This window comes from Esox lucius, chromosome 14 (assembly GCF_011004845.1).
Source record: "Esox lucius isolate fEsoLuc1 chromosome 14, fEsoLuc1.pri, whole genome shotgun sequence".
Lineage (NCBI taxonomy): Eukaryota > Metazoa > Chordata > Actinopteri > Esociformes > Esocidae > Esox > Esox lucius.
Genome location: NC_047582.1, coordinates 4,588,705 through 4,732,883, shown reverse-complemented (window position 1 = coordinate 4,732,883; position 144,179 = coordinate 4,588,705). Strand labels below are relative to the sequence as shown.

At 41.5% G+C, this 144,179-nt stretch overlaps 5 protein-coding genes across 27 annotated transcripts; 3 read left to right on the top strand and 2 right to left on the bottom strand.

The window, feature by feature from the left end:
- Positions 1-51,009: 51,009 nt before the first annotated feature.
- Positions 51,010-55,531, top strand: klf4 (Kruppel-like factor 4). 3 transcript variants are annotated; one of them, XM_010892822.5, is made up of 4 exons: positions 51,014-52,075; positions 52,683-53,496; positions 53,632-53,799; positions 54,561-55,524. In XM_010892822.5, exons 1-4 carry the CDS (start codon positions 51,437-51,439, stop codon positions 54,734-54,736), a joined length of 1,797 nt encoding a protein of 598 aa, XP_010891124.1. In that variant the 5' UTR covers positions 51,014-51,436; the 3' UTR covers positions 54,737-55,524. The 3 variants fall into 3 exon arrangements, with proteins under 3 accessions (XP_012992467.1, XP_010891124.1, XP_010891125.1); XM_010892823.5 differs by having other exon boundaries at positions 51,714-51,805; positions 51,961-52,075; positions 52,683-53,799; positions 54,561-55,531; XM_013137013.4 differs by having other exon boundaries at positions 51,010-52,075; positions 52,683-53,799; positions 54,561-55,530.
- Positions 55,532-69,682: 14,151 nt separating this feature from the next.
- Positions 69,683-83,790, top strand: LOC105023536 (alpha-synuclein-like). 5 transcript variants are annotated; one of them, XM_010892826.4, is made up of 6 exons: positions 69,683-69,906; positions 70,348-70,493; positions 70,698-70,727; positions 75,109-75,251; positions 80,285-80,362; positions 82,973-83,790. In XM_010892826.4, the coding sequence occupies exons 2-6, from the start codon at positions 70,373-70,375 to the stop codon at positions 82,991-82,993; spliced, it is 393 nt and encodes a 130-aa protein (XP_010891128.1). In that variant the 5' UTR covers positions 69,683-69,906; positions 70,348-70,372; the 3' UTR covers positions 82,994-83,790.
- Positions 83,791-86,548: 2,758 nt separating this feature from the next.
- On the top strand, positions 86,549-88,875 carry LOC105023534 (vimentin). The gene is made up of 3 exons (XM_010892821.3): positions 86,549-87,160; positions 87,486-88,165; positions 88,509-88,875. Exons 1-2 carry the CDS (start codon positions 86,674-86,676, stop codon positions 88,160-88,162), a joined length of 1,164 nt encoding a protein of 387 aa, XP_010891123.1. The 5' UTR covers positions 86,549-86,673; the 3' UTR covers positions 88,163-88,165; positions 88,509-88,875.
- Positions 88,876-89,299: 424 nt separating this feature from the next.
- nop14 (NOP14 nucleolar protein homolog (yeast)) lies at positions 89,300-109,093 on the bottom strand. Its single transcript, XM_010892820.5, has 19 exons — positions 108,924-109,093; positions 108,524-108,706; positions 107,151-107,285; positions 106,323-106,464; positions 99,977-100,119; positions 99,173-99,310; positions 98,712-98,834; positions 98,407-98,538; positions 97,122-97,410; positions 96,679-96,809; positions 96,473-96,558; positions 95,582-95,717; positions 94,755-94,856; positions 93,604-93,754; positions 91,836-91,995; positions 90,678-90,825; positions 89,924-90,042; positions 89,636-89,791; positions 89,300-89,467 (listed from the first exon to the last, which is right to left on the bottom strand). Exons 1-19 carry the CDS (start codon positions 108,924-108,926, stop codon positions 89,365-89,367), a joined length of 2,580 nt encoding a protein of 859 aa, XP_010891122.2. The 5' UTR covers positions 108,927-109,093; the 3' UTR covers positions 89,300-89,364.
- Positions 109,094-111,007: 1,914 nt separating this feature from the next.
- On the bottom strand, positions 111,008-143,922 carry add1 (adducin 1 (alpha)). 17 transcript variants are annotated; one of them, XM_029124952.2, is made up of 20 exons: positions 143,781-143,922; positions 132,079-132,295; positions 131,285-131,447; positions 130,317-130,468; positions 129,461-129,541; positions 128,716-128,865; positions 128,036-128,179; positions 127,776-127,874; positions 127,458-127,625; positions 126,795-127,142; positions 122,023-122,118; positions 121,789-121,881; positions 119,730-119,747; positions 118,950-119,033; positions 118,201-118,357; positions 117,511-117,888; positions 116,045-116,128; positions 114,642-114,675; positions 113,944-113,959; positions 112,837-112,886 (listed from the first exon to the last, which is right to left on the bottom strand). In XM_029124952.2, coding segments are annotated over exons 2-19 (2,445 nt in total). In that variant the 5' UTR covers positions 132,274-132,295; positions 143,781-143,922; the 3' UTR covers positions 112,837-112,886; positions 113,944-113,958. The 17 variants fall into 17 exon arrangements, with proteins under 17 accessions (XP_028980780.2, XP_034152731.1, XP_010891108.3 ...); XM_029124949.2 differs by lacking the exon at positions 114,642-114,675 and adding an exon at positions 113,031-113,065 and having other exon boundaries at positions 112,858-112,886; XM_029124953.2 differs by having other exon boundaries at positions 112,869-112,886; positions 114,638-114,675.
- Between the last annotated feature and the right edge of the window lie 257 nt (positions 143,923-144,179).

Genomic DNA, 144,179 nt, shown 5'->3' with positions numbered 1-144,179 from the left:
GGATGATTGAGAGTTCAAAGTAGCCATTGCAAAAGGTTTCATCAGAGACCACTTCCACTTAATTTCAGCCAATGATGGCTGAATTATGTCAGATGACAAAAAGTCTAGACATGAGTAAATATTATGTCATGACCTCTGTTTTGAAATCTTGGGAGTAGCCGTATGAATCAAAATTTACACTGAACGATTTCTCTGTCCATTGACACGATAAGTCATTTAACAGAATTAGACGGAGCAGAAGTGAAATCCTGTTGTCTGACAAAACAAAATATGTATTGCATCACCACAATAGCTGGTGGTTTGATGCATCCCTGTGCTAACCCGAAGAGCATTGGCATGAATTCTTCTGAAAGTGTTGCAAAATGAATTCCTGACTGAATGTATGCAGAAAACAACTTTCTAGTGGAAACTTTCTGTGGTTAATCTGGTATTTGAGTAAGATCGTTGTGTTCTAGTGACTGACTTGTCCTCACCCTTCTGTGTACTGCAGGAGATACAATAAATCTCACACGCAGAGTTCTAGTACATCTGCCTATCCTTCATATCAGCTCTGACAGATAAGCTGACCAGAACAGATTGGCAAGAATAGTTTTTTTAACAGACCTGAGGTCTGATGTAAAATATATAATAATTCAGGTGGAATGTGATAGTTCAACTTCATAAAACATTGCCTTTCACATCCAATGATGTGCTCTCCTCTCCTCGCTTTCATCACATCATCTCAACTTCTTTGTGTAGGTGCACGTTGTTTATGTCAGGGGACCTTTACTCATATTCTAAGTCCAGTTTTATTGTTTTACTGTCTTTCCCTGGCAGATTACTGTTTTACACGTTTTTCCTTTTAAGGTCTGATTTTATTTCACAATTGCGCTGATAGATTGGTGGACCAGATTTTTTTTTAGACCAAATGAAGCACAATTAAAAAAGGAAAATACAGGAAGTGATATCAGGATGATAGTATGTGACATAACCAGTGTGTTCGATAGAACTTCAATAGAAACATCATTTTTCACATCCATTTATGTGAGCACCAAAATAAAGTAGAATCTCATCCTCTCCTGTGCTTTCTTACTCTCTCCTCTTTCCCCCAGGTTCTCTCTTGACCCCTCCTCTCCTCTGTGAGCAGGTATAGCTTAATAGCTTAAAGGACTTTCATTCTATTATAGGGATCAAACTGTTTTGACAACTCTATGCCATCTCTTCTCCTCTCCTATGTTTTCTTCTCACTTCTACTCCCCATTTCTCTCCTCTGTCTCTGGACGCATTCATATCTAGGCCCGGTAGGCACCACGACCGTTTGAGAAGGAGTTTGAGAAGGCGGCCCTTAACTTCAAATGCAGCCTCACAAACTCTGGGATTATTTTGTAGACTTGTAATTTACATTTATAAACCAGCTTCAGCGGTTTGGATAGCTGTCACAGAGGGGGAGATGGAAAAACAACCCTGACAATGAATGACCAGTTTGGACATGATACAGGGAGATAGGTGACTAAAGAAGCTTAACTTAACATTCCATAGTGTAACATTCATTTGAGAGGTAGAGTGGAAAAGAAAATAAGAAAATTATCTTAGGTTGAATAAAGCATTTGGTCTACATTTTCTGTGTTGTTTTTTGTAGCCTGTTGACTTTTGCAGCACAGTGCCCTTAGGTAAAGAAAACAGTGGCCCTTTGCTCAAAATGTTAACATATGCCAACAAACACACATATTTTGTCTAGCATTAAAATTATATTATTAGCTGGAAACCACGATTGCTATACTTGTAAATGAAGTCCTAAAAGCTGTAGTCACCAGCTTTTTCAGTGCAGTCAATTTCACAGTCAGGGTCATAAAGAGGTGCTTGTGATGATCAGAGCGCTTCACTACAAGTCCATTGTAGTGAAGTGGACTTTATTTGTAGAGCAGTTATTAATATTTTGAAAGGAAAATGCCTTTTCAGCACATGTTCTTTACAATTCCTTAAAAACCTCTGATTGCCACATGTAACGTTCTTCAGGAGAAGGTTGCAAGACACTGGCAGATGTGTTCAAACAAAAATGTATTTTAATAAACAGACACGGGTGAAACCAATCAAATAACATAGAGACAGAACAAACAGAACCAAAATACATTGAACATAGAAATGGAACATCCAGCACGGTACAGGCCGGGCCCGGATGTTACACCGCACCCCTAATCCTATTTTACAACCATTTAAAATATATTCAATCACAAATGACTTGTGGTCGTGTCCTAGGACAGTTTAGGTCAATTAAAGAGTGCAACACCCTTTACGCCACTCATGCAGTCTTGGATGTACAACATGTCTGGGCGCAACATCTTTCATCTCAGATATACAGTACATACAGTACTTCTCTCTGCAGGTGTCAGGTGACTGGAAGTGTCGTGGCACAGGTAGTCCTGCCCTCGTTCCCTGCTGGTCCCTAGCCAGGGCTGCTGAAGGGGCGTTGGTCCACTGCTGAGCTCAACACAACCAACCCACAGCCTGACAGCCTGACTGAGCCCGCTAAATTCCTTGGCACACAAGCTGCTCGGTTTCCTTTTCTGGGTGGGGAGACAAGTTGTTTGGGGGTGATAAAGTGCCCTGTCATGGCATGGAGGGAGAAGAGAAGAGAGAGAAAGTATGAGAAGAGACAGATGAGAGCTGGCTGGCAGGCTATGTGTGTGTGTTTCTGTGTGTGTTTGTGTGTGTGTGTGTTTGTGTGTGTGTGTGTGTTGCGTTCCATGGCTGCCAGTAGTTGTATGGGCAGGTCCAGGTTCCTCCCTGTGCTTCCAGCTGACAGCACCTTCCTGTTAAAGTCAAGATCCATTTATAGCCCCATTGGGATGTCACACCACACACACATACGCACATGCACACGCACACACACACACACACACACACAGCTGATATTGGACCAGTTAAGGCTCTAAGATATGACTTAATAAGACCTGGGCGAAGGGAGGTTCTAGACCAGCTGTAACTAGATATTCCTAGATGAGCTGGTTGCATATGGTTTTAGATTAGCTAGTCCTAGATGGTTCTAAAGCAGCTGGTTCCGTATGGTTTTAGATCAGCTAGTCCTAGATGGTTCTAAAGCAGCTGGTTGCATATGGTTTTAGATCAGCTGATCTTAGATGGTTCTAAAGCAGCTGGTTTTATATGGTTCTCGATCAGCTGGTTGTATATGGTTCTAAATCAGCTGGTTGTATATGGTTCTATATTAGCTGGTTGTTTAAGGTTCTAGATTAGCTAGTCTTAGATATTCATGGGTCATTACTTTTACTCTAAGATGTGTTTTTGAGTGAAAAACTGTCCAGCCAGGCTAATTTGAAGGAGAGTTTTGTGGATAATGTTCTCTCTTTCTCTTTGTCTCTCAATTTTGCCTATTAGGAGAAGTTAAAGGCTAAGCCTATTTTACTCATATGATCAGTCATTTTGATAGGGTGAATAAACTCCATCTAATAACAATGAGCCACGTATTGTTTTAGAACAGAATGCTAGAGATTAGACTGGGTCTTTGTGTGCATAACAAACTCCACCTCCATGGCATTCATGGAACAACCTAGAAAAGAGAAATCCACTCCCCTCCCTTCTCTTTTCCTTCCTTCCTTCCTTCTGAAATCAGATCTGAGTGCATGCAACGCCGTGGCGTTGTCTCACCGCCTGACCCCCAGAGAGGGGATTTGTCTGTCCTTACGGCTTCCTCCTGGGTCAAAGACCCACTGTTATGGCGGGCGGGGGGCACGCACATACGCACGCACGCACACACACAAAAAATGTCCGGGCTGAAAGGACCACACACCTGCCCATCGCTCGTCCTCCGTCCATGGAGGGCCGTCAATGTTGTATTGCAGTGACGTTATGGGACATATTGTGTCAGACTCCAACCAGACTGCTCCAGCCCTCACCCCACCCCTCACTCTCTTCACTTGGCCCAGCTACCTCACTCTAGTCTTTAGGGGACCCTAAGCAAAATATGATTTGGGGCCTCCTCTCCCCTAGCGGTTGGGGGCCCCCTAGCAATCAGGGGGCCCTTAGCGACTGCTTGTATCGTTTATGCTTACAACCGGCCCTGCCAACCTGGTTTGAATATGACAAAGCCCCTATGAATTTCTATTTATTTACTGTTGCCAGACCTAGCATGTCAACAGTACAGCACATGGTTAAAACACATCAATGTCTTTCATTTTAATTCCAGTTTTTTACCATAAATATGTTGCAGGTCAATATCTGGGTAATATATCAATATTTCCATTTACCAAATCCTAACACAATGTCATAGTCGTGGTGGTAGGACACAGGCACAGAGACATGAGTGCGGTAATAATCCATGGGTTTTAATAAAAAGAAACAAAAACAAAGCAGCAACCAGTGACGTTGTGCAGCATGTACAGAACAGAACCAAATGTACCACACTGGGTGTGGCCAAACATAGAACACAAATAGGTTGCCCAATTGGAGGCAAAGATCTCCACCTGCCTCTAATTGTGGAGACCAAACTGGGTAGAGGTGGCTAGAGGCACCACCTTCTGTCCTGTCCAAACTGTGGCCCAAGCCCAGCGCAGAGATGGCTAGGGGCATAGCCAGGACGTGACACACAATGTCTGTAAGGGTTTCTGTATCTGGATTTTGTTTCTATTTAAAACTGAATGTCTTTGTGGCTTATCAGCTAAAAACATCAAGTCCAGCGAGGGGGAAATGGTACTTTAATCGTAGTTAACATAGCTTCTGTACCGTAACGCTGTCGCTAATTAGTTGCCAATAAATACATAGCTACGTGGCCTCTGTGAATGGGCTGTGGTGGTTGACTCCAGTACAGGACACACATAGTCCTTGTCGCAAGGGTGTTTCAGCCAGTTGGGATCTGGACACAGAGGTTTTCTGTCAGTCAGGCTGCAGGTTAGTCCTGTCTTCATGGGCCACTCCTTACCAGGACCCCTTATCTGATCACAGGTGTGTGTGTGTCTTTGTGTTTGTTTCACTGAGTGTGTGTGTGTGTGTGTGTGTGTGTCAATACCCAGACCTTTTATCTGATTGAGCGCTAGCTGGGTGTATTAGACCGTGGTCGTGGGCCTCATCGGCGTTTCCCGTTGCAGACAGAATTAGGACATTACTGTACAGATTGGGCAAAATCAACACACGTACACTCGCAGCCGGACTGGCGCACAGAGAACATGATAGCTATCAAAATGCCCCCGGTAACAAAAACTCGCTGTGCTCTCTTAGCTTTACTTAGCCAGGGCACATATTCTCTAGATGAAGGCTGCTTTCATCTGAGAAAGTTTCACCCCCAAAAAATTATCAGTAAATACATTTCCAGATTAATGTATGTATTCCCATTGGGATTTCAAACATTGCCGAACAGAATAAAGACATGAATGGATAATGAATTCAGTCTTAAATGTGAGCCAGCATCTAGCCAGGGACGGATTTGAAACAGCACATTTGTGTCTAAAACTGTGTCTAAATGTTTTATACAGTAAAGGCCATTACTAAATGTTTTATTACTAATCACAGTACATGTTTGAGTTTGTTCACATTTATTTTTGAAGGATACCCATCTTTTGCAAAGGAAGACCAGGAAAAAGTCTCAGAAAGATTTAGCATAAGCAATTTCTTGGTGATCTCCAGTAGTCACCAAGAGATCTGATACTGTAACCTACCTTAGCAAAGCTGGCAGGCTGAGATTAAGGCCTATCTCTGACATGTAGGGTGTGTTCAGTGAGATTAGACATAATACAACATCAGACATTATCGTGAAGCCAATGTTTACCCTGCGGTCCGGCGCCTCACCTTTTCCCACGATGGCATCCGGCTGAGTTCATGTGACAGTGACTTGGTCTTCGGGAAAAGGTTAGATATATTTTGCGAACAATGGTGAGATTTGGCTTACGTGTTTGACCCACCTACTCTGAATCGGAGCAATGCTGTAGGCTGTCCGGAGTACTTTAGGGAACATTACAACTAACGATGTTGCTCTGGGTCAGAACAACAGATTTTTCACCATGTGAGCTTGGGGATTTGATCTGGCAACCGTTTAGTTAATGGTCCGATGTTCTAACCTCCAGACTATCTGATGAGGTGACTCCTCTTTTACGTTCTATTGCTCCTCTAGTGTTCCACAAGCAAAATGGAGGCCAGTTACATCAGCGGCATAACTCTTTGAATGCCCTACTCCTTACAAGTTGTGTCTTGAAATGCAATTTTCCACGTTTATTGATTTATTTCCCATTATCTTTAACAGTCTGTAGTTTATTGTCTATATTTTATTAATATATGGATATCGCTTGTGAATTTCTCTCTCTGTCTATTCCAACTGTCTCTATCGATAAAGCATAAATGCCTGAAAAATACATATACATGAACACAATATATATATATATATATATATATATATATATATATATATATATATATATATATATATATATATATATATACAGGTGCTGGTCATAAAATTTGTAACTAATTGAAATCCCAATGAAAATCCCAAATTCAGTATCTCAGAAAATTAGAATATTACTTAAGACCAATACAAAAAAAATATTTTTAGAAGTTGGCCAACTGAAAAGTATGAACATGAAAAGGATGAGCATGTACAGCACTCAATACTTAGTTGGGGCTCCTTTTGCCTGAATTACTGCAGCAATGCGGCATGGCATGGAGTCGATCAGTCTGTGGCACTGCTCAGGTGTTATGAGAGCCCAGGTTGCTCTGATAGTGGCCTTCAGCTCTTCTGCATTGTTGGGTCTGGCGTATCGCATCTTCCTCTTCACAATACCCCATAGATTTTCTATAGGGTTAAGGTCAGGCGAGTTTGCTGGCCAATTAAGAACAGGGATACCATGGTCCTTAAACCAGGTACTGGTAGCTTTGGTAACGTGTGCAGGTGCCAAGTCCTGTTGGAAAATGAAATCTGCATCTCCATAAAGTTGGTCAGCAGCAGGAAGCATGAAGTGCTCTAAAACTTCCTGGTAGATGGCTTCGTTGACCTTGGACCTCAGAAAACACAGTGGACCAACACCAGCAGATGACATGGCACCCCAAACCATCACTGACTGTGGATACTTTACACTGGACTTCAAGCAACGTGGATTCTGTGCCTCTCCTCTCTTCCTCCAGACTCTGGGACCTTGATTTCCAAAGGAAATGCTAAATTTACTTTAATCAGAGAGCATAACTCAGCAGCAGTCCAGTCCTTTTTGTCTTTAGCCCAGGCGAAACGTTTCTGAAGCTGTGTCTTGTTCAAGAGTGCGTGGTGATTCTTGAAGCACTGACTCCAGCTGCAGTCCACTCTTTGTGAATCTCCCCCACATTTTTGAATGGGTTTTGTTTCACAATCCTCTCCAGGATGTGGTTATCCCTATTGCTTGTACACTCTTTTCTACCACATCTTTTCCTTCCCTTCCTTCCCTCTATTAATGTGCTTGGACACAGGGCTCTGTGAACAGCCAGTCTCTTTAGCTATGACCTTTTGTGTCTTGCCTTCCTTGTGCAAGGTGTCAATGGTCGTCTTTTGGACAGCTGTCAAGTCAGCAGTCATCCCCATGATTGTGTTGCCTACTGAACTAGACTGAGAGACCATATAAAGGCCTTTGCAGGTGTTTTGTGTTAATTAGCTGATTAGAGTGTGGCTCAAGGTGTCTTCAAAATTGAAACTTTTCACAATATTCTAATTTTCTGAGATACTGAATTTGGGTTTTTCATTAGTTGTCAAGAAATAAACACTTGAAATATATCAGTCTGTGTGGAATGAATGTATACATTATAAACGTTTCACTTTTTGTGATTGTGAAATTCTGGCATTGATTTTGAAAATATGAATGGTCATGCAAAAACACTGTCTTTTATTTAAGGATAGTGATCATATGAAACCATTTATTATCACATAGTTGTTTGGCTCCTTTTTAAATCATAATGATAACAGAAATTACCCAAATGCCCCTGATCAAAAGTGTACAAAGCCTTGAATGTTTGGCCTTGTTACAGACACACAAGTTGAAACACTTGTGGCAATTAAAGGTGAATTTCCCACACCTGTGGGTTTTTAAATTGCCATTAGTGTCTGTGTATAAATAGTCAATGAGTTTGTTAGCTCTCACATGGATGCACTGAGCAGGCTAGATACTGAGCCATGGGGAGCAGAAAATAACAGACATGCATAACAAGGTAATGGAACTTTATAAAGACAGAAAAGGATATAAATATCCAAATCATTGCAAATGCCAGTCAGTACAGTTCAATCACTAATTAAGTGGAACATTCAGGGATCTCTTGATACCAAGCCAAGGTCATGTAGACCAATAACGATTTCAGCCAAAACTGCCAGAAGAATTGTTTGGGATACAGAGTAAAACCCACAAGTAACCTCAGGAGAAATACAGGCTCTGGAAAAAAGGTGTGGTTGTTTCAGTGAGCATAATACAACGATACTTGAACAAAAATGAGCTGCATGGTCGAGTTGCCAGAAAGAAGCCTTTACTGCACTAATGCCACAAAAAAGCCTGATTCCAATATGCCCAACAACACCTTGACACGTCTCTTTAGCCTCTGGCACTCTGTAATTTGGAGTGACCAGACCAAAATAGAGTTTTATGGCCACAACCATAAGTGCTATGTTTGGAGAGAGGTCAACAAGGCCTATAGTGAACAGAATACCATCCCCACTGTGAAGCATTGTGGTGGCTCACTGATGTTTTGGGGGTGTTTGAGCTCTAAAGGCACAGGGAAACTTGTGGAAATTGATGGCCATATGAATGCAGCATGTTATCAGCATGTTATCAAAGCTGCTCATAAGGTCTCCTGACCATAATATCATCGAGCCACTCTGGGGAGATCTCAAACTTGCTATACCACCTGCAAGAATTCGGGGCCCCATAGACAACTATTACAAAATATTACAAGCTGTCCTTGATGCTAAAGGGGGCAATACACAGTATTAAGAACTAAGGGTATGCAGACTTTTGAACAGGGGTCATTTAATTTTTTTATTTGTTACCATGTTTTGTTTTATGATTGTGCCATTCTGTTACGACCTACAGTTGAATGTGTTTTGCCTGCTCACTCATGTTTTCTTTACAAATGGCACATATATTACCAATTTTCCAAGGGTATGCAAACTTTTGAGCACAACTTTGTATATATATATATAAAGGGTAACACTATTTTGAGTCCCAAACGAGTTTCTACAGATTATCTACGGACTAACCATAAGCCGAATAGCAAGCAGTTCATATCAACAGATTTTCAACAGTTTGTTTTAGTATTACTAAAAAGTCATTGTTTTAATATGGCATTCTGTTTATATGAACAACATAATGCAAAATGTGTTTACTGCTATGGTCCATATGGAACACACTGTAAAACAGTTATAAATGAGGTACGACACTTTAACTGGACATACAATCATGCCCAGTGTTCCCTACGTAAAACACTTTACAATTCAACCCATTGCAGCCTACCCAAGGTCAACTGATCTTCAGAAGTGCAGAATACGCAGGCTACCTATTTACCCACCCTTGAACCACCTGGCAGATATCAAAAGGTAGTTTATGAATCCAATTTAGCCCTTTTACATCATCAGTTGTTACAAAGTGCTTATACATATACCCAGCTTAGAAACCCCTAAGAATAAGCAACAACAAGAAATTGATCCACAATGGCTGAGAAAAACCCTAGCAGGGTCAGAACCTAGGAAGAAACAGAGAGCAGCCGAACTCAGAGGTCAACATCTGGCTGCATTGGGTGAAGATTATAAGTCATACCAAGTGCTAGGCTGGAAGTTGTGAGTGGGGGATCCACTTCTTGCTTTATGACAGCTATCTGCCCGAGTCAACCCATTGAACAGTGTTAAGACGGCAGACAAGAGTGAGCGTACACTGTGTTAGGGAACCCTTGCCCTTTGCTGTCATATGCCAAGGAAATAGCACCCATAACCAAGCAAGAGAGTAGGTGTGGAAAAGCAAACAAAGAGCTAGTCACATAAACTGAACTCTTGAGTCTGTCTCATACATGTGAGGTTAGTAATGGATGTTTGTGACTATCCCTGGTGGTCTAAAACACAGCAGAACTGAGCTACTGCTGGAGTGAAAAGGCTCTTGATCAGTTCCTTGTTCACAGTTGCTGAATCTCAATGAGCATTGCGTACTTATGAGCACAAGACGTTGAAAAGACATTTAACAGAAGTCTTTCTTGTAACAAAGACATTCATTTGTTTATTTTAAATATTTTTGTATTTTATACACCAATCAGCCATAACATTATCACCACCTGCCTAATATTGTGTTGGTCCCCCTTCAGTCACCAAAACAGCCCTGACCCGTTGAGACATGGACTCCACTAGATCTCTGAAGGTGTGCTGTGGTATCTGGGACCAAGACGTTAGTAGCAGATCCTTTAAATCCTGTAAGTTGCTGGGTGGGACCTCCATGGATCGGACTTGTTTGTCCAGCACATCCCACAGATGCTCGATTGGATTGCTGCACAGATGCTCAAAACCATTCCTGAACCATTTTTGCTTTGTGGCAGGGCGCATCATCCTGCTGAAAGAGGCCAATGCCATCAGGGAATACCGTTGCCATGAAACGGTGCACATGGTCTGCAACAATGCTCAGGTAGGTGGTACGTGTCAAAGTAACATCCACATGAATGGCAGGACCCAAGGTTTCCCAGCAGAACATCACACTGCCTCTGCCGGGTTGCCTCCTTCCCAGAGTGCATCTTGGTGCCATGTGTTCTCCAGATAAGGGAATCCATATGATGTAAAAGAAACGTGATTCATCAGACCGGGCCACCTTCTTCCATTGCTCCGTGGTCCAGTTCTGATGCTCATGTGCCCATTGTAGGCGCTTTCGGCAGTGGACAGGGGTCAGCATGGGCACCCTGACTGGTCTGCAGCTACGCAGCCTCATACACAACAAACTGTGATGCACTGTTCTGACACCTTTCTGTCAGTACCAGCATTAACATTTTCAGCAATTTGAGGTACTGACCACTGCAGACTGGGAACCCCACAACAGGGCTTCAGTTTTGGAGATGCTCTGACCCAGTCGTCTAGCCATCACAATTTTGTTTGCCCATATTTCCAGCTTCTAACATATCAACTTTGAGGACAGAATGTTCACTTGCTGCCTAATATATCCCACCCACTGACAGATGCCATGAAGACGAGATTATCAGTGTTATTCACTTCACCTGTCAGTGGTCATAATGTTATGCCTGATCGTTGTATATTTCATCCACTGGGAATGGAAAGATAAAAGATTAAGATACTGTGTTGTTTTTACTGTAACATACCACACACCGTAACCACATCTAACAGGGTTTTCAAATACTAGTCTTCAAGTACCTCCAACAGAACCCATTTGTGTTTTACAGCGCCGTACAAACACACCTGATTCCACTCAATGAAGGCTTGATGGCCAGATGACAAGTTGAATCAGGTGCGCTTGTCTGGGGCTACAACAAAAATATTTGCAGTTGGGGGTACTCGAGAACTGGTGTGGGAAAACTAACTAGACTACACAATGGCAGTTTGTGCAACAGCGCGTAAATTACTCAGGTGGCCTGGGTTACAAAGAGTGACATAATTCTGGCTGTGTGGACAATATGACAGCATGACGAATGCAACACCGTCATTATGGACTAGAAGGCCAGTTACAGACGGCAGTGACATAATCCAACAGAGACTCCCAACTCGTTGGAAATCCCCTCGCACATCTAGTCTCTCAGTGGGTCCCTAGGGCATGTTAATCGAAGGCCCAGAGTAATGCAATGGAATATATGGGGCGGTTTCAAACCGCATACTTGACACCATTCCCTACACACCATTCCAGACCTTATCAAGAGCCGTTCTCCGGCCAGGCTCCTGCGTTCGGGCCCCTCTCTCCCTTCCTCTCTCTCTCTCCCTCGCCATCTCTCATAGCCATGGGTTAGGTCCTCATTTCCCTTTTTCCCAATCCCTCCCTCTCTCCTCTCCCCCTTCTCACCCAATCCACCCCGTCTCTGTAGCGCCCACACTTTAAAGCCCCCCCCCCCCCACTCTCTGTGTCACTTAAAACGCACCCTGGAAACAAAGCTTCGCGTTTCCATGGAGATCCATCCACTGTACATTGGGCGAGCCAAGCTTCGCCGTGCAACAGTTGTTCTCATCTCTTCTTCTTCAACACGTCAGTCATTAAAAGTTGAGTGAAGCCTGGCAGGCAGGACAGTGGGTAATGGAATACTACTCGTAGCGCTGCTACGCTAGAGAACGCTGCTTTCGCACACACATTGAATGAGTCACTCGCAGGAGGCGCCTGCTGCGACACTGTAAAATAGTTGAGGGAGAAAAAAAGAAACAGGTTTGACAACCAATTACACAATCTGAATTCTCTGTGGTAAAATGTACTTAAAATGTGACTGTCTGCTGCGCTCTGAGGAAACACATGCATAACACAGGCTGAGAAACTCAACAGAGCCCTGAGATGATTGAAAAAGAGTTTAAGGGATATTTAGTTACTATTTGTGTTTTCGTCTAAAATGGTGGAGATCTAACGGATGAAAAGTAAACTGACGTCGCTCTGTCATTTTACGCCCATGCCCACTGGGCAGAGACATCTGTTCAATGTCAATTTTTGAATAACCTCTGGTGGAGTTGACAACTAATGGAAATTTAACAGGAAAGCAACAAAAAAATTAATTAGGTTAAAAGTTTTTTAGAAATTCCTATATGTTAAACTTTTTTGCAATCAGCTTTCCAAATCATTGTCATATTTATTTAGTACATTGAAATTGTGTTAACAACCATGATTATAACAGTTTTCATCTGGTCTGTGTTCATTAAAATCTTTTTTTTTATTTTCTGAAAGACTATACGTGGATGACTGCATATCAAAGTCAACTCCAAACTTCCAATGGGCTCACCACACTCCAAGGACATTCTCCTTTGCACTATCGTACTAGTGGAACAAAGGGCATGCGGTGAATTTTTCCAAAAATAGCTTTCTGTGCTTCTTCCCTGGAGTGTTTTTCACTGCATTGAGTGAGGTGACAAAGTATACCCGGTACTGAGCTAGGGCTTCGTACACAAACACACAGACACAAACCCTCAGATACAAACGCACAGACACACACAGACATGTACACCAACACAGAGCTCTACTGTTGTATATCATTGTCACAGTTCTGTCAGTAGGACTGGTTCCTGCATTTCTGTATGCAGGAAGCTCCTCTTACTTATTTTAATAAAGCAGCAGTTTCCTTGACTAAGGTTTATTATAATTTTTCAAAATAAATTGGGGGGGGGGGGGCTTTAAATTGTCCAGAAGACTTGTTTGTCACTTGCAACATTAGCTGTTCAGCTCCAAGGAAAACTGAGACTGTGAGTTTTCTTCAGTCTAACAGACTACAGATCTCACCTCATGACAGCATCTCATAGTTTCCCCGGTGTGAGTGCAGCCTACATCTCGTCTAGTGTTCATGTGCATGCGTGTGCGTGTCTGACTGTATGTGTGTGAGATGAAGAGAGGGATTGGCTGGCTGGATTTGAGTTCAAGTCAAATTATGTAGTCTCAAAGCTGAGACCAGTGGGTTCTTTCTTCCTGCATGTCTGTATACTCAGCCAGCGTGGTGGCATGTAGGTCAAACACATAAAACACAAACCTGTTTGATGACTCACTGGCAGGGCAGGTGTATTCTTAGTGGAAAACAAACTAGAAAAATGTCATGACAGGCCTATGTACGCAATATCATCTGCTTTATCGGCAGGTTACTGAGGTCCAAAATGGGCAATGTGACACTCAATCTTTATTCTTATTTTTAATCAGGGATGTCACATTGAGATTTACATCTGTTTTTAATTGGGTTTGCATATGCCCCACAACATATCATCAATGGTCATCTGTCAAAACAACAATAAAGAAAAAATAGCCAAACTGACTCATCCAGTCCTAATTGGCCATAGCCCAGAGAATTTAGCGAAGGTTCATCCATGTCTTCTTTGACATAGACTGCAGCACCTTTGGACTGTAGTCATATAGGGAGGGATACCTAATGCCCTTTTAAAGCTTTTCCTCTTCCTAGACATTGAACTGTGATATACTGTGGGTTTCTCTGGTGACCTTGTTTTAAAACTACCAAAAATAAACAGTTTTTTCATATGACAAGACGATTTGTCTGTCTGCGGACTAGCCCACTGAATACATAAGTGTAGTCTTTTCACATAAAGAAATGTAAATACATGATCAGTAAGCTAACCAAATCTTGTTTTCACAGTTTGTCACTCTGCAAGTATGTTGGCCTTTCTATAAATCTGCCACACTTCACTGGAAATCCACCCAAATAACTAATATAATACAACATCAACCAACAATGCAGAGTTATTTACAATACATTCTTATTATTTAACTGTCATTACCCAATGCCAGGTCTTCACAAGACAGGCCCAAGCATTCATCATCAACAACGACCCCATTATATGTTGATCCAATTTACATTTACCAGATTGGTGTCAGAAAGTGCCATCAGAACTACCATATATTTTAAGAGTTTTTTTCTGTCAGGCCAACACTCATTAGGTGAACTGTTGTAGGATTCCTATTTGGCATATACAGTACCCTCCATATGTTTGGGACAGTAAAGTCAGGTAACATTTTATTCTGTCTTAAAAATATTTCAGTAAATGATCTACAGACTATTAGTAACATTTTAAGTAACTATCTACTAATCCTAACCCTTACTCTAACCTTAATCTTAAACCTAACCTTAACACTTACCCTTAACTATATTCTAAACCTAACTGTACTTCTAATCTTAGCAAGCAGTTTTTTTTTTCCACAGATAGTTTGTTTAAAGTTTTATATATTTATGTATTATTACTGTCTGAAGAAAATCTCCAGCTGGCAATTAGGGGTTTCAAAATAAAGTGTATTCAAAAGTCAAAATTGCTATTTTTGCTGTACACTCAAGGCATGTGAAAATATGATTAAAAAAAAGAAAATGAAGCAAAAGTACAGACTGTCACATTTTATTTTTGTCTGTTTCAAACGATATGTTTAAGAACAACAGCACTCAGAGTTCCATCCTCTCAATTCATGCGAGCATTAGTTTTGGTACAATTCAATTTAAAGCAACTGTATGAAGTATAAATGTATTTAGTCGCAAAACTCTTGCATGCAATAACAGCAGTGAGTCTGCAACCCATTGACACCACTCTTGGTATCATCCTTTGAAATACTGTTGCTTGTTTTGGGGAGTTTCTGACAGTCTCCTCTTCAGCAAATGCATGTTCAATTGGATTTAAATTAGGAAACAATCTAAAACATTCCACTTTCCACTCCTTGGTTGTGTTGGCAGTGTGTTTTGGATCATTGTCCTGATACATTGTGAAGTGCTGCCCATTAGGTCTGGTGGCAATTTCTTGTACATTGGTAGCCAAGTTGCTTCCAAACAGTTTTGAATTAATTGTCCTACTGTCATCATTTGTTACATCATCAAAAATCATGAGTGAGCCCGTTCCAGATGCATGCCCATGCCGTGACACTACTTCCACCATGCTTAACAGATGGTATGCTTTGGATCATCTGCACATCCTTTTATTTTCTCCACTATTTTGCCTTATCACAATTTCATAAAGGTTCAGCTATGTCTTGTTTGTCAAGTTAACTCAGGTCTAAAAGTATATTGGTTGATCTCTGTACTTTTTAAGAAATTTGAATCTGGCATTTCTGTGTTGCTGATCAAAGGTTTGCATCTTGCAGTGTAACCTTTGTAATTCTCCTGCCAAAGTACAATGCAAACAGTACATTGTGATACTTTCAACCAAACATTTTATAGGTGGTTGGTGATGTCACTTTTTTTACAGTTACAGTTATTTTTCTGTCATCAACTGCTGTTGTTTTCCTTGAACGACCTGGTCATTGCCAATTGCAGAAGACATCAGTGGTTTCTTCATTTTTCTGGACATTCTAAATTGTTGATTTAGCTATGCCTGACTTTTGTGCTATGGTTGTAACTGAGTTTTCTTTCAGCATCCAAATCGCTTGCTCCCTGGTATCTTCATGTTGAATTATGTCTTCGTACACCAAATGCAGACTCCAAAGGCAAAGGAAATAAACTGAGACTACACATTCACAGCTCTTTTATTTGTGAACAATCAATGCAACAGCAAACAGCCAATCAATTAGAAACACCTGTGAGCAAAATATCCCAATACCTATGAAATAGGGGGATGGAACACTGACAGTGCTATTACTCATAGTTTGTAAAACATATGGGGGCTTGAAATGGGCAGAAATAAAAGGTGACATTTTGTACTTTTGCTTCATATTCATCTTTACAGTGGATATAAAAAGTCTATACACCCCTGTTAAAATGCCAGGTTCTTGTGATGTAAAAGAATGAGACGAAGATAAATCATGTCAGAAACTTTTCCACTTTTAATGTGACCTATAGGATGAAAAACAACAAGGATGAAAAACAAACTGAAATCTTTGAAGGGGAAAAGTAAAAAATAAAAACATCACAATAACCTGGTTGCATAAGTGTGCACACCCTTAAACTAATACATTGTTGAAGCACCTTTTGATTGTATTACTGCACTCAGTCTTTTTGGGTAGTCTATTAGCATGGCACATCTTGACGTGGCCACTCTTCTTTGCAAAAGCGCTCCAAATCTGTCAGATTGCAAGGACATCTCCTGTGCACAGTCCTCTTCAGATCACCCCAGAGATGTTCAATTGGATTCAGGTCTGGACTCTGGCTGGGCCATTCTAAAACGTTAATCTTCTTCTAGTGTGGATTTGGATGTGTGCTTTGGGTCGTTGTCATGCTGAAAGGTGAATTTCCTCTTCAGCTTTCTAACGGACACCTGAAGTTTGCCTGGTATTTGGAACTGTTAAAATTCCCTCCACCCTGACTAAGTCCCCGGTTCCAGCTGAATAAAAACAGCCCCAAAGCGTGATGCTGCCACCACCAAGCTTCACTGTGGGTATGGTGTTCTTTGGGTGATGTGCAGTGTTGTTTTTGCACCAAACATACCTTTTGGAATTATGACCAAAAACTTCAACCTTGATTTCATTAGACCATAATACATTTCCCCATGTGCTTTTGGGAGACTTGATGTTTGTTTTTGTAATCTTCAGCCAGGCTTGGATGTTTTTCTTTATAATAAAAGTTTTTTGTCTTGCCACCCTACCCCATAGCCCATTCATATGAAGAATACAGGAGATTGCTGTCACATGTAGCACACAGCCAGTACTTGCCAGAAATTCCTGCAGTTCCTTTAATGTTGCTGTAGGCCTCTTGGAAGCCTCCCTGACCGGTTTTCTTCTTGTCTTTTCATACATTTTGGAGGGACGTCTAGTTCCATGTCCATATTTTCTCCACTTGATGATGACTGTCTTCACTGTGTTCCATGGTATGTCTAATGCTTTGGAAAAAATATTGTACTCTTCTCCTGACTGATATCTCTCAACAATGAGATCCCTCTGATGCTTTGGAAGCTCACTGCGGACCAATGGCTTTTGCTCTGAGATGCAACTAAGAAAATGTCAGGAAAATCTGAACAGCTGAACTTTATTTGTGATTCATCAGAGTCACTTTAAATGATGGCAGGTGTTTAATGACTTCAGTTTAACATGAGTTTGAATGTGATTGGTCAATTCTGAACACAGCCACATTATAATAGGGTGGGCACACTTATGCAACCAGGTTATTGTAAGGTTTTTATTTTTAAAAATTCCCCCTCGAAGCTTTCCATTGGTTTTTCAATTTAATTGTTCCCATTATAGGTCACATTAAAAGTGGAAAAGGTTCTGACATGATTCATCTTTGTCTCATTCTTTTACATCACAGGGGTGTGTAGACTTTTTATATCCACTGTATCCACTGCATTTACATATGCCTTGAGTTTACAAGCAGAAACAGGAATTTAGACTTCACTGTCCAAATGTCTTATGCAGAACACACAATAAGGAATGTGCATGTATATTTAGTCATGAATAAATATGTTTTGTCTATTAAGGATGTTTTTTCTAGCACCTTCAGAGTTTGACAGAGGTTGTCAAGTATTAAATATCTTTAGAAAAAACTGTCTACAGACTAATGGAGTTTTGCTGATGTGTGCAGATTCTCAAATGTCTGAAATAGCTTTCATTTACATATTTAATGTTCATATACATGGTTAAAAAACAGCCTACGATATTTGACAGTTTTTTTGCTACTCCGTATTAGCGCTGCCCTGTGTTTTCTATGGTATTCTCTGACACGGACACTGTTGTGTCAAAACATCCTTGTGGGATTTGGGTTAAACATTGCAGACAGCCACACTATTTTTCAGGGAAGTTACAGTAACTCTGAGTACCACTGGTGGATTCATTCTTTTGAGCATTAGTCGATGTAAATAGCATTGTGGTCCGGATTCCTCTATCAGCAATGTGAATCAATGTGTGTTGATACAATGAATGCTTTGCATAGCAGCATAGTCCTAATGTTTTCTCTGAGGGGCGGAAGGAGTAGGCAGATGAAAAATTGAAAGAGAGGGAGAGGGAGAAATAGAGCTTGAGAGGGAAGGAATTTTCATAAAGGAATATTTCACTTTCTTTACTGTAATGGTTCGTCACCCTTAAAGAAGCCTTAGGACCAAGTCTACCTATAATCCATGATTCAGATTTTTGTTCACAGCCTTTACAAACTTCAGCTAGATGAAGCCATTGATAGCTAAATGATCTATCGAACTGATCAGGGCATGTGAGTATGTAAAAATCTTCTCCAAACAATCTGGAATCGAATCCATATTATTTATGTTACCTAACAGTGATTATGTCTTATGTACATGCTCACTAGCCCTGATTATATTATAAAATGTTTAGCTAGTGGTTGCTAAAGTTCCCTGAAGTTTGTGATGAACGCTTAAAGAAAATGAACCATGGATAAAAGTTTCTCATTGCCCATATACTCTCAGGATGAGGAAAATTTATGTCATACTATAAAAAAATATTCTCCTTTAAATGCTCCTTTAACTCATGAAATGATGGCCCATCTGGTTTACGTTATTGAGTCCCCCCTCCTCAGTTAGAACCAGCATGATGTCAATAAAATGTCCCATTCTAGAACTTTAAAATCACTGAAATTCAAACTGTCACGTATTGTTCTCGCAGAGAAACATTCCAGACATCTTGATCAGTTTGAAATGATGTGTTGTTTGATTAAGGGTAACCACAATATCTACCACTGATTTGGCCAATGGGACCCCAGCCCAATAGATATTGACAAACTGACATCCTGATGACAAGTTAGGGGCCATGACCCAAAAATCTCTGGATTCCCAGTTCATGTAAGAATGAACTTGTTAATGTACTACATTTTGAATAAATCACTTATAGTCTCCAGTTATTTGTATTAGTTGTTGTACAGTTCTCTTTCCCTGGTTTTCCAGACCTCTCTTTCCTATAGTCTTTCAGTTATCCATAATGTTCTGTTCAAGGGGGTTTTCCCATGTTTCCAGACTAATGCTGCCAGATTTATATTTTCCACTATGACACAAAAGACAAAAAAAAATCTTCAAACACTAAACTTTATACCAGAACAGGGCTAAAACAAACAACCGTTCCATTTTCTGCACTCCTTTCTTGTTAAGAAAAACTGATTTATAGGGAGTTCCTGCAAGATGGCAATAAATTTCAGGGGACTATATTTCTCTACTGGCTGTCTCTCACCATGACTGTATGGATCATCTACAGAGGATGAGGACGTCTAGGGTTCAACCCCAAATGGCACCCCATTCCCTACTGCACTCCTGAGAGTATATTTAGAGTGTGATTTGGGATGCAAACTTGATTATTATATTATTGACATTTCCATCTCCTGTCTGAGTTCACCTGATACAGTCAACTTTCCAGCTGTCTAAACTGGGTACTGAATCAGATGAACCATAGAAAAAGGTCACACATTCCGTTGTGTTCCCCAAAGGGGTTAAAAAAGGAGTCCACACCTTTACAGGATAGCGTATAGCATACCCCTAAAATCTGACAACAATTATGGCATGAATTTCAGCAAATTATTATGCCAAACTCTATATCAGTAAAGCTGTTCAGTCTGGAGATGGTCACGACAGAGGCATATTTGTAGCTTTAATGAAGCGGACATTTTCTTAAGGACATGAAACCAAAATGACTAGGAACTTTGGAGAGCATTCAGTGGCAATTTAAAAATAAAATACTTACATGCTAAATTTAAACAGAAAAATTATAAATGCTTTTATACTTTTATAACAGTGTGCATGAATTGTGACATAGATAACTAAAGTAAACATTTTAATTGTATGGTAAATGAAAATCATAACTGGCTTGTTAAAAGTGAAAATCCACAAAAGAAACGTTTTTAAACATACAGGTTAAAGTGACAGGCACAGGTTTTTTCCAAACAACTAATATTTCAGCCAAGTTGTATTTTCATATAATATTATACCGTCAAAGTTTTGATACACCTAATGATTCAGGGGTATTTCTTTATAATTATTTATCAAAATAATGAAGATATCAAAATTATGAAATAACACACATAGAATCATGTAGTAATCAAAAAGTGTTAAACAAATCAAAATACATTTCATATTGTAGATTCTTCAAAGCAACCACCCTTGATGACAACTTTACACACTTGGCATCCATCAAGTTCTTGAGGAAGTTACATGTAATGCATTTTAATTAAATGGTGTGTCTTTTTGGAATTTATTTGAATGTGTTTGAGACAATTAGTTGTGCTGTATACAGACCATAATTATGGCCATAATAATGCATGTGCATTGGTGCTTCACCCCAGTACCAGGGTTACATCGGTGATTTATGCCAATGTGGGCTCTAGACTTTACGGTTTTGACTATATGTTTAATACCAAGGATTCACATGGAGAGGGAAGAGTAAACTATCAAAAAGACTTGGCTTTCCAGTTACGAAAAATAAAAGGGGATTTTTCTGTTAGTAAAATAAAAATAACAACAACACTCTGTTTATAATACAGAGTCTCTCCGCTCCATACTCCTATTGAATCAATGGCATTGTACCATCTTTGGTTGTTCCAACTCTTTTTGTTGTGTCTTTGTCCAATCAAAAGCTTGGTGTCCCAAAAAGACCAAGAGAAGCTCGTCCATGCTTTTATCTCTAGTAGGGTTGTTTACTGTAATGGTCTCTTAACTGGACTCCCAAAAAAGACTGTAAAACAACCGCAGCTCATTCAGAATGCTGCTGCTAGATTGTTAACCAGGACCAAGAGAACAGAGCACATCACTCCGGTTCTTAAATCTTTGCATTGGCTTCCAGTCAGTTACAGAATAGATTTCAAAGTGGTGCTTTTAGTTTATAAATCTCTGAATGGTTTAGGACCCGAATACATTTCTGATATGTTTGAAGAATATAAACTGAGAGGGCTCTTAGATCCATGAACACAGGTCAGCTAGTAGATCCCAGAGTCCAAACTAAACATGGAGAAGCTGCGTTTAGCACTTATGCTGAACACAACTGGAACAAACGACCAGAAGATCTTACACATGCCCCAAACTTATACATTTTTAAATCCAGTTTAAAAACACTTCTCTTCTCACGTGCCTATGACTGAGCACTTAAACTTAACCACACTGTTTAGCCTATAGCTTCCTATGTTTTTATCCCATTTTTAATCTTTATATGTTTTCTTATTGTATTTTTTATTTTTATGATGTATTCATTTGTTTTTATGTTTTCATTTGTGTATTTGTTTTTATGTTATTGTACTTTCATATATGTTTCTTTGTAAAGCACATTGAATTGCTTTGATGTTTGAATTGTGCTATATAAATAAACCTGCTTGCTTGCTTACTTTGCTTCTATATACTATTGCTTAATTTTCTTTATTTTATCAGGGATCTCTTTGTTTGATCGAGAAGCCTTAGACTAAGCAAATGATACACATTGCTATTCGAATACCACAACATACAGCGTTTTCACTGCATGTAACGCATCACCCCGCAAAAACCCCGCCCTATGTCCTAAAGTCCGGGACTTGGCACCAAGGGAGAGCAGGGCTACTCTGTCACAGCCTACTGGCCAACCGGCACTGATCTGTGTCAATGGAAACAGAACATAATCTGGACAATCATGATGTCTGCACTGTAGTAGTCCATATTATGGCAAGAACAGCTAGAATAAGCAAAGAGAAACGACGATCCATCATTACTTGAAGATATGAAGGTTTGCAGACGTAAAAATCATCAAGCAACACTGTCAATCTTGAGGACTGTCATAGGGCAGGGAGTTAACTATGCTGCAGAGGGTAAGTTTACCAGATCCAGATATAACCTATCAGGGATGGAAAAAGAGAATACAGGGATAAGTTGGAGTTTAACTACCACAGCTCTGACCCCAGATGCATGTGGGGAGGATTGCGACCCATCACAGATTACAAAGGGAGAAATAGCAGTGATGCCTGTCCCACTGTCTTGCTCCCGGATGAGGTTAAAACCTTCTATGCACGGTTTGAGCTGACCAACACAATTCCTTCAGTGAGGCTTGCTGAAGACCAGGACAACTACACTCTGTCTCTAACCACGGTGACGTGAGGAGAGTTTTTTAAAAAGTGAACCCTTGGAAGTCACCATGGCCAGATGGCATTCCAGGCCGTGTCCTCATGGGTGCAATGACCAACTAGCGGAGGTTTTCACCTCCATATTCAACCTGTCCCAGTCTGCAGTTCCCTCCTGCTTCAAACAGACCACCATCATCCCTGTACCGAAGAAACTTTCCATCACCTGCCTGAATGACTACCGCCCTGTAGCACTGACCTCCACCATTATGAAGTGCTTTGAGCGGCTGGTCAGAACTCATATCTGCTCCACCCTTCCTGACACCTTGGACCCCATTCAATTTGCATACCGCCCCAATAGATCTGTGGGCGATGCCATCGCCCTGACGACACACACCGCCCTCTCCCACCTGGAAAAAGGCAACTCACACGTGAGGATGCTGTTCGTGGACTACAGCTTTGCATTCAACACTATTGTGCCCACTAACCTTGTTCCCAAGCTTAGGACCCTGGGACTTAACCTCCCGTTGCTAGTGGATCCTGGACTTCCTGACAGGCAGACCCCAGGTGGTGAGAATGGACAACCTCACTGCACTGTCTCTGAGCATCGGAGGCCCACAGGGCTGCATGCTCAGTCCCCTCCTGTACTCCCAGTTCACGCATTACTGTGTGGCCACACACAGCTCCAACATCATCCTCAAATTTGCGGACGACACTACCATCCTGGGTCCCATCTCTGACAACAATGATACAGCTTACATTGAGGAGGTGAGGAACCTGTTGCCAGGACAACAACCTCTCTTTCAATGTCTATACAACTAAAGGCATGATCGTGAACTTCAGGAAGCTGCAGAGGGGGGGTCATGCCCCCATACACATCGATGGAGCTGAAGCGGAGAGAGTCTCTGAATTCAAGTTCTCAGTGTGTTAATCAAAGATGATCTCAAGGCAAGTAAACTCGGCAGTGAAAACTGCCCAATAACGACTATATTTCCGGAGGAGACTCAAGACATTTGGCATGTCTGTAAAAACTCTCAACAACGTCTACAGGTGCACCATTGAAATCATCCTCTCAGGCTGCATTACTGCCTGGTACGGCAGCTGCTCCGTTGCAGACCGCAAGTCCCTCCAGAGGGTGGTAAAGTCTACGGAGCGCATCATCGGCTGCTATCTCCCCTCCGTGCAAGGCATCTACCACACATGATGCCTGAGGAAAGGAACATCATCAAAGACTACAGCCACCCTGGCTATGGTCTGTGCACACTAGTGCCGTCTGGTAGACGCTACCAGAGCATCGGAGCACGCACTAAGAAACTCAAACGTTTTTTTCCCCCAGGCCATAAGGCTCCTCAACCAGCAACACTGATCCATGATCATACTGATCACACCCAAACTTTCCAGATGCTCTAATGTCCTTTCAGTTACTTTTAATGAGCATTAGAATATTTCTTTGCATGTACCATTCACAAGCATATTACACTCATATGTATCATTAGTATTACATTCTCCTACCATAGTGTTCATACTCCCCTTCCTACTCTTTCAAAAATGTATGCAAGTTAAAATTGTTATGTTTATTACTGCCATACATGCCATATCTATAATATTCAATACTAATATCAATATTGCTGCTAGTTTACAGTACTCTTTAAGCTGCTGCTATTTAAAGCGTTGCCACCATTAATATGTTACACTCATATGTATCTATAATATTCAATTAATCTACCAATTGCTGCTAGTTTACACTGCTATGTATATTACTGCCATACTTGCCATATCTGTATGTTGAATAATTACTAACCAGATTGCTGCTAGTTTACAGTACTCTTTTCTTTAAACTGCAACCAGTGTATAGTCTTGTGTATATTTCTGCTTTATTTTATTATTATTATTAGATTTATTTTGGCTATATTTATTGCTTATGTATTCATCTTCTTAATTCTCAGTACATAGTTGTCAGGTGCCATATCACAAGAATTTCAATATGCAGGATGACGCTGTGTTGTTTGGTGCATTTGACAAATAATCCTTGAAACTTGTTATCAGCCTTAGATAATCGGCCAATAATTGCTCCTCAGACTGCAGTCCAAATAAATGCTTCACAGAGTTCAAGTAACAGACACATCTCAACATTGTTCAGAGGTGACTACGTCAATCAGGCCTTCATGGTTGAACTGCCACAAAGAAACCACAGCTGAAGGACACCGATAAGAAGACACTTGGTTGGGCCAAGACAAATGAGAAATCGACATTAGACTGGTGGAAATCTGTCCGTTGGTCTGATGAGTAAAAATGTGAGATTTTTGGTTCCAACTGCTGTGTATTTGTGAGATGCAGAGCAGGTGAACAGATGAACTCTGCATGTGTGATTCCCACCGTGAAGCATGGAGGAGGAAGTGTGATGGTGTAATAATGGAGTGCTGCAGCAGGTGACCTGGCCTCCACAATCACCCAAACTCAACCCAATTTGGATTGTTTGAGACGAGTTGGACTGCAGAGTGAAGGAAAAGCAGCCAACAAGTGCTCAGCAAATGTTTGAAATCCTTCAAGCTGGTTAAGAGAATGCCAAAAATGTGCAAATCTGTAATCATGGCAAAGGGTTATGTAGGACTAAATGTGCCATATCAGTAAATAAATAAATACACATTTGTATTTCCATTGTGTTTCTGCATCCCATTTCGAAAGCAATAAGGAGGTGGGACTTTCGGTATCTGTATTTACATGGTGTATGTGCATTGCATTTGGGGGGTGGGACTTAGTTAAGTTGAGGTGTTCTGAGTGGACTGCAGTGTTGTATGCTGAGAACACTGTGATTAGACACTTGACATTAAACTAAAACTGCAGTTCACATGTGAGCTGTCAATGTCACAGCACACAGCTTAAGGCACACTCTCCACATTCTTCTGGTGTAACGATTCTGGATTTGTAACAACACATTATACCCAACACACCCATGCATAAACTCTTAAATTAATGTAGCAGCCAGCCTTCACCCAAACATTACCAATTGGACCTGCTGTATGGAAACAAGGTTGTATCAACTAATGGTTAACTACTAGGACAATGGTAACAATTGAGTCAAGCCAACTATACATTGTTTAATAGCCCAAATGTTAGTGAGAAAAAAACATGATTCTGCCTATGTGTCAAGGCCCTAATTACAATATATATTGGGGGGGGGGGCATCCCCTCAATATAAAGAAATGCTCAAAATGTCCCCTCCGATATATTGATATATAATTTATAAACAAAAATGTGCCATGCTATGACAGGCAACTACATTGGCGTCCAAAATAATCATTACTAAATGCAAACATAATCATAACTAAACTTAATGAATTTCCATTATTATCACTACTGGTTTTAGTTTACTGCAGTTCTGCGTGTGGTTTTTCCAAGTGGTGTTGCCGTACCCCACCAGAAGCCGTTGATCAACTGCTGTTGGTAGGTACAATCAATGTCGAACACTGTACTGTCTCTCTGTCTCATTACATTCAAATGAATAAAAAAATTGAAAACTAGAATGTAATGTGTTACGTAAGATATCTTTCTGTTGATTGTGATAGTTTTGACATCAAACACACCTTGCGCTGGAACTGGAACTCTAGAAATAAATAATAGTTTGCTGAAAAGATTTTTCAGAAGGTGTCAATCATTCAAGTTGCGCTGCATGTGTAATGTATGTAGACAGTAGTTGTTTTGCATATACATTGATTGCATATTCGTATAGTATACTGTATAGCTGTACTTGCTTATGATAAATAGCATTATTAGTGTTTGTTTGATTAAAGTGCAAGCAGTTTTATTAGTCAACTTTCATTCACAGTGAGTGTCAAACTTGAGCAAGAGGAAGGGTGGCTTGTGACATTCATGAGTTTTTGGGATGCCTCAGAAAAAACTAACAGTAAGCTAAGAGCAGTGAGAAAATGAGTACCAGTCAGATGATAGAAGTATACAGTAGAACAAGAGGTGAGCCAAAGTTTATTGATATAATGATGATTGCCATTCAGATAAGAAATGTTTTCTTATTAATTCCTGGACATCATGGCAAGAAACACCAATTGTTTACTGATAATATGTATTTCATGTTCACTCTGATGCATTCAAATTAAAGAGTTAGAGGGACAGAGAGAGCATGAGGATGCCAACAGAGCAGGGGCCGATCTGATATCACCATGTTGATGTTGTTCCTACGACATCATAATTAATGTTGGCACAACTGAGGTTAGGTTTAGGCACAAGTGTCTCTAAGGTTAGGTTTAGGTACAGGTGTCTCTAAGGTTAGGTTTAGGTACAGGTGTCTCTGAGATTAGGGTTAGGTCAAGAGGGGGGACTGGGGAATATTCTGTCAGGGGAATATTATGTCAAATTTGCAACTAAATGCAGGTCAGTTGAAATTATGGTCCTGGAGCAACATTAATTATGATGTTGTAGGAACAACTCCAGCAGATGATATCAGATTGTGTAAATATTGATGGCTGAGAGTCTTACAAAGAGACTACTTCAAATTGAACGCTTCTTTTCCTCACTCAAAACATTCCCTTTCAACTTCTATGGAAAGGAAAGAAAAAGATGCAGTGGTCTCTTAATTTTTTCCAGAGCTGTATTTAAAAAATGTGTTCATGTTATTCTGGGGGGGACCTCCAGACCCCCGGCTGATTTGGTCCCCCCAATGTTGACTCCATAGCTACAGCCTTGCTCTGTGTCCACAAGGACGTTGATGTTGTTAAAGGATTCTGATGATGACAGCATTGTACTGTTAAAATGCCTGGTTTTTGGGATGTAAAAGAATGAGACAAAGATAAATCATGTCAGAACATTTTCCACTTTTAATGTGACCTATAACGTGAAGAATTCCATTGAAAAACAAACTGAAATCTTCGAGGGGGAAAAATCTCAAATAAAAACCTTTCTTCAGTACATAATATATTATTTGGAAATTTTCACTTAGGGGTGTACTTACATTTGTTGCCAGCGGTTAAGACATTAATGGCTGTGTGTTGAGTTATTTTAAGGGGACAGCAAATTTACACTGTTACACAAGCTGTACACTCACTACTTTACATTGTAGCAAAGTGTCATTTCTTCTGTGTTGTCACATGAAAAGATTTACATTTACAAAAATGTGAGGGGTGTACTCACTTTTGTGAGATACTGTATGTTGCTATGCAGAGGACATCTTTTCCAGAGAAGGCCTTGCTTACTTTAACAAGACAATGTCAAACCACATTCTGCATGTATTACAACAGCATGGCTCCATAGTAAAAGAGTCCGGGTGGTAAACTGGCCTGCCTGCTGTCCAGACTTGTCAACCATTGAAAACATTTGGTGCATTATGAAATGAAACATATAAGAGACCCTGAACTTTTGAGCAGCAGAAGAAGTCCTATATCAAGCAATAATGGGAATACATTTCACTATCAAAACTAAAGCAGTTGATCTCCTTGGTTCTAGATATTTACAAAGTAATGTTAAAAGAAGAGGTGATGCAACAGAGTGGTGAACCTACCCCTGTCCCAACTTTTTTTGCTGGCATTAAATTCAAAATGGGCATTTATTTTTCCATGTATTTCTCAGTTTCAAAATTGTATTTGTTGTCTTTGTACTATTTTGTATTAAATACAGGGATAAACGATTTGCACATCATTGCATTCTTTTTTTATTTGCATTTTACGCAGCGTCACAACTTTTTTGGAAATGGGGTTGTACGTTTGCATTTGCAATGTACACTCACCTAAAGGATTATTAGGAACACCTGTTCAATCTCTCATTAATGCAATTATCTAATCAACCAATCACAAGGCAGTTGCTTCAATGCATTTAGGGGTGTGGTCCTGGTCAAGACAATCTCCTGAACTCCAAACTGAATGTCAGAATGGGAAAGAAAGGTGATTTAAGCAATTCTGAGCGTGGCATGGTTGTTGGTGCCAGACGGGCCGGTCTGAGTATTTCACAATCTGCTCAGTTACTGGGATTTTCACGCACAACCATTTCTAGGGTTTACAAAGAATGGTGTGAAAAGGGAAAAACATCCAGTATGCGACAGTCCTGTTGCTGAAAATGCCTTGTTGATGCTAGAGGTTAAAGGAGAATGGGCCGACTGATTCAAGCTGATAGAAGAGCAACTTTGACTGAAATAACCACTTGTTACAACCGAGGTATGCAGCAAAGCATTTGTGAAGCCACAACACGCACAACCTTGAGGCGGATGGGCTACAACAGCAGAAGACCCCACCGGGTACCACTCATCTCCACTACAAATAGGAAAAAGAGGCTACATTTGCACAAGCTCACCGAAATTGGACAGTTGAAGACTGGAAGAATGTTGCCTGGTCTGATGAGTCTCAATTTCTGTTGAGACATTCAGACGGTAGAGTCAGAATTTGGCGTAAACAGAATTAGAACATGGATCCATCATGCCTTGTTACCACTGTGCAGACTGGTGGTGGTGGTGTAATGGTGTGGGGGATGTTTTCTTGGCACACTTTAGGCCCCTTAGGGCATGGTTTAAATGCCACGGCCTACCTGAGCATTGTTTCTGACCATGTCCATCCCTTTATGACCACCATGTACCCATCCTCTGATGGCAACTTCCAGCAGGATAATGCACCATGTCACAAAGCTCGAATCATTTCAAATTGGTTTCTTGAACATGACAATGAGTTCACTGTACTGAAATGGCCGCCACAGTCACCAGATCTCAACCCAATAGAGCATCTTTGGGATGTGGTGGAACGGGAGCTTCGTGCCCTGGATGTGCATCCCACAAATCTCCATCAACTGCAAGATGCTATCCTATCAATATGGGCCAACATTTCTAAAGAATGCTTTCAGCACCTTGTTGAATCAATGCCACGTAGAATTAAGGCAGTTCTGAAGGCGAAAGGGGGTCAAACACAGTATTAGCATGGTGTTCCTAATAATCCTTTAGGTGAGTGTATATGTGCAGTGCAATGTAAATGCAATAAGGGGGTTGTAACTTTTAATATTTATTCTTGCGTTTTTCAATTCTCACCACTCACAATGAATGGCACACAGATAACAGGGAAATCAAATACTGGATTTGTTTCAGTTGGCTTTAAATTACATCGCAACATTATACCAGTAAAAAAAATTGTAAAGCAATTTTACTTTTTCTAATTAATTAGATAATTAATTGGAACCAAAATTTCAGCAAAAATACTAAACCTTAGCCTGTCACCTTTAAAATGTCAAAATACAATGGTCAATGTTCCATTTGACCGGAGGACTGGACTGGCTGGTTAATGCAACACGCCCGAAGGACAGGAAATGTAGATTTACGGCCCCAGTGGCAAGCTTGAAACACTGGCTGAACTCGCTTGGCACTGAATTGGAACAACAATGACTAACATTGGTAACCAGCAGATGATTTCATGTGTGGCAAAGGTAAACTATTGATTATTCTTTAGTCCAGCTAACAGCTTTGTTATTAAGCATGTTACTTAATATTGTTATTATTAGTAATACTATCTGTGCCACTGGCTCATCAAAGATATTGTGTTTTGCATTTTATTATTAGGACACACAGAAATGCTTATCCACAACATGAATGCAACTCTTGTCAAGGCTGTCAACAACCACTGCATTGGGCTAGATGGGTTGTATTTCTTAGCCTAGCCTACGCAACTGGTATAATGTTAGGCTGCTAGCATTGTGACATTCTACCAGAAACATACATTATCTGTCCTGGAATTGTTACAGTGAATAAAACTTATATAATCAACAAACTTTATTATGCAAAAAAAACTTGTATAGTCCAAACTGGAGCTTCATCTTTCATAGTTTTGTAATGATAAAAACAGTTTAGGAATAAAACACAATTAATAACAAGTTTAAGTTTTTATCATTCACATCAATTCATTAAAAACATGAAATTCTACATAAATTCTACAAATACATAGTATTTTACAACTTTTCCAAGTCCTGTCAAGTTTACATAAAACACTATATAATAAGTGTGCAATAGCGCCTTTAATTTTATGACTCAGAATATGTGATATAATTTGCCCGACCGAGGTTTCAGCTGGCCATTAGGTGAATTCTGTCATTGAACTGTTTGACTTTAAGCTTGTTTTTGCAAATTTTGAGGACAACCTAAAAAGTCAACCTAAAAACGTTTCCTGACATTCCTTGCTTACATGCTAACAGTTGTGATGCTAGCATGCTAACAGGCTGAGCAAATGAAGTTAAACTGTTCGATCTTCAGGCCATGTCACATCAGGCCCTGTCACAGCCCTGTGTGACAGGGCCTTACAAATGAATGGCATTGTTCCTTTTCATCCTTTTATTTATTATACCGTTATTGCATATATTATGTATTAAACATATGAAGATTTTTAATGCTTAAAGACAGAGGTTTTGAATTTGGTCCATCTTTAACCTAGGCTTATGTAGCATTGCTTTTGAGGTGATACCGCCTGTGAAACCTAGGGAGGAACCAGGCTTGGACCTGTGACCAGTCCTCTTCTGGCTGTGTCGGGTGAACATATTAAGAGTACAAGTTGTAATAATTAATAAATACATGTGGGCTGTATCCAGAGTCTATAAAACCAAATTCAGTTCAGATACATGACCAGATGGACAAGGACAGGGACAATCAGTGGGGTGGGGGGTGGGAAGGGATGGGACATCACCGACATTGATGAGGTTCAGGGGCAAGTGAGCTGCATGCCCCGCGTGGGACTGAACCGATTCATCTGGCCCACCAGAGAGGAAATGATCTGGTACATATTCGAGGATGTCATTTGTTTGATTCCATCTCCTCAGCCTGTTATCACCTGTCTTCATGAGATCCAAACCACTCTTTGAAAGACTGTGTGGGCAAATAGTGCAACAATTTAAGAATAACAATGTAAAATTGCAAAGAGTTTGGGAATCTCTCATCTACAGTATATAATATCATTAAGAGATTGAGAATCAGGATAAATCTCTGTACGCAAGGGACAAAGCCGAAAACCAATACTGGATGGCTGTGATATTCGTGCATTTAGTTGGCCCTGCATAAAAAACAGACCTGATTCTGTAGTGGAAATCCATGCATGGGTTCAGTGAACATACTGTGTTCACAAACCATTGTCTGACAGTATGTCACTGCATCCACAAATGCAAGATAAAACTCTACCATGCAAAGAAGTAACTATATATAAAGAAGATCCAGAAACTCTGCCGCCTTCTCTGGGCCCGAGTTCATTTAATACGGACTGATGCGAACTGGAAAACTGTCCTGTGGTCTGAAAAATCACAATTTGAATTTCGTCTTGGGAATCATGGACACTGCATCATCCGAGCTAAAGAGGAGAGGGACCATCCAGCTTCTTATCAGTGCACAGTTTAAAAGCCAGCATCCATGATGGTATGGGGGTGCATTAGTGCACATGGCATGGGTGACTTGCACATCTGTGAAGGCACCATTGATGCTGAACAATATATACAGGTTTTGGAGCAACATATATGTTTTTCATGTCCTTCATGTGACTCGATATTCAGATTCAAGATTTAGATACTGTATTGTTTCCCCCAAGATTTTTAGAAGTGGAAATGTACGTTTCTGGTAAAATGTCCCACCTCACAAAGGCACCTAGACAATGATAGTCTGGGTTATTTTCTTTAACTTATCAATGTACATGAATTAGCAGATATTTCAAAAAGATTAAATAATTTTCAATTAGTTTGTAAGCGTTATAATTGGCATTTCTCCATTATCACCATTTGATGGGGGGTGGAAGTAATCGTAGGCAGGGTCGTGCACCAAAACCAACCAGGAACTGCAAACAAACCACCAGGAACCGCAAACAAACCACCAGGAACCGCAAACAAACCACCAGGAACCGCAAACAAACCACCAGGAACCGCAAACAAACCACCAGCATCCTATGGACAAACAATAACCAACAATACCACAAAAAAAACCAGGACAACTTAAATAGGGTCCCCAATTAGAGGCAATGGAGCCCAGCTGCCCCTGATTGGGGACACATAACACGAAACACAGAGATGCCTAGAGGCATCTATTCCCTGCCAGGTCCTGACTATGGCCCCCAGCCAGGGTAGAGATGGCTAGGGCCATCCTCATAGCCAGGACCTGACATCCATAAGAAAATAAGTCACACACAAGCTTGGCATGCATAAAGCCACATATGCAGTCAATCACAATGTCCCAGTCCTGTTGTAATTATATAAACTAAACTACAGTGATTTAAATATTGGTTATTGTGAAAATGTAATGGTGACAGTTAATGGCGCTGAGAAGAAGGTGACCTATTAACTAGCGGCTAATGCCAAGTTGGATGCTGGAACATTTCAAAACGTTTGGTGATTGCTGTAATTACTGAGGCCTGATTTCCGGACCTGGAGTTCCAAAACTTGCAATTAAATGTTCAAGTGGAAATAAACCCTTACTTTGTAACTTTTCTTCTAAAGTAAAGCATGCTTACATTGATACAATGTGGTCGACAGAGAAACAGAGTGATATTCTCCACATCACTGTAGTAGTGTACTGTATAAGCTTGGCAGGCCAACATGCATGTTTGAGCAGTGTTTATTTTAAATCAGCTTTGCTTTGTTGATGTAACTAATTCAGCTATTTTCCAACTTAAAACAGTAAAGAGGCTACATTTCTTTAGACTCAAGGGTCTGTTTTAACAAGCCAATAGTAAATACAAAGAAAATAAAAACAGTATAGAGGCTCTGACTCATCTCTGATTCTTAGCACTGTACTGCATTCCCAGATCCTCCACCACAAAACCGGCATTAAATCTTGACACTGGACTATTATGTCCAGGGGTTTTGTCCGATGTATTTTAGCTATTTTCACAGCAGGAATTACAGATGGGCTGGGCTGGGTTTTAATGAATAAATAGTGTGTAGATATGTTAAGGCTTGACTTCTCACTGGCAAATGAGAAAATGCTTCATGTCTCCATGGTTGCTTAAATATCTGAGTGGACAATTTTGCAAATATTGGCTTTTTGTGTCTCTGGTACATTTTTATGCAGTTTTTAGCAAATGTTTGTTTCACATATTCAGTATAACCTAAAATAACTATTTACTTTTTGTCAGCTTTAAAAAAAAATCCAAAGCACTTACTACATTTTATACATACTATAGAAGACAGTTCATGTACATTTTTCTAATTCAAATGAATAATACATGTATTTCTACTATATTTGGTGCATGAAAACAAATCAGTTTAGGTGTTAGAGGTAATAGCCATCAGATTACATTACATTTTAGTAATCCAAGGGTTACGTTATTTATAACTATATATTTAATGTTACTGTAATCAGTAACAGATTTCTTTTAAATACACCTAATTTGCCCAATCTTGGTTGTCTAATCATATTATATGATAACCATAACTCAGAACTACATTATAGTGTTTTTGAGTTTCTGTGCATTGCGCAAGCATCGATTTAATCTAAATACAAAATTAACTAGAATTATTTAATCTCTCATTTTGTGAGGACTGAAATTACCAACAATTACCAGAAATTGCAAACTCCAGCTCAAAAGATTGAATCCAGTCCTCAGTGAAAACATACCCAGTAATATCAAACTGTATTAAGAGACACATTTTCAACGGACAACATAGAGTTCCTTCAATTATCCTATTTTGTAACAGGGTAGAGAAAGGTCAGCCATCTTAGTCGCTCTGTGGTGGAAAGATTATATAAATGTTAACAGTGTCAAAGAGAGTTCTAATGCAGGATATTCTGCAGTTTTTTATAGTGGAGAGTGAAGGTGGTTTTGGGAAACCGCAGTGGACACATGTTTGTGTAAACCACAAGCTGGAAGATTTAGGGCCAGTTTTGCCCAGCCATTCCCAGACTTCAACTTAGCCTCTGACAAATAAGCATACTCCCATGAAATGCTCAGATACTTTAAGACATCATGTCATACTGGTGTTCTTAGGCCCCTAAATGACTTATTTTCCCTGACAATGGCTTGAATTTGAACATCATTTCATCATGCGCCTGCCTGGAGATCTGGATCTAAGCCCAGGGGCTGTTCACTGAACTATGACTTCACAGAACTCTTTAATCACTGCTCATGGAAATCACCTAAATATTACGTGTATAATGGAACATATTCAAATCATTACATATTTGACAGATATTTGAACATTTACGTAAAATATCTTAAAGGTTGACTTAAAAATTGTCACCTTTTTAAGATTTTGAAAACTGACAAGTGTTGTGCCTTTGGTAGTTCATTGATGACATTAAAAAATGACTCCCCTCCCCAGATACTGATATAAATCCATAGTAGAAGAGGTGTGCTGACTCTGCAAACAGTCCTATAGTTTGTGTACATCATTTTTACAGGATACAATTTTCTGCATTAAATGACATGGTATGTCAGTGCATTGATCATTTATGAGTTGTTGTCTTAAGACAAAAACCTTAAAAACAAATGTTGTTGCTTTAGTAAATCAAAGCAATGCAATCACTATTACAGTTAATATTAATATTAAACATGAACATTTTCTACATACAAACACAATGTCTGTAGACATTAGATTTTAAATGTAGTTGATTCACCCATTATGTCATCAGCTCAAGTGAATTTCATACTTATAATTCTCAAAAACCACCTTGACCCGCTTGAACACATTACAGACAAAAAGCTCAAATTGGGAAAGAATCTGATTGAATTTAACAATATTGTTTTAAATGTTAACGTGGTGGAGGGGTTTGAGTACCCGAGTGACCCTAGGAGCTATGTTGTCTGGGGCTATATGCCGCTGGTAGGGTCTCCCAAGGCAAACAGGTCCTAGGCGACGGGTCAGAAACCCTTTAATGACGGAAAACATTTTGAGGACCGTGACGTTGCCCGGTATGGCGCAGCCGGGGCCCCACCCTGGAGCCAGGCCCAGAGTTGGGGCTCGTATGCGAGCGCCTGGTGGCCGTGCATTTCCCCACGGGGTCCGGCCGGGCTCAGCCCGAAGGAGCGACGTGGGGCCACCTTCCCGTGGGCTCACCACCTGCAGGAGGGACCATAAGGGGTCGGTGCATAGAGGATCGGGCGTCAGTCGAAGGCGGGGGCCTCGACAACCCAATCCCTGGACACGGAAACTAATTCTAGGGACATGGAACGTCACCTCGCTGGCGGGGAAGGAGCCTGAGATTGTGTGTCAGTCGAGGGCGGGGGCCTCGACAACCCGATCCCTGGACACGGAAACTAATTCTAGGGACATGGAACATCACCTCGCTGGCGGGAAAGGAGCCTGAGATCGTGCGTGAGGTTGAGAGGTTCCAACTAGAGATAGTCGGGATCACCTCCACGCACGGCTTGGGCTCCGGAACCACACTCCTTGAGAGAGGATGGACTCTTCACCCCTCTGGTGTTGCCCATGGTGAGAGGCGGTGGGCTGGTGTGGGTTTGCTTATAGCTCCCCAGCTCTGCCGCCATGTGTTGGAGTTTACCCCGGTGAACGAGAGGGTTGTTTCCCTGCACCTACGGGTCGGGGATAGGTCTCTCACTGTTGTTTGTGCCTATGTGCCGAACGGCAGTGCAGAGTACCCAACCTTCTTGGAGTCTCTGGGAGGGGTGCTGGAAAGTGCTCCGCCTGGGGACTCCATCGTTCTACTGGGGGACTTCAACGCCCACGTAGGCAACGACAGTGACACCTGGAGGGGCGTGATTGGGAGGAACGGCCCCCCTGACCTGAACCCGAGCGGTGTTCAGTTATTGGACTTCTGTGCTAGTCACAGTTTGTCCATAACGAACACCATGTTCAAGCATAAAGGTGTCCATCAGTGCATGTGGCACCAGGACACCATAGGCCGTAGGTCGATGATCGACTTTGTTGTTGTTTCATCTGACCTGCGGCCGTATGTCTTGGACACTCGGGTGAAGCGAGGGGCGGAGCTGTCAACTGATCACCACCTGGTGGTGAGTTGGATCCGAGGGCGGGGATGGAAGCTGGACAGACTCGGCAGACCCAAGCGTACTGTAAGGGTCTGCTGGGAATGTCTGGCCGAGTCTCCTATCAGAGAGATCTTTAACTCCCACCTCTGGCAGAGCTTAGACTGGATCCCAAGGGAGGCTGGAGATATTGAGTCCGAGTGGACCATGTTCTCCACTGCCATTGTTGAAGCGGCCGCTCTGAGCTGTGGCCGTAAGGTCTCCGGTGCCTGTCGAGGCGGTAATCTCTGAACCCGGTGGTGGACACCGGAAGTAAGGGATGCCGTCAAGCTGAAGAAGGAGTCCTATCAGGCCTGGTTGGCTTGTGGGACTCCTGAAGCAGCTGACGGGTACCGGCAGGCCAAGTGGACTGCAGCCCAGGTGGTTGTGGAGGCAAAAATTCGAGCCTGGGAGGAGTTCGGTGAGGCCATGGAGAAGGACTATCGGCTGGCCTTGAAGAGATTCTGGCAAACCGTCCGGCGCCTCAGGAGAGGGAAACAGTGCCCTACCAACGCTGTTTACAGTAGAGGTGGGCAGCTGTTGACCTCAACTGGGGATGTCGTTGGGCGGTGGAAGGAGTACTTTGAGGATCTCCTCAATCCCGTCGTCACGTCTTCCATTGAGGAAGCAGAGGATGAGGGCTCAGAGGTGGACTCGTCCATCACCCGGGCTGAAGTCACAGAGGTAGTCAAGAAACTCCTCTGTGGCAAGGCACCGGGGGTGGATGAGATCCGCCCTGAGTACCTTATGTCTCTGGATGTTGTGGGGCTGTCTTGGCTGACACGCCTGTGCAACATCGCGTGGCGGTCGGGGACAGTGCCTCTTGGATGGCAGACCAGGGTGGTGGTCCCTCTTTTTAAGAAGGGGGACCGGAGGGTGTGTTCCAACTACAGGGGGATCACACTTCTCAGCCTCCCCGGGAAAGTCTATGCCAGGGTACTGGAGAGGAGAATACGGCTGATAGTAGAACCTTGGATTCAGGAGGAACAGTGTGGTTTTTGTCTGGGCCGTGGAACACTGGACCAGCTCTATACCCTCAACCAATCCACATGTGTTTTGTGGATTTGGAGAAGGCATTCGACGGTGTCCCTCGCGGCATCCTGTGGAGGGTGCTTCGGGAATATGGGGTCCTGGGTCCTTTGCTAAGGGCTGTCAGGTCCCTGTACGACCGAAGCAGGAGCTTGGTCCGCATTGCCGGCAGTAAGTCAGACTTGTTCCCAGTGCATGTTGGACTCGCCAGTTCTGTTCATAATTTTTATGGACAGAATTTCTAGGCGCAACCAGGGGCCGGAGGGTGTCAGGTTTGGGGACCACACGATTTTGTCTCTGCTCTTTGCGGATGATGTTGTCGTGTTGGCCCCTTCAAACCAGGACCTTCAGCATGCACTGGGACAGATTGCAGCCGAGTGTGAAGCGGTGGGGATGAAAATCTGTACCTCCAAATCCGAGGCCATGGTCCTCAGTCGGAAAAGGGTGGCTTGCCCACTTCAGGTTGGTGGAGAGTGCCTGCCTCAAGTGGAGGAGTTTAAGAATCTAGGGGTCTTGTTCACGAGTGAGGGAAGGATGGAACGGGAGATTGACAGACGGATCGGTGCAGCTTCTGCAGTAATGCGGTCAATGTATCGGTCTGTCGTGGTGAAGAAAGAGCTGAGCTGAGTTGACTTTTTTGCACATGAAGAATTGCCACTGTGCCTGCATTTTTATAGTTTATATACACCCATCTACCTCAGGTGCCTTAGAGCTGCAGTCTCCGCATCCAGTCTCTGGTCTCTGCATCCAGATTGCTCATGCTACCCTACTACATTAATCCTTCATTTGCCTCGTTGCACATCTAGAATGCCATTTAGAAATTGCCATTTGTACCCAAACAACTATTATCCCACTCGTAACATACACTATACCTAATACTTGTAAACATTCTGCCCTCCTCTATTTGCCTTATTTGCACATGTAGTATTGCCATTTTTACTGCATTTGCTTTCATCACAAATCTACACATACCACTTATACACTCACCTAAAGGATTATTAGGAACACCATACTAATACTGTGTTTGACCCCCTTTCACCTTCAGAACTGCTTTAATTCTACGTGGCATTGATTCAACAAGGTGCTGAAAGCATTCTTTAGAAATGTTGGCCCATATTGATAGGATAGCATCTTGCAGTTGATGGAGATTTGTGGGATGCACATCCAGGGCACGAAGCTCCCGTTCCACCACATCCCAAAGATGCTCTATTGGGTTGAGGTCTGGTGACTGTGGGGGCCATTTCAGTACAGTGAACTCATTGTCATGTTCAAGAAACCAATTTGAAATTATTCGAGCTTTGTGACATGGTGCATTATCCTGCTGGAAGTAGCCATCAGAGGATGGGTACATGGTGGTCATAAAGGGATGGACATGGTCAGAAACAATGCCCAGGTAGGCCGTGGCATTTAAACAATGCCCAGTTGGCACTAAGGGGCCTAAAGTGTGCCAAGAAAACTTCCCCCACACCATTACACCACCACCAACAGCCTGCACAGTGGTAACAAGGCATGATGGATCCATGTTCTAATTCTGTTTATGCCAAATTCTGACTCTACCATCTGAATGTCTCAACAGAAATCGAGACTCATCAGACCAGGCAACATTCTTCCAGTCTTCAACTGTCCAATTTTGGTGAGCTCGTGCAAATTGTAGCCTCTTTTTCCTATTTGTAGTGGAGATGAGTGGTACCCGGTGGGGTCTTCTGCTGTTGTAGCCCATCCGCCTCAAGGTTGTGCGTGTTGTGGCTTCACAAATGCTTTGCTGCATACCTCGGTTGTAACAAGTGGTTATTTCAGTCAAAGTTGCTCTTCTATCAGCTTGAATCAGTCGGCCCATTCTCCTTTAACCTCTAGCATCAACAAGGCATTTGCGTCAACAGGACTGCCGTATACTGGATGTTTTTCCCTTTTCACACCATTCTTTGTAAACCCTAGAAATGGTTGTGCGTGAAAATCCCAGTAACTGAGCAGATTGTGAAATACTCAGACCGGCCCGTCTGGCACCAACAACCATGCCACGCTCAGAATTGCTTAAATCACCTTTCTTTCCCAATCTGACATTCAGTTTGGAGTTCAGGAGATTGTCTTGACCAGGACCACACCCCTAAATGCATTGAAGCAACTGCCATGTGATTGGTTGATTAGATAATTGCATTAATGAGAAATTGAACAGGTGTTCCTAATAATCCTTCAGGTGAGTGTATAATATATATAATTAATACTTATACATTTTCTGCCCTTTATTTGCACTTCTGGTTAGATGCTTACTGCATTTCGTTGTACTGTACTTGTAGTTTTAAATGACAATAAAGTTGAATCTAATCTAAAATCTAATCTAATTATCATTTTGTGGTTATCAAAATGTGGTAAAATGCATATCATCTCATCAAAACACATAACAATATTAAGGAAATTGATAATTACAGGTCTTAGTGAACCAAGAGGAATTGTCTTTAAAAATGACACATCAGAATCTTTGTGTCAAATTGCGTAAGAATGACCCAAATATGTTCCAAATTGTAAGATATTTTTTTTGTGATTCAGAGTGACTTTTTCTGACTCGCTTGACCAATAGTGGGATGACATAAAAATACTGACAAAGGGAGTGGAAGTCAACTATAGCCTGTCAGTTGTATGGCAGGATAAATCAATCAAATCAATCAATGTATTTATAAAGCCCTTTTTACATCAGCAGTTGTCACAAAGTGCTTTTACAGAAAACCCCAAGGAGCAAACAACAGTAGTGTTTAATTTCAGTGGCTAGAAAAAACTCCCTAAGAAGGCCAAATGTTAGGAAGAAACCGAAGAGAGGACCCAGGCTCAGAGGGGTGACCAGTCCTCTTCTGGCTGTGCCGGGTGAGATATTAAGTTAGTCCAATTGGAATAATTAATAAATGCATGTGGGCTAAGTCCAGAGTATATTTAAATTTAGACTAGGTCAGAAGTATGACCAAATGGAAAAGGACAGGGACAGCAACGGGCCCCACAAACCAGGTACTCCACAGGTGTGGACCAGGACCTAATGTCCTCCTAAAGATTAAAACGGGAGGAGACTGTGAAAATTCAGAAAATGCATTCCTCATATCAACAACGATTTATAGTGGAGAAGGAGAATTTGGTGGTGAAGGAGAACTGACCCAATCCCTCAGCACAATAGTATAGCAGCGTAAGACCTTGGGACTGAGACGGGGGGTCCGGCGACACTGTGGCCCTACCCAGGGGAGGCCCCGGACAGGGCCCAACAGGCAGGAAATCAATCCACCCACATTGCCAGGCATCAACCAAAGGGACATCCACCAACGGCAACCACCCTGAATGAGGGCTGAGTATTGCCAGCAGAGTACAGCCGAAGTGTGCAACAGAGAGATAACAACAAGCCAGTAACTCTTCCCCCGAAAGGCATTGGAGGGAGGGCATCCCAGTGGCGACAAGAGCCCACCTGGCAAGACAGCAAGGGTGGACAGTATCAAGCCTACTGGTCACCTTCACGCCCCTGGGCCAGGCTACACCTCATTATAAACCGTGTTGTAGAGACGAGTCTTTAGTAGTCACTTGAAAGTTTGCACTGAGTTTGCATTTCTAACCTTAATTGGCAGATCATTCCACAGTAGTGGAGCTCTATGAGAAAAGGCCCTGCCTCCAGCTGTTTGTTTAGAAATTCTAGGTACAATTAAAAGGCCTGCATCTTGCGATCGTAGGTTATGTGTTGGTATGTATGGCTGGATAATTTCAGCAAGGTAAGTAGGAGCAAGTCCATGTATTGATTTATAGGTTAACAGTAAAACCTTAAAATCAGCCTTAACCCTAACAGGCAGCCAGTGTAAGGACGCTAGTACAGGAGTAATGTGTTCAATTTTCTTTGTTCAAGTTAGGATTCTAGCAGCCGTGTGTTGCACTAATTGAAGTTTATTTATTTATTTGTCAGGGTAACCGGAAAGAAGAGCATTGCAGTAATCTAGTCTAGAAGTAACGAAAGCATGGATTTGTTTTTCTGCATCAGTTTTTGATAGAAAGTTTCAGATTTTTGCAATGTTTTGAAGATGAAAATAAGCAACTCTTGAGACATATTTTATATGTTCATCAAAGGAGAGGTCAGGGTCAAGGGTAACGCTGAGGTTTCTTACAGTTTTTTGGGATACGACCATGCAGCCGTCGAGGTTCACAGTGAGATCTGCTAACAAAGCTCTTTGTTTCTTGGGTCCTAAAACAAGCATTTCTGTTTTTCTTGAGTTTTAGAGCAAGAAGTTCTCTGTAATCCACCTCCTAATATCTGAAACGCATGCTTCCAAAGTAGCTAATTGTGGGGCTTCTCCATGCTTCATTGAAATATATAACTGTGTGTCATCAGCATAACAGTGAAAATTGACATTGTGATTTCGAATTACATTGCCCAGAGGCAGAATATATAGTGAGAACAATAATGGGCCCAGAACCGAGCCTTGAGGAACACCAAAGCATACCTTTGACTTGTCAGAGGATATGCCATCCACACTAACAAACTGATATCTTTCAGATAAATAAGATTTAAACCAGACTAGAACATGTCCACGTAGCCCAATATGTGTTTCCAGTCTCTCTAAGAGAAGGGAGTGATCAATTTGTTACCTTCATGAGTGTACTCAGTACTATGATGGGATCTGAAACCGGACTGGAGCATTTCATAGATGTTATTTGTCTTCAGGAAGGCATTCAGTTGTTGGGAAACACATTTTTCTAAGATTTTTGAGAGGAATGGGAGGTTCGATATTGGCCTATAATTGTTTAATATGTCGGGATCCAGATTAAAATTTTTTAGAAGAGGCATATTTTCCCCTATTTTTAGTGAGTTTGGTACACATCCGGAGGAAAGGGAGCAATATATTATGTTCAACATTGGCTGACCTAGCACAGGAAATAGTTCCTTAAGAAATTTTGTTGGAATCGGGTCTAGCTGACAGTTTGTGGGTTTAGAACTCATTGCAAATTTAGTAAATGTGTCCAGCGATACGGTATCAAAAAATTCAAGTGTCCCCATTGACATCTGGTCAGGGAGGTTCAGGACATTTTTAGGACAACTGAGATTTTGAGGACCATAACTATTTAAGGAGGAGTCAGTTATTTGTTTTCTAATGGTGATCTTTTCATCAAAGTAGTTCATGTATTCATTACAACTAAAGTGAAGACCCACTTCACTTGTTGAGCTTTGCTTTTTTGTTAATTTTGCAACTGTATCGAATAGAAATTTTGGATTGTTTTTGTTCACCTCAATCAGGTTGGAGAAATAAACTGATCTAGCAGACGTGAGTGATTTTCGGTATTGTAGTGCAGTGTATCCAGGCTAGTCTGAATACTTCAAACTTGGTGGAGCGCCACTTTCGCTCCAATTTTCTGGAGGCTTGCTTAAGTGCTCTAGCATTGTCTGTGTAGCAGGGAGCAAGTTTCTTGTTGTGTATTTCTTTTGTTTTTAGTGATGCAACCGTGTCTAATGTATTTCGCAGTGTTGAGTTTACAGATTTATTTACTCTGTCGTTAATGAGCGAATTTGTAGGAATATCAAGGAATTCATTTATTAGTAGTCTGAGAATTTATAGTACGGCTTTTGAAACTCATTGTTTGCGGAGCAAGTGGATTTCTTTAATAAGACAGTGCTCCAAAATCCAGGATATTGGGGGGAAATTATTAGATCTATAATATCTATTTCTCGTGACAGGACTAAATCTAAGGTGTGATTGTGGCAATGTGTTGGACCTGAGACATGTTGGATAAAACCCATTGAGTCAATTATTGCTTCAAAGGCTTTTTGAAGAGGATAATTGGACTTTTCCATATGAATATTGAAATCGCCAAAAATGTGAATACTATCTGCCATGACTACAAGGTTAGACAAGAATTCTGGAAACTCATTGAGGAACATTGTGTATGGCCCAGGGGGCCTATAAATAGTAGCTATGTAAAGCGATTTATCGGCCTGCTTAACTTTCATGAGTAAAACTTCGAAAAAATGAAAATCAGTGATTTGTTTGAGAGTAATTTTATATTTACTGTCATAAATATTAGCAACACCCCTTTCTTTTCGGGATGCACAAGGGATGTGATCACTAGTATAGCCAGGAGAGGCCTCATTTAAGGCAATGAATTCCTCAGGCTTTAGCCACGTTTCACATAAACCAATAACATCTAGTTTATGATCAGAGATTAATTCATTTACTGCAACTGCCTTTGGAGCAAGGGATCTAACATTTAGGAGTCCCATTTTGAGATGTTAGGTGATACAGTCATTTTTATTTTTATTTGTGACCGAGGTGGAGGAAAAAAATCTGATGTGAAAAGTTCTAATTCGATTGGTTTAGACATTAATGGACAACAACTGAACATTGTAAATGCCTTTTCCACACTGCTATAGGAAGAACAATTAACCACGGCTCAACTCTATACAGTACAATGGTATTGTTGTTCTTATAATATATTGGTCCAACTTTAAACGAATGGTAAAGACTTTCAAATTCTTAACACCATCTGACATGTTAATTATTAATCAACTTTACAGAAAATCCAGATGCCAGTCTGTTCATCAACAGGAAAATATAAGGAGCGATTGAATAAGAAATGTGTACTAAGGTTTTTGGTTGACACAGGCCTAAGTGTGTCACTGTCCACCCAGTGTCTAAGTTGAACCATCGTCTTGTCATCCTATCACTACCTTGGCTGCCACATCTTTGGCGCTGAGCTCATGGGAAGCTCCCTCCCTGGTATCTCCCCAGCCAGCTTGAATGTACACAGGCTGTTCTGCTGTGAGTGTGTGAGGAAACTGGCGAGCCCTGCAGATTCCTTTTTAGAGGCTTCTAATCCTGGCGGGGCCTACCAACGTCACGCAGCCTCTCGTCTGATGATGTGTCGTACCAAGCGCTCTCATTTCCTCTGCAACTCACGAACACCAATCTCCACTCTCCGCACTGTTTTGTTTTCTTCCTGACGTCTAAGCGGCTCATGAAAAAAAAGCCTGCCTTGTCTAGGGGCCCAGAAATACAGGCCTTTCTCTCTTGCTGCCGAGGAGGGGGTTAAGTTTCACAGAGAGTTGCGAGCAGCGGCGGCGGCTCTCTGCCAAGCACCCCTTTTGTAGCTATTTCTCTGACTGGGCAGCCTGCCCCAGCTCCGTTATAACACCATGTGACCAGGAAGTGTGGCTCCCATCCATTTCCCCTCCTGACTGAAGGGAAACATTGTAAAGGAGTGGGACGGCTCTCGGGCTCTATTACGTAGCGGGTTAAAAATAACTGGCATATTTAAGGCCGAGGAGGAATCCCAGCACAGGCAAAGGGTGGACAGCTTGTGGCCCGGCAAGAGCTCTCTCTCCCCCTCTCTGCTCGCCTCTCTCTTGCTCTCTCCCTCTCGCTCTCTCCCCCCTCTCTTTTACTCCTACTGTCCCTCCCTCCCTAGCCTACGCGCAGAGGCCCACCAGATCGGACGGTGTGATGCAAGCGGCAGCTCGGTCTGGGCCAGGGGCCCTGCCTGTGGAAGCTTGGCTGTGGCCCTGTAAACAGACAGCCCCCACAGAGCGAACAGAGCCAAAGCAACATGGCCCAATGCAATGCATTGCATTCCACAGCATTGATATAATGACACTCCACGCTTTCATAGCTGCCCATTGCTGTTGTTTTACTTAATGGACAGAAGCTAAAGCCAACTACCAAGTTTTTTGATAAATGAACAGAAGCTGTGGCAAACAATATTGTTTTGTGGGACTAAACGGGTAAATCCAAATGTTGTCTGACACACTCCTCCAGGTCCATACTATTGGTAAAGAACCTCTTGTTCTACAACCCCATTTCCAGAAAAGTTGGGACGCTGCGTAAAATTCTACTAAAAACAGAATGCAATGATGTGCAAATCATTTAAACCCTTTATTAAATAGAAAATATTACAAAGATAACATATCAAATGTTGAAACAGACATTTTATTGTTTTGTGAAAACAAAAGACTGGAGAAGTTGTGTAATGCTAAAGAACTGGCGGAATATCCCACAACTAATTAGGCCAATTTGCAACAGGTCAGTAACATGATTGGTTATTAAAAGATAATTCCAGAGAGGATGGGTTCTGTCAGAAACTGAGGATGGGGAGGGGTTCACCAGTCCTTTCACTTCAGTCGGACATGTGCCTTCTATTTGCCTTCATTGCACATTTAGAATTGCCATTTGTATTTGCATTTGCCTTTATTGCACATCTATACATCCCCCTTGTGACATATATTATACTTATACTTTAAGAATAATGTCTCTCAACGTATAATTGCAAATATTTTGGGGATCTCATCGTCTACGGTACATTATATCATTAAAAGATTCAGAGAACGATTCTGTAGTTCTGTAGATTCTGTAACTCTACAATGGAAAGAAGAAACCATATATAAACAAGATCCAGAAACACTGTCGCCTTCTCTGGGCCCGAGCTCATTTAAGATGTTAATGAGGCAAGTGTAAAACTGTCCTCTGATCTGACAAATTAAAATTAGAATTATTCTTTGGAATCATGGATGCCACGCCACATCCTCCAGACTAAATCCATCCAGATTATGTGTTTTTAGGGAAGGCCTTGCTTATTTCAGCATGACAATGTCAAACCACATTCTGCATGTATTACAACAGCATGTCTCTGTAGTAAAAGAGTCTGGGTGCTAAACTGGCCTACCTGCAGTCCAGCCCTGTCACCCATTGAAAACATTGTTTGCATTATGAAATGAAAAATACAACAAAGGAGACACCAAACTGTTGAGCAGCTGAAATTCAATATCAAGTAAGAATGGGAAAACATTCTTAAACAAAACTACAGTAATTGGACTACTCACTTCCCAAATGCTTACAGAGTATTGTTAAAAGTAAAGGTGATGCAACACAGTGGTGAACATGGGCCTGTCCCAAAATATTTGTAACGTTTTGCTGGCATCAAATTCAAATCTTTCCAAAAACTATACAATTTCTCAGTTTCAACATGTGATATGTTGTCTGTTTTATTATTTTCAATTAAATATAGGGATAAATTGTTTGCACATTATTGCATTCTGTTTTTATTTGCGTTTTACGCAGTCTCCTAACTTTTTGGAAACAGGGTTGTAGAAAGATCATTGCATGTTGACAAGTAATCTCATCGCCAGGCTCACTTCTAGCTGGCTGGTGGACCAGAGTAGCTGACAAGAAAGAAGTAAATGTTTTCTTATCCTATTAAATCTCTTTACTCTAATGAAAATAGCTTTTATACAAAATGACCTGTCATTGATCTTTAACACACACCTAATTTCACTGCCTAGCCTCAACTTATTGGAATGTTAATCAGTTAATCTGTTAAATAAGTAAACTTTTATAATTGAAATCCAGATTATTTATTTTTGAAAGCGTTGCAAAAATGCAATGACAACATCCAAATATTATCTTAAAATGATTTGAGTTAAAATCTACAATGCCATATAAAAGCAAGTTGCCATGAAGTGAAATAAAATATGACGTATTGGCCTAGGATTGGTCCAGGGTTTAAGATGTTACCTCCGGTGCGTTGCTGTGGTTTAGGTTGTTCAGTCCAATAAAGCATAAAATCCAAGCAAATAGATCTTTAAAATTGTTTTAGCCCTACCTAATTCTGCTAACTATTTCTTACTTTAAGAAAAAATAAATACATATATCTCATATGTTTTGTCCAGGACTGAAAACAATTTATATTTCATGTACATAAGTATTCAGACGCTTTGCCATGTTGCTCCAAATTGAGCGCAGATGCATCATGTGTTTAGAAGTTGATTGGAGTGCACCTTTGGCAAATTCAAATGATTGGACATGATTTAGACGATTCATCTTTCAACACAACATCAAACTGAAGCACCCAGCAAAGACAATGTCCAAAGATCGGACTTGAAGCCAATTTAACATCTGTGGGGAGAATTGAAGATGGAAGTGCACCGACACTCCCATCCAATCTGACAGAGGTGGAGAGGATCTAAAAGCAAGAATAGAAGAAAATGCTCAAATCCACATGTGCAAAGCGGGTTAAGACACAACCAAGAAGACTTGGCGCTGTTATCACTGCCTTAGACACTTCTATTAAGTACTGAATTTAAAAACTTCCAAATGTGTTTTCACATTGTAACTGTATGTAAAGTGTTTTGATTGATGGACTTTTTTATCGATTATGATTTAACTCCATAACACAACATAATCTGGTGGAAGTGAAAGAGTCTGAATACTTTCCAAAGGGACTGTATATTTAAATACCATATACATTTCTATATATTTAAATGTGGGATAAATCAAGTAAATTAAAGTTCCACAGTTTGTGATATGAGCACTGCGTAATCCATCAGTGGATTAAGTACCATGTTCTTGAAATTACACGACAACAAGTAATGTCGATATGATATACACACAGTTAAAAATAGAGTTAAAAACAAACAAACAAAAGAACTTCACTTCAAAACAGACAAAGAGACGTGGAAAATATAACCACCTCAGGGCAGTTTTGTTTTTCTGCAACCTATTCAGCAAAAAGGATAGCAACAGGAAATTACTCAATGAGCTTTAAACAGTTAACCTTTTGTAAATAGAAAGTATGAATGCTATGTCTTATTACTGTAAATCATCTGGAAGAGAAACATTTTAGTATCTGGACTGTTATATTTTGCATTGATTTGTATAATTGCCAGGGAACTGAGAATGGAATGCTGTTGGAAACCATGACAGTTAAAACAATTAATCTGACTGCAGACAACAGCCAAGACTCTGAGAGTTGTGCAAGAAGGTCTGTAGTTATAATTACCTATTGTTGTACAACTAGTATATGTATCTGTTTTGTGAAGAGAGGCTTAGCATTTCTTTGCATGAATCAAGTTCTGTAGGCATTTCTGCGACTTGGTTTTGGTAAGAGTTGCAATAAGGGTTTGATAATGGTTATGGTTAAGATTAGAGTTAGGTGCAGGAGTTAAACTTTGATATTACGGGATGTCGGATAGCACAAACCTTGTCAAATATACTTTTAAAGTATACTGGCTGTTTAAAAATGTAAGCTCCGCCATCACAACTGAGGGAACTACAATAATAACATAATTTCCACCTTTGGGGCAGAGCTGTCTGCCAAACAACATTCATAATGGAAGAAAAAACATTATCCTGTCTTGAAAAACATGTAAATACATTTGTTCAGTTGTTACACTGGCCAGTGTTTGTTCCTCTGAGAGGCCATGGCAAGGCTACAGTTTGTAAACCACCGTTTATCAAATCCCAATAAGGTAATAGGCTATGTATGAGGGCCCAGTCCTATTAACTGACAATTCCCCTTTGAGGCCTTATACAATCAACCAATAGTATAGGAGGCTAGTTTATATTAATCCACAGTAAGTCTCAAAGGAAACTTCTATAAAGAAAGCCAAAAAAACATCTAAGAAACAACCAATCCAAAAAGGACTTTCAAGAGACTTTAAAGCTGCTGCAGGTAAAGCGGCTTATTTTATCATATCCATTCATCAACTGGACCAATCTTATTATAAACTGAGCATGAGGACATCGTTTTGCTAACATCCCACACCATCAGAGGTGTTCTAAAAGTAAATTATGGAAAACATGACAACACAACGGTATTGAGTTAGGGTTTACAGGATTAACATTGATGTTAATAATGACATTACCTCCATTTTCCATGTACAGTTCTTATGGGAATGTTACTGACTGACCTTAATTATGGTTGCCACAGTGTTTAAGAAATGGCAACTATGTTCTCTTACATCTGAAAATCACAATGATCAGTGTTGATCATATACTGTATACATAACAAAATTCCACTAGATTTTTTAGTAGAGACAAAGTTTCCAAAAGGGTTATTTGGCTGTCCCTGTGGGTTTCATTCCAAGTTGAAACAGGTTCCAGGTTCTATCTGTAACCAAAAAAAAAACCTGTTATCAAAAATATTTCTCCAATGGATACAGCCAAATATGTACATCAGTTTAGTTGGTAATAGAAAGTATTGTTTTAAATGAATCGTACAATGTGTTTGTTTAAGTAATGGTATGGCAGTATGAATGAATTCTTAGTAACGTATAGCCAACGGTAAACAGACACATGAATGTATAGGATAAAGGTTCCTGTCCTTCCCCTCCTTTATTTCTACCCGTCCCTCTTCTCCTCTCCCTCTGTGCTTCTTTCTCACCACTCCAACCACCTCAGGAAGAGTTGAAAGTAAATCCTGTCTTCTGAGGCCTCTCTGCAAAGCCACTGTTGAGATAGTTATTTAATGATTTCAAAACCTGTTGCCGGAAACTGGTCTTACAAGAACCGAAGAAAATACTATGTTTTTTCTCACAAAGTCAGAAGGTTTAACCTTTTAAAATAGACATGTTAAATCTATGTTGGTATGCCTGTACTGTATCCTAGAAATATGTTGATAGTGGCATAGTAAAATAGGAATTTAATCAATTGTTAGACAACTATCATACTATTTCTCTACTCTTGAATGAATGGTAGTTGTGTGATGTAAATGCCCTGGTAATGGTGAACCAATGGGATATTTGTTGACATGGCCCAACCGACAAGATCCTGATGCAACAGGATTGGTGAGCAAGTAGTGTTTGCTCTCGATACAGTACTCTATGCTGATAGATCTCTAATTACAGAATACGACGTCTATGTTGGCTTCCAGCTCTAAGCAAATACTGCACAACCTCAACCCACTTCAAAAACAAGAGTAGAAAGTATTCAGGCATAGATACCAGTTTTAAAGAAATAATGCCATGTGTTATAAATAGATTTACAGTAGAAAGTTATATAATTGACAATAAATGTAAAAGGTAAATGTATATTCTGTGGAATGTTAATGGCTAGGCTATTCTAATGAGGGACATTTGCAAAAAGCAATGTATAACAAGCATATTGTAATGCTGATATCACGTGAGGCTTAGAAATTGATTAATAATTTACTGTGACATGCCACTGATCACAAGATATGAGATCAGCAATGAAGCCCCAATGGAATGAAAAAGCACAGACACATGTATTTAAAATTAATCATGTTGTGAGCCAATACCATTCTGACTTTAAGGTTATTTTATTTAAGGACTAATCAGGGCCAAAATGATGCACATCTCAGTCAAAATGTCATTTAGGAATGAAATCATTGTGTCAATCTGACATTTATTACCAATTTTATTTTGTCATTCACAATCCTTGCCAAACCTGCAGTGAGCCAAAGTTATGGTTCCACTGAATTGCACAGGACAATTGCACAGAACTAGGTTATATATACACACCAAAAAAATTACATGAAAGGCTTATATTAAACCCATATACTACCAGCTATAGTAATACTTAATACATGATCAATTATAATTGTTGTTATGTGTTTGGTTTAAAGCACTCTAAATAAATTTTAAAATCAACTCAACAAGTTTGTGGCAAGCGTTTGGTTAAAAGTTCATAGTATTTTCTAATGAACAAAAAACGCATTCGGTTCCTTAATAATAACATATTATTCCATGTGGTGCTGAATTAATCTTTGAGAATAATGCTTAGAGAAGTGTTAGAGAAGAGCTGTCATGTCAGATATCAAAGGCTATGGGTTTATAGCCTACCACAAGGATGTTAGTCTTAAGTGACACCGGAAGACCTGTAGAGGGGGTAGTCCCAATTCCAGGTGAACACTTGTTGCGTCGTCTGTAGGATTGCAACTAACCCATATTTCCAAACTAGCCTAATTTACGCTCGTAAAAAAAACCTGTACTGTTAGACAGTTAGCTGTCCTTTGAACTGCGCTGATCCGGTTCCTCCACAATAGCTCTGGATAAAAGGCAACGGTGTGTAGGGCCTCCCTGTTGCTATCGCTCTGTTTGTATGGATATAAACAGAAACAGGAGACAGCGCCGAGTTTTTTTCACTCTCTCTTTCTTTGCTATCGTCATGATGAACTGCACCTTCTTTTTTTTTACCTAACCAGCGCTCGCAGTGTTGTTCCTGTACTGCATGACTGTTGCTCGGCAACACGAAGGCGTGTCCACCGGCGGTGATTTAAGCTGTAGGAAACCCTTTTTCGCTGTCACTTTGTCAGTTCAGTCTGTACTCCGGTCCCTGTATGGCAGCAGCATTGCTAGGGAGACGAGGGAATCCCCGCGTGTCGCCTCACTCCTGATCAATTTGTATCAGTGTTACCAGGCTTGGTTTGTTCGTCTCTCATTATGCCTGTTCCATTCGCCGCGTCCGCAGGCATGGCTTGGAGTGAAGTATAGCCCAGTATCATCTCGGACTGTCAACCGGTGTAGAGTACACAACCCATGCTGTACAATAACCGGTGTATTTTACAGAAGAGGAACAAATTATACTTTTATTGATGAGGTGCGGGGTGTTTTTCTGTTTGACTATCCAGCATTTTTGGTTGCCATAATAAAGACAGTGCGCCTGGATTCTAATAGCCTATTCAATACTTTGGGAAAAAAGACTACAAGGATTTATACTGATATATTTTTTTCTTTTTTTTTTTGTTCATGCAGGCAACCACCAAGTGACTTGGATAATATGGCACTGAGCGGGACGCTTTTGCCATCCATATCCACATTTGCAAGCGGTCCGACTGTGAAGAATAAATCCATGGGACATGCGAATTTGGTGAGTGTATAGGCCTTCGGTTTATCATATTATCTAAGGATGTTTTTTCACACAATCCCTTGTACTCATGATTTTCCATGAAAACTCTTGACATTGTCATTGCTTGTATTATTCGTGTTGCTATATCTTATTATTGTCGCGCTCAAGAACACCGCACCGCTGAGGGGCGTGCACCCAGACGGGATAGTCGTTTTTTGTTGCATTGTCACTGAATTTATCGTATCTTATTAAGTTGCTATAATGTACATCATATACAAAGTAGTTGCACTTTGTATTGCTTTATTACAAACCAAATTATTTTGGGATGTTGGTTTATGTGAAGCCAATAGAATAGACTTACAATTTGACTTGTTTTCAAGAAGCCCATCCAAATGTCTTATAATATCCTTAAACTGGTTCTAATCCATACCTCTAGAATGATATCTGAAACACAGAGAAAAATCACAGTCAAGAAATACCCTGTGTGACAGATTTTTGACATTTGGCCCTGAAATGTTTTTACCGAAGGCACACAGCAGTGCCTAAAACAAGGACTGAAGTGACAATGACCTCAAGTGTCCATCAATCCCATAATGTGATTTTAAATTGTTCTTCTTGTGTTTCCCAGAGATGGAAGGACGAGCTTTCCCACCTGAAGAGGAGTAGCTGCTCTGACCAGGATATATCCACTGCAATGGCAAAGAAAGAACCAGAAGACCTCGACCTACTGGACTACGACTTTATCCTGTCCAACACCATGCTACAACAGCAGCAGCAGGCTGAAGCTAGGGTTGCCGGCGGGTCCCACAACCTGTCCCCTTCCTCTGGCTCCTATTCTTCCTACCAGCTCCCCTCGCCCCAGGACTCTGCCCACAGCGATTTGCTGTACACCCTCCCTGACATCAGCGATGTGTCCCCCTCCGGGGGTTTCGTGGCCGAGCTGATGAGGCCTGAGCTGGACCCGGCCTACCTGAACCCAGCCAGCCTGCAGGGCAGGTTTGTGGTGAAGACCACCATGGACATGGCTGAGTACGGCCACAGCATACTCGTGAGCAGTAAGGCCGGTGTCAGCGCTGCCGTAGACCCCTCCCCCTCCTCCTCCCCACCGTTCGCCTGCCACAGGATAAAGCAGGAGAACCCCGGCACGTGCACAATCTCCCGACCCATGGACCTCCATCTTGGGGGGAGCTCCCACTCCCAGCCCAGAGGGGGTCAGAGGTCCCACATGGAGCCCCATGTTTTTTCCTCGGGCGGGCGTCCAATGACCGCCAGCCGCTCAAACTTGCCTCTATCGCCGGACAACACACACGGAAGGGATCAGCACACCTCCAGCCAGGTGCTAAGCCACCCCCAGATCCCTCTGCCTGGGCCGGGCTACCACCACACCTCACCAACAGGCTATTCTCCCTTCCCCCAGCAGTCCGGGCCCATGCACTACCAAGGTCAGTTCAACTTCGATCTAAGTGTTTTTGACCGAGAGCCTTTTCTAAACGACATTGCTGACATGCCGCCTCTCGACTCGGAGGTGATGACGATGACGATGATGTTCATCACTCCGCCTTCTTCGCCCCGTCTAGAGCTCATGTCCACTGGAGGAGACTGTCTGCCAGAGGAGCCCAAACCCAAACGTGGCAGGCGCTCCTGGCCTAGGAAGAGAATTGCTACACATACGTGCGACTACGCTGGCTGTGGGAAAACGTACACCAAGAGCTCCCACCTCAAGGCACATCACAGAACGCACACAGGTTGGTACATGTGCTGCTTTCTCCTTGTAAAAACGTGGTTTCGAAAGGTTTTTTACAATGTCAGGAGATTTTAAAAGCCAACTTTTCCTCTTTGCCTCATTTGGTTTTGGCATTTCATTGCTGTAGTTAATGGGATGGGATGGGATGTGAGGCGTGAATCTTGAATATTTTTGAACAAATTAAGTCACAATTTGATATGCAGTCTGTAGAAGATAAAAGAACCCTATTTATTTTGTTGATATTGAACTATTTGTAACAGGCAACAATACTACCCTTGTGTTTTGAACGGATTTGTCAGCAATACGACAGGACTATTTTACTTAGTCATTCATTCATTTTGTTTTCAGCAATATAAATTAATTTCACTCAGCGGTGGACTACGGGGTCATCTATTATCATCACTTACCCTGTTGCTAACCCAAAATGCTTGGCCTTGGCGTAACAGATGTTGTACTGCCAGCAGTAAATGATTGTACTACGTGGTTATGGTGAGAGGGACAGAGAGCAGCAGCCTAGTTGGCAGGTGTCATGAACAGGCATTTAAACAGCAGCGGCAGGTTGATACTGATCCCTGTTCAAATACAACCGCAGGCTCAGATTCGTTTACCCTCTTTATGCTCTGTAGGACAGGACCAACCTCTTTCTGCGGTAAAGATCTAAAAGAGAGTTTTGTCTGTTTTCACTCCAGGGAGAACGAACATTAAGTCTAACTGCCTTGTTTCCATGTGTGTGTGTGTGTGTGTGTGTTGTGTCATCAATAGGAGAGAAGCCATATCATTGTGATTGGGAGGGCTGCGGTTGGAAGTTTGCCCGCTCGGACGAACTCACGCGTCACTACCGGAAGCACACCGGGCATCGCCCGTTTCAGTGTGCCAAGTGCGACCGGGCCTTTTCAAGGTCTGACCACCTGGCGCTACACATGAAGAGACACCTATGAGACGGATGCTGGACTAACCCCAGGGGCCAAAAGCGTTGTTATTATAACACATCCCAACCTGAACTTGTGACCAAAAACCATACAAACATTGCCTTTTAGCCATTATCAAAGCATCCAGACAAGCTGTGATTCACGGCAAAGTGTGTTACACTCGACTAGGGTCAAAGCCTTTGACTAAAGACTGTTTATCATTCGTCGATATGTTCGCAGTCTAACAATAGAACAGCACCCTCAGAACAATCTTATTTGTGGGACAAAACTGGAATTTATCATCTATTTATCGACAAAACTTGGAGGACCAGGTGCCAACATTTGACTGGAATGGTATTAGTAATCAGGGAACAAGAAGCTCAGACAAACATTTAAAAAGACATACTGGAACACATCGTAAGTGGCCTTCTATCTGTACTATCAGCAACATAGCATTTGTCTTTGTTTGTCAAGTTAATTATGTTCAACATTCTGTATTAAGAAAGCATATTTATATTACTCTACTTCCAAGCCATTCATTTCAGGTACAAATTAATTTATGTTACAGAATGGTGCTCAAAGAATATATTTTAAAAGGTACCAAAGAATAAAAAGAAAAACGAACACAGTTTAAAAAAACATCAAAGTGCCATACGTTTGTTCTGTATGTTTCTTGGAGATGTCTCTTCCAGAATTTGAATTTAATCAGGTAAATACTTTGCTCCTCATTGTTGATGGATCTGAAAGCACTGTGGTCGCAAAGTGCAATAATGTCTTAGGAGAAATTAGTAACTCTGAACAAAGTTTGTTTATAGTCAAAATATGTAATATAATCTCACATTTTGTACATTTGTAAATAAAATTCTTTTTGAATTTTTTAAAATGCCTAAAATGTTTTGTATTTTACATCTTTTACAACATATAATAAAATACGTAAATTAACTTTCTGCACTGATCAGTCCTGTTTTTGAAGCACTGTCATGTCAGTCCTTCCATATTTGTATTAAACAATAAATGTTTTGATAAATGTACTCTGACAGTGTCTAGCCATGTCAATCATGTCAACAGAAATTACTCAACATGATTATCTAGCTTTATTAAACTCTTGACTATTCATGTATATCACCGCAAAATCAAATCGTAGTAATGTTTAAGATTGTGCTTAACAGTGGCCTAGGGAGGGTTTCTCCCATACATATGTGTACTCACACAGAATGTGTTCAGATCCAGCAAACGGCTCCTTCAGCAAGAAACTGCCCTCCATCTTTCTCCATTATCTCTGTGAAGAGGGCATTAAAAAGACAGAAAAAAATAACAGAAAGTAAACATGCTTAATAACGCTTAGCATATCTCTTTTTTCTAAATCTATTAACAAGGATATCAGATATAATAGTTATTATGGTCGTTTTTAAATCCGTTTTTTTGTTTTAAATTAATTCGTAGAATACAGTCTCTAACCTTTTATTTCGCTGTGCCTCGGTGGGTCTATATGTCACTTTCTCTGGCATTCATATATTGCTGCAGCACACTGTTATTTTAAAACCTCCTCTATGCAATAAAGCATTAAATACAAAAAACTACAACTTTGTCCTTTAATACAAAACTATCCTATGGTGTTGTACCCGTTAAACAACACTGATTTAAAAAGCATCAATGGGTCACAGCAGGACCATACAATGTCTTTCCTCTTTAATAATGACAACGCCTCGAGCAAAGGAAGACAATGAAACCGTAAAATAGATGTTCACAAAGTGCACTTCTTCCATGTCCTGTTGCCATGGTGTTCTTCTTTCACCTGTCATGGTGAAGAATTTAGAGGTAAGCCCAGCTACTGGCTGGCGTCCAGGACTGACAAAAAAAATACATTCAACTTTGAACCCTGCACTGTAGATGGACTATCATGATACGTCTAAATGAACTCGGAACAGATAAGGGATTAAGGCCTGAGAAGGAGTGCTGGTCTGTGATCAGGGTTGCCTTTTCGATCGTGAGCCAGCCTATATGGTTAGTAGATTAGCTAATACAGGCCAGAGAGATGCACCACACAGCATGTTTTATCTGCAAGGTCTATCAAAGTAGCTGCAGGACGGTTGACATGAAGCCATAATGATCATAATTGTGTTCTAAAACATGCGTCTTTAATTGCATTGTTCAATTTCGCAAATAATGAAATTCGGAAACAATTTCCATGCTGTCATTGTTATTGTCATTCAGGATTATTGCATTCCAGCTCATTTCTTTCTCTGTTTTTGCCCTACCTTTGCTCAGAAAGTCGTTAATGACCTAAGGGGCAACTCCAGATGCAAAGCCTGAAGATTGGCCTACTCTAATTTGCAAGCATGTAAATGAAGCAAAAGAAAAGTCTGTCTATACTGTTCTCTGTTCATTACCACTCCAACTGTTAAACATCCAGTGTGGGTGGGAGTTACTTGGAAATTAATGAAGACAATAGTGCATATATATGGTTACAGACAGAGACTGTTCTGTTCCAAACCAAGACATCATTGCCTTAGGTGTATTCCTGTATTGTACATTTCCATGTGAAGAGATTGAACATATGAAAATAGCATTAGGACCAATGTCTTTTTTGCATAACAGTGTATTAAAGAAACATACTGAATGTTACTAGGAGGGCTTGGAGACTTATTAGTGTCTTTGCCCACTGACAAAGATATTTTTCTACCTCTCTTTGTCTTTTGAGGACAAGTATGTATGAACCCAGTACTGTAAATCGAGCTGAATTAGACCACCTGCAAAATTCCTTGACAGTAAATGGTAGTTAGTCAATATTTTACCTCAGTTATCTTCACCAACAAAACCTATCCACTTAAAACCCACTGGTTTCACACCCAATTCATGAAGAAACCATATTAAACCACTATAAACACCTGCTCATTAGATCATACAGATGGGGTAGAGGGCACTGGATCCTTCCCTTCCATCGCCGCACCCATCCCCTTCCTCAAACCAACCCAACCCCTCCAGCCCCTCACCCCACGCCCTCATCTGTCATGGTGCGTGGTGTTTTGGTTAAGCTGAAAGATAGATCACCGCAACTGCTGGATATGAATCAGCATGTAGGCAGCGTTTAACAGGTAATGTGGTTCCGCATGACTATAAAAATGTGGATATAAAAGCCTGAGAGTTCATGGTTATAAGCTCTGGGTTTCAGTGAGATAGAAACAGGTGTAAATTCAGCCAATTTTATTTTGTGGGACATGCTTGATTTGCAGCTTGTGATCCGGAAACTTTGTGTTAGTGTATAAAATCTCAAAATCCAGAAAGTCGTATTCTGATAAGCCACTGGTTGGGAAGGCAGGTTTAATGTTTTAGGGATCTTTGGCTGCCCTCTAGTGGAAATATGATCTCACCTCACATATATCCATTTAAAATGTAATCTACATCTAGTGAGTTTAATGTAAATACAGTCTCCATTAATACAGTAAAATTATCTATCTAAAGGAATCTTGCTGTAAGGTCAAGCCTAAGCACAACAGATTGAATCCAGCTCTTACTCCAGTCTTACTGGCTCACACAAGCCCAGAATCTGGACACAGAATCGCCATTATGTAAAATATATATTGAATTGAATGGAGAGAGTTTGAAACTGCAAGAGTTGTCTGCCCCCTGGAAAAATTTGCTGACTTGCAGGATATTAGCATTCAAACTTCCAAAATATTCACTTTGCCAACAACGGAGGTATGAAGCAGTTTAGGACTGCAATAGTTCAAGATGGGGATTTGTTACTAAATAAACAGAAGACAATATTCAACTGAACCACCTAAGAAATGTGTGTGACTAGACCATATCATATAACACTTCCGCTTGGTGATCGCAAACTCTAACGTTTCCATTAGCTAAATATTATTCTGTTGTAATAAGTCCAATGTTTAACAAAGACTGAAACAATCCACCCTGTTCAGGACACTTTTCTCAACACAATTCCGGGTGGAACTTCCTTCATCTGTTCTAAGTGGCTCTTCATTGCTTTTTACTTGGCGCTTTTTGGTCGGAATAACATACTTGTACCTCGCTGACACCTCACACTCCCGTCTCTGTATTGCTTCCGGTATAGCTGCACCCACTTCACCCACTGGTGGATTATGAAGAGCGCCGACCAACGCCTTAGTAATGACTAATAATTGTCCCCCACTCCTTAAAGCCAAGTGCCCAGTGATGATTCATGTGGAAGTTGCCCAGCCGAATGGGATGTTAGCCAAAGGAGCCAGTAGGGGTAGGATGTGACTCACACAATGGTAATCCAGCACAGAATAATAAACTGAACTGTATTAAAATGGTCTGTCTGTATGATTTTGGTTGTCCAAGAGAGTTGCAGAAAGTGGAAGGCAGTTTTTCACATGCAGCTCATAATATTATTATAATAGCCCAAAGCAGAATGAACCCTGTGTAGGCGCTGTTGACCAGGGCAGCAGACAGCGGTTAGCGGTGTTCCAACAATCAAAATTTGTCAATATGGCCTTGAGCAAGAAACTGAAACCTAATTGCTCATGCAAGTAGCAATGGATAACACCTGAAATGTCACTGAAATCACATCAACCAGTGTTATGGTAAGAAGGCAACAAATGGCTGGGAAGTGTATGAAACCGAGAGACGTTATCCTCCAGAGGGCAGTAGAGAGATTTCTCAGTGATATAATTATGCACCAGGGGGCAGTATAGATTAGTAATTTAAAAAATGTCATAACTCTATATCCATGTATTTGAACATGCTCAGTAGGAAAAACTTATTATTTTGGCCTTAATGGACATGACTCAGGAAAGCCTTGTGGTTCCAAGGTTTGACAAATGCACCATTTGTTTCCCATGAGAGGAAATCCAAGCAACTAGATGAAATGCAGTAGGTGCCACTACATCACCGATGTGATCAATGCCAGACGTACACCACAAACAACACCCTTCTAATGCAGAAAAGAAATGCACACAAAATCAGGGTTTTATATATTTCAATCAACTTTTTTAATAGAGGCAGCAGGAGAGTTGTTTAGCAAGAAAGGTTGGTGGGCCTGATTCAAAAACATGCAGCAGCAGCAGATGTGGACCAACTTAAGCCACAGACTTCAAGACCTAGGCCTTACTTTTTAAATATACAGTGATGATCTGAGATGCACGGGTGCAGATCTGGCACAGATACAACAGAGCCTTCAATCTCAATCTCAGGGTAGACAGAAAGATGTCTTGGGATCTTATAGAGAAACATTTGCTGAATCCTCCTTCAGAGAATAAAATGTACAATTTCTATACATTTCTATCTCTTACTGCTAGACTGTCTGATCTGGTAAAAGCTTTTCCGGTCTTTCTAGTGTGAGGTCTCCCAGTCCATTTAAGTGTTACCTAAATGTTCAATCTAACTGTCCTCTGCTTTGCGCAAAATAATAACACTGTATCGTTAATGAGGAGTGGTCAAACTGAACAGAAGGGTTGTTTAGCTTCACTGAAGACAACTTGTTATCCTCTCCCTCTCACCCACTTTCTCTCAGCTCTTTGATTCTCCCTTCCTTTCAATTACTGAATCTGTGTCTTGTGTGTGCATGTATAACATGTCAATGTCTTGTCATGTTTGATGTCTCTCCACATAATAACTTGTTCTGTGTCACTAACAAACACGTTAATTATCCTTTCTTCATGTTTTATTTCTCCCCATTAGCTATCTTTGCAATATTGCTAATTATATATTTTATGGGAGTACATTCACAAGTCTGGATTGTTTTGAGACTGGGAGGCACTCTCGTATAATTCAAACAAACAAGTTTCTCACTTTCTCTGGTTTGTTATTGCTCAATGCTGAGCATGGAACGTTAGTCATTGCGTAACTCAATCTATGAATTACTAAGTGGTTACATTCCTGCAGTCCCTCTGCGTTATATCAAAAAAGTTACGCTATTGCCCTTTGTCTGAACAACATATTATTGGTTTTCACTCTGTTTCAGTAACAAGCTGAGGGAGGAGTCCAGAGAAATGTTTTGAGGCTATACAATAATTCACAACTAACACTTGTTAAAGGGGCCATATGTGTATTTTTCCTGTACTTCCAGCATAAATACAAGCATATATCTGGAGACATGCTTTGTCAGTCCATCACGTTTACCCTCAGCTTCTTTAGCAAGGCAGTGGTTGTCTTAGAGGTGTGTTCGGGGTCATTATCATGTTGGAATACTGCCCTGCGGTCCCCAAAGGGAGGGGATCATGCTCTGCTTCAGTATGTCACAGTACATGTTGGCATTCATGGTTCCCTCAATGAACTGGAGCTCTCCAGTGCCGGGAGCACTCATGCAGCCCCAGACCATGCAGCCCCACCACCATGCTTGACTGTAGGCAAGACACACTTGTATTTGTACTCCTCACCAGGTTGCCACCACACCCGCTTGACACCATCTGAACCAAATAAGTTTATCTTGGTCTCATCAGACCACTGGACATGGTTCCAGTAATCCATTTCCTTAGTCTGTTTGTCTTCAGCAAACTGTTTGCCGGCTTTCTTGTGCATCATCTTTAGAAGAGGCTTCCTTCTGGGATGATAGCCATGCAGACCAATTTGATGCAGTGTGCGGCGTATGGTCTGAGCACTGACAGGCTGACCCCCCTCCCCTTCAACCTCTACAGCAATGCTGGCAGCACTCATACGTCTATTTCCCAAAGACAACTTCTGGATATGACCCTGAGCACATGCACTCAACTTCTTTGGTTGACCATGGCGAGGTTTGTTCTGAGTGGAACCTGTCCTATTAAACCGCTGTATGGTCTTGGCCACCGTGCTGCAGCTCAGTTTCAAGTTCTTGGCAATCTTCTTATAGCCTATGTCATCTTTATGTAGAGCAACAATTATTTTTTTCAGATCCTCAGAGAGTTCTTCGCCATGAGGTGCCATGTTGAACTTCCAGTGACCAGTATGAGGGAGTGTGAGAGCGATGACACCTAATTTAACACACCTGCTACTTATTCACCCTGAGACCTTGTAACACTAATGAGTTACAAATTGAGCCCAATTTGGAAATGTTCACTTAGGGGTGTATTCACTTTTGTTGGCAGCGGTTTAGACATTAATGGCTGTGTGTTGAGTTATTTTGAGGGGACAGCAAATTTACACTGTTATAAAAGCTGTATACTCACTACTTTATATTGTAGCAAAGTGTCATTTGTTCAGTGTTGTCACATGAAAAGATATAATCAAATATTTACCAAAATGTGAGATTTGTGAGATACTGTATGCCTGAGATATTCCCCTTGGCCTATCAGTTTGCATTGACTTGTATTCACCTCATACTTGATTTATACACTCATCAATCAATCAATCAAATGTATTTATAAAGCCCTTTTTACATCAGCAGATGTCACTAAGTGCTTTTACAGAAACACCCGGCCTCAAGGAGCAAACAACGGTAGTGTTGAATTTCAGTGGCTAGGAAAAACTCCCTAAGAATGCCAAAATTTGTGTCAGGTGAACATATTAAGATTACAATAGTAATAATTAATAAATTAATGTGGGCTGAGTCTAGAGTCTATATAAACTTAGTCCAGGTCAGAAGCATGACCAGATGGACAAGGAAAGGGACAACACGGGTGAGGGGAGGTGTCAGCACAGTGGCAGCTTAAATCATCAGGCATTGTCTCAATCTGCAACACAACCAGGAGGACTCTGGACAGGGACAGCAACGGGTCCCCCAAGCCAGGTACTCCTCAGATGTGGGCCAGGACCTCAAGTTCAAAACGGGAGGAGACTGTGAAAATTCAGAAAATGCATTCCTCATATCAACAAGGATTTATAGTGGAGAAGGAGAACTTACTGGAGAAGGAGAACTGACCCTACTCTACCAGCACAATAATATAGCAATAATATAGCTTAAGACCTTGGGAATGAGACGGGGGGTCCAGCGACACTGTGGCCCTATCTGGGGGAGGCCCCGCACAGGGCCCAACAGGCAGGAAGTCAATTCACCCACATTGCCAAGCATCAACCAAAGGGATACCCACCAACTGCAACCACCCTGAATGAGGGGCGAGTATTGCCAGCAGAGTACAGCCCAATTGCACAAGTGCGTAACAGAGAGACAACAACAAGCCAGTGACTCTGCCCCCGAGAGGCATTGGAGGGAGGGCATCCCAGTGGCGACGAGAGCCCACCTGGCAAGACAGCAAGGGTGGACAGTATCAAGCCTTTCTGGTCACCTTCACATAGACCGTGCTGTAGAGATGAGTCTTTAGTAGACACTTGAAAGTTTGCACTGAGTTTGCATTTCTAACCTTAATTGGCAGATCATTCCACAGTAGTGGAGCTCTATGAGAAAAAGCCCTGCCTCCAGCTGTTTGTTTAGAAATTCTAGGTACAATTAAAAGGCCTGCATCTTGCGATCGTAGGTTACATGTAGGTATGTATGGCTGGATCATTTCAGCGAAGTAAGTAGGAGCAAGTCCATGTATTGATTTACAGGTTAACGATAAAACCTTAAAATCAGCCCTAACCCTAACAGGCAGCCAGTGTAAAGAGGCTAAGACAGGAGTAATGTGTTCAAAATGTTTTGTTCTAGTTAGCAGCCGTGTTCAGCACTAACTGAAGTTTATTTATTGATTTGTCAGGGTAACCGGAAAGTAGAGCATTGCAGTAATCTAATCTAGAAGTAACGAAAGCATGGATTAGTTTTTCTGCATCATCTGCATTTTTGATAAAAAGTTTCAGATTTTTGCCATGTTTCAAAGATGAAAATAAGCAACTCTTGAGACATATTTTATATGTTCATCAAAGGAGAGATCAGGGTCAAGGGTAATGCCAAGGTTTCTTACATAGCACTATCCCCTCACCTCTGGTCTCATTCAGTAAGGGAAGAAGAGGAGGGGATGCTGTGTTTTTATTTTATTTCAGTCTTGTAAACCTTAGAGTCAGGAGTCACTTTAAGTAACACTGGACGTAAACAATATATTTCCGCCTTTGCAGTATATTCTTCAAGACTTAATGGACATTTATTGTTATATATGTATTATACATAGTTTTCAATGGATGTAGCATCTAAAGATTACAGCTTTAAACTTCGGAACATAAGTCAAGCGGTTTGTGAAAAATATTAAATACAGCTCCGGAAAAAGTTAAGAGACCAATGCATCTTTTTTTTCCTTTCCAAAAAAGTCAAAAAGGAAGGCTTTGAGTGAGGAACAGATGCGTTAAAATTAAGAGACCACTGCAAATTGAAGTCTTGTGTTCTTCACTCAAAAATTTCCTTTTCAACTTTTTTGGAAAGGAAAAAAAAAGGTACAGTGGTCTCTTAAGCTATATATACACTTTAGACAAACATTTCATGCGATTAGTGTCATAAACACAAATGTTTTCTCCACACACTCATGTCCTGTGGTATATGGTCTGATTAACCACATCTTTAAGCCAATCAGCATTCAGGGCTAAAACAAAGGAATGAATATGTAGCTGTTACCGTCAGTAGATGCACAGACGCACACACTCATACATGCATGTCCCGACCTTGACACAGGCACACACACACACTGGAATTAAAGGACATATCAATGAGTATTCTTATTCAAAAACATTATTTCAGGGAAGGCAGAATGTGACACAGTATATGTGTGTGTAATTAAATGTACTGTGATACTGTATCATTTCAAGCTACTAAATAAGTATGAGACCATGGCAAACATTAGAAGCATGTTAAATAATGCAACGGGACACACTGAACCAGGATATATTCGATTTTAAGTGTATTAGTTTGTTTCGGGACAGATAACGCCCGGAAGTAGAATGCTAGAGTCTGTCCATAAATGGACGATAAAGAGCAATTTGTCTCCAGTGAGGTGTGCGTAGCAAATTCTCTCTCGCGCTTTCTCTCTTTCACTTTCTTTCTCTCAATTATTCACTTTCTTTTTCTTCCATTTGTTTGGATGTATGGATGCTTCTCCATTGATCTGTTCAAGCCTGGACAACAAGATTACTCAATGTAGGTCTTTTGAAACCACAAGCAAAACAAGTGGTCAGTGTTAGTATGAGTCAAATCCATCTGGAGTTAATTGCTGGTGTTTCTTGCAGTTGTTGTTCTGCATCTGGTGCTGGTGGCTCATAGGGGCTTGCACAAACACAAACACACAAACACACACACACACAAACACACACACACACACACACACACAAGAATAATCTGGCTATCAACTGCTGGAGATGAATGGTTACTAAGATCTAATTGTTCTAACAGCATGATGTAGCATGGGGTGCATAGAATCTGTCTCTCATGCACACACACTGAGTAGACCAGGTCCGGCTACAAAAGACTGCTGACAGAGTAGTAAACTCTCTCATGCTCACTAACATCCTGGAAGGACACTCAAGCACCTCCGCTGTCAAAACAGCTTAAATATTTCTGTAAAATATGGCGTTGATCCGCGAAAATGTAGAATCTGCCCCGAGCGTGGCTGACATGTAGTGATATATTACACAGACCTTTGGTCTAGGGAATCAGAAAAATGTGTTCACCCTCCTCTCACAGAAGGAATACGTCTCATAAACTTGACTGATGAAGCAACAGCGGTGCTTGATTATACGTTTAGTTACGGTTCAATATAGCGGTCAGTGAACATACGTAGATCAATTGTCTGGCACACAAACTTCATTAAAGCCAAACAACGCATGAACATCAGTTTCCTTTCCCAGTCTGCTATGGGAAGAATGTAAAAAATATGAATATAGATTTTCACCACTTGAGAGTTCCTTTCGTATGAGCTAGCCGGAAATGAACATTAGGTAAACACACACAGAAATGCATGCACGCACACTGTTCTCAAAACACGCATAGTTGTAGTTCTCTATGAGGGAAATATGTGAATAGCAATGTTTTCTAAAATTTACATTAATCAACTATGTAGCAATTCTTGTTAAACAGAGCAAGATAATTGCTCTTGGAGCTAAGCTACAGTAAGCGAATAATGGCTAAACGTCTAAATTACGTTTTTGGATTGTAGCCAGAACTAAGTGACTCATTAATGGTTGTTAGAGTGAATTATAGTATATTAGGCAATTCTACAGATCTATTTCGGCATCCTAAATGACACCTGGTTCTTTACATAGGGTCCCGATCAATCATAGTGCTCTATATTGGAAATAGGGTGCTATTCTTTACTAATTCTAGTACATTCTACATGACACACCATGAAGGATAAAAGTTAGTAGACAATACACCAGACATATTCCATAGGCTATTCCCAAGTGTTTGAATTGTTATCTACACAGGTACATAACAATACAAATAATGCTAGAGGCTGTTTACAGTGCATTTGGAAAGTATTCAGACCCCTTCACTTTCTCCACATTTGGTGTTATCGACATAATTTATAATTGTTTTTAATCTACACACAATACCCTAGAAATGTATGCTAAATTACTGAAAAAAAGCTGAAATTTCTTGTGTACATACTATAAGTATCCACAACCTTTATTCAGTACTTTTTAGAATCGCCTTTGATTGCAATCACAGCTTTGAAACTTCTTATGTATGCCTATACCAACTTTGCTCACAAAGATTTGAGTTTCTCCCAATGTAAACTCTCTCAAAATGATCAGGTTGGATGGACAGCAACAATGAATTGTGGCAGTCTGGACATTGGCTGGGCTGCTTAAGGAACCATTCCAGAGTTGTCTTGGATGTGAGCTTCATGTTGTTGTCATGAGAAAAACCCCTCTCTGAGTTCCTGTGACCTCTGGATCCATTTTATTTGAAGGAGCTCTATTTTGCTCTGTTACTCCTACCCTCAATCCTGAACAGTCTTCCCAACCCTTCCCCTGATAAGCACCCCATAGCATGATGCTCCCACCACCGTGCGTAACCTTAGGGATGGTATTAGCCATTTAATGAGCAGTACCTTGTTTCAGCAGACATAGCGTAGAGCATTCAATCCTAATAGTTAGATTTTCTTCTTACCAAATAATAATTTTTCTCATGCTTTCAAAGTCCTTCAGGTTACATTTCATAAGCCTTTTACTCAGAAGTGGCTTCTGTCTAGCCACTCTAACATAAAGTTCTGGTGGATGATGGAGCGCTGAAGCATATGTTGTTTGTCTGTCAGGATCTTTATCTCGGCAGAGAAACATGTAAGCTCTGTTAGAGTGGCCTTTTGGTTCTTGGTCACCTTCCTGACCAAGGCTTTTTCAATCAATCAATCCAATTTATTTTATAAAGCCCTTTTTACATCAGCAATTGTCACAAAGGGCTTTTACATACATCCAGCCTGAAACCCCAAAGAGCAAGCTGCGACAGGGTTGATGCATAGTGGCTGGGGAAAACTTAGAAGCCTAGAGAGGAACCAGAGTCTGAGGATAATTTCAAGGATAATCAAAAGCCCCAAACATACGTAATCAATTATCAACTAATTATACATCAAAATGTGAAAAAAGTAAAGAGGGTTGATTATTTAACAAATGGATGGCATTTAGTTATGGTACAAATATATATATAAGTATGTGGCTTCAGGATTCAAACCCATGCCACAACATCGTCCATATGCACTAGCATATTCAGGTCTATCTAGTCACACTGACTGATGCTCTGACAATTTCCTCATCTGGCCCCTAGACACAGCCCTTAGACACAGAAGGAAACTGAGATAAGACACTAGATGGGATATTGTAGAATGCACATTCAGGTACTTCAGGAGAGAACACACCTTATTATATCATAATGAATATCTTCCTACCCACCCATATTTCTTTATATCAAATGTACACAATCCTTGATGGATGTCCACCCACAACTTTAGAGTTGCTGGATCAAGAAATTTTTCGTGTGCAGATCTTGCTACAACACTGTATGGTTGATACATTACAATACTACAGCAGTCAGAGGTGCCACAACCCAAGCTAGGCACTGCTTAAGCCCACCACACAAGCCCACCACACAAGTTTAGCCAGATTGATATGACAGACTTGCAGATGTTCCCAACAGTTCTGTCAGTTCCTGGCTGCTAAGGAGATTTGATTGACCATGCTTCCACAGTGTTTGCTGTCAAAATAGTACTAACATTCCATGGTTTCTAAGACAATGTCTATCTAGTCACTGTCTTAGAATGTTGTAACTATGACAAAATGGAAAAGTACATACAGTGCATCAGGTTAAGCTTAAAGCAAATGTACGGTAATAACTGTCTCACAAACATAACAACATTGCTTTATTCCGTTTCCTGATGTCAGTAGATTTCAGGGGGACATGCTCCAACTGTAAGTATCTCCAACTGAATCCGAGAAATAAAAGATAGAATAAGAGAAAGGGAGGGAGTGAGAGAAAGGGAGAGACTCCAAACAGGCCCACAGGGTGGTCCACAGGAAATGGCAGGGGAAAGGGACATGGGAGGAAATGGCAGAAAAGCAGGGGTAGGTGGTGGGTGGAGACACAAGTAAGGGAGAGGGATATGGATAATCAAACAACAGGATGCTATTCATAACCAAAGTGCGTGACGACATCTGTTTTCCTCTCTGTTTTCCTCTCTGTTTTCCTCTCTGTTTACCTCTCTGTCTACCTCTCTGTTTACCTCTCTGTTTTCCTCTCTGTTTTCCTCTCTGTTTACCTCTCTGTTTACCTCTCTGTTTTCCTCTCTGTTTACCTCTCTGTTTTCCTCTCTGTTTTCCTCTCTGTTTACCTCTCTGTTTACCTCTCTGTTTTCCTCTCTGTTTACCTCTCTGTTTTCCTCTCTGTTTTCCTCTCTGTTTACCTCTCTGTTTTCCTCTCTGTTTACCTCTCTGTTTTCCTCTCTGGTTACCTCTCGGTTTTCCTCTCTGTTTACCTCTCTGTTTTCCTCTCTGTTTTCCTCTCTGTTTTCCTCTCTGTTTTCCTCCGGTCATTCTTTATCCTCTTCTATAATGCCTGCCAAACTTCCAACTTCCACTGTCCCCTATAACCAATTGAAAGTAGACTATTTTAGGTCTGTGTAACTTTGGGTTTTTTCATTTATAACAATAAATGTGTAGTCAGATCCATTGCATTATCCTACATATTAGGGTAGAATTGTCAAATCTATTATCTAATTATAATACTAAGACTGACTTTCTACCGGTACTCTTGCGTATATGACATTTGGTACAGTGTCTGCAATTGATCAGTAGATAAAAGGAAACCAATATTTTCAAGAAGAGATTTTAATGACTTGTTACACCATTAGGTGGCCTTTGTATGTACACGTTAAAGATGGGTGAAATCGTGTTAAAGTAATACATAAAAAAGTTGATTCAATCTTTACAAAGTGCACATAGGAGGTCTGTCAACGGCAGCATAATATAAGTGTATTTAATAAAATATTATCACTTGAACATTTGCAACGTATACAACATCGAGCTTAAAGTGATCAATTAATTAAATGTATCAGCAGCTGTCACAAATTGCTTTTATTAAACACCCAGCCTGAAACCCCAAGGAGCAAGCAACAACAATGTTGAAGCACAGTGGCTAGGAAAAACTGCCTAAGAGGGGCCGAAATTTAGGAAGAAACCTAAAGAGTAACCAGGCTCAGCCGGATGAGCAGTCCTCTTCAGGCTGTGCCAGGTGAACATTTTAAGAGTGCAAGTTGTAATAATTAGTAAATGTCCAGAGTCTATAAAACCTAATCCAGGTCAGAAGCATGACCAGATGGACAAGGACAGGGACAACCGAGTGGAGGTGGGGGGGGCATTAACATTAATATAGCAGCGTAAAACCTTGGGGCTGAGTCGGGGGTCCAGTGACACTGTGGCCCTATCCCGGGGAGGCCCTGGACAGGGCCCAACAGGCAAGAAGTCAATCCACCCAAATTGCCAATCACCAACCAAAGGGACACCAACCAACTGCAACCACCCTGAAATGAGGGCTTAGTATTGCCAGCAGAGTTCACCCCAATTGCACAGAGTGATACAAAATATGTATTTCTGGGTATCTAAGGGTTAAAGTGGACTATGGGGAGTGGAGATTATTTGTGGGGGCGCACCAGGTGGCGAGATGCAGACCGTAAAGCAGCCATTCCGTCTTGAGCTCACGCTGCATCAGCACCACCGGGTTACACGCGCGGTCTGTTCGCTTCGGAATCGGAAAGGAATAGCTTGGATACCTTAAGATCTTAATCGATCGTTCTACACTGCAAGGCGACACGCCTTTCTCGACTTCTCGGACATAACAGCTGTATTTACAATAAGAATTTCATCGTCGAAAGGGGAAGTTGGTCGTCAACTAACAGGTGCGCTAACAAGCCACAGGTTTGTAATAAATCGAATACCTTTTTTTCAATCAAGCGGGAATAGGCTGTTACCTTTCATTTGTATTTTTTTTAATGTTTTTATATTATTTTCAGTATAATGTAAAATATCGAAATTGTTTATGATTAAAGTAGGTGACATTTGTTGACGTTATTGTATGAATGGTACGAAGACTGATGCTTTCTGTAAATGTATTTTGCCTATCTGGATTTACACCTGTAAATAGGTTAATAATTTTTCTGTTATGTAGCCCTTGTGAAAGCAATTTTAAACCGGATAAACCCGACAGATATGTCTATAAAGAAAGAGAAAGGTGGGCGGTGGCAGTTCTGCTAAACCCTTACCTTCTTCTCACAACGTATGGGTACCGGTTACCAAGTTCTTCAGGGCGCTGATTGCATTGCCGGTTTTGAAATCTCCAGAGCTAAAGCTGTAAATTGGGCAGTCATGGACGCACTAATGAAAGGATTCTCAAAAGCCAAGGATGGGGTCGTGGCAGCGGCAGAGATGACGAAGCAAGGAGTGACTGGGGCGGCTGAGATGACAAAAGACGGTGTTATCTTTGTCGGTAGGTGTAGCTTATCCAACATACACTTTCTTATTACTTTCAATTAAAATGTCTCTTTTAAATGTCATATATTCTGTATTACCATGGTTTTAATCAGCTAAAAAAGTGGTTACGTGGTTTTGAATGACGGCGTTGGTTTGCTAGTAGGCTACTGTCGATGGGATCTGGAAAACTTGTCCTTCAGCTGTTTTGTTCTTTTCATAGGCAACAAAACAAAGGATGGAGTCACAACAGGTAGGCCACCTGTCACCACTACCAACATTAACGCTGATTAAAGAGTTCTTTATATTTATTATATTTGAATATTAACGAAATGCCACCAGTGGTATTGCTGGAGGCGTATCTGACACCCCCACAGCTCACGCAAAGCAAGGGGGGGCGTGGGGATCCACAAGCTCTGATGTAAAAGGGCAAAATGTTTATATGCAATAATATACATGGATTACACCGAGAATTGTTCTCATTAATTTAATTGGCCTATTTCACTTCCTAATTGGCAATCAAGTAAAAAAAAGTTAGGTGAATCCGGTTGGCCTCTAATATAGAGACTATTGGTAGATGGATTAATCTTGTCCGGAGGCTATTCCACACATAAGCCTGGAACATCTAGTCACCTACCAATTAAGTTGGCATTTTTTCAAGGATCATTCTATGGGAGTTTGGAGTATTTATCATCATTTAAATTTAGAGAATCAAAATACTGCAAGGCACTAGTGTCATCACGATGTCATCACGTAAATGTAGGTTGTTAAATGTGGGCAGATGGAACTGTTGGTCATCTGCATCAGCGCCTGATGTCATTTTGTCCTGTATTGGAAAAACATCTTAGCAGATTCAAAATAAAAGTCATATTATACAACCCAACTGGACAAGCCTCTACTCTCCCTCTTCGTCACCTACCTACAGCCTCTACACTCTAATCACTGCTCACAGAATGAATTGCCATTTAATGGAAAGGCATAGAAATACAGCCTAAACTCACTGAAGTCACTGTTCAGCAGTTAAGCCACAAATTGACGTGTTTTACAATGGGGTTGAGGAAACGGGTTGGGGCTGACTGGAGCTTCCACATCATAGAAAAGTTTATTTTGGCAAAAACTACAGATGTAAGCCTCCAACAAATAGTCTGCATTTGCACACAGCATTGAGTAATTGTGGTCTATTTTTATGCAGGTTAATATATTTGTCTTTTTTTGGGAGGCTCAAATCTATTGGCCAGCAATCGGTATCTGACAAAATATAGGCAAAATATTTAATGATCAGTATTGGCCGATTGCTTTAAAATTTGAAATTATTTCTGACCGATTTTGATTTAGTCTGAATAGGAAAATGTCCTGTTGATTTATTGTTATGTATTCTCTTTTGCAGTTTTGTTCATAAAATCTGATTTACTATTTACTACATCTACAGTTAGGTCCGGAAATAATTGGACACTGACATGTTTTGTTATTTTGGCTGTTTACCAAAATATATGAATGTTACAGTTGAATAATGAATATGGGCTTAAAGTGCCGTCTCTCAACGTTATTCACATCCAAATTGGAGGAAGGGTTTAGGAATTGCAGTTCTTTAATATGTAGCCCCCTCAATTTCCAGGGACCAAAAGTAATTGGACATTTGACTCAGAAGCTGTTTCATGGAAAGTTGCGGGCTATTCCTTCGTTATTTTTTCATCAATTAAGCAGGTAAAATGTCTGGAGTTGATTTCAGGTATGGCATTCACATTTGAAAGCTGTTGATATGAACCCACAAAAACAGAGATAGTAGGAACATTAAGTGTGGCAAAGTCAACAGTTTGGTACATTCTGAGAAAAAAGAACGCACAGGTGAGCTCTGCAACACAAAAAGGCCTGGATGTCCGCGGAAGACAACAGTGGTGGATGATTGTAGGATTCTTTCCATGGTAAAGAAAAACCCCTTCAAAACATCCAGCCAAGTGAAGAACACTCTCCAGGAGGTAGGAAAATCATCCAAGTCTACTGTAAAGAGAAGACTTCACAAGAGCAAATACAGAGGAACCACAAGGTGCAAACCATTCATTATCCTCAAGAATAGAAAGGACAGATTAGACTTTGCCAAAAAACATCAAAAAAGCCAGCCCAGTTCTGGAACAGTATATTTGGACAGATGAAACTTAAATCAACCTGTACCAGAATGATGGGAGGAAAAAAGTATAGAAAAAGGCTTGGAACAGCTCATGATCTGAAGCATACCACATAATCTGTAAAACACGGTGGAGGCAGTGTGATGGCATGGGCATGCATGGCTTTCAATGACACTGGGTCACTTGTGTTTATTGATGAATTCTGAAGTGTAAATGGATATATTGTCTGTTCAGATTCAGCAAAGTTGATTGGACGGCGCTTCACATTACAGATAGATAATAACCCAAAACATACTGTGAAAGCAACCCAGGAGTTTTTTAGGGAAGAGGAATGGAATATTTTGCAATGGCTGAGTCAATCACCTGATCTCAACCCGATCGAGCATGCATTTCACTTGCTGAAGACAAAACTTAAGACAGAAAGACCCATGAACAAACAACAACTAAAGACAGCTGAAGTAAAGGCCTGGCATCACAAAGGAGGAAACACCATGTTTGGTGATGTCCATGCCTTCCAGACTTCAAGCAGTCATTGCATACAAAGTATTAAAATGAACATTTTATTTATGATTGTGTTAATTTGTCCAATTACATTTGAGCCCCTGAAATAAGGGGACGGTGTATGAAAATGGTTGCAATTCCTAAACTGAATTAAAGCTGAAAGTCTGCACTTCTCGGTTGTTTCATTTCAAATCCATTGTGGTGGCGTACAGAGCCAAAATTATGAAAATTGTGTCAGTGTACAAATATTTGGACCTAACAGTAATATGATGTCTAAATCATATAAATTATACATTTTCTATTCATTGTGCATGACAGTGTACCTTTTAAAATATATAGAAAACTACTGTAAACTACTTTAAAACTATTGCTATTAAAATATATAGAAAACTACTGTATGATTTAATTTGCATTTGTTCAAATTAGAAGCAAAATCAGAAGCAACATTTATATTTAGTTTATGCAAGGGTACGCAGGTACAGAAATTACAAAACATCGGAATCAGCATCAGGCTGATTATATTAATATACAAAAATCGGCTATTGGTAAACAGCCAATCATCATATCCCTGCATCCCTAGTCATTTTTAATAAACACCAGCCCGCATTAGATCCAAAAGTGGATTTTAGGCATTGCTGATTTTTAAGAAAATTTTTGACTTAGCTGACGTCTAAAGCATCCAGCATGAATGATAATCTACGCCAACACTGCCTTTTAAAGCCTCAGTTCCTTTAACCTGACACTTCTGTATAAATCCAAGCCTTCATTTCATGTGACGTTGAAGTCTGCCCACAGTTGTCACTGCTCAAACTTCTTATAAAATGTGTAGTTCATTTGCCTAGAATGCCACTGAACTGAAAGATCGACTTCACATTGAATGTCCTTCCTTTCTGAATCGGCTTTTGATTGGACAGAATGGTATACCACTGTCAAAAAATGAAAAACTGCTTCAAAACTGAAGGACACATAAACATATGCTATTCCTTTGAATACAGGAAGGTAGTGTGCGTGGGTATGCGTGGCGCTCTTTTCATTTCAGACATGTCTTTTTGCTGTTATGGCCAATCGATTACTAGATTCATCTGTAATGTATCTACAGCCCCACATAAAGCTTCCATCCCTAGACTAGAGCAGAGGTTTCATGGTTAACTTGTACCCATGAGAATCCAGTAATAGGTTAGTTAGGAGCATGTGAATCCTTTAGCTGGAGTGGAATACCTGTGGGACTCTAGCCAGGTTCAGTTTGATTGCTCAGTATACAGTAGCAGTGGTAAATAAATCTGACCATAGGATATGGCTATACATCACAAACAGACCCGCTCCCTGAATTATGTCCCCTCTCCCCACCTCTCCCTAAATTATCCCCGCCCTCTCCCCACCTCTCCCTAAATTATCCCCGCCCTCTCCCCACCTCTCCCTAAATGATCCCTGCCCTCTCCCATCCTCTCCCTAAATTATCCCCGCCCTCTCCCTGAATTATCTCCACCCTCTCCCTAAATTATCTCTGCCCTCTCTCTAAATTATCGCCGCCCTCTCCCCTCCTCTCCCTGAATTATCCCCGCCCTCTCCCTAAATTATCCCTGCCCTCTCCCCTCCTCTCCCTAAATTATCCCCACCCTCTTTCCTCCTTTCCCTGAATTATCCCCGCCCTCTCCCTAAATTATCCCCACCCTCTCCCCTCCTTTCCTTGAATTATCCCTGCCCTTTCTCCTCCTCTCCTTGAATTATCCCTGCCCTTTCTCCTCCTCTCCTTGAATTATCCCTGCCCTTTCTCCTCCTCTCCTTGAATTATCCCTGCCCTTTCTCCTCCTCTCCTTGAATTATCCCTGCCCTTTCTCCTCCTCTCCTTTGAATTATACCTACCCTCTCTCCTCCTCTCCTTGAATTATCCCCACCCTCTCTCCTCCTCTGTTTCAATTATCCCTGTCCCCCTCTCCCTTTTTCAATTATCCCTTCTCTCCCTCTTAATTACCTCCCTGCTCCTCCTCCATACTCTGTCTTGGTTTACAGTTGCAGGTAAAACAGTGTCTGGGGTGTCCCATGTGGGTGGAGCCATGGTGACAGGTGTGACAGCAGTGGCACACAAGACTGTGGAGGGGGCGGGGAATATCGCTGCTGCAACCGGATTGGTCAAGAAAGACCCAGCCAAACAGGTAAGAACCTGTAGGGTCTTCGTCAGGTCTATTGTAGGGACACATATACCCACTTTTTTTTAATATTAAATGTAGTGTACTTGCTACATCGTACAATACCCAGAAATTCCATATTTGTTGGGCTCTAATCCCATTATTTTTATTTGGATCTTGCCTTATAAAGACCTACAACATCACTGGCATGCAAAACAGCGTCAGTAGTGGAGTAGCGTGATCCCAGTGCAAATGTAATGCTGCAGCAAGGGTGTGAATCCGGGCCTACTGATCCGTCAGCAAAAAACTCCTTCCTCTCAAATAGCATGAAAACATATAAACAAACAAATAACACAAAATAAAGGCCAGTTTATTACCAGGATGCTAACACAGTTAGCACAATTGATTGCAATTGGGTTAGCATCACCTGTAGTACATGGGTGAATGTCGGACAGGGTTGCCTTGTCTGGTCGACTTATTGTGGTAGGTCAGGGTCCCACAAGCTTAATCCTGGTTGTTGGCTGGAGATTGTAATATTTTTTTTATAGTACAAGAAAGAACAAGTGTGGCTAAAACAAATGTCAATCCTACTTTCTCTTACCTGCTGTGGATTTGCAATGTTAATTGCGAATTGGAGATGTGACAGGAATGTCATCTGCTTTACATTATACTAATGTATTGTTAAGGGTATGGTTGTACTTAAAAAGTAGCTACAAATATAAATGTGTTCAAAACAAAGAAATATTCTCAACAGTATAGACGATACTGAAAACTGTCCCATGGCTGTCCAAATATTCTGGGCTGTGGCATACCACCTAAGCCTACTACTCAGTTCTGTCTTTTCTCAAACACCATTTAATTGAGATAAATGATGTAAGACAAAACAAACCAATATTTGCAATTTAGTTTAGTTTAAAATGACGTTTTATCAAAGTCTTTTGGCATTTGAATTCTGCGCTGTCCTTTCCTCTGCATTTGTCAACCATGCTATATGTGACAGCTGTTCATTGCACTTCCCTTTCAGTCATGATGGACCTAGACCCTGAGTCCTCTCCGACATCTTGCTTCTTTCCTTGTAGTCTTTGGTGACGGGCATTATTATTAGTTTTTGGCCATTAAAAGGATGGATTCTCCACCCTTGGTCTGGATGGGTGTTTATATAAAAGCAGAAAGATAATAAAAGAGGCAGAAAAGACAAAGAGAGAGAAAAGAGGGAGAAAGACGTTCCAATATCCCCAGAGACGTTCCAATATCCTTATAGACTGAGGCAATTTGCAGCCCTGACGGTCTCTGAACATTAAAAGATTGTGTCTCTTTTCAAAACAAAAACCGAACCAAGCTTTTGATGAAAGGAAAGCTTGCCTGTAACACTGGCCTTGTACTTGTAGTGATGATTCATCTTTTAACCAACAGCAGACCTGCAGACTGCCCTTCCATGTTCTTCCAGATAAAGGGGCAATAGGCAGTATTTAATGCTGTCTTGTGGACAATTACATTTAAGTAATGATGGCAAACAACCATTGATTATTAACTTGCCAAATGAGCTTAGTATAACTGAAATCAAATTATATTATGCTTATCTCCACATCTAACATTTACAAAATACATGTTAGATAGTTTTTTCCTGTTGCTTTTTTTGTTTTGTTCATGACAACAAACTCAATACCTGCACTGTGCCCTAATTATTTGCACAGATTGATGACTTTAATAATAGAAAAAAAACCTAATGGAAAAATTAATTAGCTTTCCTATATTTATGACAAGATTAAGTGCGATGTGACAAACTCAAATTTACAAATATGAAATTAGTTTTAAATAGAGCATTATTCTAGAGGGATTACACAGTAAGGGTATGATCAGTCTATGTGTTCATATGATCGCTGAGGATTACAGACATAAACCCTTATTTTATGTCCTTAATTTGTAGGTATTCAGGTTTACCATATTGTTCTAGAGTCCAAGATGAAAGACTTAATAATCACCAACACACAATTATAGTGACATTTTAGGCCTTATTGAAGCCTGGGAAAATGCAAGAAATCAAAGGACACTACCATTCCAAGCTTAGAAATGTCCTTGTTTCTAAAAGAAAAGCATTTTTGTCCATTGAAATAACATCAAATTGATCAGAAATACAGTGTAGACATTGTAAATGACTAAAAACAGCTGGAAACAGCCGATTTTTTGTGGAATATCTACATAGTCCTGTGTTCCAATGGCACCTTGTGTTTGCTAATCCAAGTTTAGCATTTTAAAAGGGTAACTGAAATTAGAAAAACATTATGTCACCAAAGATGAAAGCTGCTTAAAGAAGCAATAAATCTGGCCTTCTTAGGGACTAGTTGAGTATCTGGAGCATCAGCAATTGTGGGATCGATCACAGGCTCTAAATGGCCAGAAACAAATACATTTTTCTGAAACTCATCAGTCTATGCTTGTTGCTGGAGGAGTGCCTGACAACCATCTCTAAAGCATGGTGGAGGCAATGTTATGGTCTGGAGGTGCTTTAGTGGTGGCTAAGTGGGAGATTTGTACAGGGTGATAGGGATCTTGAAGAATGAAGGCATTCACTACGTTTATCAATGCCATGTCATACACTCTGGATGGCACTTGATTGGAGCCAATTTCCTGCTACAACAGGACAATGACCCAAAGCACAGCTCTAAACTATGCAAAAACTGTTTAGTGAAGAAGCTGTCAGCTGGTTTTCTGTCTATAATGGAGCACAGTCACCAGATCTCAACCCTTTTGAGCTGTTGTGGGAGCAGCTTGACCGTATGATATGTAAGAAGTGCCCATCAAGCCAGTCCAACTTGTGGGAGGTGCTTCAGGAAGCATGGGGTGAAATCTCTTCAGATTACCTCAACGCAATGACAACTAGAATGTCACAAAGGTCTGCAAGGCTGTATTTGCTGCAATTGGAGGATTCTTTGTTGAAAGCAAAGTTTGAAGGACACTATTATTATTTAAATTAAAATTATTTCATTTGTCTGACTATATTTCCTCTTCATTTTGCTAGATTTCCTATTCAAACTCATTTCATGTAAGTTTTCATGGACAACAAGGACATTTCTAAGTGACCTCAAACTTTTGAACGGTAGTGTATATTTTCAGACAATGGGGAAATATAGAAAGGTTTTGCTTAAAGAGCTTTGGGTTGGATTTGGGATTTGGCATCGGATCGAACGTTGCTCGTTATCCCATGAAAACTGTTGGCTTCGTGACAGGTCTACAGAACTATTTATGCCATATCCCCCTTTCCATTTCATTGGTTTTTAAAGAGGTTTGATTGTGTCATTTCCTGTGGCCATCGATTGGCCACATAGCTATTTATCTCCAAACGTTGTGTAACGCCTAATTGTGTCCTCTGGGTTTGAGAGTGAAAGAGGAAAAACACAGGGAATGTCTCTAATGGCTCCCTAGTTCCCTTCCATGGGCCATGGTCAAATGTAGGGAACTATTTCCAAATATAGTGTGCCAATCGGGATAGAGAAAGAAGACTTGCATGGAATTAGATTGATCTCATTTAGATGGAGCCTCCGACCCTGTTTGCTTCACCCACTCTTGTACTCTGAACCCCGGTCATCAAAGCATCGTTGATATTGATTAAATTAAGAAAGGTTCCCATCGACCGACCCCATGTTGGAGCTCATCAAAGGGGCACCTGCGCCCAAGAAGCTCCGAAGCCAGCCTCATTCTCTCTCTACCTTCATCCATCCTTCTCTTCATCCGTCTTTCCAAAAGTAAGCGAGGGAACAGCATGTGAGGGAGCAGAGCGATCAATCGTCTTTCAAAGCGGCTGTCCCCAGCGGAAAGCAATCCTGGCGTCGATTAGACGGTGTGAGAGATGGGCTGTCAGAGGGCGAGGGAGGATACTGCCTGCTTTTTGTGTCGGATATTACACACACACACACACAGTGCCAGTTGTTGTTTTTAGGGTAGAAGGAGACATCTTGGAACTGTAAACTGATTTGTGCTTGTAAGACAGAGGACAAGGTGTGTCTGCACCTTGTTATGCACTTAATTTAATACCCTTTTTTTTGTAGATGGCAGTGTTGCTTTTCATTCTTTTCCTATATAGATTGCTTTTGGTTTTTAAGTTCTGTCTGTGTGTATTTTGTTTTAGTTAAGATCTGTCACGAACTAACCTCCTCTGCTCCTGTAAAACTGAGTCACTGAGTCATGTCACAGATGCTGTTTGGCTGTATGTAGTGTTGGTGAGCCACGAGACGAGATCTTGTCAATGTTTCGTGGGGGAAATGAAAAGCTCAGCTGAAGGGAGGAAATGAACTTACAGGACCACTTAGTCACTTGGTTACCTGGATAAGATATGCCACCCTCATTTTCTTTATATGATATTATCATTCGAAAGAAAAACTATCTCATGGGGTTTCATGGGTTTCAGTTTCTTGAAATGGTGAGCAGTATAGAAAATAGGAGAGTAAAGAGTGTATTTATTGGCCACAGTGTGTGTTGGGGGACTCTGTGTGGAATGCGCTCACGTGTGTGTGTCTCTGGCTCTGTGGTGTGAACAGATGGATGCGCAGTGGGCGGTGTTAAATGGGATGGCAAGAAGAGAGGGAACACACACCTACACAAGTGCACACACACACACACAGGATGAGAGGGCACGTGGGTCCACGGCACACGATAACCGTTCTCAAGGTTGTGTCAGCTGGTAGCAGTGTTACACGCTCACAGTCACACACACACACAGACACATACACACAGAGACGCACACACAGTCACACACACACACATACAGGAGGAACAGTGGAACTGTGTGTCACCTGCCTGTACCTTATTAAAGGTCACAGCAATCAAGTTGTACACTCCATGCTATATGTGTGTGTTTGTGTCTGTTAGTTATTCAGTTCCCTACTACACTAGATGAGTCAGACCTCAGTCACTTCATAATGAAATGTCACTCATTTTCATTCATTACCAACAAGAGAAATAAATGTTTTCACCAACCAACAACTTGAGATTTGTCTTCAGGTTTTATATCCCAAACTTCTGCATTGTTGACATGGGTGAGTGACAATTCGTTTTGATTGCAGGAGGAAGACACTCTGTCTAAAGACTCACCAGTTAAGGAGTCACCAGTGGACACAGAGGGTGGCAACACCACTGCCGAGGTAGGATTTTTAAATGCTTTAAAGGAAACACAAAAAGAACTGCCATAAGCAGTTTACATTTTCAACATACACATCCTTAATGTTTCTGAATCACAGACAGACAGACTCATAATTACAGACACACACACAGACTTCCAGACTGCCAGTGGTGTACAAGCACTTGTCTACAGAAATAGCATTTGTTAATGCAAAATATCCTGTTATAATATACAAATACTAAAGGAGTAGTGAGCATCAGTGTGCTGGATAACCCTTCCCTGAATACTAGCGTTTTTCAAAGATCTGTTTTCAAATTGAAAGAGTCAGAGTTTGACCGTTTTTCATTCCCCAAGTTGGCCTTTAACATATTCCATGTCACTGTCATATAGCTTTACTGTGAATTAAAGAATATATCAAAATAGAGTTATACTATTGAAATGTACATGTTCCATCCTTAAAGAACATTTCAAAACTGGGTTATACTGTTGAAATGTATGTGTTCCATACTTAAGGTACCAAACCAGTAATTCATTATTTGGTGGTTGATAACCAAAATTTCCTCAAACAACTTGCCTACAAGGGTAGCTCTCCATGAACAGGGGTGGAATTAAAACATACTGGAGGGCAGGTCTCCAATTACAAGGTTTGAGTTAAAATCTAGAGGGTGGAAGTTCTCCTGGAACAGGGTTGGATAAGGCTGGACTAATTTATTTCATCTAGCCATTTGTTTCATTTGTTTGATTAATTTACATACTTATTGTAGCTTTAGTATTGTGTTGGATATCTGTTCAGAAGGGCAAGGCTTCTGTTTCCTCAAAATAAGTCATTTTGATGTAATTATTGTATACTGTGTTAAATTAAATGAATACCTACAGTGCCCTCTACCAAAATTTGCAGCCTTGGTAAATAGGAGCAAAACTGGTAGGGGAAAGAAATTATTTGCTGATTATCCTCTTGGTCTTTCATTTAAAATAGATATTTACAAATATTTTGCTCAATCATATTTAAATGTTTTATGGTTACTTGATTGATTGGAAACACGTGGGAAGCATAACTTTTTGTTTACAAGGATATATGAGGTGACACAGGCTACATTCTCATCCATCACAATGGGAAATATCTGAGAATACAGTAATGATCTAGGACCAAAAGTTGTTTAGCTGCACAAAATCAGGAAGTCGTTTTAATAGCTCAGCAGCTGAAAATGCCCACTTCTACTATCAGGGCAATAATTAAGAATTTCAAATAAACTGGATACGTTTACAATTGACGTAGAAGAAGATGTGTGCTTGTACTGACCCCGCGCAGAGTGAGGATGATGGTCGGAGTGGCCAAATAATCTCCAAGGATCACAGGTGGACTACTATTGCAGACGTTAGTTGGGTCTTGGTGTCAGAAAGTCTCCAAAACTATGATCAGACGGCCCCTACATAAACACATGTTGTTTGGGAGGGTTGCCATAAAAAGCCTTTGCTGTCATATAAAAAAAACATAACCACACTTTGTTTGGGAAAGTTACCATAAAAAACCTTTGCTGTCCTCAAATAACAAACTCAAGTACTTACAGTTTGCCAAGCATTACTGGAACTTTTTTCGGATGCCTCCGGAACGCCTTCCTGGGAAGGTGTTTCGGTCCCGTCCCACCGGGAGGAGACCCCGGGGAAGACCTAGGACACGCTGGAGGGACTATGTCTCCCGGCTGGCCTGGGAACGCCTCGGTGTCCCCCCGGAAGAGCTAGAGGAAGTGTCTGGGGAGAGGGAAGTCTGGGCATCCCTGCTTAGACTGCTGCCCCCGCGACCCGGCCCCGGATAAGCGGAAGAAGATGGTGGTGTACTGGAACTTTCAATGGGACCAGATTCTATGTTCAAATGGGATCCAAATAGAGCTTTTTGGAAACAAACTAAAATTGGATTTGGTGTAGATAGAAAGATAGCCATTCAGAAAGTACCTCATCCCCACTGTGAAGTATGGTGGTGGTGGTTCTATGTTGTTATGGGGCTGTTTTTCGACAAAACTCCCTGGACAACTTGTTAGCATACATTGTATCATGATCTCCATCAAGTACCAGCAAATATCAAATCAAAACCTTAAACTGGGCCATGGTTTGGTCTTCCAGCAGACTAGGATCCAAAGCACACCTCAAAATCAAAAATGGTTCACTGACCACAGAATCAAGGTTTTGCCATGGCCTTCTCAGTCCCCTGACTTAAACCCCATAGAATATCTGTGGGATGAGCTGAAGATGAGAGTCCACAAGCTTGGACCTCGGAATCTGAAGTATCTGGAGAGATTCTGTATGGAGGAATGATCTCAGAACACTTGCAATGTTTTACGCATTATAGGAAAACATCAGAGCTGTTATCTTGGCAAAAGGAGGCAAAGTATTAAATAAAGAGGTGCCAATAATAATCTATGTGTGCAACAATATTTGAGCACATACATTATATTTGAAACAAATAATTGTTTATCATAAGAATTATTTTAATTATGGGTTAGATTTTTCTTTATCTTTTGAATGTAAGATAAAGAGGATTAACAATGAAGAAATGTTTTCACTGTTTTGTGCATGGTAGTTTGGCATGTTGGGTTATAACCATTTTGAAGTAAATTTTCCCTCTCTGGAATTGCAGGGGCACTCCGATGGTTACTAGGACAACAGTACTGCCACATGCGCCATCGTCCAACAATCCAGAACTACTGTAACAATCCAGAACTACTGTAACAATCCAGAACTACTGTAACAATCCTGAATCAACGCTCTAAACATTCCATGTCGCCAAGTCCCGTGTTGCCTCGTTGTGTCCTGTGTCGTGTGTGTGAAGCCACGTGTCTGTGGTTGAATCGTGTATGGGTGTACGCTTGTATATGTGTGTGTGTGTCAGTGTGTGTCTCGTGGAGTCCCCCCTTCAGTCGGTCCTAAGTGGGCTCAGTATGCCTTTCGGGTCCAGAAGAGTGGTCCAATGTAATCTTCAGAGACTCTCCCACTAAGACGTCCCACTGGACACAGCAGTGATCTGTACCTGTCTTTCTGTCTGTCTGTAGACTTGGGTCTGTTTGTGGCTTTTAAGTGACTACAAATGCTGTATGCAGTACAGTCCGCAGTAAATGCGGTTGTAGTGATTGGCCATCGACAGTCCTGGTCACTCAGCGGAGTGCAATGTATTACAGTGAAAAAGCACCTAAGTGTCTATATTACAATTAACTACACTATACGAATTTATAAGTATACTCTATTTTTGTGTGTAAATTGTCACTGTTTTTTGCGGTGGACTACAGTGCTATATGAGGTATTTCTGGATTTATATATATTTTTATGTTCTCACTATGTGGATTGGGTCAGATACCTGGTGGAGTTTAAAAAAGACACTAGCATGAAACCAAACAATTAAACTATCTGTGACATGGAGTTACGTTTGTTAAATGTTGAATAAATGACAAATAGAAAAAATGTAAGTTTGTTTTAATACACATATTTACAAACGGGTAAACAAAATAATAATAAGTAAAAAAACTACAGAAAGAAAATCTGAGTTTTAAACTTAATTCTAGAACCGTACATTGGTGAGATCCCAGCTTGACTATTCTAACACTATTGTGTCCAGTACTAATAACACTCTAGGTTACCATTACAATCTTCAGTTACCATTACAATCAATCATATTGGTCATTCTACTGTTAATTCAAAGTAGAGTTAAGCTTTGAACAAAAGAGAGGAAAACAATGAGAGCATTTTATTGAGGCTTTATAAATAAGTCAGTGAAATCATATTCAGCTCGCTCTGGATGAAGTGCCTAAGGTATCTTCATCTGCAGAGACAGGAATGGTAAATTAAATGTTACAGACTGTATATACTTTTATAAGAATTGTAATTACAAGATACTCACACAATGAATAACATGACATGTCAAATAATCCTCCATGTTTATTCACAATATAGAAACATCCTTACAAGATGAAATGAGTTAGTATTTGTGTAAGCATCTCCCTGTTGTCACTGCATATTATCGTTCTGACACATATAAGAGACAAATGTTTTTTCCCACACCCTCCTGCCACTGTCACTGAACAATCCATGAGTCAAAAGGGCAACGGAGCACTTTAACCACCTACTTATAAAATACATTTATCAGGTTTTCAGACAATGTCAGCAGCCACAATTGCGAATATGGAATGCGTTAAGTAGGCACAAAGTGTACCATTAACCGACAAGATGGTTCCAGCTTAACTTGTCCAACAGGAACACTAGCTTCCAGCCCGTTTTCAGTGTTCTTATCCTCGCTACTTGCTCTACTTGACCCAGCCTGGTAGCCTGCATGCAGGTCTCCTAGAGAAACCAATAAACACTGTTGCTGGAGCTCCTACTATCTGTCACCTGTAACTAAATGTAACTGTTCCCTTTGTAGCACATTACATTTGTCTAGTAGGAAACCTGTAGGGCTCCAGTTAAAAGTAGTTTACAGTAAAGGGAATTGGTTGGCTTTTGAAACAGACTTTACACAGTGTGTGGTTGAAGCCTGCTGGGTTGGTCCCTATGACATGTCCCAGCAGAGAGCCAAGCCAATTAACATGCGCCCTAGACATTGAGCCTGCTCTGTGCTGATGCCTTCACAGGCAGGGGTGTAGATTTAGTGGGGGGGGTGTCTCTTGTGCTTACCTACACCATTGCTCACAGGGGCAGGGGTACAAGGCAGGGTTTAGGGTAAAGTAGTAAGCATAAGAGACACCCCCACAGAAATAGCCTCTCGTACGTAGCTAATGTAGAGTATTAACCCATGGGGTCAAGAAGAGCCATGTCAATAAGTGTAGACTTAAACCTATACAGTACCTGTTCAGTGTCGATGCCCTCACTGAGGAATGAGGCTGACTGGTGCTGGAGACTGGGAAACACAATGGCATTGGACCCTCAAACAAATTATCATAATAACCTAATGCTACCAGCTAGCTAACTACAGATCACTCATGTAAGTCCTCTATGCATAAATGGAGAGGCCTACCAGGGAAATTAAGTTCTCTTGGGCTGGAGGTATACAAATACACATGGATGTAGCTAGATTATCATCATGGATATGTACCTAGCACTTTCACTCTCTGCTTAAGAGAAAACCTCTAATGCCCATAAATATGAACAAAAAAATTGCCCTCACGATGTAGGCGCAGAGTCAGGTTAGAGATACACCCACATACAGAATACTAATGCTAGGAGCAAGCTAATGAGGCCTCACTACATGTGTTACATATCGTGGAATGAATTTCTCCTTTAGTGAAGGCACGTCTTTTATCCATGAATGTAGAGCCCCCACAGGGGACTGAGTGGGCTGGCTGGAGCTGGAGGTTTTACACAGGTTTTATCCACACACGGCTAGCGATGTTATACATACTTAATGCTGCAAGTGTTACTTCATTCTGGATAGCTGAAGTTAGCGCACCTACATAAATGTGGTGATGTTTGAAATCGTAATGAAAAGAGGGTTTGTGATTGTGATTCATGCACGGGAGGGAACTATACAGACACCAAGTGGCTCATAAATCAGGCAGTTTTTCCCTTTTGATAGTTACATTTTAACAATGACAATTTAAGTTGGCCATGATGCTAAATTGACTTATCTTATGTGAGACACCAGAATCCAAAATATCAAGAAATATCTTTACTGTTTTTTATTATATTATTACTACCTATTTTGAATAATTACATATTCTGAAATTAGATGAAGACACACTGATCAAATAGGTCTTTTGGTATTCTTGGTAGATGATTAATTATTCAAACAGTGTCTCCAGTGCACTGTTGTCTGACATCTTGATTCATGGAGGCTAACGTCAAACTGTGTCAGAAAGTCTTGCAGGAAAACCTGTTGTCAAAGCACATAGGCACTTCGTCAGTGTTTCCCAATTCTCTCAATGCCCTCCACAGCCTCCCAAGTCAATAGCGTTGCCCTATGTGAGAAGAGAGTGAAAAATAGCGGGCATACACACTCATATCACTATTTCACATGGAAGTGCAAGGCCCCACACAAACTCCACCCAACCTGCTACTAACAATGCAATGCTAGCTAGCTAATGAAGACTGCGGTAATGCAGGTCTTTGGAAGAGAGTCATGCTCCACATTTAAAACATGTCAAAACCCTGTGAGTGTTTCAAGGGAGGCTGAGACATTTTTGTGGCCCTATAAAAGCTCCAGGTTGATCTGAAAGACAAGTACAGTAGCAAAGTGGGCCAGCCAGCGAAGGGAGAGACACAAGAAGAACAGACCTTCCAATCCTCTTTGGTCGAACTGGAATAATACCCAAATCTGATTCTAGAAAACATTTTGTAATACACTGAGAACCAAACATGAGAGGAGCATCCTATTCCCAGAAATCCCAGTCAATGCAGGTGAGTGGCTCTCGAAGCAGTATGCGAGTCCAGAGCCCCTCTCCGTCCCGGTGCCGTGGTTCCTCGTACAACCGCGGACGCTCCGGATACCAGGGCGGCAACATTTCATCCGCTGTGGAAGTCGGCACAGAGATACACCAGCTGCACGCCAATGAGAAGGAGGAGATGCAGGAGCTGAACGTGAGGTTTGCCGGGTACATTGAGAAGGTCCAGGCCCTTGAACAGAGGAACGCACAGCTGATGGCCGAGCTCGCTGCGCTTCAGGGTCGCTTCAAGGGAGGACCCACCGGCATCGGAGAGGAGTACGACCTCAAGTTTAAGGAGATTAGGGAGCTGATCGAAGCCTTGACCAATGAGAAAGGAGCTGCCGACATTGAGAGAGGATACATCGAGGAGGAGGTTGAGGTGTGGAGGCTGAAACTGGAAGAGGAGATGGCACTAAAAGGTAGAGACACAGTTTCACACTAACCACTGTCTGTTGATCTAGATGGTATCATATATTGCTTATTGTAGATCCTATATCAGGGCCTTGCAAATACTGTAATGTACCATTTCCATGAAGAATGCAGTATTTCCTTGAAGAAACATAATTAGAGTAAACTATGTAAACTAGGCATAGTTTTGGTTAAATAGGTTGGCAGATAGGGTTTTAAGATTTGCCAACATTCTGTCTACATAGTACACTAATGCAAGACCAGTTAACTGGACCCCAACACAAACAACAATGCTGCTGTGACGTTTTTAATCCATACTGCTTTTTTCATCTCCAGAGGAAGCCGAGATGATCCTGAGAGAATTCCGTCAAGATGTAGACAATGCCACCCTGCAGAAAGCAGAGCTTGAGAAGCGCATCGAACAGCTGGTGGCTGAGATCGAGTTTCTCAAGAAGCTGCACGATGAGGAAGTTGCCGACCTCATGAAGCAGATCGAGGAATCCAAGGTGACAGCGGAAATTGATGGAGACCGTCCCGATTTGGCTGCATATCTCCGCAACATGCGAGCCGAGATAGAGTCTGTGGCGGCCAAGAACGTCCAGGAAGCCGAAAAGTGGTACAAGGGCAAGTTTGAAACCCTCAAAGAGGTCGCTGGCAAGAAAGAAGAACAGATGAAGATCATGAAAGAAGAGATCACCACTTTCCACAACCAAGTGACAGACCTCCAGAACCAGATAGATGGGCTGAGGGCACGCAACGCAGCCCTGGAGCAGCAGCTGGAAGACATGGAGATGGCCCACATGGATAAGGTCGGGGGCCTGGAGGGCATCATTGCCCAGCTGGAGAACCAACTCTGCGAGACTAAACTGGAGATGGGCAAGTACCTGGCTGACTACCAGGAGCTGCTTCACATTAAGCTGAAGCTGGACGCTGAGATTGCAGTCTACAGGAAGCTGCTGGAGGGAGAGGAGAGCAGGCTGGGGATCTCAGCAGGAAAAGTGACTGAAGCTTAAAAGGTGAGTTGGTCAGTATGGAAAACAGTAATTGCCCGGAGTGGTGCCTTGATGTAGGGCTTGAATTCAAGTGAAAGCGTAAGAGCATACATTTCTTGACGGTTTGTGGATGATCAACAGCGATAATACCAGAAAGATCATGTGAACATTGACTAGAAACACTGGAGACCTATTCATACCATTTAATAAAACAACACGTAAGGGCTTATTCTATTTGTATAAATAGCTTTGAGGGTTTCTAATCAAAAGGTACCGACCATGTAATTTCAGGGTTCCCTTTTAATTGAGCTGTTTACTTTGCCTGTCCACACTGGCTGTAACTTGTACAAACAACTCTTCTGTCTAGGAGCTGATGACCACCTCCACGTCCCAGTGTGGAGCCACACAGCTGCCAGACTGTCTGTCTGAGCCCCTACCGTCACCTCCAACCTGGCCACACCACCAAGACTTACCTGCCCCGTCTACTTCTCCCTCCCAGACCCAAGCATTTCAACCCTCTTTACCTTCATCATCCTCTCCAATCAAAAACTCTGCTTTTCCCCAAACGACCAGTCGCCCCTCCCAGTGTGGTTAACTCCTCAAACAAAACATCCCCATCATTTTAATTTAAACCCCAGGCCCAAATCATTTCATGTAACATTACTGAAGACATTTACATAAATGTAAACAAAGTACTACTTAATAAATAAAGCTTGACTTGAGTGCATAAAGCAGCAGTGAGTTGTTTCTGGTATTGTTCCTGTAAAGTTTCCATCTAAATAGATAACAGGGTTTGTTGTTTGAGATGCAGGATTTCCAAACACTTAAATTACCAAAACCTAACTAGAAACTGTGACTACATTCTGAAAATGTAGAAAACCGCAAAACAGAAAGATGGATGTTTATAACTATATTTCTATAGCACACTTTTTGCAACTGTACAAGTTGCCGCAAAGGCTGATGGAACAAAGAACATTGTAAGTGTCCTTCATTTTAGGTATAGCAAGTAGATATTGAGCATGGTGGTCACAAAACTTAACTCCACAATACACACAAACCATTATGTATTTTTATGATGTGATTTAAAAAGTCAATACATTTGAAAAATGTGAGCACTGTATACAGATGCATTAGTAGCTCAATGAGCATAAACCAAGATAATTTGTGCACAGTTTTATTCAACAATCCTGAAAACGTGAAAATACAAAGTTGTTCTGAAAAAGTCAGCGACGACTGTTCTTCCTTCTCTTGAGAGCCTTCCACTCTCCCTCCTGGGTGGCCAGACTGCCATACAGCTCCTTCACCTTCCTCTTCCTCTCTGCATCCCTACACACAAAAAACATGTCAGGATATCTGTAGACTGAAAGGTATTGCAAAGTAGTAGTATAACAGCGAGAAACAGTGGAACAAGCAGGGAAGTCAAATGAAAAGTGTCTCCGAATTGAAAATGGAGTAAAGGGGCTACCGCTAGAGCAAGCAAGATGTCATACAGACCTGGCCATGACCTCATTCAGTTTCTCTCGGCCCAGGAAACGGCTGTCCTTCCTGATCTCTCTAAGAGCTCCTTTAAACTCTTTCTTATACTTGTGTTTCAACCTCTCCTTCTCCCGCTCCTCCTTGGTGTTCCCTCTCTTCTTCCCGTAGTCCAGCCTGCAGGAGGGTTTAGAGTTGAGTGAAGCTGGCGCTACAGAGGACTCTATATACATATCTTAACCGCCAGAAGGGTGATGCTAGATTTTCTTTGATTCCCTACACACAAATAAATCAAGAACAGTGTCTCACACTTGTACAATCCTTGGTGTGAAAAGTTTGAGGGGAATTGGCTTCTTTTTCTCAAACACCAGGGGAGGACGTGGCGTAAGACAGCCAGATAGGGCTGCAAGGATTTCCCCATGAACCTCCTGGGATTAGGGGAGAAGACGAAAAGTATTAAGACAGAAATTAATATGCAGCTTGTAGCACATTTATCAATCACATATGTCATACAGATTCTTTTTAGGTTAGTTGCTGATGTACAAATGAGTTTAAAGCAACACAGTCTAGAACATTTTACATGCATTCCAAGTCTCAAAATAATTAAGCACAAAAACATGTGGAAGACAACTTTCAAGAGAACAAGAAATCTGTGCTGTTCAATTCATACTGTTTAGATAATAGAGCATCTAACCTATTAAGTTTATATAAAAGGGGGGAATCACCGTAGATTGAATAAGGGGATATTCCAGGTTTGGGGATAAAGCAAATTACAAGTCAGTCAGTTCAGCAACAAAGCTTGAATTCTGACTCCAATTCTGTTAACTGCAATTGACCCGGACTGTCCTCCCAGATCATAGCACCAGGTCGAAGTTTGAGCCTCAGTAGTCATATCAAGGCCTCGTTACACCACAAACTAGCTGTAGGATCATCTGACACGGACACCAATTTGTTTCTCCATTATTCAGGGCAAACTATCTTATTTATTCCTCCCTTTGATATTGACACTAACTTAGCTTCACACATTAACATTTGCCCTGGATACCAGTGCAGGCCCACTCACCTGTAAGGCTGCAGGGTATGTTTTGATTGGAAGATGTTTGGAGAGCAACGTTGCGATTGGCTGAAAGATGTGCAAGCAGGAAGGGAGTTCTCTGTAGAGCGAGAAACAGCGCTTCAGAAGGTCCAGACAGGTGGCCAGAATCGACAGCCTGATGAGGTGAGAGGAGTTATCACTGGTCAATATTTAGACTACATTTGTTCAGTCTCTTAAGATGTCCACAGTCTAAACCAGCATACCATTCTGTGAAGGCCTGAACATTGACTTCATATGGCTGCTATGATGTGTGTTAACAATGTCGGAGGGCATGCGTTTGCATTCCAGAGGAAACCATTGATAAAAAGGGAATGTGAATGCCCACCTCATTACCGTCCGAATAAACAAAACATCAGCCCATTCCCGGAATGCACTCCTATTTTTAGGGAGCGAGGCGTCAACCAGGGACGCAGCAACATGGCAGCTCGACAGCGCTTCGTGGGGAGGATGACCTCTCGCAATTCTGACACCTTAATACCAAACGTAGAATCCAGAATAGGGGCTTCAGTAATGCCCACAGGACTACAGTGCTTCTGACGTGTTAATGAATGTGCACGAGCTGAGGCGCATATCAGTGCCCAACCCTGCCCCCCTCCGCCTCTTTAATCATGGATCTTTTTTTCCTGTGTCTAATAGCAGGACTGGTCGGCTGAGCAGAGCGGTGCCTACACACCAGATGAAGTGTGGAGGAGGACCAGAACCCTGCAGAGCGCTGACTAAATCGGACCGCTTCTGACTAGGCTTGTTCGAGCGCTGGCTCTTCGCCCTCTCGTCTGTGACAGTACACGGTCAGATAGGTCTCCAGGAAATGTGTTCCTTCATCCTTACCTGGGACCCAATCCTTCCAAGGTGGGCAGATTTAACAAAGGACTCATTGAGCTAAGCGTTGTGGGGCTGGGAGCTGCTAGCCTAATGCCCCCATCTTACAGATCTAACGATATTACAGGCTCAGGGTGCCTGATTATTGGTTAAGATGGGAACTGAAGCTCTGCTTTCTGTCACTGATAAAGAGGCCTTAAGCAGCCAAACAAAAACAAGGTGAAAAAAAAAAATCCCACCTGCTGAGAGGGTGCCACAATGGGAACAACACAGAAACACCTTTTCTACCCATCTATGTGACCTTACCGGTAGTGGTCGGACTCCAGGTCGGAGGTCAGAGTGAGTGTCTGGGTGGCAGACAGAGGCAGGGTCTTCTTGCACCACGTCTGGCTGGACTCGGGGGATGACAGCACCAACAAGTCACTGGCCTTACCGCTCCGCCTGAAGGGAGGAACCACCGAGTAACCTGGGAAGAAAACGCAGGGAAACAGACAGGAACTGTGGGATTAGACGTCTACTTTGTTTTAGAATAATGCAAAACAAGCTAACTCATTCCTTCATTCATGCACTTTAATCATCACGGAATAGTTATTATAATCTTTAACATCATTTGGACCGGGTCTGAAGCAAACGTCGATGGGGGTTGAGGTCTTGACACCTAAGCTAGCTTGAATTCTGCCAGTGATGGCCTAGCATTGGGATGAAACTATTTAACTGAGCGCAGCTCCTGTCTTGGTGCCCTGACTGCTCTCTGCATCATCATATTGCAGCTGGCAGACATACCAAGGAAATGACTTTACAGGCACTTTAAAAACAAAAGGATCCGGGACAGTAATTTAGGGGTTCCTCACAATGAAACTACATTATGGGGGAACCCTTATAAGTTATTAAAATAATGGTTTCATAAAGAACCATTTAAAGATAATTTTGGGTTAAATTTGAGCAGGTATGGTTGTTCATTTGGTATTTTGATTAACAAGTATAAATAGTTCTTTTTGGACTCTTAATATCTCACCCGGCACAGCCAGAAGAGGACTGGTCACCCCTCTGAGCCTGGGTCCTCTCTAGGTTTCTTCCTAAAATTCGACCTTAGGGAGTTTTTCCTAGCCACTGAAATTCAACACTATTGTTGTTTGCTCCTTGGGGTTTAGGGCCGGGTGTCTCTGTAAGGCACTTTGTGACAACTGCTGTTGTAAAAAGGGCTTTATAAATAAATTTGATTGATTGATTGATTCCTTATGACATCCTTTGACATTTAACCACAAAGAACGTTTAGGGGTTCCCCCGGTTCCAAATTCCTCTTTTTAGATTGTAGGCATACGGTTTTTAAATGTAAATTAGGAGCTCTGCAAACTGTGAGCAAAGGATGGGCACCTTTACTTGAAAATATTAATATCCAAACAGATATACTAAGAAATATGATAAAAAGCTAATTTTAACAACGAAAAGACATTGTCAAAATCAGCAGTTCTCAATATGTTCAACTAGGACACACTTCTGTCATCCGATAAACAAAAGTTTAAATAACATTATCCATGAGACCCAGTTATATACAACGATAACCTGAAATCTGAAATACGTATAAATCAAGAATTTTCCATTTATCCACTGTTTCAGTCGTAGTGGTAATCAGTCATAATATTATAACATTGGGCGTGGCTGCTGAAAGTACAATTCTGAATACTTTGAGAGGGTGGGGACATGGTCTGAGCACCAGTCTCTCCACCTAACATTCCCATTCTTGACGCTCCTTGTTGTTGCCAAAGAGACTGGCCTTTCGGCAATGACAACATTCAATATGCCTCTGGATTTTAATATGAGGAGCAGCTCATAGGTGTTTAGGAATGACATTTCTATTTTTGATGCCACCCAATGGATTAAGGTCGATTTCACATACATTATGGAAGAAACATATTCCAAATATTATCATAGGGAAAACTGTAATTGAAATCTCAATGTACTTCTGGAACTAACTAGATTCTACCCCAACCTTAGTGAATAAACAAAAAACATGTTAAACCAAGTTGGTGAGGTGAAACAGCAATAACCTTTCAACAGAGAAACAGTGACATACCAGTGGTCTTGTCCGTCACGGCCAGGTGTAGTGCTCCCAACAGGAAGTTGATGAGCTCGGGAACGAACCTCTTAGAGAAGGAGACGTACTCAAGAGCCAGACAGCACAGAACAAGGCCTGATGTCAAATCCTTCAGTGATGTCACGGGGCACTGACAGGCAAAATAGGCAACAGGTTATTAGACACGAATCACAGCCTCACAAACGTATTTGCCTACTAAGCACAGGCAACAGAGGTAAACATTTACATTTAAATATTTGATCTTTGAAAATAATGTCTCTAAAGACCATTCAATCGTCTTTCCTTCTCTGTGACTTTGACACTTCTCTGCTTTCTGTCAAATAAAGCACTTTGCTAAATCAAGCTAGCCAATTCCATGTTACTAATAACATCTAAGCTGCTGTCTCTGTGTACATCGTGTTGAGAGTGTCCCCTCTGAGGTTGTCTGGCCTGCATTCACCATTCACATAGCGACAAAGTCATTAACTCAAATTTGAGGATGTTAGATAATAACAACCCAAGTCTTCTTTTCCCTGAGGCCAAGTTTGCTTTGACAACGCCGCCGTATTCAACACCAAGAGACGGCATGACTCTTCATGTCAAAACCAGAGGCATAATGAAAGTCAAGGTATGTAAGGACAAAAACTGTGTGTGTGTGTCCTTTCTGTTGAGCAAAATATGGAGCTGAGGCCATCTACATCAAGGTCATGATTATACAAAGGGTTGTCAGAAGGAAGGAAGAAAACACCCCTCTTCTGCTGACCTGGGTTCAAATAGCATTTGAAATCTTCTAAATACCTACAGCTTTCGGTTTAACCAGGCAGCAGTGCCAGATAGGCAGAATTAGCCAGTTGCGGATTGGTTCCATTGAACCAGGTAATCCAATTTTAGCATAGACAATTTGAAATACGTCATTTCAAGTTGCAGTTGAACCCAGGTCTAGTTCCGAGATGAAGGGGCTCCAGCCCACTTCAACAGAAAGAACTGGAGGCCAGTGCAGGCGTCTGCCGATAAAGGGGGAAGAGGTTGATCTAAAAGGGATAGGAGATGATGAAGGGATGATGAAATCCTGTGAAAGGGTATAAATGGGAGGGACTGGTTGAGAACAGAGCCAGAAAGTGCACCCACACAAACACACACAGGATAACTACCTTGGTGAGGGCCTGGCTTATGTACAAAAGGGCCGGGGTAGTGACAGGGTGGCGGAAGTCTGAGGTGGGGAACAGCAACGCCGTGATCTTCAGGTAAATTAGCTGAGGGAGAGACAGGGAGAAAAGGATGTTATCTTACCATTTAAATCTGTAATTTACAAAATGAACATGATTGATCACGACATTATTATAATAAGCAACAGAGTATTTGGACTTTACAAAGTTTGCAAAACCTGTTTGACTAAAAGGAACACATCTGGTTCAAGGGAAGCTAGCCCACTGGCATCAAATGAGCAATTTGTTTTAAACGTGATGCTGAAACTATGCAAAAAGTTATTATTACCTCCAAATAAAATGGACGCTTCTGTACAATAAACATTCCCATGGGTGTGGCACATAACGGAATATAAATCTGTCGAGGGTATTCTTATGTGAAGAAACTGTTGTATCAGGGATGAATATCACCAACCAGTGTTACCCAGACAAAAAGAACAGCCATGAGCCAGCAGATATCCAGTGATATTAACTACTAATCATTTCAATGTTTAGCCTGCACACCCAACACCACACGCAAAAACAGTGAAACACAAAGCTATCCTGAACAGCACTGACCACAGCACCAAGAACCGCAGTAGGCACCCAGGAAAACCAACAGGCCAAGAATCAATGGCGTGCCAGATTCAAGGAATATCACAGGACAAGCTCACATGAATAATGCTTGCGAATCTTCTGGAGCAAACTGTATTGTCCTTTTATGCAGAAAAAAAAGAGTCTATTACAACATCATGCTGCAAAGAGGGACGAAGCAAGTTGTTATTTAAAAGTACCATGTCTAGTTTCGGGAAAGCAGTACGACCCTTGACCTCCAGAACCTCTTCCATGCTGTGAGCGTCATCCCCCAGGGTCGTCTGCAATCCCTTCGAGGCCGTTTCTGGGAAGAGCTGACAAAGGTCATACAGCTGCCTGAAAAAGAGATACCAGCACATAAACACTAAGTCCAACCATCAATTTCTTAGATTTTTTGTCTACTTTTCTCCCATGTGACTGCTTCATCGCAGCAATTTAAAAGGTTGCAACATGATTCCTCTGAGAAGAGATTTCTTTTCACACTACTCGTCCAACTGGCAAGTTAGTGGAATCAGCGTACATGAGGTCACGTTGCCTTAGCTAATGCCCTCAGATTGCACGCACCTCAAGACCTGTTAAAAGGGAGTTGCCATAGCACGATGAACCAAGAAAAGCTCTCGACAATGCGTCCCCAACCCCGGGTGATATCAGCCAATTTTTCACAGCCTGTAGGACTCGCAGTTACACACGGGCAAGTGGACCACTTAGACCAGTCTCACCTGGTCTTACCTAGACTGCGGTGAACGCTTTTGAACTGCAATGCTATGCGTTAGACCAATGGTTCCCAACTCCGGTCCTCGAGTACTCCTAACAGCACACATTTTTGTTGTAGCCCTGGACAAGCACACCCATTCAACTCAATGAGAGCCTGATAATTAGTGGACAAGTTGAATCAGCTGTGCTTGGCTGGGGCTACAATGAAAATGTGTACTGTTGGGGGTCCTTGAGGACCGTGGTTGGAAACCACTGCGTTAGACTGCTGTGCCACCCTGACTCCAATGCAGCAAGGACGGACAAGATTGGAGAATAAGCAGAATAAGTCCAAACCAGGAGAACCATCCTTTTAATGACGCAAAAGGATTGTTACTCACGGTATCAGTTTGTCTATCGTGGAAAGTTCTGGTGGACTCCTGGTGGCCAACTCTCCCACATACTCAAGCAGGAAGCCAAACAATTTCTGAGGGAGAGAGAAAAAAAATACAATAAATATATTTGATAATTGTAACAAGTCGATGCAAACAATATCAATCAAATAACTATTTGTAGCAGCACAAGTTAAATATCAGAACGGCCAAACCTGTATTTTGAGTTTGTTGCCTATACCCAGACTGGGGTGGTTACACTGCTGCGTCCTGGCCAAGATGATGCACTGGTGGTCTGCAGGATGACCCTGCAGAAGGCTCTTCAGATCACGGTAACACTCTGGAACTAGGAGGACAAGAGAAAGACACGGAACACGGATGAAGAAGGCAGACGGTCAATATTGGCTTGTCAGGGCTTGACCAGTAGAGGGACTAATGTTCTGTTTTTCTGTGCAACATCGAGAAAGGTCAAGATCAGCTTTCAATTGAAACAAATCATCTTACATCATTATTTCCTTTACCATGATGGCTAGCTCAAATATATATTTGTATACAGTGTAATATTCACCAATCAAACTCATAGCCATCAACTAAAAGAATTGTTGTACAGTCGGGTATTTTAGAGTAGGGACTGAAGCTAACATAAAACATGTCTTACCTGTGAAGGTATAGGGCAGTTCTATTTTAGCTGCCTCTGCTTGGACCTTCTCACTCAGTTGGGGTACGGCTACAGGCTGTTCATCCTCCTCCTCCTCCTCCCCTCCTTCCTCGCTCTCCTCCTCAGAGTTCACGTCTGAGTGGCTGTCCTCCTCGCTGCCCTCTCCATCCTCTTCGCCCTCCTGTTCACTTTCCTCCTCATCAGATTCTTCCTCCTCGCCACTCTCTTCTTTTTCACCTTCCTCTCCCTCTATCTTCTCCCCTTCCTCGTTGATGTTCCATTTCCCATCCTACAGAATTTGAGAAAGAGCTATTTGTTATCAGTTCAACTTGTCGGCCTCTGGTTTCCATCTAATTGCCAATCGGTTTTCATGCAAGGATTATTAAAATGTACCACTGCATTGGCCTCTGCACTCAAGCTACTGCTAGCAATACAGCTACATGACAGAATTCCACACGTCACCAGAATATGAGCATTTATATTTATTGTGAAACAGCATTAAGCTCCTCCACCTTGAACTCTTTGAAATCAGTGAATTCATCACCATTTAATAAGTAGCTTAATATATTGCATGCTTTCCATTCCTGTAGTGAGGTATGACCACAGAAATAATTCAATGACTCAAAGTTTGATTCAATATGACGGCAATCAGATATGTAAGCAAATGTTAAATTTTTCACTCAAGCTAAGACTTCTCACTTGGTGTGAAATGAATGAACATTACGCCACCTGCTGGAAAAGACAGATGTTCTGCTAGGTTGGGCCTCTCTTTGTTTCTTCCTCTTGGTGGCTATTCTACCAATATTTGCACTTAAGGGCCACCACATGCTTTTTAACATAATTCATTTTACAGACACAAAAAGATCCTACATACAGGTGTATGGCCTAGGGCAGTCGTTCAACCAGGCCGTCTAAACCGGAAGGAACACACTCAGCGTACTTGCACCTTGATTGCACTCCCTGTTGCCACTACAAGGATACTGACCCACCATCAGATAACTAACAGCCCCAAACCAATAGCATTGCCCATTACAGCAACCTTCTAATGGGGCTTTTCTGAGACCCTGGTCAGAAAATAGATGTTAATATTTTGCCAGGTGTGTTCGCTCTCATCTACTACTACCATTAGGAGCTTATAATATGAGCTCAGAAGGCCAAGGTTAAATAATAACCCAGACACATTCATAGACCATGGCTTGAGAGCATCCAACCCACAATGTATCATGGGTAAAGTGTTATTGAATGACTGATCTACAGTACATAATCTGTTGATATTGTCCCTTACCTGATAGGCTAGAGTCTGTCTGTCATCTCCATCCAGGACAAAGCCGTCATTGATGTCATCAGCTGACATGTGAGTCGGTGCCTTGGTGTTGTCTTCCACTATATCTCCCATCATCCTCCTTAACCGGTCAGCCTAAAACAAGGGTCACAGCACAGAGAGGAAATAGCATCTGTTCAGTGGACAAGTCAATCAAAGCACAGTCCATGTCTCACAGAAACATGACAGGTAAAAGCACCCATTCCACACAGATGGACACAATGACAAAACTAAATGCATAGGAAGTCCTTTTAGAGTCACATCCACACCTCTAGTTGCTGCAGGCGCTCCTGTTCCTCCCTGGCCACTTCCTCTGGGGTCTTCAGCTTCTCAGAGGGCGCGGCCTTCATCTCGAAGCCCAGCTCACGCACCATCATGTCATACTCATCCAGCTGAACAAGGAGGGACAGATGCAACGTTGAGATAATGGTGCTTGCCTGAGGCAAACTCATTTAAAACTTAAAAGTCACATTTTATCTTTCTTGTTAACAACTGGTTTTGACTAAGTTACGCTTACCTAACAGGCCCTTTTCCAAATAAGACAGAAAATGTTATATGAAAAATGAAATCTAAAATGCCATGGTTAAGATAAAAACATAACATATTTTGCATGATGGAAGGGATTGTGAGAGACATGCACATGCTCAAGTTGTCAGACAGGCCTGTACATCCACTTTAATTTAAAATTACTAAACTTATCTGTTGGCAGTCGTGTGTCCAATAGTCTCACCTTGGGCTTGTCCTCGTCCTCGGCTCGGTCAGCCTTGGGGGCATTCTTATGAGCAAGCAGCCCTTGTATGCTCTTCCAGTCTTGGTCCAGCTTCTCTGTCAGCACCTGGGACTCCTCCTTCTGGGTCTGCCTCTCCCTCTGAGAACAACAACCTAACCCTTAGTCATGTAGACTCAACCCACTAAAATGAATGCTAGGACCGAATTCTGGAGCTACTGTTGGAACTAATAAATTAATTGTTTATATTTTCAGAAAACAAGAAGCTATGTGTTTCTGACAAATGATCAGAAGGTATAAATGATCAGAAGGTATAAATGATCAGACGGTATAAATGATCAGAAGGTATAAATGATCAGAAGGTATAAATGATCAGAAGGTATAAATGATCAGAAGGTAAGCTTTGTACCATTGCGGCAAAAATTGCTATGGAAGTCCACTTAGGCTAAGAAAAAAGGCGGTGTTAGATCAAAATAGAAATTTTAGTACACACTGCAAATTAAGAGCAAAGATTTCAGAATATTTCAAACCCACCGCATCTATAGTAACCACAGCATATAGTTGCAGTTTTCCTATTGTAAATATTAGGGATGCGCTGACACCAATTTCTCATTGGTACTGATTAAGTTTGAGGGGTTTTTTTGCCGATAAAACCTACCGATCCAATCCTGCCATTTGCCTTTTGTGAACATGTGCTATGATAGCCATTATTCTTGTATATGATGATGTAAAAAAATATATATATATTAAAACGAGTTAATACCACTAGACTCATCATTTGAGAATGAGAGGGGGCATAACACTAACCTTCTCCTGTTTGGACTTGATAATTAGTTCCTCTATAAGTTCCTGTCTGGACTTGGCTCTCTGTTTTCCTCCTTCATCCTGCTCTCCTGGAGTCTTCTTCATCAGCAGGCCTCCTCCTCCAAAGTGAGATGCAGTCATCTCGGCTAGAGGAAAGATGGACGAGAAAATATTTTCTTTTGTACAGATGCACACATTTCTGATAATGTGGCCTCATTTTTACAGACACATCCAAGCCTGACAGATAGCTCTGTGATTTTTACATAGGCAGAGTAAAAGGGCATAAATATAAATGTGTCATCTTTGAACCATACACAGACCAGTACGCCATAGCTAAGACCTACAGCAGGGCTTATAGGCCATACAAACCTATAGTAGGCAAGAACATCAGATAGCCAGAGAAATATGCTAAAATCTGTTCATCCATTCAAATGTGTCACAGATGATTTCACTGGCCCCATTATGGATATATTAACAAAACTTCGGCAAATGATGTGTCTTAGGGAACCCTCATTTTCAAAATATTGTTGATTGGCACATGCAAAGACTTAAGTCCATTAACACACGTGCAAGATCTATAAACAAATCCCAAGAAATGTATTGAGACTAATGGTAACTTAATGGTAACTTGATACCCAGTATATTTTTGACATGGCGCTTGGACAATTGGCATCATAGTGGACATAGTGTCTATAGCATATGAAGGATTGTGATGGAGCATGCATTCAGTAGAAAGCTCTCTGACTAGTTACACTGAACAAAATTATAAACGCAACACTTTTGTTTTTGCCCCCATTCATCATGAGCTGAACTCAACGATCTAAGACTTTCTCTTTGTATCCAGAAGGCCTATTTCTCTCAAATATTGTTCACAAATCTGTCTAAATCTGTGTTAGTGAGCACATCTCCTTTGCCGAGATAATCCATCCACCTCACAGGTGTGGCATCTCAAGATGCTGATTAGACAGCATGATTATTGCACAGGTGTGCCTTAGGCTGGCCACAATAAAAGGCCACTCAAAGATGTGCAGTGCCATCACACAGCACAATTTCACAGATGTTGCACGTTTTGAGGGAGCGTGTATCTGGCATGCTGACTGCAGGAATGTCCACCAGAGCTTTTGCCTGTGAATTGAATGTTAATTTCTCTACCATAAGCAGTCTCCAAAGGTGTTTCAGAGAATTTGGCAGTACATTCAACCGGCCTCACAACCGCAGACCACGTGTAACCACACCAGCCCAGGACATCCACATCCAGCATCTGTACAGGGCAGATGGCAGACAGCGTATGGCGTCATGTGGGTGAGCGGTTTGCTGATGTCAACGTTGTGGATGGAGTGGCCCATGGTGGCTGTGAATCCCAGACCTTCCTGACTAGGTGTGGAGTGGCCTGCGAGCAGCAACGTTGCCCTCCCGGCCCCCATCTCTTCCTCCCTCAGCAGAGTAAGGGTGGAGTCTGACAGCGTCGCAGATTCGGCCCGACTAACTTCTCCTTACAATAAACAAGCTAAACGTTACTTGGGTGTTATTTGTGCTTTTATGCAGACTCATGCGGTGTTTGAGCCTGTTAAGTCACTTGTGAATTTCACATGCCCTAGTGTGCCTCCATCAGTGGCTATTAGAGGCTCTCTCTGTCTCTACGTCTGCCCCGTTGGATATGAGCAGTGGCGCGAATAAGGGGCTTTTCCCTCATTCTCGCCCTCCAGCCAGCAGGTCTTTCAATGTTTTTGCTTGTGCACCCTCTATTCCCTTCCCTATTCAGTGTAATGGTAAGAGCTATGTTAACTATGTTCAGGGTAATGAGTCTTCTTAGGGAGTTATAGGTATAACTACTCTATCCTCACTACCCGCCACCTCCCATGGACATAAGCGCCGACTAGCGGGTTCAGAGGCATCTCTCATTCCGCTGCCTGCCAGTCCTGAGTGTGCTCGCTCTCAGAGTTCGGTCCGGGCACGGCCATGTTTACATTCACTCGCCTTCAATGAAAAATGTCACTTATGCAAATGCTTCCTGCCGTTCACGGGCTACCAAGCGTCCTGAGGTCAAAGACATAACCGTGGTGGCTTCTCAACCTGCTCGTTTTGACTGGATCAACCGCCAGGTAACGTCGTCGGTACTCGCCTCAGTCTCGCTACCTGTTCCCACTAAGCCCCTCATTCCTGTCTGCACTACTCAGCGTCTCCCTAGCAACGCGTCCCCACTCAGGGTGCAACGTCCACGTATGCAAATGCCGGGCTCGTCTCTCACTCAGGTTCCTACGAGTGAGAGCACTGTGCCTATTGTACAGCGGGATGGTTCTGTGGCTAGCGTGCTCGACTCTTGTTTGGTAGACCTGGGTCTGCCTCCCAGGCCGGCTCCCCTTTTTTATCTCATCCCTTTCTCTCCCTGCCGTCCTTGGGCTGTATCTCTTCTCCGGTCGTGCTCGGCAGCGGTAGGGGCAGAGAGGGAATTTCCTGAACAATGCCCCTCCAACAACATGCTCATCCTCTCTCAGAGCGTTATTGGGAGTAGCGTCATCACTGTACCATGTCAGCCTGGCTCGAACGAACGATCAGACTGGGTTATCTAATTCAGTTTTGCTCAGCCCCCCCCCCTTATCGGGATAGTGGAGACGGTGATGTCATCGCCCGACAGAGTGTCTCCTCTCCTGTCAGAGGTGACGGAAATGTTGAGCAAAGGAGCAATCTCCAAGGTTTCGGAGGATCTCCGACAGGATAGTTTTTACTCCTGTTACTTCCTGGTTCCCAAGGGAACGAGGGGGAGTGAGGACGATCTTGGATTTGCGCAATCTGAATGCACACAGCCAAACGACCGTTCCGTATGATCACCATCACTCACCTGCTAGAAGCCTTCCTGCCGGGAGATTTCTGTACGAGCATAGACCTCAAGGAGGCTTACTTCCATGTCCCGATCGTTCGCAGACAACGTTTTTTTGGTTTGCCATTCAGGGCAGGGTCTACGAGTATTACGAGGATTCCGTTCGGCTACGCTCTGGCTCCACGCACCTTCTCCAAATGTCTGGAGGCAGCACTAGAGCCCCTACGCGGGGAAGGCATCAGGATTGCGGCCCTAGTCATCACTTTGGCCTACGGGGCTCTCTCGTTCCGTAGGGTCTCCGTTAGGGCTGCACGATATATAATTTCAGCACGGACATTGCGATGTACGCATCTGCAATAGTCACATCACAGAACGTGTGATTTAGTAAGGTAAACCAGTCCACTATATATATATATATTTTTCAAATGGAAAACTAGCATTATATCTGTCTAAGGTAATTTCCTCTGATTTATGGGTTATTGGATTCACAGTTTATTATTATTATTTTAAACACAGAGTTTGTTGCTGCACTTGGTTGACATGCAGGCTCTGCTTGCATGTGACGAAATGATGAGCGAGGATCAGGCAAAAAAGACCAGAATTGAGAATTTGGTTGCAAAAAGAAATGCATCATCAATTACATGGAAGTATTTCGGCTACAGACAAGATGATGTTGAACAAAAACAGGTACTTTGTCGAGAGTGACTTGCAATTGATGCCACAATACAACCAATTTATTCGATCATTTAAGGCGGCACCACAAATCTTCGTATGACGAATGCAAAGCCACTCAATGCCGTCCAAAGCAAAAATCTATTTCAGATGCATTTGCCAGTATTACACCATACGAGAAAGGTTCCAAACGGCAGAGAGAAATCACATATTCAATAACATTTCACGTCGCCAAAGACATGGTACCAATTAACACGGTTACCAAAGAGGGTTTATAAACATTATTTGGTCGCTTGACAAGCGGTATGTAATGCCATCACGCAACTATTTTTCTCAAGTTGCCATCCCAGAGCTGTAGGAAAAATGCAAGGCACAAGTTGAAACAGAGCTGTCACAAGTGGAATATTATACAGCAACAACAGACTTGTGGTCCAGCCGGACAACGGAGCCCTACATAAGTCTGACCGTACACTTTATTAATGAGGACTTCCACCTGAAAAGTCGCTGTTTGCAAACTGCATTTTCCCAGAGGATCATACAAGTGAGAACATCGCTACAGGGATGAGAGAAGCTTTAGCTGAGGGCCTAGATGAAAGTAATCTAGTCTGTACAACAACAGACAATGCCGCAAACATGGTGAAGGCTGCACATGATTGCAGTACTTTGGCCATAGTACTTTGGCCATCTTGCAGTTGGTAAGTTATGCCCAATTGAGCATTCTATTTTACTACTATTGCTATACTATTACTGTTACATATTAATACCTAGCAACCTGTTGTGAAATATAACAATTTTCAAAAGTTTCATAATTTTTATTGTAGAGGACAGGGGCTGGGGATGAATGAAGGATACAGACTGACAGGTTGATAGCCAAAACTTTTTCTGAATACATCCTATATTTTTTCATATCTCAATATATACATAGTAGAAAAACAAAATATTGCAATCTCAGTTATTTCCAATATTGTGCCACGCTAGTCTCCATGCACACTCCACACGGGGTGTTGCAGCCTCCGCTGCCTTTTCCACGGGGTCAGGGTGGATGACATATGTGCTGCGGCGTTGTGGTCGTCGCCTTCAGCGTTTTCCCGTTTCTATTTACTGGACGTGTCCCCTTCATCCCTTGTTCATTCGGTTCTCGGTGTAACTGCCCAAGATCTCTGAATTTTACTAGGGAATCTCGTGCTTGGCCTTGATTCTATGTCTGCACTAACACTACAGCATTCAGTAGCGTGCTTAGTTCAGGGGTATTGTCACTGCCTGCCAATACACTTGGCGTGGGTTTGCCTCCTCCGCAGGGCTTCCCTCATATTACAATTTAGTTTTTTATGTATCCCTATGCCCCTCATCTCATGATGTGTGAGTGTTTTTGTTGTGCTTATGTGGAACGGATATGTTTCCCTTCAACATCCCTTCTTCTCCTTGGGGTGGCCTATGTGTTCTTAGGCTGGCTCTGGGGGAGGATTTTCATCACTAACGCATTCAATCATCCCTTCTCTGACCTCGTCAGCTATCAGGGATGTTTCGTCTTTAGGGAACGGTTTCTAACTGAACCCTGCAAGTCGTTCTGGTTGGTTCGGCAGGGATTACATCCTTGGCACGCTCGCCAAGGATGTAGGAATGGGAAACACTGCCCTTAAGTCTTGAAATCCTAAAATCCCTGACACAAACCTAGTTAGAACTGACAATGGTGATAATTATTCTGATTTTAATGTACATTTACATTGAGCATCCATCCATGTGCCATCCATTCTGTTAACTGGATACCAGTGATTTACATTTAGTGAAACATTTTCCTTTATATCAGTTCAGTGATTCCTTTCTTGACTGACACAGAAGAAAATGAAAATATATTGCCAGGAAAAGTTAAACTTTGGAAAGACAAGTGACAGAAGAGTCAGGAAAGAGTTGAGTTGATGGCTGAGAGAGAAAAAGCTGATATGTCCAAGGAATGTTGCATAGATGTTTCAATCATGCTCAGTTTTCTAGATCAGTATACAATTAGGGGCACATTATGTCTAGCCAATCCAAGGGCTGTGTCTGGCTGGAACAGATTCTTCTGTACATTAATAATGGGGTAAGATATTGTGGTAATTTGTGTCAAAGGGCTTTATCGATAAATATTTGAGGTACACCTCTTATGGTGGTCTGAAACATTTATAGTCACAGTCTTAAATTGGTCTTATTTTCTCAGTGTCTTGGTCTTGTCTCGGTATCACTCCCCATTGGTCTTGACTCAGACTCGACCCGGTCATGACTTGGTGATTTAGTTTTTTTGTGCTATAAATCACAACTTGCATATAACCATATAACCACACAAAAGCGAATGAAACACTTGCACTCTATAGAGCCCTGTGTGACCACCCTTCAGGTGGTCATTCTACCCACCAATGCCAAAATCCTCTCGAAATTGACATTAATTAAAAAAAATATTATTGGTGTGGGATGGAATGTTGTGGTATAGTATAGTTATCACAATTCTACCCCCACCCTTACTGACAGAGCAATAGAGGGGCTAAAGATATATGACCAAATACTAAACACAAGTACTTAATTTGGGCATGACATTAATCTGTTGCAATACTTTTGGTGCCCTGAAATAAGGAAGCTATAGTGTTTTATTTAAGTACACAAATACCCTGAAATGAAGCTTGGAATCTATACTTTTACCTCAGAGTAACTGATTTCAAAACCCAACTGTTTGGAGTATAGCGGCAGAAGAATAAAAAAATGCTTATAGGAGATGTTGGACCCAAGGAAGAGTGGCAGTAGCCTTGGCAACAACTAGTAGGGATACTAATAAAATACTAAATAAATACTGGTATACAGTAAAACTGCCACGCCCGAATCCAGTCTCACCTGAGAGCAGTCCTCTCTCATCAGCATCATCGTCACTGTCCACCATGTCTGTAAGTTTCTCCATCTCAGCCAGAGACTGGCCGTAGTGGGTCAATTCCTCCTCCTCATTCAGGTTGTACATGTTCTTCTTGTCCTGGGTGCGCTGATAGAGAACAACATCAGAAGACAACGTTACTGCAATGGCAACGTTTTATACCATACAAAAGTGTAAATGCAGATAAAAAAAAGGACATGTACCCACATCAAATTAAGGACATGTACCCACATCAAATTAAGGACATGTACCCACATCAAATTAAGAGGAGCCAAAGCTTTGTTAGTTATTATAACTGGACATGGCAAAAGTGGATGATCTAGAAAAGGGCTAGGTAAACATTTTGGCTTGTGGGCCACACTGCCACATTCTGAAATTTCAAACAATGCACATCGTTGTGTGTAATTTCTTAATTTTTGCAAATGAGCTGGTCTGCCAGTCTCCAGCTTATCTTGTTTTAAGTGTTCAGTTAGGTTTAATACTGAACATAATTGCGATATGGAAATCTGCTACATCCATATTGCCAACTTCCATGATTTTAAGCTCTTGAAAAGGTGAATGTAGTGTCACATTAGCTTAAGGGCAAGCATCATCCAGTAATGGCTAGAAAGGATATACCTCATGTCAGAGTGGCATCACACTCCTGCGATAGTTCGAATCTTGTCTAGCAATATATTGGGACTTGAGAATTTCCAAATTATATTGTTTTGATCGAAGTTATTGTTTGCTTTTCCTTGACAACGTGTTGTGTCAATAAAGAGAATAGAGATGTGTTGGTTTGTGTTTGTTCTCACCTGTCTCTCCATGGAAAACCTCTGAAGGATTTTCTCCTCTGGGTCCATCTTGGTGTCATATTCACCAAACCGTTTGTCTATGAATTTATTGGACTTGTCCTTTGTCTTGTACTCTTTCAGCAGTGTCTCTTTTCGCTGGGAAGAAGGTAATGTTTTATAAGCACAAGATCCCAACTGACAAAATAATAAAATACAATAATAAATAAACAATTTGCAAGGTGCTACAAAGTGATATAGGTGAGATATTTCTGGGTTACATTTAGCTTAGTTCCTGATGCTTGTCAGGCTTGCTAACCCCCATGTGCTAACCCCCATGTTCACCTTTTCGACAACGACCATAACGACTGGAAGGACAGCACCAAAGGATTTGACATCAGGCAAGATACATCCATATCAGCCTCTGCTCTATTCTCCTCACATCAGGCTAGATCCCTTCATATCAGCCTCTGCTCTATTCTCCTGACATCAGACAAGATACATCCATATCAGCCTCTGCTCTGTATTCTCCTGACATCAGGCTAGATCCCTTCATATCAGCCTCTGCTCTGTATTCTCCTGACATCAGGCTAGATCCCTTCATATCAGCCTCTGCTCTGTATTCTCCTGACATCAGGCTAGATCCCTTCATATCAGCCTCTGCTCTGTATTCTCCTGACATCAGGCTAGATCCCTTCATATCAGCCTCTGCTCTGTATTCTCCTGACATCAGGCTAGATCCCTTCATATCAGCCTCTGCTCTGTATTTTCCTGACATCAGGCTAGATCCCTTCATATCAGCCTCTGCTCTGTATTCTCCTGACATCAGGCTAGGTCCCTTCATATCAGCCTCTGCTCTGTATTCTCCTGACATCAGGCTAGGTCCCTTCATATCAGCCTCTGCTCTGTATTCTCCTGACATCAGGCTAGGTCCCTTCATATCAGCCTCTGCTCTGTATTCTCCTGACATCAGGCTAGATCCCTTCATATCAGCCTCTGCTCTGTATTTTCCTGACATCAGGCTAGATCCCTTCATATCAGCCTCTGCTCTGTATTCTCCTGACATCAGGCTAGATCCCTTCATATCAGCCTCTGCTCTGTATTTTCCTGACATCAGGCTAGATCCATCCATATCTGCCTCTGCTCTGTATTCTACTAACATCAGCCTAGAACCATCCATATCTGCCTCTGCTCTGTATTCTTCTAACATCAGCCTAGATCCATCCATATCTGCCTCTGCTCTGTATCTTCCTGAAATCAGACGAGATCCATCCATATCAGCCTCTGCTCTGTATCTTCCTGAAATCAGGCGAGATCCATCCATATCAGTCTCTGTCTTCTTCAATTACCCCGTGTGTACCCACCCACCCAAACGCGTCTACATTAAAAGCACTTACCTTGTTAATGGCTTTAGATCTGGATACACCTGGCAGGCCGACGTCATGCTTACTCTTTCGCCCGAGAATGTCAAACTTTTTCCGATTGATTTTCACCTCGAACGGGTTGTTTTTGATCTCTTTGGACGTTTTAGCCTTACGAACCTTATCGGAGATATTCTTCTTTTTTGGCGGTTTCCCCATCTAGACAAAGAGGTAGAAGAAGGCAAGAATATATGGCAACCTCTTTCCTGATACAGTACTGTAACTATGTAATGTAATGAAAGTATCGTAATAGCTTGTGGGATGATAGCTGGCTAACTTTATCTCGACATAATGTATGAGCTGGCGAGTTACTGTAGTACTAGCTATAAACAGTGATCCCTTTAAGGCAAACATTACGTAAACAATTCTTACATACCATGTAGTTGTGTTGGATTCAGTACTGTTCAGGCAGACAAGTAAACCCCTCTCATGTGTATTCTTAATTAAACTGCATTATCCACGCTGTGCCCAGTTGTTCCAAAGCAGAAACTACAGCGTGCTAGCACAGGGTCAAAGTTGATTCGGAAACAGATTCGGCGTTCGTGACATGCTCGGAATACACTGCAGTGCCGCCGACAGGTACTCCACCGCAATTGCAGTAATTGGCAAATTGGTGCTGGAAAAAAGTATGATGTACTTGGTATATCCTGTAGGCTGTTTGGCTAAAGGCCGTGGTATATAACAACACATGACGTTTTACGGTTGTAATTTTTCTTAGGTAGGCCTAATAGCAGAAAGGCATCTCAGGGATTTGTAGTATATTGCCAGTACCATGGGGAAGGGCTGTATCCAAGCTCTCTGCATGCAATGTGCTTATGAACAGCTCTTAGCTGTGGTATATTGAGCATATATACTGCTCAAAAAATTTAGGGAACACTTTAATCACACATCAGGTCTCAATGAAGGAAATATATTAAAGATCAAAATCTTTACTGTACATTGTGTATTTCGTTGGGAACAAAATGACGTAACGATAAATGGAACCGATTGAGGGCTGGATTCAAACTCACACCGAAAGTCAAAGTGAACAATTGAAATCACAGGCTGTTCCAACTTGTGTGAATTTAAATCACGGCAACTCATAATGTTACTCAGTAGTGTGTATGGCCGCCGTTGCGGAGTATGCAGTCCCGACAACGTCTGGGCATGCTCCTGATGAGATGGCAGGTGGTGTCCTGGGGGATCTCCTCCCAGACCTGGATCAGGGCATCAGTGAGCTCCTGGACAGTCTGTGGCACTACTTGACGGCATTGGATGCACCGATACGTAACGTCCCAGAGGTTCTCAATTGGATTCAGGTCTTGGGAACATGAATGTCAATGGAATCAATGCCTTCATCATCCAGTAACTATCTACACAACCTGGCCACATGAGGCCAGGCATTGTCCTGCACCAGGATGGAACCCAGGGCCCACTGCACCAGCGTAAGATCTGACGAAGGGTCTGAGGATTTCATTCTTAGCTAACAGCTGTTAGGGTACCATTGGCTACCACTTTGAAGTCTGTGCGGACCTCCAAGACTATGCCTCCCCAGACCATCACTGACCCACTGCCAAACCGGTCATGCTGGATGATGTTGCAGGCAGCATAACGGTCACCACTGTGTCTCCAGACTCCTTCACGTCTGTCACATGTTCTCAATGTGAACCTGCTCTCATCTGGTCAATGGCGTTACAGGAAAGATTCTACACGGTGCCATTTAAACATGATTAACAGCACAAACACTAGAAAATAAATATATTACAAGACACTGAATTTCTAAATGATTATTCGACATAAATCAGATCATGGTTTTGAAGGAAGTATTTTTATTCATGGTTGAAAAAAACAGTACCATGAAAAGTTATGGTAGTCTATAGATGGTATAATAACACGCGTAACGGGAAAATTGAAATAATACAAATTGGTGCTTCAGCAAGATTAAAACAATTCTAAGTGACTTGAAATTAAGAAATGACTAAGGACAAAGTAGTTATTAGCACTATTTTTTTTTAAACGAAGTTACAGTCTTAATGTCAACACGTACAACAAAACAATACAAGCTCAAAGCTTTAGTTAATGCCATGCAGTCCATCAGGTTCAGGGTTCAGGCCATCATCCTACTATTAATCAGTCATATAATATACCAGGTTTGTAGCAACATGGTCTGCGACCTGCTTGCACTATCTTCATGCGTTTTGTAAGACAGCACAAACAAGTTGGAGACCAAGCTAAGTTCATAGTGGTGTAACCCAAACATCACAGACCGGTGGAAGTCAACCATGACATTGGTCCAGTGTTAATGCCTGTCTGTAAACCTTTATCAAAAACCAAGGTGTAAGATGGCTAGTCTGGTCCCATAATCTGTGTGCCATCTTGCCAATTCATTGTTTGGCGTGACAGCGCAGATCTGGGACCAGGGTGTGAGACCATACCAGCAAACCAGATTGATTACTTGAACTCCAGTGTCTTGAATGCAACTTGAAAGTGAGATGTTTTATTGAAACAATAATTTCATTTCACAGGGGTTTCACAGGGCAGTCCATTAAGGTGCAGTCACTGGTAATGCATGCAACTCTCAAATGGGTGCGATGTGCCATTAAAACAACTGTGTTTCTTACATTCCCTATTGTTGTGGGCCTGAATCCAAACTGAATTGTTTGGTTTGACTTTCAGTTTGAGATTCAGGCTAACCTACCATCTCCCTTCAAAGCAATTGTAAAATTAACACGAATTAGGCAGTGGTACAATGAGTCCAAGGGGCTTTCATTCACAGTGTGCTCACAGCAAGTGAAAATCTGTACAAAATAATTTGGTATTCTGTCTTAGCACACTTATTCCCTAACATTTTCCATTTGTGTTTCTTGTGACTGGAGGGATTCTGGTTAAGAAAGTGGAAAAGCAATTGGACGATGCAGGAGAATAAAACAAAAACCTCCTCCTTGTCCCTGTATTCCTTCATGCCACGTGGTCATACAGCCACACAGGCTCTATCTGCACATAGACGGGCCGTGTTCCTCTGCTTGATGTTGAAGGGCAGAATTTACCACAATCCCACACCCAATGTAAAATGGTGAAATCGCTGGAACATCCTGACCTATCCTAAAACGCCTAGATAGGTATTTCACAAATTGATTAACCCCATCTCATGCGACAGCAATCTGTTGATGAAATCATTGTTGTGGTTATGGAACTAATAAACGGTACAGGCAAAGTCGGAGCTGGGGAACACGACCAGCAGCAATACCAGCGGTCCTCGCAGGTACCATCCACCCCTTGGTTGAATTTGTGGGTATGCAAGTGACATGAGTTCTCACGGACAACAAGGTAACTTCCTTTTGAAAGGTTAACATGAAATATTAAATGCATTTCTCCACCTAAGCTTCCAATATATTTGAATAAATATGTGTAAATGGCCATCCATTTTAGATACCGTACAGTTATACTGCAAAGCGGATTAACTTGTGGACCCCATGATTAGACGATAATGTTAGACATCAGAAATTAGCACCGTGAGGTTTTTTGTTTAAACTCTTGAATTGGTTACCACCAGATAAATGACAGAATACAAGCTTTTCTATTTGTTTTGCATTCCTTTTTTAAAGACACTTTGATACAATTCAATACAATCCCATTAAATTGTAGTGGTTAATCAGGTTTTAGCAAATATTGGTTAAAAAACAACAACAAAAAAAATAGGTAAATAAAAATCTACTGCTCACTTAGTGGGCCTAAATGGACATCATGCTCAACAAGCCACACAGCTGCACTTAACCAGACTGAACCACACAGTCATTCACCACTGAAAGCGACTGTTATTAAACTTCAAAAGCATTTTTGACCCTTTTTTAAAAATATAAAATTGGCACACACTAGGAGGTGAACACAGAGTTATAAAGCCAGACAAACATTTTAAAAAGCATCAAAATCAAAAGGATGTGGGTAGTGGCTCGCTCAAGGGAAGTGAAGGGTTACAAAGAATGGGCAGGCGGGCATCTCATCTAGGGCTCCTTTGCTTTTTGCTCCTTTTCATCAGTCTTTTTTTTGTTTTTCTTTAGGAAGGAGGGAGTGCGGAACTTCTTCTTCTTCTTCGAAGGCGATTTGCTGGGGGATTCGTCGCCGTCGTGTTCACCATTATGGTCGCCGGCGGCAGCAGCAGGTTCCTCCCCCTCAGCAGCGGGCTGCTCAGTGACGGCAGGAGGGGTGGAAGCAGGGTCTTCGGGAGGGAGGGTGGGAGTGAGGTCTTCGGAAGGGAGGGCGGGGGCTTCGGAGGGTTCGTCGTCTGGGGTCAGGTCAGGGAGAGTCTGTCTCAAGGTAGCCTGGTCACTCTCATCCTTATAGGTGTGGTCCGGCTGGGATTCTGGGTGGGGTTGGGGAAAGGGCTGTAATTAGACTGGATGAAATGTTGCTTTAGAAAGGTTGCAATGCAGAAGAAACCCATCAAGGTTGATATGAGATTCAGCAGGGGAGAGAACAACGATATAACTATTTAAATTGGCTTTACCACTTTATTCTCACTTGGGCAATAGATTCAGAGACCTAAAAAAATAAAAAGTACATCTCCCATGACTCAGTCTTTATTCTGTAGTCCAACTAGGCATGAACACAATATGTCATCTGGCAATTCATGTACATCAAACATGAAAACAGGCTACATCTGCAGATCAGATTCTTCAGCCACCAGTCAGACACCATGCTCCTTGGCTAAGTCATGCCAGGACATTAGGTAGAATAACATCTCTCACCAGGCCATTGCCACTGCCTAGCTAGACATTAAAGGCTCAGACGCGAAAGCTTTACATTGAAGACTTAAACATTCCACAAGCATAAGCTCAGCAGCTTTACAAAATAACACATGAAATAAAACTACATCAAATACTTTCTACATAAAATTCAGGTAAGGGTTTTCCCCATACAGCTTGTATAGAAACCTAAGAATGATTCATGTCCAGTCTAAGCCACCACCTCTGGTGCGCATGTACTGCTGCAGTGTGGGTTCAAATCTGACCTACGGCAACAACAACACAAAACTCTTCTACCATTTTCCTGTCCAAAAAAGAATAAAATGCCCCAAAAATCTATGTGTGAAATAATGGTCCATCTTTGTTTGACTATACAATGTGCAGTCATTGTAACACAAGACCATCACTATCGGCTGCATGTCTCAATTCCTGACCATGTATTGAAGTTAGAAACTACGTATTGCAATTCTAATTCAGGTTTACACAAGTCTCAGATCATTAGAAAAAAAAATAAGCGTAAAATAACAGTAATACAGCATACTAAACATATAATTGATACACACCTGTTACTGTTTTACTGCTAAGCCATCAGCAAAAACAAGCCTCACACAAGCAACAAAAGCACACATTCTAGCACAGCCACACGCCACTAAAATACAGGAACGTTGTGTATACCTGAAGTTGGCCTCATCTGGAACAAAAGCATAACATGCAACAAATTATAATAGCTAAATACCTGTTTCATGTATTATAATAATGAGAATTCTATGACAAGAAGATATCTTTTTTTTTTTTTTTTTTTTTATCAGAAGAGTTTTTGCATTTTAGAATTAATGGTTAAGTTTAGAGCCGGTCAACTCGGGGAAGGTATAGATACCTATAATAATTGTTGCTGGGTCTATCTCAGATTTCTCCACTGTCGCTGGCAAGAACCATAGACTGTGTAGGAAGTGGAGTTCCATCAGGCGGGAGAAAACCCCTTTGATCACAAGTCTTTATAAGATTCATAGTCATTAATGTGACAAATCCATCATCTCACCCTATATCTTTTGAGTTCTATTCCACATGGTGAAAAAAGCCTTTTTGCAGCTTACTAACATCAATCCCAGAATTTAAGAGATAGCTAAAGACAGGGAGGACCTTGGAAATAGAACCTAGCAACAAAAGTAAATATGACAGAAAGAACCAGAAGCCAAGGACTGATAGTTAAAAATAAGTCCTCAACCCCAGTGGAGGGTTAGGGCCACACCGAGAGAGAGAACAGAAAGGAGGAGGAGTTGGAAGCGTGAAGCCATGCAAGTGTTATTGGGTGAACACAGGCCACGGGGATGGTCAGTGGAGATGGTTTGGTGGTTGGAACAGTACGTACTTACTATGGCAACAGGTACTCTTTAGCATTTCCATCTCCTGATAGTAACGCAGCCACAAAGAAGAAAAAGCACAGGTAGAAACAAACATCTATAGATGCAAGTCAATCACAGCCACCACACTGTTAAAATTATAAAAAGGAAAATCCAATTGAAAATTGAAAACAAAAGAATGACGGAAAGGCCATTCTTAACAAGACTCCAAACGATGGAGAATGGTGAAGTGAATGGCGGATCGGAAGACGTTTACTGTTACATAAGAGACCATATTTGATCAGATTACACCAGTGACTGGTCTAAAAGACATCACATTCTCCCTCCATTGTATACTTTACTTCATACAGAACAGAGTTTGCCATGGTTTATATTGGGGGAGCTGTAGATGTCTGCCAAAATAAAGACAACAGAAAGAATTCCAGGTCTGCCCTCTTGTCTTCAATAAATACACTGGAAACAAAAAGGAAACAAAATTCTTTCCTGATTGGCCTTAATTTAGTTAACAAGGCTTATAATGCATTTTTAGAGTTACCTTTAGTAAAAGCAGAGCGCTGACTGAATATCAAAGATACATGATGTCACTTACAGGGCTCCATAGATTAGTTACATTCCCTCCTTTTTCCTTGTATAAGCCATGGCAAGAGGTACTGAGAAATATTGTACTTTATGGTTTGAGAACCAGTCATTATTAAGTTTGACATTCTCTTGCTGATTTTAGGTGTAATCCAAGCAGTAATAGAGACCAAGAGGGAGAAATTTACAATAAAAAATTACTTTCCTAAAGTTGCAATCTCACTCATGTATGGCAGAATTCACTTAGCCATCTATGGGAATTGTTGATATAACTTATTTGTATAACGATTTTTTTGAGCATGAGGAACTAATCATGAGAGTATATTAAAATAACCCTCTATCTGAATTAAACAATGTTTTATTAGATATTTTACAAAGCTGGATCAATGAGTTAGCAAGCTAACTTCAGTTCACCACCGAAAAATAAGATTTTCGGGTTGATTAAAAAAGCAGAATGTATGCATTTTTGGTAGGTTCGTTAGTTAATAACACCTCACCCATTTCAAGCTTGTTTTAAGGAAATACAATGAAAAAGTTTTATTTCAGAAGGTAGGCATTATTGCTGGCTAAGTAACCCGGAGGGTGGTTTCTTTCTCATACAGTATGCCCAATGAACACAAAAAAACCTCTTAGCCTCTTATTACACAATAAACGTCACATTCAAAAGCACATACAGTTGTTATGTTAACAATCACATCAAAGAGAAAAACAGACAGGAAATCCAATGTCCTAGCCTTGTTTTTGACCCTTAACCCTGGGGCCTCACACACAGTAGTAGCCCAGGAGAAGCCATGCTGGTCTTTGTATAGTTTGTTGCCAGATGAACTAGGCCAACTAACCTTCTTCCGCTCGGACAGGGGTGCTTGGGGGTGTTCGGGTCGGACTCTGACCCTTCACCTCTTCCTCAGGCTCTGGTAATGCATCTGGGGAGGAAATCGAATAGTTTAGCCCGTTAAGAGGTCAGCAATGCAATCAATGATTTCGATTGAAGATTGTCCGTTTCTGGTATAATTAAACACACACACACACACACACACACACACACACCACCAACCCAGAGAAATCGTTGTAATGTATAACCCTTACACCACCACAAACAGTAAATACAAATAAACAAGCAGCACACCCGAAATCAGGAGAAAGACAGGAATTGATTATCATAGGCTATTACACAGGACAACACAGAGGTAAAAAGCCTTCACCCCAGATAAGGATCCTCTTCCCTCAGAGAAGCCAACCAGGGGATTAGTAGTTCCCTTTTACAAAGACACTCCCAACAGACAACAGGCCTGTGTTAGGAAGAGGAGCAGGAGAACGTCTCGTTCCCAGAACTGTTTGATGAAGGGATCACTCATTCATTTGGGACGACTTCCTTAGGAGTGCAACAATCAGCATTTGGATTTCTACTGGTTAAAAAGATGGTAGGTAAGGCTGCCCAATAAAGCACACTCGATGGAAATTCCACAGTAGTCCAGAACCTGCGAATCCCAGTCAGAGTATTCTCACCCTGCTTATTCACCTGGATTCCTGGAATATTCTAACCATGATTTTTTGGGATAACCTGAATATTTTGCTGATTTAAATGGGTATGGGTTAAAACTGGGTAATATGGACAAAAATCCAATGTAGCAATACTTTGCCTGAATTAATGTGACAACGATAAACAGAACATTGCGTTTATAACATGAATAGGCACCACTATTTTCTTTAAACAACTGTGTGTAATTGTTGTACTATTTTACCCACAGCCACTTATAGCCCTTTCACATAAAATAGTACTTCCTGAAAAAGAAAATGGGGCATATGGTTTATACTATCCATATGGTCCACTTATATGCAGATAAATGTTTAGCCTATTCTTGTCACCAAACATTTTATGGGAAATCCTGAAAGGTGTAAGAGGTGAAAGCAGATGTGTTTAATTTAGAGTTATACGGTCAGAGGCAAAACATGACAGAAATCATTATTACAATAGTTTGGTTGCTGAATAACAAAATCTGAAATGCTTTGCTGATATATAAATAGTAGCAAAATAATTAATTGCATGGTTGAATTGGTGGGTTTTAGGTTTGGTCTGAAAGGGGTATTAGAATGGCCAATTTAAAACGTGTAGTATGAGCTAAATCATAATTAATGATCCTATTTTGGTTTGTCCCAGCTCTGTGATAGTTGTAGTGGGTAGGATGGTAACAGGATCAATCCCAGAAAGACAGAAAGATAGAGATGCAGGATAAGGGACTCCAATCAGAATGCAGGACGAAGGAGCAGGAGGACGGACCACGGTCTGCTGTCAGTCAGTCTGTACCTGGAGCGTCTGGGACTGTGGGGTCAGGCAGCTCTGTACTGGTAGAGCTGAGGGCCCTCAGCACAGCGCAGTGAAACTCCTTGTGAGGAGACTCTGGGTAGGACTCTCCTCCAGGGGCCCTGGACCCCAACCCCGCGGACATCTCAAGGCTCCCCTGGCCACCCCCCAACCCCGTCAGCATGTCATGGCTGGGGAGCGACGATGAGGTGGGGGTGGAAGTTGTGAAGTGAGGCTCAGAGACCTCCAGTCCCTTCACTGGGACAAAGAGAGGCTTGGGCAGCAGTGGGGGCTTCTGTGGGGAGGTAGAGGGGGACAGGCCTTCCTCCCCAAGGACAGAAGAAAGGCTCTGTGGGCTGACTGTGGACTCTTCACTCTGTACTGGATAAATGGTGCAACAAAAATGTCTGCCTTGTCGCCCCGCTAGGTGATGTGTCACGGACTCAGAGCTTTGTGGAGAATTACTTCATATCCCACATAGACTGTGATTCTAGACTAGATTTCTGCAGCTGCAATTTTCTTATAATCTGCTTTCTACAAACACAGTACGCATCTGGGACAATAAACAAATTACTAGTACTAAAATTACTATGAAATCAACAAAAAAGAAAAAAGGTTCACTGGTGAGGAAGCAGGTGTTTTTTTTTCACGGTTGGCCAATCTTAACCCAAGAAAAAGGACACCAAGTCTTACCATCAGGTCCTTTCTGTTTGAGTTCCACCTCCTTGCGGTACTCTTCCAGTTCCTGGTCGAACTGCTTGTTGAATGGGTTGGGACCTTTCTGGTTGATGATAACACGGGGCTGGTACTCCTTTTCAATGATGGCCTTTGATGCCGTCACCAGTTCTCCCTGATGGTAAAGACATTGAGGGACAGAAAGACATGTTGCTGCTGAAAACAGGCTGGTTCTGCATAATATTTTTTTTTACTAATTTAAATGAATACCAACACTAAGAATTTAAAAAGTAAGTTAAGAATAGTGTAGAGCATTTTAAAGCAGTCTGGACGAAAGGGCTTGTTCATGTTATCATAAATGTTTAAACCAAATGCAATTTTATCTAGGGATTCCAATCTATGGGATAATAAAGAATATGGTTCAGCAGGGCATAACGTTGTGAAACATTCAGATAGAAATACAATACACATGACATTTTTTTTTTAAGATTTGATTTTAGGGATTAATATGCATCATTGTGGATAAAAACAGTGGGGAAAGAAAGAGGACAAAGACCCTGACTAAAAAGAACCAGGCAAAATTAGAGCCCACTTTGCGGCAGCACACACTGAAGGAGAGGTCCAGAACGCTAGACGACTCAAGACCACTATACACAACATATCTATCTGCAATGTTCCACAACCGTTGAACATGCTTCAGATTTCACACAGTGGTGGCAGAGCGCTAACAGGGTCATGTAAAAAGTTCATGGAAGGTCAGGAAGTACCTTTCTAAAAGACTTAGCGGGGCTATTGGCCTCTGACAGTTCGAGGCCGCCAATAGTGTCCGTACAGTCAGACAGAGGGGCGTCCTGCAACAGTAAACTGAGTAAAGGGGGGAAGAACCCAGCGCAAAAGACACAGACGCACCTACACACATGCATGCAGTGTTTGTTCCAGGGAAGCGAATGGGGCAGTCTCAAGCATGATCGTGATAAAAAAGGGACATAAATAGAGCAGGATCATGCATTGCACACACCACACTTCACAAGTGTGTTAAAGTCAAACTAGGTAGACACAACCCCAACGCAATGCCTTAGACATTTCCCAGAAGACCAAAACTTTACAGCTAATGGCGAAGAAAAGTTCAGCGCAACCCAACAGCTTTCACCATGTAGCCCTTCAAAAGACATGAAAGTCAAATCTTAGAACCGCACATACGATCTAGGTTAGCGAACCAACACTCCAAAAACATCCTTGGTAGTACTCTCAAACTCAAATAAAACAAAAACTTGCAAACTATGAATGTGATCCAGGAGAGATCAAAGAATGAAAAGTAACTCAGTGGACCTAATGGGAGGAGGGCAAGCCAACAACATGCTAACTCAATTCTGAGGTATTATTAAAGCAATCCGACAGACTTGAGGCTACCTCCACCGCAGGCTAACAGCACGTTGGGGTTAGTCATCAAAATAAATAAATAAAATGTAAAAATCAACCAACTGACATGAAAACAACCCGGCCTGTGACACAGCATGAGGTTTACCTCTGACCGCCATTTGACTTACCTGCCAGATGGAACTTCTCTGTGATCAAAGAATATTGTAGGCACGTTAACTTTGATATAATTCAAATACTTTCAATACGTTTGCATTAATCTGCTTCGAGGACATGGTTTACAGTTTCGCAACTTATTTGCTTCAATGAACAAGCCCTGTTCAGTTAAGCCAGGAATAACAATATGGAAAAAGGTTTGACTAGGGGGCAGAAATTGAGATTATTAATATAACTTCGGTGTCCCTGAGGAAAGGAATGAGGTTCCCAACACCAGGGGATGCACAATTTGAACTTCATCACACCTTTTAAGGCCAAACAGGTGTCAAATTGATAAGCCTGCCTTGACCATGAACCACTTCGATTCAGGCCTACACCATCTGCCACAGTGAACATTTAAAACTGCTCAGAACATTACTTCATCACTATTTGAGTGGGCAAACATTTGAGTGGGCAAACAATAAGCAACCCTGCCCCCCTGCATCTCCAGGTACCGCTAATAGGAGTTGGTTACACAGCCAGAAGACCCAATAAGATCTAAGTGCGCAGGGCACATGGCATGCAACCTCAATCAGAGAAGCCCGAAAGGGAAGAAGATTGAAAGCTAAGGTTCAGCAACACCTGAATGTTACTTTAAGTGTAGAAGCTGCATTATGGCAGTTATCTCCGAATCCCTCAAACGTTAGTTAACTTCTCTAACATAAGCAAGAAGAGCAGTCCCACCACTCACAAAACCATCCTGCTCCAAGGAATGTCTTGCCCACTAACATGAGATTGGTCTAGCCCTAAAGCAGCAATCAAACTGTGACAGTCAGAAGGGGGTTCTGCTACTATGTCAATAGAACATTTAGGGTGGCTGACCAATCTCATAGTACTTGTCCCATAGGAGAATTGCAGAACCTACAAGCAAGACCATGTCTACATTTTCAAGGCCCGAGTCAGCCTCAGTTCACCCCTAATCTTGCTGGTTGCTCAAGAAAGTCTGATCATTCCACATCTCCGTTACACATAAAGACACTGATTTAGTTAAAATCCGGGGATGGCAGAGGAACCCATGACAGAATTTTACTTTCCCAACAAACTGCTACTCGCAGTTTACTGGCCGCAGCCAACAACTGCAACAACACAAGATGGGATGGACAAGAGCAGTAGAAGCATGACCCAGTCAGAGACACACCAGACACACTTTGTGGTGACTGGCTGAAGCATGAGCGAGGGCATGATCTGTAATGTAAACATAGCATGGGGACCTGTGTGTCTGGTCTTACTTTCACTAATATCTGCAACAAAAGAAACCAAACCCTGTAGTAACCTGTAGCAAAGGGACTTTCTGAGGCAGGAAAACTGTTTTTTGTGTTACAAAGAGACAGTTCACTTTGACAAAATGAATAACTGACAATGTAAGTAACCAGTAGCCGATCAGTGTTTTGTAAGAGAAACATTTGTTTGTATAAAGCATGAAAATAATTTTTCAAAGAGAGTGAAGGGCAGAAAATCAATGTGGTCAAGGTTGTGCTGGACATTATCACCCAGGAGGTGAGGCAACTGGGCCAACTTAACACCTGTTTAGACAAAAATGCGTGATCGAAATTCGTATTCTGTTGCACATCCTCTTACCGTGGTTCCCAACTCCGGTCCTTGGGTACCCCCAAATGTGCACATTTCTATTGTAGTCCCAGCCAAGCCGAGCTGATTCAACTTGTTTGGTAATTATCATGCTCAATTGAGTTGAATTGGGTGTACTTGTCCAGGACAACAAAAGTGTGCTGTTGGAGGTACTTGAGGACCAGAGCTGAGAATCACTGCACTAGTGCAATGGTTCTCAAAGCTCTCCTGGGGACTCTGAGCCATTCCATGTATTCCAGATCTAGCTGACTTGAATAAAGAGATCAAGTGCTTGATAGTTAGTAGACAAGTTGATATGGATGTGCTACATCTGGAAAACATATCTGGTGTTCCCCAGGAGGTCTTTGAAAACCACTGCTCTAGTGTGTAGTACCAAGTGACCGACCGAAAAATAAAATGTTTTTCTGTGATTGCCTGGCTGGGGGGCTGGGTGTAGGAGGGACTTACCTGAACAAAGGAGCGGTCTACTATGCTTCCAGCACACAGAACCTGTGATTCAGGACCTGCTGTCTTAATGTCCTTAAGGTTCTGCTCTCTGATCTAGAGAATGGTAGCAGACAGAAATAAGTTAAAAAGCCGAAATAATTCTAAATGACTAAAATGTCAAATGTGTAAGTGAACACTTAAGTGGGCCATAGAGTAAGGACCAATTAAACAGTTCATGTTAAAATAACATCATACCTTGTTCCTCATCTCCAGCACTTCTTTGGGGTTTGTGTTGAGTGGGACAAATTGATTGGCCACTGCAGCCTGTCGCATCCCTTCCTCATTCGTCCACTGTAATCACCACAGCAACAATTCATATAAACCGTAAACAAATTATGCAATGAAAACATGAACAGGCACAGAACATTAAAATATACAGACTACGCAGGCTTTACAGAACAATAAGTCATGCTTTTCAAACCAAAGCAAAAATGGGGGTACAACAACAGAATTATATATAAAAATATTTGTTTTGAAACACCTGGAAGCAGTGAACCAATGATGACGCACCTGTGGGATGGCTCTGTATGTCAGAGATCTATGACAGGTCACATTGCACAGTTCAAGGTATTGGTATTCCATGTCATTATCACACATTGTATACATTCCCAGAAATGTATTGGGTAAAGTAGGGCGATATGGCCTTATATTATGAAAAATACATCATAATACATTCAAGATTCTTAGTCAATACAATATTAATATCTACATATGTATATATAGACCAACCAGCCATAAAATTATGACCACCTGCCTAATATTGTGTAGGTCCCCCTTTTGCCGCCAAAACAGCCGTGACCCATCGAAGCATGGACTCGACTAGACATCTGAAGGTGTGCTGTGGTATCTGGCATCCAGACGTTAGCAGCAGATCCTTTAAGGCGAGGTGGGGCCTCCATGGATCAGACTTGTTTGTCCAGCACATCCCACAGATGAGATCTGAGGAATTTGGAGGCCAAATCAACACCTTGAACTCGTTGTGTTCCTCAAGCCATTCCTGAACCATTTTTGCTTTGTGGCAGGGTGCATTAAAGAGGCCTGCTGAAAGAGGCCAATGCCATCAGGGAATAGCTTTGCCATGAAAGGGTGCACATGATCTGCAACAATGCTTAGGTAGGTGGTACGTGTCAAAGTAACATCCACATGAATGGCAGGACCCAAGGTATCCCAGCAAAACATTGCCCCAAGCATCATACTACCTCCGCCGGCTTGCCTTCTTCCCATAGTGCATCCTGGTGCCATGTGGACTCCAGGTAAGCGATGCACATGGACCCAGTAAAAAGAAACATGATCCATCAAACCAGGCCACCTTCTTCCATTGCTACATGGTCCAGTTCCGGTGCTCACATGTCCATTAAAGGCGCTTTCGGCAGTGGACAGGGGTCAGCATGGGCACCCTGACTGGTCTGCGGCTATGCAGCCCCATACACAACAAACTGTCATGCACTGTGTGTTCTGACACCTTTCTATAAATATCAGCATTAACATTTACAGCAATTTTAATTACAGTAACTCGTCTGTTGGATCGGGCCACCCTTCGCCCCCCCAAGGCTCATGCATCAATGAGCTTTGGCCACTCATGACCCTGTCGCCAGTCCACCGCTTTTCCTTCCTTGAACCACTTTTGACAGGTGCTGACCACTGCAGCCCAAGCTGCAGTTTTGGAGATGCTTTGACCCAATTCTTCAGCCATCACAATTTGTCCCTTGTCAAAGTCACTCAGATCCGTACGCTTGGCCATTTTTCCTGCTTCTAACACATCAACTTTGAGGACAGAATGTTCACTTGCTGCCTAATATATCCCACGCCACGGAAAGGTGCCATGATAAGATTATCAATGTATTCACTTCACCTGTCGGTGGTCAATATTCTATGGCTGATGGTTGTATATTTCGACATCTTATATATTTTCATCATTATATATATATATATATATATATTTTGTTGTGTGCACACATACTTCGTCATGGTCTTAAAATATACACATTTGCTTTTTTTATATACTGTTATTGTTTAAAAGGGCCGGCGCGTTCCGCTGCACCCCGTGTCATGTGACAGTGTAATCAACTGGATGAAAAGGTTTCAGATGACAAGATATAGGTGGTATTGCCAGTCCTGTCTGTACTACTTTTTGGAATACCTTGCAGACAGTTTATTCCTGCTCTTTATCATATTTTTTAAAAACTATCCAGTTCCTTATTACAGAAGTTTTATGTCCCCTCTTGGTGACAATTACTTTGTAGAAACTTCTCCAATATCTGCCATTGCAGACTCCTTCACCAGTAGCACTAATACAAACTATTTTACATAGTTATGTCTGAAAGCAAATAGGTGAGCCGGTAATGGGTATGTAATTATTCCCCTCTAGTTGTCTGCTCAGATATATAAAAAATTGTGAACACGCTTATGCTATGAAGCTTCTGGTACCAGATATGCTGGACACAAAATTAGCAATATCATGATATGAAAGATTACGTTAATAATTTTTCATTTATTCTAAAAACCTGATAAAAATATTTATTGCATTATCGCACAGGCCTAGTGTAAAGCATCAACATTTATAACCTACAAAAAGAGGGCAATGTGATGATGAATGTGATGTTGGTGGTTTACCCAAAACATTTCCAGGAGATTTTCCCTAATTTTGTAAAACACAAATGTGCACAAAGTTGTTGTTTCTTGTAGCCTACAGTTGGCTTATTTATCAGCACATTTTAACTAGGCTACTATTTAACCCCATAACAAGGAACTTTTATCGAACATGCAATACCAAAACACTCAGAAGAAGCATCATTAATGTCATCATCATTGATACTCTGTTACTGTTAAACTTCTTAAAGAGAGAAACGAGTGAGCAAAACAAATAAAAAGAGCAAGTGAAGGCATCACAAGTTGATGAGACCATGGAATGGGGAGGGGTGAGGAGGTGGAGGGGTGAGGCGATTATGACACTGGCTTACAGTACAGTAGCAGCTATGTGGACCAGCGAGCTAGTGGCAAGTGGGGTGAGGCTTGAGAGAGCGGGCATCACCAAGTCATTTCCCAGGCTAATGTAATGTACAGAACAAGACAACAAGGATAAAGAGCAAAACACACACCGACCGGAGGGATTCTCACCCGCTACTTAATTACCAACACAAAAACTAGTTGGAAAAACGTATTGGAAAAACATAGTAATAATTGCATATTGTCGACAAGTTAAAATGTTTAAATATTTAGTGTGTTCAGTCAGTATTTTAATCTATAACTGATTTTTATTGTTGACATTTTACAAATAAAAGGAGAAAAAAAAACTGTAGCTCTGTAATTTTTGGAAGGTAATGAAACTGAGATTTCTGGAAGTTCTCGTCAAATGCAGTTAAACCGAAACACTGGTAATGCTCAGCCCAAGATAGAAAAAAGATAAGCCATTTTTCCCCCTCACAAATGATGATTAAATGAGCAGCAGCTGAATCTACAATACTTTTAGCCGTCATGCAAAACCATTTTTTATGCACTTCATAGAAAGCATGTTTATATGTATTTTTGCCTTGGAGTTGCATGGCCTTTTATTTGTTTAGGAGATGTTTCAGCTGAGCTGTTAAAGCAGTTAGGTGCCAAACCAAAAAACTAAATGAAAGAGGCAACGGGGCATCTGAATGGGTTGTAGCTAGGAAACATGGGATGGACATGTAAATATGATATACTCACTGATTATGTACTGAGTCTCACAACACAACAGTTTCTCCTACTTTCCCAAAGGAGATAATTGTTTCAAACGTTAAACTTTTGCTCTCCACTAAACAAATTTGCTCATGCATGGGAAAAGATTAAGAAAAAAATAAAAAGAATAATTAAAGTTGACAACAGAAACTAGGTGAACTCAAATTAAAATTTCAGATCACCAGGGGCATTTGGAGGGGTGCTTCAGAACTTGGGAATAGAGGAGGAATGAGTCATAAAAAAGGCAGGCTATGACTCATGGGATTCAGATTCCAATTCCATACCAAAAGCAGGGCAGTCTTATCCAACCTCACTCTTTCTGTGGCTTTAACGGAAAGCTCCAGATGTAATTGGCTGGCTCGGCTGAAGGACCAACCGCAAGACACCAAGGTCACTTCCTCGGTTTCAAAGGCAAAAAAAGTGCTCAAAGTAAAAGAAGCATGCTAGCTTTGAAGCGTGTCTAACTATCACTTAGTATATGGTTATTTCAGATAGCTAGTAATTTCTCATTGTCATACTCATTTAATGTTAAAACAGTTGTTCTACACATCTGATATTAAAAACACGTAAGGTTTGCTTTAGTTTAAAAACTGTACTAGCATCCCTGGACGAACACACTTAAAAGAACAAGCTGCAGACATACGTACATCTGACACAAAGGACAGAGAAAGAATCTGTAAAGCAGCAGTAGGGGTCGGTTAGCAACATCGTGCCACGCCCACTACGGGCTCATGCCACACGCCCCTTTCGCTCCTCCTCCCAGAGAGCACCCACAATGCATCTCACTACTCATGCAACACAGCATGCGCAGGGCAGCTGGAGTGGCACCCTAAAGCCTGAGTTAACAAAGGGGGAGCAATGGGACTAACACACAGACGAACAGGACTTGACTTGAATTGCTTAAAAAGAGTGGTTAGTAGGGAAAACAAATTCTTAAGAGTGAGGCTTAGGAACAAAGAAGTCAACGTTCAAGAGAATGAAAAGGTCAAATCAGGAAAGATATACCTTTCCTAAGCAATTATTAAGTCTCAGTATTGGAGCAGCTAAAGAGAAAAACTGAGCAACACAACCACTGGGGACATAGTATAGAGGGACACAACAAAAAAAACACCTATCTGGAGAAGGAGCTTTTGAATTTCAAAGGATTTACATAGTTCGCAGGAGCCATTTCCCCTCCTCTAACCTTAGAGTGCCATCCTGCTGCCCTGTCATCAAGTCGCTGAACTCTACTTCTAACTATGAACAACAATAAGGTTGGCACAGACCAAGCAGTTGGTTATACAGCTTGGCACGCAGACACCGGACGAAAGAGACTGCAGCAAGGGTTTGACGTGATCGTGTGTAATGTTCGTCCACACCTTAGTCTTCGACTTGGGGCTGCCACCGTCAGGCCCTTCCTCGTCGGCCTCGTCCTGTCGGCCCGAGTTCAGCCAGCGGCTTTTGTCACGCTGCTGCCTCTGAAAGCTGTGTTTGAGAGGGGAGCGAGCGCCTGAGTCACTGTCCTCGGCATAGGAGTAGCCCGTGGCCGAGGGAGCAATCTCTACATCGCTGCTGAACTTTTTAGCTTTGTCACGCAGCGCCGGGCACCTATATGGATAGCCTGTCCTGTAACCCTGGAAACACAGATGGGGGTCAGTCAGATTTATAATGAGGGATTAAACCAAGGCATATGTTATTTATGGAAGACCTAATCTACCACACAAATCGGTAACTCTAAGAACAAAAAAACTAAACTGTAAGAACATCAAATGTCCCTCAGACTGCAAAAAATTATATCCTGGTGGTGTGATTTCTGTTTGTGCCTTCTTCCCAACAATGGCCAAATGATGTTTGGCATTACAGTGACTATAAGGAACACTAAGACAGCACAAACAAACCTAGGACAAGGCTAGGAAAATGACTAACTAAACCAACTGGCTAATCCATACCAAGTTATCCAGCATTCTCATGTAGGCTTCAAACTCCTGCTCCCCGACCAGCCACTTGGGGTGAGTTGAGCCCTCCACGTGCTCAGAGCACCGCGGCCTCGCTTTGTACTTAGCGGGATCAAGCATCACCAGGTTATCAGGCCCTCCAGCACTGGCTAAGGTGCGCACCTGAAAACACAGGGGACAAAAAACAAGCAGTCACACACACGTTCAATCAAGAAAAGCTATCACAACGGATAATTGTCAGGGACATATTATGCGTAGACAGTATTTGGAAGTAGCATGAAAAACTCCTAACAGTCAGGAAAGTGGTCCTACCTGAATCTCACAAGCTGTGACCAGGTTGTGGATGTAGTAGAAGGCTTCCTCCACCGTTCCACCAACAGACACTAAACCATGGTTTCTGAGTATCAGGACCTAAAGGACAAATTCAACCAAGAAGGACACACTCTCACGTATTCTACATCCTAGACACTTTGGACAAGTCTCAAAAACACACACAGGCAGACATGTACTTGCATTATGAACTCATTGCCTAACCCTCCCTAAACTGACACTTGGAAGCATTCTTCGGGTACCTTGCTGGTTGGCCCCAGGTTCTTCTGTATGAGGACTCTCTCCTCATCGTCTACGAGGATGCCGTGGTAGTCATGGTAGGCCACCTCTCCTAGGGTGAGGGCCTCTGGAGAAATGGGCAGCAGGCCACACTTCATGGCCGACACCTGAAAAGCAACACGCCGTTGTTAGTAGCTTCCATAGCTACATAGAATAAACAAAAGGCTGTCAGCTGCTTCTTTACCCATAACTAATTAACACATGGTTGCCAGACGCTTGTACAGCCTCAAATAAACCATGTCATCTATGAATTTTAAACCTAACACTAACCCTAAACCAACACTTAACCTTATGCTACACCTTTGTTTACCTAAAAGTATTTTTTGTTTTTGTTTTTAAAATGAGACAACACGTGTTATCCAGCAAAAACATGTAAGGATTGCTGTAGATGTTCATGATGACAGCTGGCCAATGTCTCTTGGTGCCACCTAAAATTCAAGAACCAATTAATTTATTTTTGCTAGGTGGTGCAAGGCAATATTACGTATTAGCTAATGTACTCATACTATTACTTCTTGACTGCAACCCAGTTCTTATAAATTACATTCAAATCTATGAACCATTCACACATCAATCTGTTGTTAGCCAGAAGCAGGTTGGAAGCCACAGGGCAGGGACAAGAAGTTCGGGGTTTATTCCTTACTGCAGCACCGGCAGGTGTGTGGATGTGGACGATGCATTTGACATCAGGCCTGGCTGCGTAGATGGCTGAATGGAGAGTGAAGCCAGCCTGATTGACCCCTAGGTTGGTGCTTCCCCTGTCCACAATCTCCCCCTGTGTGTTAATCTTCACCTAGGATTAGGGAATAAACAGCGAGTCAATGCTTTATATCAGACTTGTAAATAACCCACTATTTCCTAGCACTATTTTTGCCTAGGGCACACTGTGAATAGGGCAACATTTGCAAATTAGACAATAGACTTGTTCAGTCAGTTGATTAGCTCACAATGCATTATGGTTTTGATATTTTTTGAACAAGGTTAATCTCCACAGCTTGACCTCCTAGATCTGTTTGTGCCATCTAGCAAACTCAAGTAGTACATAACCGTGGTAGATTACTTAGATTACTTTCAGGTTCAAGAAATATCTAATATCAAGTTGAAAGAGGTAAAATCTTCCATTATCTATGTAAAAAGACAATGACACAAGCATAGGGAAAATAGTTGGTGGTACATTCGACCTTGAAGAGTCAGAAAGAGTGAGGGAACTTCAACATTTCTGTCTTAAGTATGTTTGGAAGCAAATTCAGAAATGCCAGACAATTAAAAAACTTGTGTAAAGAACCAATTTTTAGGTTAGGTGAGTAAAAATCCACTCAACATCATAGGACAGCAATTGAGAGTAAAAAGAGTAATGCACATTATGTTGTATGAGGAGAGTATCTTACCAGACTGGAGGCAGAGACTTCACTGTACAGAAGCCCAAAAGGGACAACCAGGAACCTCTCCTGATCTGAATTCACCCTGACCTGAAATAGTGACAGGAGTTAGTCTTAAGAAGCTATTCCGCAGTGGCGTCGTTGGGCCTGGGCGTTAAGGATTATTGCCTCGGTTCTTTTATGAATAGCCCCGGATCTCAAATTGGCCCAAATAATTAGAATTTAAAAAATTGCCCCTGATCTATTCATCTATTATTCCGATTGTGCATTATGACCATATAGACAGGTAGGCCGCTAGTGTGTACATCAAAATGTTCAGCTTGTACATTCAAAACCTTGTACTTTCGGTCCCGGGTAGGGCAGGTGGGTGGGGTAAGCCCCGAATGTATTGTGATCCTAGCGGCGCCTCTACTACTCTGTATCAAAAAACAGGAATCACACCAAATGGCTCATATTAAGCATATTGCACTAGTTTGTCATGTCCCCCTTATTTACATAATTCACCCTTCCTGTTGCTGCAAGACTCATTTCCTGTGGGAAAATGGCTTTAACTAAGATGAGTAAAGAACACTACATGAAAACTAGTGTACACACTCGCTACTCTTGCTGTGGATAAGAGCTTCTCATGAATTACCTAAATGCAAGATGAATAGAACAAATGCTGACTTTCACCAGCCAAACTCAAATTTCTATACTGAGCTACGGTATCTGAAAACATATTCTGCTGCTGAATTTATGCATAGCAAGCACTACATTATACTGCAGCAGAGAAAAATAAGGACCTGTCCTTCTTAGCACTTCTGTTATTTAAGACTATGAGTCAGCATCACTAGAAAGCAAAATTTACTACAGCATTTTGTCTTACAGTTAAGTGGTTGTAGATGAGCTGGGACCATCCAAAGAGGTCTGTCAGGCGGTAGAACGCTGCTAGCTTACAGCGCAGCAACTTCTCTCCCTTCTCATAAGAGATAGAGTCAGATCCCCGCAAGTCATTCACCGGTGTTACCATGCCCAGACCTGGGGGGAGAGAGACGGTTTCACAAACCTCAGTTACCAAGGAATAATGTGCTTATTGAGGCCTAAGCATAGGGTCTCTGTCTATATCAATTACAAAGCGTCTGTGGTTACAAAGCCTGTGACTTGCCTCTACTACAGACTTGCCTCTGCCGTCAGCGGAGGACATCTTGGCCTGAGGGGACCTGCTAATCTGGTCATGTGACTAACAGGGGAAGTGTTTGAGGACGTAAGGAAAAACTTTAAACCCAAACCTAAATCGATATTCTACATCCCATCCACAGCGATATACTATCGGTCATACGGCTTGTGGATGAAATCCCTCGGCAGTAGCTTTACCCCACGCCTACTGCAATAGTGGTAAACTATTTGAATGGCTGTAGACACTGCGTCGGGGGGGGGGGGGGGGTAAATGTAACAGACAAATGCACTGCTAACTAGCAGGAGGTCCTATGTTGGCTACGTTACTTACGAGTGTTGAGGGCGGTCATACCTCCCTGGGGCGCTGCAGGGCACACACGTCACACACAGATCACCTACAGCGCTACATTCCTCTAAATGGTATACATTCCATGTGTGTTTCCCAAGCCTCTTCTGGAGTAGCCCCAGACAGTCCGTTAAACATGATGCATTACGAAGAAAGCATTAGTTCAAACGGTCGCCCGATCATCCAGCTGTTTTTCAGTTAAATTGTCTCTGCTGGTTCTGGAATACCTGGACTACGAGTCCTCGTGGAGAGGTTTTGGGGAACACTGCGTTTGATCTTAGATGGAAATCAGACTGGTCAAGGCTGAAGAAGCGCAATGGTGAATAACTCACTCATGTTTAGGGCAGCCATGCCTCCCTGTGGTGCTGCAGGGTACATGGTGGGGGTGCTGGTGGTCATGAAGTCCGCTATTTGCTGCAGTGCCAGCAGGCTGGTGGGCGTCTTACCACGCTTCAGCTGGTCCTGGATCATGGTGTCCAGCTCATCACAGAACGCCTGAGAAGATGGTTACATGCAGTCAGGCAGAGAGACAGAGTCAGAGAGAGTAAGAGACAGTAACTCTGAAGGGTCAAAACATGCCACTGCATGAGCGATCCAAATTCATTATGCTCTTTTCTGGTCCTGTGCCTTTCATACCATACTATGATCGTAGGAGAACTGGAGGGACAATGTCCTGCATACTATCTATTTATTAGGCTCACAGCTGCACTCTGTCAAAATGTGTGTGTGTGTGTGTGCATCAGTAAAGCCTAGAGGACCCCATCTCTACACTGAGCCATATGACTCGGCCCACCCCAGACCAGCATATATTAATAAACCTTCCAAGAAGTACAGACTTTCTTTCAGCTCTGTAGGGGTGCTAAGAGCGAAGTACTGGGTTGGAGAGGGACAAGTAAAGCTTGTTCATATGCGTTAAGTGGTTATAACATGTGATGGCAGAGATCGTGACAGCCCTATACAAAAGAGACTATTCAGAATTGAAAGTATAAAAATAAAGAATAGGTTTTGGACAAAAGATATTCTATCTATTCATAGGTTGGTGGTTCGCCATCACGCTGATACACAGGCTACAATACCATATGAGTGGGAATGTGTGTGTGTGTGTGTGTATGGTGTTCGGTCCTACCGGGCTCTGCAGGATCATGGAGACCCTCTTCCTCTGCTCCATCATGTTGAAGTCCTGCCGCAGGTCCGGTGCCATGTTCCTCTCTCTCTGGTACTCCGGGCTGCTCTCATCCACACGGTCAAAGTAACGCTCCTTGTGGGGGACGGTGGTAGGAGGGGGGGCAGTCACCACCCCAGCACGCGAGTCACCGTTCATCACCGGGTCAGTCCGTCAGCTCCTAGAGAGGATTAAAGATCAGAGGTTATTACATAGATCCTGTTCATTAACCTGTACTCTATTCAAATGTGTGGAGGGTTGAGGAACCATTGTATTTTTTCCTATCCTTTTTTGATTTAAAGTCCAGGTTTTCCCCTCACTGTCAGAGGCTGTTTTCAGAAGGTTCATTGCACACTGCCTACTTAATATGCAAACATGAACATTATATTTGATGACAGGTGAAAAACAGGCAAGTCTTTGTTGTGCTTTTGGCCTCAAACATTCAGTCACACTGAATGGCTTTGGGCCATCTGGGGCACTGCAGGGTACATCTGTGCTTCCTGTTTCGTGGTACCCCAGAGATGACTTTCTGTCCATTTTCTCTGGCTCACTCAGGCAATGGTCAGAGAGAAGAAAAAGACAACATATTGTCTATTTTTTCCCCCAGGACTAGCAAGGCAAACACAGGCATGCATTGGACAATACATGTAATACAGGAAGGAGGTTATCTGTAATATCATCATCAGTTCAGAGTAAAAGACAATTTGACGGACGGAGGAAACGGCTGGAGCAATGAAAGGCGGAAGGGAGACTTAAGCTGCCGGACATGACATTGATTCGCACTCGGGAAGGAACCTCGAGGGACAGAAATGATTTCCAATGGATCCAGACTAACTTCTGTCAAAGCTTTCTCAGGGGATAACGTGCTTTCAGCCAGAGTACATTAGCCGCCGGTAACCACCCCCCAACCCCCAGAAGACAAAGACATAAGCAAAATCAGAGCATTAGAGAGTTTGTCTGGGCTGGCAGACACAGCTATAAACCACTGGACTTTTTCAGTTCTCAGCAGTTAGCGCAATGTTCAGGCTTCCAAGTGTGGACACGGAGCTACTATGACAACTCCTCGCCAGGTCCAAAGCATCCAGGCCATGCAGCAGACATAGGACCAATCTGTTTACTGCCAGATACACATTGAGTAACGTTTGGGAGAAGAGAAAGACTGAGAAATAAAAAAGTATATACCACAGATAAATTGAAAATGCAGCATTTCTACATTATTTTAGTGCCAGTATTAACGGTTAGTGTCCAAGGTCATAAATCTGATGGTTGGGATTCTTGTTGTCGTAGTAACAAACACTTCAGAACTACTCTGGTATCTAAACAAAGTGTTGATTCCAGGCTACTGAATAAAATGAATAGGTACAGAAATATCAATTAGGCAAAGGTCTTCCTGTTCCAAACTTATTAAGCCCCCCGAAAAATTCTGAAAAGCTGTGGTCTGTTATTAAACCAATTGTATCCCACATTGCCAGGACAGTGGATAATGCGCCATTGTCCCTGTCTGGTGGACAGAATGGAGATGGCTGTAGCCTCCCAAACTGCAGCTTATTCCCTACATTGTGTACTAACTTTGACCAAGGTCCTACATATCTGCACTGAGCAGTGCACTATAAAAGCAGGGTTCCATTTTGGACATCTCCATGGTCTTCGGTGTATGGGTATGGAACTGTCCTTTATGATCTCGGCCGAGTAGTGCTCTCTGGGTTACAGCCACACTCAGTCTGACTCAGCATGATTGATCAGTGAGTATCTTTTGTTAATGTTGTTAATGTTGCTGTGGCAGTGTTGGAATGTAATACCTGACCCCTCTACAGCCCTGATACCATTAAGAACAAGAGAAACTGAGTGGCACAAAGCCTGGTGGTTAATGTCAGTCCAATAACCAAAAGGACACAGGTTTGAATCTAAGAGCCAACCAAAAAAAGATTGTTGTGCCCTTGAGAAATTAACCTAACCCTAGGTTCACTCTACATAAGAGCATCTGCCAACTGACTAAAAACGTTAACAAAAAAACGACCTTAAACAAGCTCTAACAAACAGCATCTTTAAGTGTCATGCACATTTACAAGAAGAAAATTGAAGAACATCATACAAAAGCCCTGGTATCTTCAACACACAAATATTAGACCCCACAAGTGCTGCATCTATGGTTCAACATTTCTTCAGACGGTGCACCTCTGCAAACTAAGTACAAAGACAGATAAGCTGTCCCCCATTTTCCCTTCAAACCAGACATGTTCAAATAGCTTAGAATAAAAGCTTTTAGTGGGAACACAAAGTAGAAGGACATCACCATCCTCCTTATCCCTGCTCAGGAAATTACAGAGACATTGTGTAATGAAATCCCTGTTCGCCTACAGAAAGCTACACTGCTGCATGAATGCTGTTATCACCGTTATCTGGGCTTTATTTGACATTCATGGAAATTTATAGTGTTGGTCTGTGTAACATGCTGAAAAAACCATAGGACCAAATGAATGTTTATGACCTTGACCACAGTTACCAAGGACATGGTACAGTATAGACCATGTCAGTACAGACTCCATGTTCGAGAGCACTTTGAAAGAGCATTACTACTCTAGTAAAGAGCCTAGTAGTCTACTTTCACCAGAAGTAGTGCAAAGTAGGAAATAGGGGGCCATTTTGAATAGTTATTATACAAACATTGAAAAGCAGAGTCTACATACTTGAACATCTTAGGTAAATATGGAGCCCAAAAAATCCATGGGTTTGTGAGGTCAGAGAGTACTCTCTGTAAATTAAAATTCAGTCAGGTCATAAGTTTAAAAGGTAATTAAAAGATCACTTGTCTCGCGCTGTTGGAACCCAAGGACTTGTTTACATTAAGTTTCGTTTTCCAAGACATCAAAGATTCGAGATGCCACATTTTTTTCCAAGACGCCACCTACCAATTTTAGCACCATCTTTTTAATAGAGATCCCCCTGGGAGTTTTGGAAGTGTGATGAAATTTATGTCAGAACTGTATCAGGTTTCTGTGCAGTGGCCACGCATATCGTCCATCTAGCATTTTATTAATGTAAACAAGCCCACTGGTAACAACCAGCGGTGAAGGATAGTGGAGAGTTTTTGCTGAAAGAGAAGTAGTCTGGACTCTGCTGTGGCATGAGTTCATGTACAGAGGAAGCAGCAGCTTAGACCATGGGACCACCCTAGGCTGTGTGTTAGCATATTCTGAATAAAATAAAATGAAAACTGGGATCATAAAGTCCTGGAGCTGTTTGTTCTGCTTTCAGTCTGTACTCTCTCATCTCTTAAAAAAAAGGAAAATGGTATGGTCCAAGAATTTCAATCAAGTAAAAGAAAACCACATAAGAACATTTTGATTGCTTGCGTAAAATGTCCCACAAAGGCAGAGGAAAGAGGACAGCAGGAACCGAAATATACTTCCTGCTTTACGTCACTTCTTCATGTGGTTCAACTGGCTTCAAATATTTTATATTAAACATAAAAGAGGACAGAAACAGGACATAAAGCAAAAAACACCCAACAAGACTCGAAACAGGACAAGAAACATGCACACACCAAAACACAACACCCTCACTCTCTTCCTGGAAAGGCTATTCAAGGTGGTTGAAGGCCTTTTCCGAATCCACAACCATTATTGATAGAGCTACATCGTGTTTTTTTGCATATTGTATTACACTAAAACACGCTCTTATGTTTGTTTGTTAATGTCTGTTTTTAATAAACCCTGTGTGATCCATATGTATTATGTCTGGCAGTCCTTTTGCTATTCTACTGGTTTTGAGTCTTACTATTATTTTATTGACACAATTCATTAGGTTTATAGGTCTATAGTCTGCAGGGGACTCTCCAGATTTTCCTGGTTTTAACATAAGAAATTACTGTTTGATACATTGAATGGGCAAGTACTAAATTCAGCGACATATGCCTTGCCATTTGCAAAAATAGTGGCACTTTATTGTTCTAAAATGTTGTATAAAATTCAATAGGAAAACCATCCAAACCCGGGGCTTTTCTCAGGGCAAATGATTTAATGGTATGGACTATTTCATCTTGGGTTCTTTCTAGTATTCTTTTTGTTCTACAAATAATATTTTTAGTGATATTGATTTAAGAAAGGCTGTAGAATCAGTCCTACTTTTATTTCATTCTGATTTATAAAGGATTTCATATTTCTTTGAATGTCATTAATCATCATATTTCTAATCGAAGCATTTGTAGCTTTATCTTTTAATATCATAACTGGTTTAGTATGTATATGTTTTATAATAGTTGAAAGATGTTTACCATTTGAGTTTAACCTATAGTTATTGGCTCTTTTAAAAAGTAAAATATCGTATTTTGTGTTCCAGCAGTCCCCAAAATGATTGATAGTGGATTTGGGTCAATTAAGATTTTTGTAAGACAGAAAACAAGTAGTGCAATTCCACTTGATCTAAAGGCTTTTAGATATAACAGCAAAATCCACATTAGGTAGTTTGGGAATTAAATGACATTGAGTAGACATCTAAGACTGAAAATAGGTTGAGACTTGCAGATTAGATATTAGATTTTCAGATAACTTTAGTTATGAGCACAGACTGTATGGGATGTCACTTGATTATAACATTACGTGTCAGTGACTGGAGTTAGCTGAGGCGATACCAGAAAGGACAAACCGCTATGAGTGACAAGTGACAGCACCAGCACCACACATCACTCAATAGGCCATGCCCCCTAATTATAAGACAATATAATTTAAACGATGAGTTCTAAAAAATAAATTACACCCCCCCAGGGGAATATAAACAATATACACCAAAACCATTGTTTGAACTTTTGCAGCCATCCTCAAGTGGCCATTCGATGAATTGTAGTTTTTTGGCACTTCCTCTGTGTTTACCCATCGATCCTGACCCAAAAAGCGTGCACGGATGCGTACTTCGAAAATCCACCAGAAACAGTCGCAATATACTCATATAGTTTTATTTTAGGCTTACTATATTGTAGATACTGAAGGTTATAGCCAGCTAAGTTTTTGTCTATTCGGAAACAAATCCTAATGACTACTTTGTCTTGACTGTGAGGAGATTCTAATTTGGGACCTATAGTTTGCAGGTCTGCTTCTCTAACCACTACACTATTTAACAAGGGGTAGTCAGTCAGTCACTCACGGTACATTATTGACAGTGCGGCCAGCAGACATTGCTGACATTTATAGCATTCACTGTCAATCAGTTATTCTCTTCCACCCTTTGTTTTGACAGCCCAGCAACTGGCAAATGGCCACTCATGGTATTAAATTGGAGTCGTCTGACAAAGAATTTCAAGAGCCCATGCAGCTCACCATGTACAGTACTATCATGCAGTCAGCCGGAATACGGTAGGCTGTTGTTCTCAGAAAGTCGGATCCCAAATTATGGTGAATGGGAAATTGTTGTGGTCAGTATGTGTGAAAATAAATCATTTAAAGACCATCATGGTACTGATAATTGGTTCTACCACACCACATGTCCTAGGATAACGAAGTTGCTGTGGCAGCACAGTCTCTATCAGACTTCAACTTATGATAAGATGATGCAGCACTGAGCTAGCCTGCTTCCTAGAACAAATCTCTTCCTACATAAAAGTTACATTACTTCCTAGAGCTCAAAATGTAGGCAAAGTTTTATAATTAATCCATGTATATTTTGGCATGTTTTAGAAAACTAAGTGCAGCATTTAACAAGAGGCTTTAGCAGCGAAAAGTAACAACACAGTATGAGCAACAAGAGCTTAAAATAAATAGCCCACAATTATTATTTTGGTTGCTACATTGCCTTTAAAAATCACAGCCTTTCCATCCATTTCCACATGGAAATATCAGCTGTTTTAGATACAGCTAATGATAAAAGCTGGTACCGCAGCAAGGCTAGGATTACACAACGGACTGGTCTGTCTGCATACGGTACTAATCATCCACATCGCACAGGTGCCCCCTTCCCAGCTTACTCATCAACAGGCACACATCTGAAGGGTTCAGGGGTGTAGCACTAACTGTGGTCACTATGGAAACAACAAATTACCATGGAAACTGGGGACAGCATTTTACACTGTTATGTAATTGTACCAGAACTGATCATTGCACACACACACACTACTGCAAATGTGTTACCAACACATTCCAGACGTGTTATCAGGAAATCACATTCATAATTGGCTTCACTAGAACAGAACCAGGGCATGGCTCGCCACGTTTGCTGACTTTCAACCCCAAATGGGCACAATGTTCTGACTATTTTACATTTTAATCAAAATGCACTAATACCTTTCCCTGGTGAAGTGGCAATTCAAAACCCAGAACCTTCCAACTGAATCAAAAGAATGAATTCATCTGGGACACATTCCAACAGTGGACGCTTGGAAAAAACTAAAGACTGAGTAGTATTGATTACAGTAAGACACCTCTGGGGAATTTCTGCAACAGTCCAGATGCTGCTGTCCAACTTTTTCCATTCAACAACACTCCAGGCCTGCATCCTGCCATAAGGCAATGATTAAAACAGAGACACAGAGATAAATAGAGAGACAGAGAGAATGAGAGGTGAATAAAGAGACAGTGATAGATCGACAGAGAGAGATAAAACAAGAGATGGACAGAGGCTGAACGAATGCATACATCTAATTCTGCAATGCCACTTTCAACCGGAGAAGGAGGCTCGGTTGAAAAGGTCTTTTCATCAATTCTAGTTCATATCCGAAACAGAAAAAAAGAAAAGATTGGGATGAAAGACCACTTGAGTTAGCTCCAGAAATATGTCAGTCAAGGAATGTTTAGTGAAAGGACTGTGTTATGAGAAGAAACTCAAGTTCTGATCTCAAAACTTGCTCTTCTCACCCCCTTCTTGTGTATGTGTTTATTCATGTCTTGATGAATTGAGTCCACTTCCAGACTGTCAGTCCAGTCTCTTTTTAACTACACAGTGAGTGCCTGTCATAGCTGGAATCCATAAGATTCGGATGAAGGAATCCACTGACTGACAACTGTTGCCGGGGGTTCATATAACTACCACCTGCTGACAAACATACTATAGCCATGGCCCTTTTACATAATGCAAATATGAAGCTGTGAGGATTGACTAGTGTCTGTTGCACTGAAATTGGAAATGACTGAAAGTGAAGCTATATAACAAGAATTCTATGAAAACAGTCCTGATACAATGCTTATAACACTTCAGCCACTTAAAAATTAAACTGATTTAAATCACCATCCCTCTGTAATAAATGTCAAATACCAATGCAATCATATTCACTACTTCATTTAACATGCTGTTCATCAGTCTCACATAGCCATATATTACAAATGACGGGTTAGGGCCACTCCTCCCCTCCCGCTAACGGAGACTAGCATGGTACCCAAAGAGACGGTTTTCACCCTAAAGATAGAAGTAGGATAGTTATTGTCTTTAGGAACATTATTATTCCCTGGAAGAGGAACAGCAGCTCCCCTCCCAATTAAAAAGCCCCACACCAGATAAATGGTATTTTGTTACCTAAAGACGATGGACAAAGCATACCTATGATGTTGTGTCAAGTATAATGGTTCAAGTATAATGGGTTTGGTAATATTTCAGCACAGCGTTTTATTTCAGTATTAGCAGCCAACACCAAGTCAATGTTCATTAACCAAAAACACTGTCAACCAACAGATTTTTGCCGTGCCCTACAGATAGTCATGGAGCAATCCTGTGGATTCTGTGATTATTTTTTTCTCCCATGGTTAAAACAATAAAATTTAAAAGGGAGAAAATGACAAACAAAAAAGAAAATCATTTAAAAAAATATCTAACCTGTTAAACTATTTTAACTAGCACAATAACATGAGGACAACAAATAAAAAGGAAAAATATTTAAATAACAACAGAACCAGCAGTCTTCTAAACTCTGTGGACACAACATCCTTGGGTTTGAGCTCTATTTGCTCAGTAAACATTTGTGGGGCATATCTACAGTTTTACCTAGCTCAGCAACCACCCTGGGTGTGTCCCAGCTTCACCGTTAGGGTTAACCATAACCCAGCGTGCAGAAATGAGAGCAGTGAAAAATAAGAATAGGCTTATGGACAGCAGTTGGACTGGGACATGTAATATCCATATTCTTGACGTATAACTATATGATGACATGAATAAAATCCATGTTGTGAATGTGATGCATAGTATCTCAGCTTCAGAACATATTAACCATATTGAATGTGACGTGCTGGGATGTATTCTTTAGACTTTTATTGAAGCGTTTGTTGCTAATGTGAAAAGTCAGTTAACATTCACTTGGAAAATAAAACATAGTAGCCAGATTATTTAGGTACATTACACCCAGTGATATAAATATATTGGGCAACTTGACAAATCCATTGTGAGCCTGCCTGGGAATCCATAAATTTCTATTGATAAATGGGTGGATCCTGATGTTGGTGATACTACTAGGCAATGTTTTATAACCAACTGATGTCTAATGAAAACACTTTAGTTAATCACAATGGCATAAGGCATGCACTACAAAATATTGCCCATTCCAATGAAACCTGAACAGGTTGGCCTAAAAGCATGAAAAGTGTACGTGGTTCTTCCAACACAACTTACCTGCTACTGGGTTAACCAGATTACCCTGTGCCATCGTTCAGCAACCAGTTCATTTTTTTATGGGAAACTCCATTTGAATATGGCCTAGATTGAGTCTCCTGATGTAGTCCCAAAATGTAATCCATGGAATGGAATGGAAAGGTTTTAGGTATTTCACACTAATATTGAAAACACTTTTTTAAATTTAGTAGAACATTTGTGAAATTGAGCCCTTAGTTTTTTCATACCTACGGCTTAGTCTAGCCTGTAAACATGAACATTTTATTTTCCTCATAGGAAAAGAGAGTGCCATTAAAGTACTTGTTTCACAGTACCCACATGTAAGCTTTGGACTATTTTTCAACATCAACATTTAAAGTCAATCCTAAAATGTTGCTATCTGCATGGACATGCGAAGTGATGAGAGATGTTCTGTTTAGCAATTCCACGGGTATGTAAAGATACATCCAAAAATAAGGTTTATAGATTTCCAAAGTCATTTTCCATAATACTGTATATTCCTTAAAAGGTTTGTGTCTGAATTTGACTGGTTAGGGTTCATTTTCATATACATAAACTGTACTACAGTGTTACCCAATCTTGGTTCTGGGGACCCCAAGGGGGCATGTTTTTGTTTTGGCCCTATCACTCACACACCTGATTCAAATGTTGCCCTACCACCTTGGTTGTGTGAGTCCTAGGGCAAAAACAAAAACATGCACCCACTGGGTCAGCTGCATAACTTCAAGGTGCCTTTATGGTGGCTTATCAGAAACATCAAAAATGTGTCACCAGTCAGACTGGAAACATACGTTCCTGACAGACTGTGTTATCTGTCAGGAATTAGGTCATAGTTTGTAGCTTAAACCATTGAACTGTAATGGTCACATTTTAAAAGGAAAACAGAATCTAACACTTAAACACCAACAGCATTTTGCAGGTACAGAATGTTACTTCGCCTAACAAGCGCCTAACAAGAGTGTGGAGACTGGCCTTTAAAAAATAATAAATAAAAACTATTTAGGTTACATTTAATAATGTATATCTCAGACCATGTTACATCTATAAGAGAGGGTTTAATTTGAAGCTTTTCCATTCTGTCAGAAATGTAACATCCATAACACTGGAATAGCCCTGTTGAGTTGGAGGTACAAAGACAGTGGTTGGGGAGGCACCTTCCCAGGCTTTATCTGGTCGTCACGCTAAAGAGAGAGTGGTGGAAGATTGCTGTCTCATGGGGGTTGGTCGGGGAAAGGACCGTACTATGAATTTCCATTCTTATCAAATATGCATGTGTTCCATGTACAAACCCTGTGTTTGACCCATGCATAGCTCCTCTATCATGTGTAATGAACACAGTATTGATGAGTTACAATGTTATGGCAGAGCAAGTGACTGTTGACATTTGAAAAACAGTTGGGCAGAGCAGTAGTGTAGGGTGCAAGATTGAGCCAGACCAACCTGCATTCCCGTAAGCAATGTCAAAATGTCATTATATCCAAAAACATTATTTCCTGAGCCTTGCACAACACCTCCTCTCCTTTTTGCTGAAATACACTGAGAAATGTTGAATTTTACAGACTAAAAGCCTGCAAAACATCTGCACTTGGAGAAAGGAAGGACACAGAGGAGAACAAATGAATGAGGAACACATTTGTCATCATCCGCACTGGGGTCATGGGTGTACGAAGTAAAACAAACCAATGGCAGGGTGTGTGTATCGGCTATAGCCCCACACCAATGGGTGTTCCTCTCATTCCAACAGAATAACGAAATCCAGGGAGTTACCACTCAACAACTCTCTCTACAGTATGCTGGCCTAGGTCTCTACTAATCCTCACACTGGGAAAGAGGGGAGGGGGAGGGGATTTGCAGGCCAATGATCCACTGGAAATATCTACAGTTAGCAGGCTGGAGAAGAAACAGCTTAGAAAATGCATGGCACACATTCACCAGCATCTTATTCTTTAACACACACCAGAGCGAAAGCTTGGCAAAGGGGGAAAAAACTGGTAATTATTGGACACGTTCAGAGTCCCTTTATGTTTCAGTCAGCTTGGTTAGATTTGGTACTTAATGAACATGACCCTGATATGCGTACACCTATGCTGGCCTGACACATCCTTTAGCCCTGGTCAGCACAAAGCCACAGACATCCTCTGAAAGACCCTTAATGCTCTTACCAAGCCTTTCACTACTACCACATATGGGTTAGCACAGCCAAGCTCTAGGAGTTCAACTCATTGCCATTTTTTATAGAACTCCATAACTGTTCATTATTCATTTGGTTGTTTACGTCTGAACTGTAGTTTATTTAGACATGTTGGGTATGTCGTCACTAGGAAAGACAGTAATCCAACTATCTATTGGCAGATTATTGAAAGACCGCTCAAACAAACCGCAAAGATGGGATGTTGAAATCAAACATAAAACACTTCTGCTAAACCCCGAAAACTGCAGCATAACGTTACATGGTTGAAATACACCAACAATAATACCAGCACAGCAAAATGCTAAAATAATATGCCTGTTAGCAATGATTCAAAGATTTTAATTTCTCCTATTACCTTTGCTTGCTCATTCATTCTAAAGGCCTACAACAAAAGGGGCCAACACAGTTCTCCAATAACATTGCACAATGCAGAATACTGCACGGGATATGGCATAATATTATTTTAAAAATGCATCAGTTTAACCTAAACTCATTCCCGTCTAGACTATGCAACATTTTCAGACAACAGCCTACTAGAATGTGTGGCCTAGGAACCTAAAATCACTCCTCCGTTTGAAGGTGAATAAGTGGGTGGTGGGATCTAGAACAGCCTACACACTGCCGTTGTTGTTGGTTATTCTACTAGTAGTCCAACACAACTAGTCAGTATGCAATTCACACAACTGCTACAGTAGATTAAAAAATAAAAACATATGTCGCATACGCCCCTCTGCATTGGGGAAGCGCAATCAATAATGGCAACATTGTAGCGACGCTGCTCGCAAGCTCGCTCCATATTTTACAAAGAGAAAGCAAATAAACGTTTAAATAATATACACGATGTCGATTAGATCTCACGTTTAATTAACTGACATTACTAATTGAAACTTACCCTGTTCTGATTGAAATACAGTTGAAAAGACAGCACCTTCTTGCAGAAAGCGAGCTTGCTATTTTCACTATTTTTGTCGGCTGCCCTGCTGCGCTTTCGAATCGGTCTGTTTCTGCTTGTAGTTCCTGCAAAGCTCCTCCCACTACCACACTCTCACTAGGGTGCGGCAAAGGCTGAGCGCTGTTGCGAATCATTGGTTGTGTTCAAATCCATTCTTGCACACTAAAGCAACGACGAACCTGGTTGGAGGTTGAAAGACATGCATGGAGCCCAAAAACAAGATCCACACACAAAATACACTTGTTTTCAGTGTCTTTGGTGACCCCTTTAAAAGGTAGTCCACATAGCCTATCAACAAGTGTGCATAAAAAGCCAGTCCTGATAAATTGCAATAAACCC

Coding starts and splice junctions, on each gene's coding strand:
- klf4 (XM_013137013.4), top strand. CDS start 51,437: ATGACTGTTGCTCGGCAACACGAAGGCGTGTCCACCGGCGGTGATTTA. Junction 52,076..52,682: donor CCATGGGACATGCGAATTTG/GTGAGTGTATAG, acceptor TGTGTTTCCCAG/AGATGGAAGGACGAGCTTTC. Junction 53,800..54,560: donor ACATCACAGAACGCACACAG/GTTGGTACATGT, acceptor TGTCATCAATAG/GAGAGAAGCCATATCATTGT.
- LOC105023536 (XM_010892824.3), top strand. CDS start 70,286: ATGGGTACCGGTTACCAAGTTCTTCAGGGCGCTGATTGCATTGCCGGT. Junction 70,494..70,697: donor AGACGGTGTTATCTTTGTCG/GTAGGTGTAGCT, acceptor TTCTTTTCATAG/GCAACAAAACAAAGGATGGA. Junction 75,252..80,284: donor AGAAAGACCCAGCCAAACAG/GTAAGAACCTGT, acceptor TTTTGATTGCAG/GAGGAAGACACTCTGTCTAA.
- LOC105023534 (XM_010892821.3), top strand. CDS start 86,674: ATGAGAGGAGCATCCTATTCCCAGAAATCCCAGTCAATGCAGGTGAGT. Junction 87,161..87,485: donor AGAGGAGATGGCACTAAAAG/GTAGAGACACAG, acceptor TTTCATCTCCAG/AGGAAGCCGAGATGATCCTG.
- nop14 (XM_010892820.5), bottom strand. Junction 90,826..91,835: donor CTGGAGTCCGACCACTACCG/GTAAGGTCACAT, acceptor TCACCTCATCAG/GCTGTCGATTCTGGCCACCT. Junction 89,792..89,923: donor ACACCAAGGATTGTACAAGT/GTGAGACACTGT, acceptor ACCCTCCTGCAG/GCTGGACTACGGGAAGAAGA.
- add1 (XM_029124947.2), bottom strand. CDS start 132,273: ATGAACGGTGACTCGCGTGCTGGGGTGGTGACTGCCCCCCCTCCTACC. Junction 131,448..132,078: donor CCATGATCCTGCAGAGCCCG/GTAGGACCGAAC, acceptor CCATCTTCTCAG/GCGTTCTGTGATGAGCTGGA. Junction 122,119..126,794: donor GCTGTATAACCAACTGCTTG/GTCTGTGCCAAC, acceptor TGGTGATTACAG/TGGACGAATGAGGAAGGGAT.